Here is a 118,528-nt window from a genome sequence, read left to right as displayed (position 1 = left end):
CCCCCTCACCTTCTCTACTTCTTTGAGTGTTCTGTGCACTCCTGCGTGGGGATCTCCCAAGCTGCCTTCTGCCTGCGGGGCTCTTGGAGTTGGCTTTTCAGTGCCCTTACCAACCCTTGCCTGGTAGGGGCTCTCAACATACCTGATACTTTCTCATCATAACATGCATTGTGTAATCATATATTTTATCATTGTTTATCTCCTTCGCTAGACCATAAGCTCCATGAGGACAGGAACTATACATTTGTCCCTGACTGTATTTTAGTGTCTAACATGGCACTTGCTAGGCGATAAGAGTCCAAAACATTTTTGTGGAATGAATATATAAAAAACATGCAATCTGACCTTGCCAGACCACCCGAGGTATGAATTTGCTTCCAGTCTCCCACTTATCAGGATTTTTTGGCTCCATCTGTTCTCTTTAGGGCTCTGGTCTGCACTGGGCAATGATGGCCGGAGTGGTTTCATCACACACATAAACACAGTCTTTGCTAGCAAGCTTTCCCGCAGCTCTCCTTTCTTTGACCTTCTATCATACCCCTGCCTGATGTTCACCTTATACCACCTGATTATATTCTCCTAGAGAGGCCCATTTGAGTAGGATTATTATATCTTTGAAGGCATCGATTAGGAATGTGAACACTAATTCTTTTATGGTTCTGTGCTTGAGTAGCTAATTCAATTAATCTCATCGAAGCGTAGTTTCCTCATCTTTAAGATGGGGATAATAATATCTGTCCTACTATACAATGCCTGGTGGTGGTGAGAACATGAAGAGATAATGTCAAAGCACTTAGAACAATTGCTAAATGGATACAAAATGTGAGAAATGTTTATCATTGCCTTATATCTTTCTGATATACGTGATAATATTTAGTCTTTTCTAGGCACTCTCCAGATACTAGAATGCCTTCATCTGCCTGCCCTTACTTCACCTAGTAAGTGAAACGAGATATACTACTGTTTCCCGCTGAATGCCCACCGAGAGCAGCACATGCAGAGCTAAGGGCTTCATTTACTGTGTACAAGAATGTGAGGTGGACATTAGTTTCCCTCATTTGACTGAGGAGAAAACAAAAGCTAGGAGAGCTTTAGCCACTTATTCAAGGTCACACAGCTTATAAATTGGGGAGCTGAGCCCATGGACTCCAAAGCTAGTGCCCTTCCCCAGGACCTATAGGGCCTCTCCCCTGCAAATCTCTCAGATGGCTGACCCCGGGTCATACTCTGCCAAGTGCCCACCATGGCATACTTTCTGTTCATTTAAAGTTCACACCGTCATCATCATTTCACAATTGAGGGAGCGGTGGCTGAGAGAGAGAGAGAGAGAGAACTTGGACATCTGCTTCCGGGTAGGAGAGAGAGTTACAACAGGCCACCGCAACTATTGCAGTAACTGGAAGAAAACTGGATGCATTGTACAAAACATCTGCGAGAGACAGTGGAGAGCCTTGGAAGCCATGAGCGGGAACGATTAATCTAGAAAAGAACCTTTTGGCCCGCTGATCCTGCCTCATTTTCTTCCCTGGGGGCATCTGCCCGGTCTGAGCACAGGCATGTACTTGACCTGAGTGGGCTGAGACTCTACTGAAGGAAAGGGAAACCACAGAGGTTGTGGCCATCTCGATAGGCTGGCAGGACAGAGAAACCAGAGGGGCCCCAAAGGCAAGGCTGGTTTTCTCTGTGGAGCATTTGCTGAGCTGTGGGGAAGCTGATGAGAAGTCTCAATAACCCTGGAATCTAGCACTCTCTAAATCTGGGCCTGCAGCACAGGCCAGTTGTTTCAAGTTTCTTTCCTGGAGCCCATGGGGATCAGGGGATCATTCTCCCTTCTCTTTGGTATCTGTATTCCTCTGCACCAACTGGGCCTACATTTTCTGTGGCAAGTAGCTTTTCACAGACATTGTCGCCCCCTGCTGTCAGCGATCAGTGTTGCAATGACTTGGAGCCTGCCCTTAGCATCTTCTGTCTGGACAGTGTTCTCTCAAGAATTGGGGGTTTTAGCCCTGATGATCAGTTCCCAAGTCTGAGGATTTTGTCTCACTGGTCTTCTCCACCCCTGAGTGTTAACTGTGTAGATTGGTCGACGGCCGTGGCTGTCAGGTCCTCATCTGTGAAATAGCATCAACAGTGCCCATTTTGCAGGTTGTGCATTCTTCGAGGAAGGAAATAAAGTTCTTAGTGTTGTCTAGTATGCAGTTAGTGATTGGTAAGTAGTAATAACAGTAGCAATCTTTCTCAAAGCTCCTCAAAGGAGGCAGCCCTAGGTGGCACTTCCAGTGGTGGGGAGAGATGGCCTGACTCCAGATGTTCTGGGGACATTCTAGACGTTCTCAGCCCTCCTCACCGGAGTGCACCAGGAGCCAGGAGCCTGGTGCCCAACACCAAGGAGGAGGAGAGGAGGAGAGGAGGAGGAAGGCTGGGCTGGTGAGTGCCAGGCAGCTCCCTGGACGTTAGCATCTGGTCTGTTAACTGTTTAGTATTGGCGATTCTCAGGCCTCAGCCCTGGGAGCTGAGGTTGCTCAAACTATCTCTGCCTTTCTGAAGGTTGCACCTGGATCCTCTCTGACAAGACGGGACCCCTGGCCTCCTTAGATGGAGGCATGCCGAGTTAACTGATTGATGGAGGACAGAGGTTAGATATTTCAAGCTAGTTCTTGCCTGGGTGAACTGCTTTTCTGCCTCACTGTGTGGGCCCCATGCGGTGGGTGCTGGGGAGCCGTGGGTGTGGGTGCAGACACCTGCCTGGGGGCTTCCTGGGGCCGGGATCCCAGGGCCTTGGTCACCTAGCATCTCAGGGAGCTCAGACCTTCGGGCTCTGTGGCGTCAGCTCTGGATGGTGCCCGTTTCCTGTTCTCCAGCTTCCCCCATTGTCAGGTTCCTGTGATACCAGCACCCCTTGCAGCAGCCGTCTCCTGGAGGCTTCTTTCCTGGCGATGTAGAAGACTTCCCATCATTCTTCATTTTGAAAGCACACACTGTCCCTTGGGCACTCAGCTGCATTCCCCCAGATCTTGGCGCTCTTTCCCCCGGGGCCCGCCCACGATCTCTCTCCCAGTGTGCTTGGCCTCGTCTCTGGCTTGAGCGGACACAGCTGCCCCTGCCTGGCCTTCTTTCTCTGGGTCCCGAGCCGCCGACCGCGCAGGGACGCAGCCGGCAGCCGCCTGTGGTGATGGGTCGGAGTCTAACGCCTTCCCGGGCAGCCCACAGACCCAGCAGTACCCTACTAACTCTGAGCCACCCTTTCTTTTCTGTCCTCACAGCATTACGACCCTGTGGCTGGTTAATTTCTACCTGCTGGCTTGTCGCCACATACGTAGATTTAGGTATGGGCCTTGTGACTTGCTTCTGTTCTAGAGCTGCCAGATAAAATACGCAGTGTCCGGTTAAATTTAAATTTTGAATAGGCAAGGAATCTTTTTTTTTTTTTTTTTTTTTAGTTTAAGTGTGGCCTATATATTGCATGGACATACTTATACTAAAAAAAGATCCCCTGTTTATCTGAAATTGAAGTTTAACTGGATGCCTTGTATTTTTATTGGCCAAGTCTCACAACTCTGTTCTTGTCTGCCCCATCAGGGTCCTCTAGGGGCTTGGGAACTTTCTCGGGGAGGCTCCGCTCCTGACAGCAGGGGCTCCATCTCAACCTTTAGATTAAGAGACTTGTCACCCATGATGTCTTCCTTAGACGGGAGGATTCCCTGGAGAAAGGACTTGTGCCCCTGTCTCCCACTCCCACCCTTGGGAGGCGCCAGGTTAGCCCTGCTATGTGTGCAGGGTCTCCAGCGAGGGTCTGAGGGCTTGGCTCATTGTGAGCAATTTGGGTGTGGGGCTCCCTTTCCTGCAGACTTACCCATCGGAGCTAAGCCCACACGCGTTCTGCCTGCTCGAGGGACCACTTTTCCTGAAACGGTCGTGGGCTGGTGAGCAGCAGGGAAGCCTGGAGGGGAGAGACCCCCTATCACAGGTCTGGTGCTGCCCGCCGGCTGGGAGATACAGCTCTGAGCTAAGCGAGCATCCTCTGGGTGCCTCATGTCATTTTGGCAGGGCTCACAGCTTCCCTTTACACTTGCGTGTGGCAGCTGGTGTAGGATAAATATCAGGCCCGGTCTTTGTTCTTTGCCTGGTGACCTTTCAATTTCTTGGCTTGTGCTTCATTTCAAAATCTCTTTATAGGGACGAGAGGAAGTAGCTCGACCAGGATCTGGCTCTGGTGGCTCTCGGTCCGGTGCACAGCATGAGGCTGTCTCACTGGGGTGCTGGGGACGGGGAGGCCGAGGAGGCCGACCTGAGCGGGGGAGGTTTACCCGAGGCCCAGGCTCTGGCAGCGCTGACTGGTGATTGCTTCTCTTCTCAGCAGAGATGACAGAAGGTGTCAAAGCCAAATATTCACTGGAGGCAAAGTCTGAACACTTCAAATAAGATTTAGTGACTCATCGGTCGTGGGCAACTCAGGACTCTGAGAATCCCTGCAGGTTATACACTGATCGCTCGGCTAATCTTAGGAAGATGGACAGGGGCATTTTCTGGTGCTTACGTTTTGAAATTTCTCCTTTTCTCCTCCCTGCAGGAAAAATGACTGTTATCCTTAGGTGGGAAGTCAAAGAAGCCTCTGGAAACCTGTGGTGGGTGAGTGACAACGTCCAGGTCTGAGCAGTACTGATAGATAGCCTTTGGACTCAGACAACCCCATTCCCTCTTTCCCCTCTGCCTGTGATGTCCGCTCATTTTCAGGAACCTGTGCCAATGTGCAGATCACCCCGATGCTGGTTCTCTTATAGGCACGGAGGTCACCCCAACTGTCCTCTGCCTCAGTGGGGCCCATCTGAAAGGGTACTTCTTTCTGTAGAAGCATAGCCTCTCCCGCTTTCTCCTGAGCTTTCCTTAGTGCGTTACCCCCCACCCTCCTTTATTATCATCTTTTTTTTTTTTTGCTATGTTTCAAATCCCCAAGTGCCCCCCTAGAATCCTGTGTTGGGACTTGCCCAGTTCCTCTGGCAGGGGGAGGGCTACTGTGCTGGTTGGTATTTCTCAACTGCAGCCCCTTCCCTTGGGCTCTTTCCCACTTTCCCCCACCTCTTGCCCACCTGGCAGCTCGTAGAGAGTGATTAATGGCGTTGTCTCTCGCTTCATTGCTAGAGGGGAGAAGAGGATGCTAAATGAGAGAGGGGGGGCCTGGGTTTGGGAGTGTGTGGGCTTGTCTCTTTGGAGGGGCCCGGCCGGGGTCCTTTGTAACATCTTGAGTTTCACGCATGGGACCCCTCTTTGGTCAATAAAGTAAGCTTTTAATTAAAAAGAAAATTTTAGAAATGACTGGCCCTCAGCCCTGATGCTCTGGTGTGAGAAGAATAGTTTATTTTTAAATAAGACGTAAAAAGAATTTACGACACCATTGATTAGACTAAAATAAAGAATTTCCGTTTATTAGACATCTTAACGACAAGTTGCATACTGGGAGAAGATACTTGGGGTGCATATACTTGCAAGAGGGCGGTATCAAGATTATATAGAATTCCTACAATTCAATACAAAGAGAACAAACAACTCAAGAGAAAAATAGAGAAGTCACATGAATAGGGGTTTCACAGAAAAGGAAATACATATGGCTAATGCACACATGAAGAGGTAGTCAACATCTTTAGTTATCAAGGAAAAATAAATTAAGGCAGCGGTGGGTTAACACTTATCTGTTTAATTGGCAACAATTACGAAGTCTGTTAATACAGGGAATTGGAAAAGATCCAGGTACTCATTTATTCAATAAAAACTCCTTCAACCCTACTTTGCACAAGGTCCTTTTTTTAGGCGTTTAGGCTATAACAGTGAACACAAAGATAAAAATGGCAGTTTTTGCGGTGGCTTACATTCTTCTGGGGGGAGAGGGACAATGAACGATAAAAGTAATAATTAGCTAGTTGTCTAGTATCAAGGGAGATATAGAGGAAGGTAAGGGCAATGGAGCAGGTTGGTGAGGTTGGCAGGGTAATTTTCAATTTAAATGGAGTAGGTCAGGGTACATCTCATTGAGGAAGTGACATTTGAGAAAGATTTGAAGGGACTTGGAGAGTCTATAGATCCACATGGTCTCACAGACATCTGTAGAACACTACACCTAACAATAGCAGAATTCACATTCTTCTCAAGTGCACACAGTATATTCTCCAGGATAGATCATAAAATCATAAAATAATATGGTTTTAATTTAAAAATAAGACCTGGGGCACCTGGGTGGCTCAGTCGGTTAAGCGGCCGACTTCAGCTCAGGTCATGATCTCACGGTCCGTGAGTTTGAGCCTCGCGTCGGGCTCTGTGCTGACAGCTCAGAGCCTGGAGCCTGTTTCAGATTCTGTGTCTCCTTCTCTCTGACTCTCCCCCGTTCATGCTCTGTCTCTCTCTGTCTCAAAAATAAATAAATGTAAAAAAAAATTTTTTTTAAAAATAAAAATAAATAAAAATAAGACCAAAAAATCATAAAGTCAACAAATTTTTATTTTATTTTATTTTATTTTATTTTATTTTATTTTATTTCCAGTATAGTTAGCATACAGTATTATATTAACAGGTGTACAATATAGTGATTCAACACTCCCATACAACCAATGCTCATCACAACAAGTGCACTCCTTAATCCCTATCACCAATTTAGCCCATCTCCCACCTCACCCCCAGTAACCATCAGTTTTTTCTGTATAGTTAAGAGTCTATTTCTTGGTTTGATTCTCTCTCTCTCTTTTTTCTTTGTTTATTTTTGTTTGTTTGTTTCTTAAATTCCATATGTGAGTGAAATCGTATGGTATTTGTCTTTCTCTGACTGATTTATTTTGTTTAGCATAATACTCTTAAGATCCATCCATGTCATTGCAAATGACATTGCAAATTCATTCTTTTTATGGCTGAATAATATTCCATTGTATATGTATATGTATCTTCTCTATCCATTCATCTGTCAGTGGACACTTGGGCTGCTTCCATAATTTGGCTCTTGGAAATAATAAAAATTCAATAAACTTAATACAATTGAAATAATATAAAATCTGTTGTCTGACCATAATGGAATTAAATCAGAAGTCAATCACAGAGGCCAACTTGGGAAATTTATAAATAAATGGAAATAAAGTAACATACTATTAAGTAACCAGTGGGTCAAAGAAGAAATCACAAAACTGCTTTGAGATGAATGAAAATGAAGATACAATACACCCAAACTCATGGGTGACAGTGAGGGCAGTGTGAGGCCAAGCATATGACCGTTGTCACTCTCACCAATATTGCATTTCTTCTCCTATTATAGCCTTTAGAGCATTTTTTTTTTGTTTTTGTTTTTGTTTTTTTTCTTGCCCAACTTGAGTGTTAGTCTCCTGAGGGCAGTGTAAGTCTCCCGCTTATACTCTCTGTTGTATCTCCAGTGCCTAGTACAGTGTGTGGTACGTGGGAGGGCCTGAAAGGTTGATGGGATGAAAAAAAGTATCCTTATTGCTGCACTTGTGGGTATAAATGCATAGATTGTCCAATCAGGTATAGATTGTCCGATCACTACACTGGACACCTGAAGCTAATGTGACACTGTGTGTCAACGATACTTCAAAAAAATTAAACTTAGAAGCTCTTTCTTCTGTCTATGGTGGGTTTCTCAAACTCAGCAGCATTGATGTTTTGGGCCAAAGAATCCTTTGTTATTGTGGCTGGTCCTGTGCATCGGAGGGGGTGCAGTGATATCCTCGGCTGCTACCCAGTCAATGCGAGTGGCATCCCCCAGCTGTGACAACCAAAAATGTTTCTAAGCATTGCCATGTGTGCCTTGGGGGACAAAAAAGCCCCTGGTGGAGAGACACTGGTCTAGTGGCACGATCTTGCACCTTCCTGAAGTTTTGACAAAGGATCTTACAGCCTCCTCCTGGATTTGATGCATTTCTTTCTCCTCCTCCTCCTCCTGCTCCTCCTCCTCCTCCTCCTCCTTTTTTAATGTTTATTCATTTATTTTGAAAGAGAGAGAGAGAAAGCATGAATGCTTGTGGGGGAGGAACAGAGAAAGAGGGAGAGAGAGAGTCTCAAGCAGGTTCAGAGCTGTTAGCACAGAGCCCAATGTGGGGCTCAAACCCATCAACGCTGAGATCATGACCTGAGCTGAAAGTAAGGGTTAGCTGCTTATCCGACTGAGCCACCCAGGCACCCCTGATGCATTTCTTATTATGAGAATTGTTGGCCGTGGAGAGGTTGGGAGTGAGGAAGTTTTATTTTCAAATGCTCCATTATATGTGCAGTTCATCCTTAACTTCCTTTCTCTCCATTCACATTTAATCGCTGGGAACGAGCAGCAGCCAGATGGCACCACCAATATTCTGCCTGGAAATTGCAGATCATCAAGCTCGTTAGGTATGTGTCCTAGTTTCCATGCTACTGCAGGTGAACGTATTACCAAAATTTGTGCCACAGCAGAGAAACAGTGCCCTTTCTTCCAGCGCCCGTAGCGTTTTCCTTTAAGCCCTCACTGCCAGACTTCTAGAGGCAATCAGGCTTCGCAGAGAACAGTATCTTCAAGGTTCTTCCAACTCCCAGCCACCTCCCAGTTAAAAAGCCACTGCTGAGCAAAATTAGCTTTGTGAGATCAGCACCCCACTTCCAGGTACCCAACTCTGTTCTGGTTAACCACTGCTGCATAAAAAATTGCTCCCGAACATAGTGCCTTAAAATCACAATAATTTTCTGTCTCTTCTGGATGCAGAAAGGGTGCAGCTTGGCAGTTCTGTCTCAGGGTCTCTGGTGAGGTTGCCGTCCGGTGGCTGGCGCTGAGATGGTGGGGATGTGAGTGGCTGAGTGTCTCCCTTTCTCTGTGTGGTTTGAAGAACACTCTAGGCCATCACTCAGCATGGGCTTGTTTGGACTGCACTGAGCAGAGCAAGACGAAGCCCACAGCATTGTATGAAGTCACACAACACAGCTTGTGTCATACTCTGCTGATCGAGGCAGTCCCAAAGATCTGCCCAGGTTCAAGGAGAGGACATGGACCCCCCACTTTGATGGGAGAAGTATCGAACTCACTTTGTAAGAACAGCTTGTGAGTGGGAAATATTGTTGAGGTCATCTTTGGAAAATACAATCTGCCACGGCGAACATATTCAAGTGTATTACACAAGAAGGTTATGTTAGCTCTTTAGGAAAGAAGAGGCAGAAAGGTGGAATAGGAAGGAACATGTGTGTATTTGGCTTAATGCTCTAGCTGTTGGGTTGGGTGGTAGGCAGGGTCATCTACTAGCCAGATTTTGAACAACTCCAAATCATAGTGTGAGTGGTATTTCCAGAGTTGTACAAGATGGCAACCCTGGGTGGGCTCACAAATCAAATGTTTATTATATGTTAATATAATTTATTAGAATAAAAATGACAAATAATATAAAATGAATACATAAAAAGAAAAAAGTAAATACACAAAAAAGGGGAAAAGAATAGTCTAAGTTTTAGTCAGTCAGATAGTCAACAGCATTGTGGGAGCAGCCCAGAGCCACTTCCTGGGAGCAGTCCTGATATACAAGGGCTCTCTGGAGGCATGAATGCCTCACTGTGGTAGATTCATGGGAGCACTGCTCGACTCAGAGCCATTCTTCCTTCTCTGGGGACAAGCAGAGGTGAGTCCGGGTGGCCCTGTCTCAGGCCCAGGGTCTGGCTGGCTGATCTAGAAGTCAACACCTGACCCCTCCGTGCTTGTCAGAGAATAAGACCCTGGCTCTGACCACAGGGATGATCATCTGACCAAGCCAGGCCTGGTAGTTATTCCTCAGAATGTTTCCAAGCTGGAATTAGTAGTAGGAGCCAAAGGTTTTGAAACTTTTGGGCCCTCAGCCGCTAGGCCACCCATGAGGGACATGCAGTCAGTGAGAGAAGGAAGCAGCAGGCAGAGAAAAGCAGGGCAGACAGTGGATGGCGACCCGGCCAGCCACCCCTGAGGCTGGCCCCTCCTGGGTGTGGTGTGCAGCCTTCCTTTGGTTACGTGACTCCAGCATCCTCCCAATAACTTTCCCTTTTGGCCTGGCCTCATTTCAGCTGGGCTTCTGTCACTTGTCCTCACAAGGTTAGGGAGAACACATCCACCTTGTGACTAAGGAATGTCACGTAGCCATGTTTCAGCATGCAGATTGAAAGTGAGCACCAAAGTACGAATGCATTTCTAAATAAAAAAGTAAACCTTTGAGGTCCATCAGAGAGGCCTGAAGGCAAGTATTCATTTATTCATTGTATTCATTCTTTCAGCCAATGTCTACTGAGTACCTGCTGTGTGCCTGGCTTTTATAAGCTCTGGCTATTCATAGATGGATAAACTCACCATGATACCAACCGTCATGAAGCTTCATAGTCTGGTGAGAGGCAAGCATTACATGAAATCAGCCAACATATAATTATGTAATTATAAATTCTGATCAATGTGCTGAAGAAAAAGGGTAAGATGTTATGAGAGAATAATAGGAGGGGCAGGTTTGGAAGCAGGTGAGCAGAAAGGTATCTCTGGGGGAGGGACACATAAACCAAGACCAAGAAGGGAAAGGAGTCAGCCAGGTGAAGAATGGAATGGAGAGCCTCTGGGCAGGGGAAGACCATGTGAGCTGCTGCAATGGAGAGAATGATAATAATAAAAACACGTGGTGCTTACTATGTGCCAGGCGTTCTTAAAATTAGTCCTTGGGGCACCTGGGTGGCTCAGTCAGTTGAGTATTTGACTTCGGCTAAGGTCAGGATCTCGTGGTCTATGAGTTCGAGCCCCACATCGGGCTCTGTGCTGACAGCTCGGAGGCTGGAGCCCGCTTGGGATTCTGTGTCTCCCTCTCTCTCTGCCCCCTCCCACTCATGCTCTGTCTCTCTCTCTCAAAAATAAACATTAAAAAATGTAAAAAAAAGTTAGTTCTCACAACAATGCTGTGAGGTAGTTACTGGTATTATGGTTTTTTTTGTTTTTGTTTTTCTTTTTTCCTTTTCAGAATTGGAAACCAAGGCTAGAGAGGGTTAAGGAAGCTGACCAAGGTCACACAGCCAGTGAATGGTAGAGCTGCGATTCTTACCCGGGAGGAGGCCCCTGAGGTTGGAACCAGAAAATGAGGACAGGATCCACAGGAGGTTGGGCTGGGGCTCAGAAGACAGTCCGGGTCCTGTCCAGCCTTGTAGGCCATGGAAAAGGAGTTTAAATTTTATTCTGTCATGACAAACTATTGAAAAGATTTAAGCAGGAGAGTGCATGATGTAATGTACAAGTAGAAAAGCTAGTAAAGTCATAGGATACAAAATCAATATACAGGAATCTGTTACATTTCTATACACCAGTAATGAAATATCAGAAAGAGAAATTAAGGAATTGATCCCATTTACAATTACACCAAAAATAATAAAGTACCTAGGAATAAACCTGACCAAAAAGGTGAAAGACCTGTACTCTGAAAACTATGAAACACTGATGAAAGAAATTGATTGACACAAAGAAATGGAAAGATACCCCATGCTCACAGATTGGAAGAACAAATATTGTTAAAATGTCTATACTACAGAAAGTAATCTACATATTTAATGCAATCCCTATCAAAATACCAACAGCATTTTTCACAGAGCTAGAACAAACAATCCTAAAATTTTGATGGAACCACAAAAGACCCCAAATAGCCAAAGCAACCTTGAAGAAGGAAAACAAAGCTGGGAGCATCACAATTCTGGACTTCAAGATGCATTACAAAACAGTAGTGATCAAAAGAGTATGGTCCCGGCACAGAAATAGACACATAGGTCAATAGAACAGAATAGAAAACTCAGAGATGGACCCGCAACCATAGGGTCAACTAATCTTTGACAAAGCAGGAAAGAACATCCAATGGAAAAAAGACAGTATCTTTAGCAAATGATGTTGAGAAAACTGGACAGCAACATGCAAAAGAATGAAATTGGACCACTTTCTTACACCATACACAAAAATACATTCAAAATGAATGAAAAACCTAAATGTGAGACAGGAAACCATTAAGATCCTAGAGGAGAACACAGGTAGTAACCCCTTTGACATCAGCCATAGTGAAATTACTAAATATGTCTCCCCAAGCAAGGGAAACAAAAGCAAAAATAAACTGTTAGGAATTTATCAAAATAAAAAGGCTTCTGCACAGTGAAGGAAACAATCAACAAAACTAAAAGGTAACCTACAGAATGGGAGAAGATATTTGCAAATGATATATCTGATAAAGGGTTAGATCTTTAATAGATCTAATAGATCTATTAGATATCTAATAGATAATAGATATCTATATCTAATATATCTAATATCTAATAGATAAAGATCTAATATCTAATATCTAATAGATAAAGAACTTATAAATCTCGACACCCCAAAAATGAATACTCCAATTAAAAAAGTGGGTAGAAGGCACGAATAGACATTTTTCTGAAGAAGACGTCCAGATAGCCAACAGACACATGAAAAGATGTTCAATGCCACTCATCCCCAGGGAACTACAAATCAAAACCACAATCAGATACCACCTCACACCTGTCAGAGTGGCTAACGTCAACAACACTAGAAACAACAGGTGTTGGTGAGGATGCAGAGGAAGGGGAACCCTCTTACACTGTTGGTGGGAGTGCAAACTGGTGCAGCCACTCTGGAAAACAGTATGCAGGTTCCTCAAAAAGTTAAAAATAGAACTACCCTATGATCCCGCAATTGCACTACTAGGCATTTACCCAAAGAATACTAATGCAAAGGGATATGTGCACCCTGATGCTTATACTAGCATTGTTGATAATAGCCAAATTATGGAAACAGCCCAAGTGTCCACTGACATGAATGGATAAAGAAGATGTGGTGTGTATATATACGATGGAATATTACTGTGCTGTAAAAAGAACGAAATCTTGCCATTTGCAACGATACGGATGGATCCAAAGAGGATAATGCTAAGCAAAATAAGTCAGTCAAAGACAAATACCATATGATTTCACTCATATGTGGAATTTAAGAAGCAAAACGAATGGTCATAGGGAGAAAGAAAGAGAGAGAGAGACAAACTAAGATACAGACTCTTAATTACAGAGAACAAGCCGGTGGGTGGGGCGGGGTGTAATAGGTGAGGGGGATTAGGAGTGCTCTTGCTGTGATGAGCACAGGGTGATGTAGGGAAGCACCGAATCACTGTTTCATACACCTGCAACTGATATTACACCGTGGGTTAACTAACTGAAATTTAATTAAAAACTTAAAAAAAAAAACCAGAAAAGCTAGTGATGAATTTTTTTATTTTTGAAAAATAAATGAATTACATTTTATGGCTGTAAAACCCACACATTGTTCATTTGGAATGTACAGAAAAGCACAGAGTGGAAAATAAAAATCACCTTTAATCCCGCTGCCTGAAGACAAGAGGTAATTGCTGTTAACCTTGGCACATAGTTTTTTTTTTTTTATTATTTTTTTAACGTTTATTTATTTTTGAGACAGAGAGAGACAGAGCATGAACGGGGGAGGGGCAGAGAGAGAGGGAGAGACAGAATCCGAAGCAGGCTCCAGGCTCTGAGCCATCAGCCCAGAGCCCGACGCGGGGCTCGAACTCACAGACCGTGAGATCGTGACCTGAGCTGAAGTCGGACGCCCAACCGACTGAGCCACCCAGGCGCCCCTATCTTGGCACGTAGCTTTCCAATCATCGATGAATGTTTGTATTCTAACTGTAGCCCAGTTGGAACGATCACCCTATACACATTGTTTTGTCAACCAGCCCTTAAGAAACAGAGAGTGTCACCTGGTAGTTTTGGCCCAGCAGACGAGAACCTGAGGGGCTGGCTGGGGGCTGGAGAGAAGCCTGTGGTGTTCCCAGCAGGAAGACAGGGTCAGGGTCTGGCCCATGGGGTTAGGGCGCCACTTTAGAGACACCTGTGAGCTCCCTGAAGATTTGAGTCTCCCTGAGTTCTCCAGGGAACAGGTAGAGAGCCAACACCTTTTCTTTCGCTGCAGGCCTTCTCCACAAAGACCCAGCTGTCCCGTGCGACTCATAATGTGGGAGATTGTCCTGTGCTGCTCTGTGGGCCTCTCTTCCGCGCTCCCTAGGTCACGATTCTGGTGTGAGAGGGTGCTACCCATCACATACCTCAGCCTACCCCACCTGCTCATAATTACAGGACGTCACGGTTTTGTACCAGGCATGGTGACAAGTACTTTTTATATGTGTCATGTTAATTACTCCAACCTACACTTCTCTGAGGTAAGTCGCATCAGTCCTTTGACTGTTGAGGAAACTGACGTTCAGAGATGTAACAACAGCCGGAAAGGTGGCAGAGCCAGTGAACCTAAGGATGTCAGACCCCACGCTCCATGTGTTTAACCTCTTCTGCATACGGACTGTGTCGCCCGAGAGCACTCTGTTATCATCCTGTTTTGTTGGTGGCAGAAGTGCCCGTTCTCCATCTGACTCGGGGATTGGGCCCGGCTGGGGTATGACCCCAGGTTACTGGTGAAGCCGAACCAGCCCTAACACTGTGGGTATTTAAGATGTGCAAACAAGGGGTAGGTGTCTGGAAGGCAGATAGACGAATGCCAGAACCCCAGGCCCAGGGAGGACCGCGCAGGTCCAGCAGGGAGAGAAAGTTGGTTGGGGGAGGCAGGACCACCTCCTGCTTTGAGAGCAGGCCTGACAGTCTGAATCCTCGTGCCCATCGGGGCCTCGGCCACAGCTGGATCAGGTTAGAGTAACTTCCCCAAAACCAACTGGGAAAACCCTCAGGGTGCTAGGCCACTCAGGCAGCTGCCCGGGGGGACGACCGCCCCTGGCTGCTGCCCCGTCTCCTCCATTCATGGAAAAGTACAGGCCTTCAGGCAAATGCCTGGCTGCCCTCTGCGCTCACAACTGCAAGCGCTGACTCGTTTGTCCTTGGTCCAGGGCTGGAGGAAAATAGTTTCCCAAAAAAGCAGCTTAAAAAAATGTGGAAAATATCCACACCCCAAGTGTCTGCAGAGCGGGGGCGGGAAGTCTCCTAGACGGGCTTGCAGCCGGAGATTCCGCGGTCCTCTTGCGAAGAGGCAGGGAAGGAATGTGAAACCCTATCACCCGAAGGGGGAAAAATGCACAGTGTGCCTTTCACTTTCTGCCTGCGCTTGGAGGCAAGGGGGGGCATGGGTCATGCTGGGAAGTTGTTGCCTCCTGAGGGGCTGCCTCGGACGGCAGGGGTTCAGTGGGTGGGTGAGTCAGGATACCTGCTCTGGTCCCCAGATGCTCAGTGGGGACCTGGAACATGCATCTATTTTCTCAAGGATGCTGGGACTGCTTGGCCTCCCAGTGCTAAACCTACTCTCTGTGACCAATCCTCACTTCCTACCTTATGCAGTGATTCACCGCTTTACACAGGATCTCATTTGACACTTGCTGTGAGTGAGGAGGTGAGGTATAGACCCAGGATACTACTGGGTCTGTTGTACAAAAGAGAGACTCAGGTTCAGGAGGGGAGGTGTCTGCTTAGGGCCACATAGACCTCAGTCTCTCGTGAGTCCAGTGTCCTTTCTCTTAGACCATGCGTGTGCTGCCCCTAAGTCTTGCACCTTAGACACCCTATGAATCCCTGCTGCATTATCTCAGAAGCGGGAGGTGCTGGGGGGTGAGGGCTTTGGGGTCAGGAGCCTGACCTTTGTGGCACTGTGCCTGGCCCATAGGTGGCCTCTTGATTGTGTGAAAGAATGAATGTGTGACCTTGGGCAAGTCATTTTAATCTCTCTGTGCCTCAGTTTCCTCATCTGCACAATGTAAGTGTGGAGCGGGATAGTCTCTGAAGTCTGAGCTCCTTCCCATTATCAAGCTTTGAGGCGCTAAATTTCCCGATCAAACCCACGCTTCAAACCCACACTGGCTAGCCCCTGCCGATGCAGCCATCACCTCCCCAGTCCATTCAGTCACTGGTCCCGCACAGACTCTGCCGTGACCCTTCCTGGTACCCACTTGGCCCTGGTGAAGTGGGCTGAGCAGAGCTGGAGGTTCGAGGCCCGCTTTTGCCTCTGCCTGTCCACACAGAGCCCTGGCCCGGTTGCCCACACCACTCTGCAAGTGTTAGGTCTCTTGCCTGACCCGTGGGATGGCAGGGTGAGGCTGGGTTGGGGTGAAAGCTGTGTGGAAAGGAAAATCGGGGTCTCAGTGTGGGGGTGGTGTGAGGCACTCATCTGAGAATCATGGTGAGGGGAGAGGTTTTCGAGCAGAACAGGGGGAGATGCTATCACTTGGTCATCCTGGGCCAGGAGTCATCTGGATCTAGATTCAGTGATTCTGGGGCTGTATTTCCTTTTTATGGTCTCAGATGGCTGGCTTCTTGACAGGGCTAATGGTATGGGGCACAGGAAAGGTGGGCACAGGGCCCTGCAGGTGTCACAGAGCTGAGTCCTTGACGCACCCGGGTGTGCTCGAGGGAGTCCAGGGGCAGGAGTTTTCCACCGTGAGTGGCTGAGCATTGTTTGGAAGTTCTACTGGGTGGTTCCTCCACGTGCCTGGCCCGAGCTGCTCTGGTGCTGCGGCCGGTGCGGGCAAGCATGGAGAAGCAGACTGGGGGACTGGTGGAGAGAAGGGTGGGGCAGCATCCCTGTCAGGGCAGGAATGGCCTACTTCTGTGTGTGCAGGGATGGTGGAGGGGGTGGAGGGCGGTGTGTGGCTCCAGGCTTCCCCAGCCCCGCCACCATGTTGGAAATCCAGTTTATTGAATTTACAGTAAAGGTTTTATGGGGCTTTCCTGGAAGCTTCTCATTATGGAAACTCTTGTGCTGGCAGTTTGGTGGCTGGTGTCTGGTTTGTTTGGGAGAGGTTGAGTCAGGTCCTGTCTTGATGGAAAGTTCCTCTGCCTGGGTCACTTGAGGGGAGCAGGCCGGGGGCCCGAGTGGGCCTGCCAAATTCTGAGAGGGGACCGGCTGTCCTGCATCTTGGTCCTGAATGGGTCCCCACTTGTTTCCTATCTGACCATCATTCTCTGTGGGTTCCAGACATCTTTTTGAGGGGAAGCTGTGGGGAAAAAAAAAGTCATCCCAGTAATTAAAGCCATTTTCATTATTTTCCACATATTTGAAAAGTATGAGGTGCTGGTTGATTGAGCAAAACCAAGCCAACTCCATGAAAATGGATTTGCTGATGATAAACATCAGGAACACACAACACACAGGGCCACGTCTGGATCGAGAGTCCTGGGGCCTCAGCGTGAAGTGCCTCCAGCTGCCCCTTAGAAGCTCCTTTGTCTGACCTTTCCAACTTCCTCTTGGACTCTGATTTTGCACCTTCCTCACCACTAGGCTCACATTCCCGCCCCAAGATGCCTGATTCTGAGGGGAGAAGAGCAGGGCTTTGGCTCTAGGATCTATGAAAACGGCCAGTTTATGAATGTGGGTGTTTCACCAAGGCCCTGACGTGGAGACTGATTCACAAGTCACCAACCAACTCCCCTTTGGCTGTTGGGGAGACTATTAGATCCTGTAACACTGGGTCATGAGTCCCTCCCTTCCTGGGTGTTTTTTTTTTTTTTTTCTTTAAGTGTTTATATCACTGGTGTTCTCATTCTTTAAAACAAGGGTCATTCATAAAACAGAACATGCTGCTTGGGAGTCATGAAAATCAAATGGTTAAGGTTTCTCCGGGGACTGATGCGTGTCCCTTTGTACAGAGTGTGGAGGAAGACCACAGCATTGTCCCTTCCCTGCGGGTGAAGGTGGCCCCTGTGCCATGCTGGTGGACAGCCATGTTTCTAACGGTCCCTAGGTGTCCACGAGTGTGGTCTGTGCTGCCCCAGGACACAGAGAGCTGACTGTCATCAGAGGAACCTGCTGGGGTTTTACTGACTGCTCTGAAGGGTGGTTGGCCAGGAAAATCTCTGAGCTTCCTGACCTGAGATTCTACGGGGGAGTCATTGGAGTGGACAGGTGCCAGCTTTGCAGCCCAACAGACCTGGGTTCAAGCCTCGCTTCTCCCACACACTCGGTTTCCTTCTCTGCAAGAGAGAAGCTAATAATATCAAGGCTGCTCTGAGGAATAAATGGAGCCTTGCACACAGGGCACCTGAAACTCGGATGGTGGTTTGCTATTACTCACCCTCTTCTCTTCAAGTCAGTTGGGTGCTCGGAGTAGGTACGGGCTTCACACTGTAAGCAATCCTGCATTTAAAAAAAAACAGCCACGTAGCTTCATTTGATACACGATATATACACATGCACCCGAGTGTTTGCATCTTGTTTTGATTTCTCCCCACTGTCTGTGTTTCCCACATGTATGTCTGGATGAGTGTGTCGGTCCTAGATGGCAGAGCGGGAGGGACTCAGGGCCACACCAGGCTCAATTATCTGCCTCGCGATGACGACAGTGACACTAACAACAACCATCTGACATTTATGATTGCACCTGACTTCCCCAGTCACCCCCTCCACCACTCCTGGGAGGCAGGAAGGACTAATGAGGCGAACGGCACTGCTGATGAGAGGCTTCCCGAGGGTGCACAGCTGGGGTGGCAACAAGACCAGGCCCAGCTTGTGGGCTGAGCTGAAGACTCCCCAGGGTGGCCTTCTCGTTGCCCCCAACTCGTCCCCACACCCCACCGGACGTTCTTTTCCTGTGCCCCTTTCTTTCTGGACTTGGCCTGAGTTCCAGTAATCAAATTAGATGGCTAATTTTCCATGTGGGCTTTAAGCATGATCTGAAAGGCAAGGGAGCCTTTTCCTTGGACCCTGTAGGCTTGGGTGTCTGGGGTAGGTGAGGGCTCAGTTGCCTGCAGCCTGAGGGTCCCAGGGAAGCAGAGCACGGGCCTAAGGCCAGAGCAGGCCAGTGGAAATGCCATTGTCCAGGGAGCTCCAGGCTAACTGGCTTTAGAAAGTTATCTGGCCAGTCTTTTTTCTCTCCCTAAATTAATGTGTTCATTCATTCATGCCTCTGGCCTGCATGGCATGTTATATTCAGTGCTTTGTCATATGCAGGAAAGGTGAGATCCTCCCTGGCCTTGAGGATTTTGCAGTTCGGTTGATGAGTCAACTAGACAATGAACATGGACAAGTGGAAGCACCAGAGAATAATCTAAAGGCTGAGAGAGAAAAAAAATTCAAAGCCAGGGTTTGAATCCTGGCCCAGTGTGGGGGCTGAGAGGCTGCTGGGGAGTCCTGGGTGAGAAGGACAAAGGGTCTGGCTGTGGGTCACCTGAGTCTGAGTGCACTGGACATGGCCATCACTGTGTTGCTCTTCTGGCCTCCCACTTACAACTCCCTGCTCTGGGAAATAGCTCAAGGCTTTCATTTTTGCACAAAGCTGGTCCCAATCACACAGGGCATCTGCCTTAAATGCAACTAACCCCTACCCCTGTCCATACCTTGGTTTGTTTGAAATGATGAGCCAGGCCAAGTAAGATTCCCCTCTAACTGCTCTGAGCCAGTAAATGCTGAAGAATGGGCTAGCCGTGAGAGCCAAAGCTGCAAGATCACGACGTGGGGCTGGAGAGTGGCCAGGATGGACACAGGCAAGACATTCTGAGGGGCGCCTGGGTGGCTCAGTGAGTTAAGTGTCTGACTTCGGCTCAGGTCATGATCTCAAAGTTCATGGGTTCAAGCCCCGCGTCGGGCTCTGTGCTGACAGCTCGGAGCCTGGAGCCTGTTTCAGATTCTGTGTCTCCCTCTCTCTCTGCCCCTCCCCTGTTCATGCTCTGTCTCTGTCTCAAGAATAAATAGACATTAAAAAAAAAAAAAGACGCTCTGAGAAGCAGAAGCTGTGAGGTGGGGAACAGCTGCAAAGAGCAGAGGTAACCAGGAGCCACTCGGTGGTGAGAAACGACAGGAAGGCACAGAAGGAAGCCAAATCATGTCAGTGGTGGCCCATTAGCTGGAAGAGATACAAACTCTGCCTTGAGGGCTGCTGCAGATCCAGGACTGACCCCAGGGTGCCGCTCCTCCCCTGATGCCAGGCTGCTTGGCTTTCCTGGGTTCTTGCATCCATGTAGCTGTCAAAAAAACCCCATGACGAGAGGAAGCACTGGTCAGTTTCAGTCTTCATGCAAACAACAGATACATTAGCCTCACTAGTTAGCTTCCTAGCAAGCTGGAGAATGAAGGTCAGTGGATGTCCACGCGTGCACACACGAACACGCGTACACATGCATGCACACAAGTTTACACACGTTTACAGACTTGGTCGCCATCCGGAAGTGCTGTAAGTGTGGGGCGGCAGAGCCGTGATGGGGCATGGACAGGATTAGCAAGGCAAGCAAGGCTCCCTGGACGGATAGTCCAGTTGGAAGAACAAATGGGTCATGGCAGGAGAAACTGCTAATTTTAGTTTCCTTCAGGATGTAGATGTCATTTAAAGTCAAACTATTTCCTCATACTTGTGCCCAGCAAATGATTTACTGGGGAATGCTAACGCTGTTCTCTGTGTCCCAGCAGTGTGATGGTGTCCCAGAGCAGGGGACATGTGGCCAGAAGGGCGGCAGCTCAGTGGGCAGTGTTTCTCTCGGCTGTCCTGAGACCCTCCACCGTGGCGGACTGCTCTTCACTGTAGTTCTTCAAATACCTTGAATATGTGTCGTCTCTACATACCCTTTTGGCCCCCACCACCTGCGGTTCGTTGCCCATGGAGGTTTGTGTTTGTGTTGGCAAGTTGAAAGCTTTCTTTGCTTCCCTGAACCTTGGGGCTGGGCTCAGGAGTCCCTGCTGGGGCACTCTGTGCTGTGGGACCTCTGGCAAACTGTGACCATGTCTGAGCCTCGATTTCTCCATCTGTAAAATGGGAACAAAGACATCCGAGGATTGGTATTATGTTCTCCTTGTAAGGATTTTGCTTTATAGTTTCTACTGGCTCTCTCACAGTCCCAACCCCAACACAATTAGCATACTGACGAGCAGATAGGAGCAGCTCAATCGATAGTTGTTGAACGTGGTCATTGTTGTTGTCATCTTCACAGATTCCTTGTTAGCGTCCATCTGGTGCTGCACAGAGAGCTCTCCCACCCTGCGATGCTGACATATGAATATGGATGCACACATGACCATGGAAAGGCATCAGAAAGTTACGTAACTCGCAAGTAGAGAATACACATCAGTTACACCTAAAGGTTAAGTGCATTCTGGAGGTCAGAAAAAGCGATGAGTGAATAATTGAGGTAAGAAAGTAGCTTGCAGGAACCACTTTAAGACACAGATTGATTCAGGGTGGGGCAGGGGAAACTGCCTATGTGATTAATCTAACACCTTCCAGAGGAAGTGGGCCTTCAGGAGCAGATGGATTGGAGAAAGGGATAGGCTTGGTGAAGAGGTGGCCAGGGAACATTCCAGGCACATGAGTGTTGTTTCCGCAGGCTGAGGTGCTGAGATGCCCTTAGGGTGGTTCACTCCTTTGGACTCCTTGGATTGGCTAGAGGTATGTGTTTCTGTGTGTGTGTGTGCTTGCTCACGTGTGTGCCTGTGTGTGTGTGTGTGTGTGTGTGTGTGCGTGTGTGCAGCAGACAAGGAGGAGGGCAGTGAGACTATGAGGTGGGAGAAGAAAGATTGATGAGTGAGGAAGAAAGTGTGAGACCGATCAACTCCAGGTGTGAGATATTTCAGAGGAACCTCATCAAGAGCTATCTTTATGTCTAATAAAGATGTCCCGGCTTCTGTGTTTGGATTCAGAACCTGGACTTGGGGTGAGATTAAAATCAGAAGCAAGGGTAAGGCAGAGTAAAGAACCTGGGTGCAAAGATCCATACGATGATTTACAGATCTTACTAGAATTTGGCTGAGACCCAGCCAGTTGGCCTAGCACCTTTCCTCTTGAAGGTTTATCATTGAAATTGAGCTTTTATTTCCTTGCTGCTGTTGTGGAGCCTCATCGTCAACCCCCTTCTTTCCCATTCGTTCTAGGCCTCAGAAGGGAGCAGTGTGATCAGGCAGCCATGTGACATTGGTCTGCACTTCTGGATGTGCACATCCCCTGGAAGTTAGGAGGAGGACCGGCCTTCCCTCTGTCCAAGCCAAGAATCCAGACATGATCTCATCAGGGCCACTCCCTGGGGGGAAGCGGGAGGCATAGGACTGTTTCATCCCATTTCCAGATGGAGAAACCGAGGAATGGGAGGAGTTTAAGGACCAGGCAATGAGCTCACTACAGAGCTGAGAAGAAATTGGGCTCCTGCTCGGAGGGGCTGCCGTCCAGGACAGTGTGCACGTGCATGTGTACGTGTGTGTGTGTGTGTGTGTGTGTGCACGCGTGCTCCTCTCTGGTCCTCCTAAATCTTCAAAAAGGACATTGGAAGTGACATAGTTTAAAAACAGACCCCAGTCCATGAGAAAGAATGTGTGGCATTTGGAGAATTACATAATCTTTAAATTTAATGTCCTGATGTATAAAAAGGGAATAATTGTAACACTTACCTCATACCACCATTGAGGTCATTAATGGATCTAAATCTCAGGACCCAATTTCTGACCCTATCTGACCACAATGCCCACTTGGTGGATGTTCGTCTACCCGAGCTGAGCCCACTCTCGCTTACCCTGTTCAGGAGTGGGAGTCATGTCCTGGTTGACACCAGCTAATCCAATGTGGGTCTGTATTCTGTTAGATTTATTTTCCTAATTGTTTTATCCAAGTGCGTATGGGGGGGGATGGAACTAGCTTTGAGTGACTACTAGGCGGGGCAATTTTCTAGGTGCTCGATATAAATGATTTCATTGAATCCTGGTGGTCCTGTGAGGGGTGTTATCAAGCCAAGGGTTTGCATCCTCTTGGAAATATTTTACCTGGGTATTCCTGGATGCTGAGTGGTAGAAGGAGGCAAGGCTGATGTCTTCAGAATGCAAATCGAAATGATCAGGAAGCCAAGTGTGAGACCACACTCCCTCTCTTAGCTTCAGGTACTCTTCAACAAGACCTGTGGTCCTGGTGGTCATTGGTGGAGACTGATTGCACGCCTCTTGAAGCTGTCTCTCCCATGGCTTCAGTCCTTTCTGGTTCTCCTTCAACTTCAGTCCTTCCTCTTGGTCTCCTGGTGGTGGGGCGGGGCAGCTTTTCCTCAGCGTGCTTCTTACAAGTTAGCTTCCCTAAGGATCTGCCCTCAGCTCTTTCCTCTCTTCGGGTTGACTGTGCACCTGCAGACATACTCCCTTCCAGTGCCAACCCCCAAATCAGTTCCCGGAGCTCCAGACTAAACCAGGCAATTGACAGCTACCTTCCAGAATTTCCAGACACATCCAATTCTAGGTGTTCAGAAATGAGCTCACCTTCTTTCTTCCCGATCGGCTCCTCTTCGTTTCGGGTCTGACAGATGACGTCACGGTCATGCTAACCTGCTTCCTTTACCCTCCGCACCCCGTCTAACCAAGTCCTTGTAGATTCCCTTCCTTCCCATCTCCTCTTCCGTGCCATCTTCATCCCCAGTTATGCCCTGGTTTTTTTGTTTTCGCTTTTTGCTCGACGTTCAACGTCTGCCCCCTTTGCCAGAGCAATCCTTTCAAATCTGTAAAATTGACTGATGTCGCTCTGGCTTCTATCACCTTTGGGATGAAGGCCAAGCCCTCCATTATCTGACCCAGTTTGCCCCCTCCAGCTTCTTCTCTGGCCGCGGCCCCCACCTTCTGTTTCTCCCGGGAGTGGGGGGGGGGGGGGGGACTGGAACACCTCCAGTCCGTGCTATCCTGTCTGGAAGGCCTGTTTCCCACTCACTTATCTGGCAAACGTCTCAGCCCGAGGGTCGCTTCTCTGGCGAAGCCCTGCCTGTGCCCCCACTTCCGCCTCTGCGTGGCCATGGCCTTGACACACACTCAACTACCACGACTTGTCCAGCTTCCCCAACCAGCCCGAAGCCCTCTCGAGGGAGTGATTACGTCCCGCTCGCCTGTCTACCGTGATGTTCAGCGCGTAGCGGAGGTGCAAGCAGTGTTTGCGGAATGAATGATGAGAGGAGGTGATGCAGGTCAGATCCACGCCGCGGCGCGCAGACCTGAGGGGTGGCGAGCGCTACTTCCCCCCGCTAGAGGGCACTCTCGCCGTGCGCTTCGCTGGGAGCCGGGCGGGTGTGGCTCCGCCTCCGACGGCCTCGCCGGCCCCGCTCGGCTCTGCAGTGTGGCCTCAGCGCGTCTTGGTGAGTGCCGTCGGCCCGGGGGCTCTGGGCTCGGGCCAGCCCCTTACCAGCCTCCAGTCACTCTTGTCACATGTATCCTTTATTTTGCGTACTACCCTTCCTTACCTCCTGCTCCCCTGGATGTAGACGACCCTCACCTGTGGCAGATTGGGGACCTGTCCTTCCTTCCTTTGGCGGTAGCCAGTAGCATCTTCTGTAACCCCAGCTAAGACCCTAATTGTAACAAGTTGGAGGGGGGCATCCTCCTGGTGACGTGGCTGCATCCTAACAATTGCTTTCAAGGCCTTTGAGTAACGTGGTGGGTGCCCTGGTGGTGGCCATATTTTGGTTGGTGGGGGGGGGGGGATCAGGACGCTCTCAGAGACCCTCCAGTCACCCACAGGGCGGCCTTTCGCAGTGCTCCATCCGCACTGATGTGCTAGGGCGCACGTCCCTCCGCGGACCAGCCGCAGCACGCCTGCCGTCTGGAGAGTTGTGCCCACCTCTGACAGTTAGTATCCAGTTTTGAACCAGGCGGTACTTTCGATTCGTAGAAGACGTTGAGAAAGCAATGCATTCTTTAGCTTCACCGAGGGAGTTTCTTCTTCATGAAAAGTTCCACCGCGCTCTGCGTTGTGAAAGCCCACTTGAATTACTGCGTTCTGTTCCGAGCCCCACTTTTTAAAGGCGATGGGGATTATTTAAGGATAGTATCAAAAGGAGGGTGATCAGAATGGTGGAGGCTCTGGGGGTTGTGCCATTTGGGGGTCCGATGGGGATATGGGGGCTGTGTAGACAGGAGAAGAAAAGAGGTAGGGAACATGTGATAGCTTCCCGGCGTGGGGGTACTTCTGTTTCCACCAACATGTTACAGAGGAATAGAAAACAAGTGTTTTCAAAATCAAGGAAGCTTCTGGGCCTTCTTTTGTAGTGCAGAATCTGGGTGGTGGGTAGGAGAGAAAACAACAGAAAGTAAGAGAGCTAGGGAAGCTAACATTATCCACGAGAGTTGTACCATCAGAAGGCAGTTGGGGGAGGGGCGCTGAGGTCCACGGGCAGGCTTGCTGAGAATGGTTCAAAGGGAGGGTTTTGGGGGTTTCTGCACTGAGTAGGAGATCGAAAGAGAATTATGTAGAAAGAGGACTGTGAGACATGGTCGTTGATTACTTGATGGCCTTTTAATAAAATCTTTGAGAAATTCCAGGCCAGTTTAGAATTGTATCTTCACCTATTGTTGGTTGTTGGACTGTCTCACTCGAATACGATGTTATTGCGACTGGAGCGCAGGAAAGTCTGTGATTATTATATGGGTGACACGAGCAAGCATTTTCTAATAATCGGTCAAGGATAGGATAGGCTCCCTCATGATGTGGTGGGACCTGCTGAATTGGGATGAGCAGCACTTCAGGGTGCTGCAGAGAGGTGTTCTGCTGGGGTGAGGGTGGGGAACGTTGCAGTAGCTTCTAGGAAATGACAGTGACATGAAAATGACAAATCGCTGGGCAAGTGTGGGGGGGCCCACCTTCTCACCTGTCCTCCCCCAGTCTGATGTGGAGTTTATACTTGACATATATATGTGGAAATATATACGGAGATGATGGGCCTCCAAGCTATGCTGGGCGGTTTTTTTCTGGTTTCTAATTTAGCTCTAAGAGACCCCGGTTCCCAAAAGACCATTGAAGGATCATCCTGTGTTATTGTGCATGCAGTCAGAACAGTTAAATAAAAGGCAAGTGATCAGCTCTACAGAGGTCTGCTGCGTGCATTCTCACTCCTAGGACAGCCCTAGGAGCTAGGGGTGTGTCACTGAGATACAGTCCTTATTCCCTTCTTTAAAATATTTTAGTTATTAAAAAAAGTTATTATTGAAGTATAGTTGCTATGCAATGGTATATTACTTTCAGGGGCACAACATAGTGATTCAACATTTCTGTATATTACTCAGTGCTCCCCACGATAAGTGTAATCACCGTCCGTCATCATACAACGTTATTACAATATTGTTGGCTATAGTCCCTATGCTGTGCCTTTCATCTCCTTGACTTACTTATTTTACGACTAGAAGTTTGAACTTCTTCACCTATTTCATCCCTGCCCCCCCCCCCCCCCCCGCCTCTGGCAACCACTAATTTGTTCTGTGTATTGATAAGTCTGTTCCTGTTTTTTGTTTGTTTTATATCCCACATACAAGTGAAATCGTATGGTGTTTGTCTTTTTCTGACTTATTTCACTTAGTAGAATATATTCTAGGTCCATCCTTGTTGTTGAAAATGGTAAGATCTCATTCTTTTTTATGGCTGAGTAGTAGTCCATTGTGTGTGTATGTATGTATGTATATGTATATGTATATGTATATGTATATGTAATATCTTCTTTCTCCATTCATCTGTTGATGGGCACTTGGGTTGCTTCTGTTTCTCAACTATTGTAAATAATACTGCTATGAACATAGGGGCACACATATCTGAATTAATGTTTTTGCTTTCTTTGGGTAAACAGTCATAGAATTACTGGATCATATGTAATTCTATATTTATTTTAAAGAATGTTTACTTATTTATTTTTAACAGAGAGAGAGCGAGCGAGCATCCCAAGCAGGCTTTGCGCTGTCAGTGCAGAGCCTGATGCAGGGCTTGAACTCATGAACCATGAGGTCATGACTTGAGCCGAAATCAAGAGTCAGATGCTTAACTGACTGAGCCATCCAGGCACCCCGGTGGTTCTATATTTAAATTTTTGAGGAACCTCCATACTGTCTTCCATGGTGGCTGCACCGATTTATATTCCCACCAACATGCACGAAGTTTCTCTCCATATCCTCACCGACACTAATTATCCCCTACCTTTTTGATAGCAGCCATTCTGACCGGCGTGAGGTGGTATCTCACTGTGGTTTTGATTTGCAGTTCCTCACAACCCTTGTTCTAGAGGAGTTCATCTTCCGTGGGGGAGAGTCACGTAAGCCAGTGGCTGCATTCAGTGTCCTGGGCATGGATAGAAGTATGCACAAGGTGGGGTGATGAGCAGGACAAAAAGCTTTGCTGGGGAGATCATTCTTGAGCCAGTTTTAAAGAGTGAACAAGGGTTTACCAAGTGAGCAAAGGTAGGGAAAGGGCATTCCAGACAGATGAAGTCCCATGGGCCAAGGAGCAGATATGTGAGGCCACATGATGGCCTGGGGGCCTTAGGGCCAGGGAAGCAGAGGCCCCGTCCAGGCTGGAACTTCTAGTTACAAAGTTCATGGTGTCAGACCGTGGGGTTATAAAGGTCTTTCTCTTCCTTGCTAAGGGACTTTGGCTTTATCGTACTGGGGCTTTGGATCCCAGAAGCATCTTAATCCTGTCAGTGTTTGGTGAGCAAATGGAGGGCGCCTTGGAGAGGTGCGATTGAGTGCGAATGCACATATCTGGATGTACATGGTCGGGATGACATTAATCAAAAGGCCTACGGATGTGGGGGCCTTCCCAGTGGTCAGACTGACAATGTACTGTCCGTCCTTAATTCGTTTCCATCCTTAATTTGTTTCCCTTGCCTCTCATGAAATTAAAAAAAAATTTTTTTTATTTCCCTCAATTCTCTCAACTGACAGAGAAGGCAACTGGGGATCAGAGTGGGACAGTCCCTTACCCAAGGTCACACAGCTGGGAAATGCCTTTGGTTTCTTGGCTCTTAATCCAGTGTTCTCTTCATGATGTCATTCTACCTTCTGAGAAGCTCCAATATGCACAGGGGAAAGTTGGAGCTCTGGAGAATGGTAGATAAAGCTTTGGCAGTCTGGACCAGCCGTCTTTCCTCCCCGGGGAGGACCCCAGCACACAGCATGCCTAGGGACACCTCTGCTGTGTCATTTAAAAAGCTCCTGATACTCTTCTTCCTAAAGAACCCCTACTCTTTCTTTCAGGTCCAGGGTAGAGGTCACCTCTTATCTGAAGCAGTATGTTACCTCAGTGACCCCTCTGGGCAGAATCAATTGTATTACTTCTGTTAGCGCAGCACTCAGTATGGCAGGTTTATAAGTCTTCTGCCCCATGAGTCTTGAAGCTTCTTGAAGGAAGGCATCATTTCCATGTGGTGCCTGGTTATAGCTCCCAATGCCTAGCATGGTACCCAGCACAGAGTAGATGTCCAGAAAATGTCTGTGGGATGACGAAATTGATGCATGTATGAATCAAGAGTCTGACCCTGAATCCTTTTGTGGGGCTCTATTATGAAGTTTTCAGGGCTCTACCAGCACATGGTTTTCTTATTTTATAGTGGCCGAAGCTGGTGTTCCAAGTAGAAATATGTTAGAGCTAGGAAGCTTTCTATGTGTTTCTTTGCCTTTTTTTTTTCTAAAGCAAAGTGAATGTGGTGGCTCGGGGTTCATCGTTCCTTTGTAATTCTTCTGTAATACGCTGACCCCAGGAAATTAATTTCCCTTGGACACTGACACTTTCAGCCTAGAAGTTTTGTTTTTGTTTTTGTTTTTGTTTTTGTTTTTGTTTTTGTTTGGTTTGTTTTTTTTTAGCTGCTAAGAGCTAAAGCTGTTTTTACAGTTTAGATTTGTTTTGGGTCTTTTGGTAAGAAAAATTCTCTCGCTTTTTTTTTTTTTTTTTTTTTTAAATTTCTTCCTTCTCCCTCCCAAATTCCATGCTTGTTTAATCTTGTTGAAACAATTAGATTCATCTTAAGGAAGCCAAATATGGAACCACTTTGGGGAGGGGGCTGGGGGCCGGCACTCCTGCCCAGCCAGCTTTTTTTCTCTTCGAGAAGAGCCATTTCCATCTGTGCTCTTCTGCCAACTGATTAACACCTTGTGATGAAGCACCAGGCTGTGCATTTCCAAGGGGTTAGCTCTTTCTGCATGGTAGCACTTGTTCTTTGTTTAAGGGAGAACTATTTACTTTTTTTTTTTTTTTTTTTGCATTTGATTAAAACTCCAGGAGTGGCAGACTCCTGGGTCTGGTCCAGGCAAAGCTGTGAGAGGGTGATCCTGGGGCCTGGGTGGACCACATGTGAGAAAGCTCTGGGCTCTCTTTTGAGGAAAACAGCAGGAGCCCTTTGGTTGTAGGTGTGCAGACACTTTCTGTCCCTCTGGCTTCACGGTGTGCTGGAACCTCAGCTCCCTGGGGCTCTTGGCTGGGGGGCGGGGGTGCTGTTTGTGGCTATTGTGAGTTGGTGGTTCTGGGCAGGAGCTCACATACCAGCCTGGAACCAAGTGGTGTAAAGCATTTCCCAGAGCTTGGGGAGGTCTGAGGGCAGAGCAGCTGTGGGGTGACAGGCCTATGGCTGTGGGGAAGGGAAAGGAGTGGCATTTGAGGATCACCTTGCAAGTGTGAGGAATTGGGCTAGGCATATTTAATTTTTTTGTTAAAAAAAATTTTTTTAATGCTTATTTATTTTTTGAGACAGAGAGTGAGACAGAGTGTGAGTGGGGGAGGGCCAGAGAGAGGGAGACACAGAATCCGAAGCAGGCTCCAGGCTCTGAGCTGTCAGCACGGAGCCCGACGCGGGGCTCAAACCCACAAACCATGAGATCATGACCTGAGCTGAAGTTGGATGCCCAATCGACTGAGCCACCCAGGCGCCCTGGGCTACGCATATTTACAATGCACATTCATTTATCCTGATAATAACAATCACTAACATTTATTGAGTGCCTACCTCACACAAGGCACATTAATACACGGTTACATTTAGTCCTCAGAAGGTTCTGTTTCCATTTTACTGATGTGGAAACCATAGCTGGAAGAGATCTGGTCAACTGAAGAGCTTGCCCTGGGTGGGAACCAGACCAGGCTCAAAATCCCCTTCCACCCATGTCTTGTTATAGAGTCTATCCGTTTTTTTTTTTTTTTTTTTTTTTCTGAATGCCATAAAATATGATCTCTCGAATTCCTTCAAATGATTAAGGGGCGATTTCCCCCAGCAAACATGATCGTATTAAACCACAAACACCAGCAGCCAGGGCCACAAGAAAGCAAGCTGTTGAAGGATGCAAGGGTATTTGTTTTGGAGTTTCTCATTAATAGTTTCTGCTCATTCATTTATTTTCTTATGCTAGCTCTGGCTAATAGGCAAGTGGTAACAGGCAGCAAGGCAGAACAAAAATTTATGGGAGAAATGCCTACAATTGAGAAAAGTCTGTCAATGTTCACATTTTTTTAGTGCATTGGGAAAGCTGCTAATGTTTGATTGGAGCAGCGCAGGCATGCTTCTGCCCTTTCTTTGGAAGGTAATGGTGGGCGGATGGGTGGGGTGGGGAAATGGTACTAAGGCTACAACAAGGCCAATACATTTCTCCAGTTCACCTCTGTTGCCAGTCTCCGCAGTGAACAGGGGCTGGGCTCCAGATGATAAGACACTAATGAAATGATTGGGCTGCACTTTGCACTTGTAAAAAAGAACAAATGTTAAATAACAACAACAATGGTAGTAATCTGATTTTGGTTTGGGGCCGAGGCCTCGGCATTTCAGAGACGGAGCGCATATGGAATACATTCGTAGGTCTGTATAATGCCCTATAAACTGATTGGGTTCAGATGAGAAGCATTTGTCCGCAAAGTTCCCATTACTGGGTGTGGTGGGGTCTGGCCTGGGCTCTTACTGGAGGGGCTGCCTTCGGAGACAAGATGCTATTGTTAGCTGCGGTGGTGGGAAATGTCCTGTGGGGGAACTCTCCCTGTCTTCATATAAGCTCCAAACCAAGGAATGGTTGAGATGGTGAAATTGCTCGTTACACTCTGGTCTACCGAAGACGTGTTGTATCAACAAGGAAATGCTAAGTGCATGGGAAGACACCTCCTCAAGTCACGGGCTTTGAGAATTTCAGATTTCAAGCTCTTCCTCATCAGACCCAGTCATGGGATGTTGTTGGTGAAGTTTTTGTAGGTTTGAGTGATCTTGAAGACCACGTATGATGAATTCCAACATACTGCTGGTTGTTTGTGGTAGATCGTGGTACAAAGCCCCTGCCCTTCCAGTATTCGGGCCGGGCACCCCTTTCATGATAAGATAAACCACCATATGAGTACATTTTTGTTCTGGAGAAGAGGAAGCTGAAGGTTTTCCCGGAGGGCTGTGTCCCTGAAGTTTCCTGCTCCTCTGTGGTTTGGCTTCCCCACTTGGGTGGCCTTAGTGGTCTGCTGTTTTTATCCAATTTCCTTGCTTCTATTTTGATCATCATTGCCACCAGTCATTGTTGCATGTTCTAGTGGAAATTTTACAAATATTTAAAATGAGATTGAGTTCGAGGTTTATCAAATGGAGATCTTTGCCACATTCAGGGAGTATAGGTTCTCACATATGCAGAATATTTGCAAAGCCAAAGTCTATTTTAAGCAGGTTTCTCCTGTGTGACATAAATCAGTTTTTTAAATTTTGTTTTATGAAACTCGTTCTTCGCTGGAACTTATCAGGGATACGGGTCAGTTTGAGAGCTTCAAGGAGCCTGGAGGGGAAAGGCGTTGGGAGCAGGGGCAACAGTGGGAGGACGGACAATTAAAGGAGGGGAACTGTGCACGTGGCTGCTGTAGCAAGCATCAGTATCACCAGATCACATCATTTAGCATGAAGTGCCCATGTATACCACTAATAGTAACATGGGGATGACTGATATGCCCAAATCTAAGAAAAGTGGCAGATAAGCTAGTGGTTCTCATCTTATCAAAACAAGAGGGCTTCCTGGAGGAGATGAGGCATTTGGAATGATGGGTAGAAAGAATATTGGCTGGGCCAAAGGGCAAAGGTTGGCCTTGCGTCTGGGGCAGCCTGCATGGGCTGCTGGTCTTTTCCTATTCATTTTCTCTCTTTCTGCTATCTTTGCCATTTCTTGATCTATTCACGTATTTCAAAGCAGCAGGAGAATTTTAGCAGAGAGATGTGCTAACTTCCAGAAAGGCAAGCTTTGCTTCTACTGCTTAAGTCATTTCCCCCTGTTTGTGGGACTTCTCCAAATGCGTGCCTAGTTGGTACCTCACATCTGAAATGTGTAAAATATAATTTTCTTATCATTCCTCTCCTGACATCCAATTTTACTCTGAAATGAATTCCACCTTTTTTTTCTACGATTTTTATTCCTATCATGACCACCACGATTTTCTTTTAGGACCAAATTATGTTGTGATGCGTGCACTAGCACGGTTATCTTTCCTATTACTCTCCCCCACATTTTCTCTTCTTCCATGTGTTCATCCTAGAATGGCTTCCCATATATAGTCCAGTTAAATAAGTATTGACTGAGCGCTTAATATGTGTACTCATAGACCCCCAAGTAATCACAAAGCCAGGTACAAAGCCATAAAACAAATCACTGAACAAAGGAGGGGGAAATATTTGTATAAAAGAAAAGGATTAAGAACTTTCTAGGCACTGTAAGATCGTAGTCCATGCACTTGCAACCAAGTGCAATACTATACTTACCAGGTGCAGTACTGTACTTAGTTACCAAGCACAGTACTGTACTTACTGGTTATAGGACCTTGAGCAAGTCATTCGCTATCTCTGAGCCTGTGTTTCGTCATTTTCAGGGTGAGAATTAAAACCTAGATCATCACCACGATCCCTTCTAGAGAATTCTCTTATTGTGTTATTGACTTGTGGTCATTTTCTAGCTCTGCTAAGCCCAAAGCCTTAGGAATGGGGTGATGATTGGTGATTCAGTTCTGAAATAAGTAACTCAGTAGCTTATTTGTAAATATAAGTCCTAGAGATAATAAGCACAACAGGCCTGCCAGTTTATGTTGAGCTAACAGACGGAGGCACACAAGTGACATCCTCCTGGAGGACTTTCATCTGCATTTCTTCCTGGTTTGGAATAATGCCGATGTTTGTAGCTGTCCACCAAGACAGGTATGTCTGCAAGTTCCTCAACCTAGAGTAGGGCTTAGCCACCAGCCCCTATCCCTGCCCCCTGCTCCTCTAAGAGTTTGCCTTATTCTTTCTTTACTCTCAAAGCACAAAGTTCCACTACAGTTCTTGCTTATAATGGTCTGGGCAACGCTTCAAAAGGCCCAGACATGGGGCACCTGGGGCTTAGTTGGTTAAACCACTGACTCTTGATCTCAGCTCAGGTATTGGTCTCAGGGTTGTGAGTTCAAGCTCTGTTTGGCGCTTCAGGGTGGATGGGAAGCCTTCATAAAAACAAAACAAAACAAAACAAAACAAAACAAAACAAAACAAAACGCCCAGGCGCTACGCCATGCTGGATGTTCAGATAAAGCCTGGGACTTTGGCTAGTTAAGTTTGCCAAACTGTGGAATACAGAAAGGCTGCTCTCAGCCTCAACACAGGCTTCTGAAAATCTCGTTCCAGAGTATATATTAACTCAAATGTCAGGAGAGAAATAATGAGATGAATACAACTCCAACTTGAAATATTGCCAGCATTTATTATTTTTTTAATTGGCTAATGTCAACTACATGGCCTAACATCTAATTTCTCTGGCTTATTAAATGTCAAAATATTAGTTCTGAAGAGCAGCACTATGGGCCTGGGAATGAGCTCAGGAAAAATGTATCATACGTCTTTTAATTCTTCCCAAAGCCCAAAGTGGGGAAGGTTTATAAAGGTTAATAAATTTGGTCAGCCTGACAAGTGTAGGAAAAAAATTAATTTGGGTCCAAGGATAAGATTAATAAAATCATCCGCCATATGCATTCTTTGCTCTTCCAGCCAAGCTAATTGGCTCTTAGCTGCCTCTTTCCCCAGACAACGTTGTATTCCTTCACCTCTGGCAGGGTTTGACTCTTCCCTGTAATGACCTTCACCCCCTCTCCGTAGAATTGTGTCATTGGAATCTTCCCAAACGCATTCCTTCTGGAAGTTTTCCATTATCAAGACAACCAACTGGAGGATCACATAGTTGTATGGTAGTGAGCAAGACTCTTAACTCTGGTGCCTCATTATTTTTTTTAATCTTTGAAATGAGAGGGTAGAATATTAAGGGCCTATCTAGTCTCAGGGCTGTGGCTCAAGATGTGGAAGCCTGTATGCATTTACCTTCTTTGTAAGAACTTGACTGCAGATGCAGATATAAGGAGAACACAAAGAGGTTCTGTTTGAATAAAAATAAAACACAGAGAGCACACTTTATCTCTCTTTGCAAAGATGATTTTCATCCTCTTCAGATTAATGTTATCTGCACCCTTCCTGACATCTACCCTTGTAGGGACAGGGTCATTTTTCATTCTTCCTGCTCCTGTAGGCCCCCAACAAGGGGGTGCCATATTCATCACAGTCTGACCATCATTGAGGTCATCATCGCTTGAATCCTATTATAAAGGTTGAACCATATGAAATTGCCTTTTTGATTTGGTATGTCAAAAAATGGTCTAATATTGGCAATTCCATGTGGTCAACCTAATATATAAGGCCTTTCCCAAAGCCGTTCCCTCACTCTTACTGCTCTTGTCACCTTCCCCGACCCCTGTCATAATTCTTTGACCAACTGACAAATTTCTGGCCCTTTTTCAAGCCTTTGCTCAGGTATGAGCCTTATGTCTGCAGCTTTCTGTGAGGCTTGGCCTCTCATGGTCCTTCATGCTTCACGTGTTTCACTTGTGCTCTGTGAGGTCAGGGTGCCCATAGGGAAGAGAAGGCACATCCAACTGGGAAATGAAGGAGAGCTTAAGGAGGGGACTATTTACAAAGAAGTGGTCAGAATGAAGGGAAATCGAAGGGACGGTGAAGCCACCGGGGCTGGTGATGGCAGGGAGCCATTGCCTCCCTCACCAGGTCAGAAGAAGAGAGGGGAAAGTGGGGGGTGGGTGCAACCTAGTGAGAGCCATGGCAGAGGCCAGGAGAGGCCCACGTTTAGGAAATGTGGCCTTCAGTGGAGACAGACAGCAGCTTCCAACTGGTAGGCCTACAGAAGTAAGCCGGGGAATGAGTACCCAGTCCTTTTTTTCTTTCTGTCTAGCCATCTCAGTTTCTGCCTCCTGTTTACCAAGCGCCATCGGAAGCCAGAAGGCAGGGACCGGTTGTCTTTCAGGTCAGCTTCCCAGAGTGTAGAGCAGGGTGGAGGGGGGTCTGCCTAGGTCAGAGACGCTTCTGTGTCAGGAACAGCCTGGAGGAGAGTCGACGACCCTACTGCCAACTTTCGTTCATCATAAATTTCCATTTGCTTCTTGAAGAAGCAGAAAAATCTGGCAGAATCAGACAATTTATCCTTTGTGAAGGAGGAAGGAGCCTGGAGAATGTTTTCAGAGTGGTGAGTTACATCCATCATTTTTCTTAAGTTAGACAATATTTCAAACATGATACTGCACAATGATGTAATAGACACTCAATACGCCCACCATCAGATTTAAGAGATTGTGAATATTTTCCCGTATTTGTTTCAGATACTTATTGAAAGAAATAAAACGTTAGAGATTCAGCTCTAGCCATCTTCCCCAAGTCCCAGGACCTTTCATAAGTGACCACTTTCTTTCCCTCTCTCTGTAATTTTGCTACATCTTCATAAGCAACATGCCTCCTCTTGAAATGCTTCAACGTGTATAAATGGCATCCTACTACAGCTTGCCTTTTTTACTCCACTATATATTTTTGAGATTTATTCCCGTTAATAAATTAGATTCAGTTCACTCATTGAAACAACTGCTCACTCAGCGACTGCTCTGTGATTTATAGATCTGTGCCTAGATTGGTGGATATGTAGGTGGTTCCAGGTTTTGTGTTTTTATATTTTCTCTCTCTCTCTCTCTTTTTTTTTTTTTTCTTGTGATGACAAATAATGCCACATGACATACCTTTGTAACTGGGTACTGTGCAAGAGATCCTCTGAGATACATATTTAGAAGTGGAATTGTGGGGTCACTGGAGATGGGCATCTTCGACTTTACCAGCAGGGCTAAGTCATCCTCCAGGTTGGTTGCCCCAGTTTACAGAGTTGTGGAACAGAAGGCAGAGGCTTGTGAGGACGCTTGTGAGCCCCCCTCTGGCCCCCCCCCCCTTTAGTTTGGGCCTGCTGGAACAATGAAGGAATCTGCCTCTGGGCCCCTTCCATCATCTAGAACCCGGTCCCAAGCGGAGAGGGAGAGGAAGGTCAATATTTGCTTGCGACAGCTTTTTGTTTTGGGAGAACAAAGTCTGTGTATTAGCTCAGGGGTGACAGGGGTCCTGGGAGGATAGTAGTAGAAACTATTTTCTGTGTGCTTACTGTGTGCTTACAGGTACTTTAATTAATTTCATTTTAACTTCTTTATTAAGAAATATAACACAAATATGTATATACACAATATATATATACTACATATATATTTTAAAAAGAAATAAGTGTGCACCATAAATTATAACAAAGCAAATACCTGTGTAACCCCCACCAGGTCAAGAAAAAGAACACTGTTACCACCAAACAAACTGTTCTGTTTGCACACTGGAAACTTCCTCGAAATTAACCATTGACGTCTAATGCTTTAAGTTTACTTTTACCTGTTTCAAAGATTATCTGACTAGAACTACACCCTAATTTTTCTTTTGTGCCTGCCTTCTGTGGCTCATTTATGTTGTTAAAGGTACCTGGAGTTTCTAAGTTTCATGGCTGTATGTGCTACATTGTATACATACACTGTAATTTACTTATACGTATTGACTGTTGATGGACATTTGGGTTGTTTTCAGTTTTCGCTATGACAAAGAAAGTTACCATGAACATTCTTGCCCATGTCTCTTGGTGCCCAGATGCATGCATTTCTGTTGGATATATGCCTGGGTTATAGGATAGCAGTGTCTTTACCTTTATTGCTTAATGTCAAACTGTTTTCCTGAGTGGCTATGCCAATTTATGCAAACGAGAAATTATGTTGTTCTAAATTTGTACCAACACTAATTATTTTTAATTTCTTAAACGTTAGCTATGCTGGTGGCAATGTAGACTGCTAATGTTTTATTTTGCATTTTCTTTTTATTTAACTTAAAATTTTTACATTTACATTTTCATTTATTTTGCATTTTCTTGATGACTGATGAAGTTGAACAACTTTTTCTATTTACTGGCCATTTGGGTATTATATTTTGTAGAGTGCTTGTTCAGATCTCTTTCACATTTTTCTATCGGGCTGTATATCTTTTTCTTGTTAACATATGGGAATTCTTTATATTTTTTCTGAATGCAAACCTTTTCGGTTACCTAAATTGCTGATACTTTGTTTTACTTTTTGACTTGCCTTTCTAGTCTCTAAATTGTGTCTTTTGGTGAACAGATGTTCTTAATTTTAATGTACCCCATTTTATCAATCTTTTTCTTTATGATTGATGCATTTTAACCTCCTGTTTGAGAAATATATCTCTCACAGTCACGAAAATATTCTGTATATTAATGTCTAGAAACTTGATGTTGCCTTTTACATTTAAAGCTACATTCTTCTTGGAATTGATTTTTGTGTATGGTGTGATGTGGAGTTCAGTTTTTTTTTTTTCATATGCATATCCAATCAATTCAGCACCATTTATGAAAAATATCATACTTTCCCCACTTATCTGAAGCATCACTTTTGTCACAAATCAAGTGGTTTTCTTTTGTGTGAATTTCTGAAATTGCTATGTTATTCCATTGGTCTGTTTGTTTATTCCTACTCAAAAATCATTTTCTTAATTTTGTGGTTTTAGAATAAGTTTGATATCTGGAAAAAATGTCCTCCCTCTTTGTTTCTGTTAAGGGTGTCTTGGCTATTTTTGGCCTTTGAGTTTCCATACTTATTTTAGAATTAGCTTATTAAGTTCCACAAAAAAAAAAAAAAAAAAAGAAGAAAGAAAGAAAAAAAAAAAGAAAGCCTACTTGTTGATGCAAAATGGACAGAACTTTTAGAATTTCTAAAAAAAGGAAGAGAGCTTTATTCAAGACTGAGTTAAGACAGCTACCCAGGATATACAATCTTCACAAAGAAGAAAGTACTCTGGCAAGGAAACATTTGGGGTAGGGTTATATACATTTTTTTTTTTTCATAAAAAGTTGCAGATTATTAGACAAAGAATGTATCAGAAAGTTGTAAACCCTATCTTTAGTTTCTAGTATATGCAGGGCTCTATGCCTTTAATCTGATAGGAACCAGGGAAGTTTCTTACTTTTTCTTATCTTTTGTGTTCAGAGTGATTCTTTTTTATTATTTTCTTTAATGAAGCAGATGTATAATGTGTTCTTGGGGCATAAATAGAGCCCATGCTTTGAGGTTTTGCTGAATCATTTTGACCTTGGTAAATGTGAAGGCATAGTTTCCCTGGGAGCCTAGGAACAGGGCCCACAAATGCTAAAAGTTGAAAATTTCCTTTATCATACTGGAATTTTTATTGGAACTATGTTGAATTTAAAGATCAGTTATGGAGAATTGATAACTTTACGTGGTTCTTCCAAGCTGTGAACATGGAATATCTTTTCATTTATTTAGGTCTTCTTCAGTTTATCTCAGTGATGATTTACATTTTATTCTCTGTGAAAGGTTCACACAGTTGTCATTAGAATAATTTCCCAGGTATCTGATATGTTTAATGGCTTAATAAATCACATTCCCTTTTTAAAATTGAGGTTTAATTTATAAACAGTAATATGCATAGGTTTTCAGCATATGGTTAGATGGATTCTGACAATTGTATGTACCAGTATAACCCAAGAAATGGAACACTTCTTTCACCCCTGAGAGATCCCCTTTCTCCCTTTGATTCAATCCTTGCCTCCTCCCCCACCAGAGGTAACTACTATTCTATTGTTCATGTTTCTTTCACTGTAGATTACTTTTGCCTGTTCAAAAGGTATGTAAGTGGGATAAAACAGTATGTACTCTGTTGTATCCAGATTCTTTAACTCAGTATATATTTTGAGGTTCACCTACATTGGTGTGTGTTCCAGTAGTTCTTTCTCTATTATATTGCTAAGTAGTATTCCACTGAATGGACATACCACAATTTGATTTTCCTTTTTCCTGTTGATGAAAATTTAGGCTATTTTTAGTTTTGGGGTATTATGAATAAAGCTGATCTGAACATTCTTGTTTAAGTCTTTGTGTGAATATATGTTTTCATTTCTGTTGGGGAAATACTAGAAGAGGATTACCTGGGTCTTAGGGTAGGTTTATGTTTAACTTTATGAGAAACTGCTAGACTTAGTTCCAAAGTGCATGTGCCATTTGGCAGTCCCATCAGCAATGTTTGAAGTTCCACTTAGTACACATCTTCACCAATATTTGGTATTGCCATTCAATTTTAATTATAGTCATTCCAATTGATATATTTGTAACTTATTATGGTTTTAATTTTATTTCTCTGATGACTCATGATCTTGAACATCTTTTCATGAACTTGCTGGCCATTTATGTATCGTCATTTGTCAAGTCTCCTGCCCATTTAAAGAAAAATGGATTGTCTTTTTATTATTGAGTTGTGTGTTGAAAATATACTCCTATATATTCTTTTTTTAAAATGTTTTTTTATTTTTGAGAGAGAGAGAGAGAGAGAGAGAGAGAGAGAGAGAGAGAGAAGCATGAGCAGGGGGAGGAACAGAGAGACAGGGAGACACAGAAACAGAACCCAAAGCAGGCTCCAGGCTCTGAGCTGTCAGCATAGAGCCTGACGTGAGGCTTGAACTCATGAACCATGAGATCATGACCTGAGCCAAAGTCGGACGCTTAACTGACTGAGCCACCCAGGCGTGCTACTCCTATATTTTCTTTAAACATGTTTATTTATTTGTTTTGAGGGAGATAGAGAGTGGGTGGGGGAGTGACAGAGAGAGAGGGAGACAGAGAATCCCAAGCAGGCTCCATGCTTGTCAGCACAGAGCCCAATACAGGGCTCAAACTCACAAACTGTGAAATCATAACCTGAGCTGAAATTAAAAGAGTTGGACACTTGACCGACTGAGCCACCCAGGCACCCCATGTGTTCCTATATATTATTGTTATAAGTCTTTTGTCAGATATACATATTAGAAATTTTTCTTCTAGTCTGTGTCTTGCTTTTCATTTTCTTCACAGTGTCTTTTGATGAACAAAGGTTTTAAATTTTGCTAAAATTTCGCTTCCAGTTTTTGTCTTTTATGGTTACTGTTTTCTGGGTCCTGTCTAAGAAACCTAAATATTGTAAACATTTCTATCTTGTCCTCCAAAAGCTTTCCAGCTTTCGCTTTCTCACTTAGGTATATCCATATATAATTAATTTTTGCATATGGGTTCTTTTTTCGGACATGGAAAGACAATTTTTCCAGCATCATTAAAAAAAAAAACCTTTCCATTCACCATTCATTTGCTTTGACACCTTGGTAAAATACTAACTGACTATATAGTATGGGTCTATTTTTTGACTCTGTTTAGTCCATTGATCTATTTGTCTATCTTCATGCCATTTCCACATTGTCTTGATTATAATAAGCCTTGAAATCAGGTAGAATAAGTTCTCCATGTCTGTTCTTTTTCAAGAATGTTTTGGCTATCTAATGTCTCCATATAAATTTTATAATCAGCTTGTAAGTTTCTACAAAGAAATTTTTAAGGACTTTGGATATATAGATCAATTGAGAAAAACTGACATCTTAAAAATATTGACTCTTCCCAGATATGAACATGGTATATATCTCCATTTACTTAGATCTTCATTACTTTCTTTCAGCAATGTATATTCTACATAGGTTTTCAGATTTATTCCTGAGTATATATTATGTTTTTTGATGCCACTGTGAATCAAATTTCAAAAATTTCATTTTCCATTTGCTTTCCAGCCACACAGAAGAAATACAACAGATTTTTATATATTGGCCTTATTAGTTATCAATTGTTGTATAACAGATTGCCCCCAAATTTAGCATATTAAAAAAACAAGCACTGTTTCTGAGGGTCAGAAATCCAGGAGTGACCTAGTTGAGTAATTATGGCTCAGAATCTATCATGAGTTACGGTCAACTCTTGGCTAAGGCTACAGTCATCCAAAGGTTCAACTGGGGCTGGATGATTTTCTAAGGTCACTCAAGTGGCTCTTGGCAGGAAGTGTCAGTTCCTTACCACATAGGCCTCTGTATAAAATTGCGTATGACATGGCAGTTGAATTTCCCCTGAGTGAATGATCTGAGAGAGCAAGAGAATATCCTATCACTTCTGCCACGTGTCATTGGTCACACAGGCAAACCTTTGTGCAACATGCAAGGGGAACTACATGGGATGTGAATACCAGGAAGTGCAGCTCATCATGCAGGACCCATCTTGGACTCTGCCTACCACAGTCTGTCCTCTAGTCCCTGATAACCCATCTGCCTTACACATACAAAATACACTCATCCCTTACCCAGGCCCACAAAAGTTTCATCCCATTATAGCATTAGCTCCAAGTTCAGAATCTGATCTTCTGAAGCAGATCCAGGTTCTTGGATGTAATTCCCTTAAATACAGCTTCATGAGCATAATTCCTCTCAATCTGTAGACCCAAGTTGGCTGTCTCTTGTCCTTACAACATACAATGTTGGCACAGCAGAGGATAGCCTGTATAGACACTCCTGTTCAAAAAGGGGGCAAGTGAGGCACAAAGGAGACACTGGTTCATAGTCACCCTGAAATCTAGCCAGACAAATGTAAGTTTCTTGATTAGGACTCAGCACTACGCCTGCCTGGAAATGACTTTCCATAGTTTTTGGTTCTGTTCTCTGGGCTCTTAGTCCTCCTTTGGAATCATCCTTCTCTTTTTGTGGAACTTACCATGTGTTTGCAGCTGAGTGGTTTTCTCAGCCTGTTTCTTGTTTGTAGAAGTTTGGGGGTTCAAAGGCTTCTTTTTTATTTTATACTATTTTTGTCACTTTCAGTTCAACCTGGCAGTATTTCTGGTCATAAAATTCTCTCAAACTTTGTGGTCCTCCTGTGAATCTCATTGAGGTTTGCTCCATTCAACAAATCCACACCTACAAATCTCTTTGAGATAAATCCTCTCTACTTTGGACTTCTGCTAAGATGGATGAGGGACAAAGCCCGTAAGCTTCTGAGGATCCATATTATTTTATTTATAGGTGCTGTGAGGCAAATCTTTAAACTCTTTAGAGGGCCTTTTGTCTGTCTGAATGTAACCCTGAAGATCCACCTTTTAACTTTCTGAGGTCTTAACAAAGGATTTTACAGACATATTCTTGGCTTTACCTTTGGAACATTGTTTCCTGAGCGTGTCCTGGATTTGATCTTTGCGTGGGAGCAATTTCTTAAGTTTACTATTGTTTCCCATTTGGGGAGCCTCAGAATCTTCAGAATCAGCAATTCCCATCTTCTTTTGGTTTAACAGTCCTTCCTTTAGCTCATCTGTCACCTCTCACATTTTAACATGAGCAGTAACAAGAAGCCAATGGCACCTTCAACACTGTGGCTGGAAAGCTTCTTAGCTAAATTCCCCTTCATATGACTGCAGGAGAGAGTGCTGCTAAACTTTCTGCCACGAATAACAAGGATCCCCCCCGTCTCAAGCTTCCAACAAGATTTTCCTCATTTTCCTTTAACACCTTACCAGCTACCTCCTCAAAGTGTGTTCAAGGTAACTTAGGCTTTCAGTACTGCTCTCCTTACGTCCTTACAACCATTCCAGCTCTGCCCATTGAGTGGTTTCCACACCGCTCCTACATCTTATGTTTTTATTATGGTAGCACTTCATTTCCAGGTACCAATATTTGCACCAGTTCAACCACTAGAAGGTGCGTATTTTTAGGGCTTCTTGGGGGGCAGTGGAATACACCAAAGGATGGTAATCGAGAAGTGCCTTGGCATACACTGATTCTTTCAGTGGAATGGTCATCTGGGTTCATCTTGAGACCCTGAATAGTTGGAGTTGGATGTGTAAAACTCTAGGGACGTAGGGCTGAGTTAATGATGAACACATATGGAAGGATCTAGATCGGTAGTAAATGTTTAAGAAAATACACACACACACACACACACACACACACACACACACAGAAAATCAAGACTGGACTCATTTTACAGGTGAGGAAGCTGTGATTCAGAAGGATAAAGAGACTTGCCTAAGGTCACGTGGCCAATTAGTGGTGGAGAAGGGAGTAAATCCATTTCTTCCAACTCTTTATTCAATGCACATTCCAGGTACCATATAGCCTTAGGTTTCTATTGTGTTCATGCCTTGAAGAAAGCATTTCCTATCTGAGAATTCTCAGTGGCAGTGGGTGAGAAGAAAACAAAGGGAAGAATCTTAGGGTTTTCTGCTGAAACATTCGTTGTTTTTTATGCTCTGCAGTAATCCAGCTAACTAATGTTTGGATGACTACTGCTGTTCATGGGAACCTTTCCCTTGGGATTCTGAAGATATGAGGACTTTATTATGACCAATTCAGAGATGAAAGGGTGGAAGATTACCTCTGGCTTCTCTCATCTTTGCTTTTGTTTCATGAGTAATGAAGCAGGGATCTTTGAAGACGCTTTTCATTTTCTTAGTTACTTTTTTCTTTGGAAACAAAGTTTTCAGCACACCTTTAAAAAAACCTAGATTTTGAAGAGTTTGGTTCACCTGCTTCTATGAGTGGTCATGAGTGTAAATCAGCCAATGAACTCTTCTCATGTCCTGATGCATATTTACAAATGTCTACTGAACTTTAGGACCCTGGCCCACAGATACCTCCAACTCAACATGTTTTTCTTTTTTAATGTTGTTTTTTTTTTTTTTTTACATTTATTTATTTTTGAGAGACAGAGAGAGACAGAGGGTGAGCAGGGGAGGGGCAGAGAGAGAGGGAGACACAGAATCCGAAGCAGGCTCCAGGCTCTGAGCTGTCAGCACAGAGCCCAACGCGGGGCTTAAACCCACGAACCACGGAATCATGACCTGACCCGAAGTTGGACGCCCAACCGACTGAGCCACCCAGGTGCCCCTAACTCAACATGTTCTTAACTCATTGCCTTTCTCTCTCAATCTACTCAGCCTCCTATATTTTAAAAAATCTTAAAGACCTTATTAGTCAGACAACATGGAAACTTTGGATTTTTCCATTTTCCTCAAACCAAATTCTTTAGAATCTTCCCCAGAAAATATTTCTTGAATATGTCCTTTTCTTTACATCCACACTGTTGCTGCCTACTTTAAGTCCCCATTCATCCATTCATCTATGGATGGCATTTATTGCCTGCCTACACTATGTATGCCAGGCATTGTGTTCTGGGCTGGGATACAACGCGAATAGGACGTGGTATCCACAGGGATTTATCTGTATGTGGGGTTGGGGAAGGAGACAAAAACGAGTGACAGTAAAATGTGGTATGTTGTACATTTATCATTTCTCTGCTAGCTATTACAGTAGATCTTGATCTTTCTCTTTATTCTCTCCCTCCCAATCCATTGTCTTCCTTGCTATCAGAATGACCTTTCTAATATACAATTCGATCATGATCAGTATTATCTTTGTCTCTTTGTTACCTAAAAAAGTGAAGACCATAGCCCTTAGTCTGTTGTTGTTCCTTCACAGGCTGGCCTAAACCTGCTTATCTTCCTCTGTATCCCTTTGTGTTCTTGCTTTGAACCCTACACTTTAGCCACATTAGACTAGTAGGAGGTCTCCAAACACTGCTCAGGTAGGCTCACACTTCTGTGTCTTTTTTTTTTCTTCCCCCTATTTCTCTTGCCTTGAATGCCCTTCAGTCTCATTCATCACCTGGCTAGTTCTGACTCATCTTCAAATTCTTACTCACTGTTTAAGACTCACCTTCCTCAGCTTCCCTGCCCTGAGGCAGAATTAGTTACAAACCCCTTTTCAGATGCCACTGTTGTAGAATTTATTTCACTGCGTTGTAGTTAATTCATAGTTTCGATACTGAGTTCCCTCCCAGCACCTAGCACAGTGCTAAATATGTATTTGTTGAATGATTGAAAAAAAAGGATAAAATATTTAAAAAAAAAATGCAGTATACCATTGTAAAGGGTGTTTTGATTTTTACGGGTAATATATTGTGAAAAAGTAAACAGACTCCCAAGGGCCTGGCCAGGGTAATCAAAATTCCTGCATTTGGAAATCAAAAGAAGTTTCCACGTCTGTTTTTCATCCCTTCTTTCATGTAAAGTTTGGGGATATGAGTTGGGACATCTATTGGGTTATCCTGAGTTTCCAAGATGTAAGATGGAACTAAATGACCTCAGGGTTTCCATCAGAGAAGTAAGTGGTGGCGCGAGAGAGCATTCCTCAGGGGTGCTGGAGGTCAGGAGAAAGTCCCACTTTCACTTCTGCCATGTGATGGAAGCTCTTTCACAATCCGCCTTATGGTTCTGGTGGTGTGAGGTGTGTGTGGATGTGTGTGTGGCAATACTTGGAGTTGCTTTAAAACCTTAGACATGAGATGACCCAGACGTGATTCACCAATCATTGTCAGTGCATCTTCCCCTACAGCTTTATGAGTAAGTGGCAAGATATCTGGGCCTCAGTGCTTTTTTCCTACCAAACCCTGCCTTGACAATGCAAACAGGATGCTTCAGAGGAGAATCTGCCCCATATTCAATTGGATAAAGATTTCTCATACATTTGGGAAAGCTCACTCAGAAAATCTTCAGCCCCTATTGCAGATGAATCCCCAGAATTTCATTTCATGGAATGTCCACTATTTCAAAACATCTCCCACAGGGAATCCTACCAATGGATAGAAAGTCTCCAGGAGGTTACAGATAAGGGATAAAACTTTTTCCTTTTTTTTTTTTTAAGCTAAATTTCCAAAAACGAAACCACATGATTCCTAGACCTGGTTTAGGTTTGCGTGTTTTCGGGCTCCTAGAATGTTGGAGCTGGAAGGGAGTTGAGGGAACATCTGGTTCAGCCCCCCTCCACTCTACAAATGGTGTCAGAGGTGAATAGCTTTTTAAGGTCACATAGCTTGTCGGGCTGGAGCTGGGACAAGGACTCAGGTCTCTAAACCCTCAGCCAGGGATCTTTCCTCCCTATCAGTTTAACTACAGGCAGGTACCTGTATGAGATGTGTGGGGATGTTGTAAATAATAGATATAGGACTTGAAACATTTTGAGTCTGGACAGTTTCAATGCTTTCCTGAGACCTGAACTAGATCTCAGAGGCAGGCCTCCCTGCGAGGGGCATGCACTGTCAGCCCTCTTCTTGGACCTGCTCTTAGAGGAGACAAGGACGTTGATGATGGATCAATATTTAACTCAGATTATGGGGACAAGTTAATTCAGTGAATGTATCTGGTATCTGCTCTGTCCTCCCATTATGATCGGGAATCTGTAGCCCATCTTCAGCCTTCACCTCCTCAGCCTCCTGTCCTGCTCTTTTTCTATCCAGGTCAGTCCCAGGCCTACCCAGGGCCCCTTTGCTTTGCTTCTATGGGACTCTTCTACCGAGTCCAGGAGAACCCTTGTATTGTTGAGGACAAGCTCCTCCCTCACCTTTTCTTAAAGCCTTCTTTCTGCCTCCTTATCACAGCAGAAAGTGGCCTTTTCCCCGGATAATGTTCCCGCAACTTTCTCCAACAGAGACCTTCCTCTTCCCACTAGGAATGGCTCATAGAGTGAAGAGAGTGAAGTGAGTGTGCTCTTTCATTTTCCTCCAAATTATGCGCATTAGTCATCCTCTGGTCCTTGCTATCTATTATTTAAAAAATCATTACTGAATCACCAAAGCTTCCTCAAGGAATCTAGTTCTTCCCAATCCTTTCTTCTTTCTTTAAACCTTCTACAATATTTCTACTTCTTCAGTCTTTGTAGATGGCTCCGTGTCCTTCCTTCAGAGATGACTGAGTCTTTTCTTCCTTCCCATCTCAAAATTTCTGTGTGTCTTTCCCCATAGTTTTGTTCTTCCTTGCTTTTTCGGAGGAAGAAGTCAAGACTTGAAGGCTAGCTTTCTCATGGATTCTTGCTGTGTCTGCTCTAGGACCTCAAGACCCCCATCTCTGAATTGCATCTCCTGGTGTTTTGTTTTTGTTTTTTTCCCACTGGATTTAACCTTTCCTTCCCCATTTGTATCAGAATGATTCCCAGTATTTCACAGGTGTGACTTCTTGGGTCCTTTTCCAAAGAGTGCTGTCCAGTTAGTGCTGTATCCCCAGTGCCTAAATAAAAATTTTTGGGTCTGGTGCCCAGAATCTGCATTTTGACAGATGCCAAGGTAGTTCTTAAGGACAACAAATTTTGAAACTAGAATCATGTGCAAGCATCCCTTATCAAAGATACCCATCCTGAGGTACCTGGGTGGCTCAGTTAGTTAAGTGTCATACTCTTGATTTCAGCTCAGGTCATGATCTCATGGTTTGTGGGATTGAGCCCTGTCTCGGGCTCTGTGCTAACAGCGTGGAGTCTGCTTGGTATTCTTTCTCTCCTCTCTCTCTGTCTCTTCCCCACTCACATGCATGTGCGAATGCTCCCTTTCTCTCTCTCTCTCTCTCTCCCTCTCAAAATAAATAAATAAACATTAAAAAAAAAACCATACCCATTCTGTGTTAGATCCGTATTGCTGTGTAGGAAAATTATCCTAAATTTAGTGGCTTACAGCAGCATTGCTTATCTCACAGATTTCTGTAGGTTAGGACTCAGGATGTGGCTTAGCTGAGCCTTGTGCTTTGGAGTCTCTCAGAGGCTGCAGAGTGTTGGCTGGGGCTGCTGTCCACATCAAGACTCAGTCATGGAAGTATCTGCTTCAAGAGCATTTGTGTCATTGTTAACAGCACTCAGTTCCTCAAGGACTGTTGGCCTCAGGGCCTTAGTTCCTTGCTGGCTGTTGGTTGAAGGTCATTCTCAGATTCTTGCCATGTGGGTCTCTCCATGGGTGGCTTGTAACATGGCAGCTTGCTTTGTCAGAGTAAGCAAACTGAGAAAAGCCAGGGGAAGACAGAGTGCAAGTAAAACAAAATCATAGGCTTCTGTATCTTAATCTCAGACAAGACATCCCCTCGCTTTTCCTGCATTCTGGTTGTTAGAAGTGAATCACCGGTCCAGCCCATATACACAGGGATGGGATTAAACAGGGGTGAGTATCAGTAGGAGGGATTTGGGGGAGCCTTTTAGAAGCTGACTACCATATACCCCAACCCTAAATCCTTTTCCTTAAATCTGCTGCTACCCATTTAGGATGGCAATCTATTTTTCTCCTTATATTTACCACTCAGCTTCTCAAGGGAGGGGTCTAAATTGGTGAACCCATTTTCCGGCCACATACTCACTCCTTAACATATTCCATGGTGGCTTCCATTCTTGCCACTCTACACAGCTGTTCTCTTGAAGGTTCTAAGAGAACTCCTGAGAGCCGAGTCCTTTTCTTCTCCTCCTCTGTCAGAGCCTCTCTTCAGCATCTGATTGCTCCTTTTTCTCTTAAGATTCCCTCTTTTTTGGCTTCCACGATACTCTACTTTCCTGGGTTCTCAAGCTTTTCTGCGTGTTTCTTCTCTGTTTATTCCTCTACTGCCCCCACCCCTAATTCTGATCAATTACTACAGTGTGCTAGATGTGGTATCTTATATTTGATAGGACCTATTATTTGAGAGAGACTGAAGAAGTTTTGGGGCCAGCTCACGATTCATGTGGGCACAGAGAAATGACCGATTCATTAAGCCTGTTTGGAGAGACAGCATAAGTAAAACTGCAGTTGTTTTAAAAATGCATGCTCTCACCTGTCACAGTCATGAGGACCCTAAGGAGACATAGTGACTGAATGCAATGTGGTCCCAGCTAGGACCCTGGAATAGAAAAAAGACATTTGGTTAAAAATGAAGGAAACCTGATAAAGTATGCACTTTTGTTAACAATAATTGATCAGTATTGCTTCATTAATTGTGATACATGTGCCACACTACTGTAAGATGTTAAAGCGAGGTACTTGGGGCGCCTGGGTGGCTCAGTCGGTTGGGCGTCCGACTTCAACTCAGGTCACGATCTCGCGGTCCGTGAGTTCGAGCCCCGCGTCGGGCTCTGGGCTGATGGCTCCGAGCCTGGAGCCTGCTTCTGATTCTGTGTCTCCCTCTCTCTCTGCCCCTCCCCCATTCATGCTCTGTCTCTCTCTGTCTCAAAAATAAATAAATGTTAAAAAAAATTAAAAAAAAAAATAAAGTGAGGTACTTGGGTGTCAGATATATGCGAACTCTGTGCTCTCTTCACCATTTTTCTGTAAATCTTAAAAGTATTGTAAAATACAGCATTTATTTAAAAATTTTTTTAAACGTTTATGCATTTTTGAGAGACAGAGAGAGACAGAGCATGAGCAGGGAAGGGGCAGAGAGAGGAGGAGACACAGAATCCAAAGCAGGCTCCAGGCTCCCAGCTGTCAGCACAGAGCCCGACACGGGGCTCGAGCTCACAAACCACGAGATCCTGACCAGAGCCGAAGCTGGACGCTCAACCGACTGAGCCACCCAGGCACCCCTACAACATTTATTTTTTATTTATTTATTTATTTTTTTATCAGCAAAGAAAAGTTTATTAATAGAAAAAAAATATTGACAGTTGGAAAGAAAAATAAGAGGAGGACTTGTGTGAGATTCATTTGTTGATAAGGAGACAACATTTATTTTTAAAAACGCACCCCCTCAAGCTCCATTCTTCCCACAGGAAGGTCACACTAGTGTTATGTACATTTACCTTCGTGTCTCGTGTCTCCACAAGATTCGGCCCTCAGCTTTGTGCTCACCTTTCCACCTCTTTAGAAGTGAGCCCAGGGCCCTGCACATTCTACATTGTTGTTGAATGAACGAGCAAGCAAATGTGTGATTGGGAAAGACCCAAGTGAACTCTTGGACGGGCTGTTCTGTCAGGACGTAATTAACCCAGATGAAGCCCCGGGGAATGGGAACATTTCACTGGCCTTTGTCTTCAGTTCATTCGGTTCGACCAAACCTCCGAAGTGGCATGTCCCCACTTTCTTCTTCAAATTACAGGTTCTGCTCTGTTTTTATCTCCGTCACATCCTCTTCTCTCCCTTCTTTTTTCTATTGTTGTTTCTCCTACCGCAGTTCCCTTTCCACCCATTTTGACCCAAGCAATGGTTGTTCTTCCTAGTGAGTTGTGGTCTAGTGGGAAGTTTCTTGAGCGTCAGTGACGAGCTTGGGCTGAAGGAGCACAGAGACGTTCGGTTCTGGATGTGTGCCACCCAGGTAACCACAGATCCTAGACGGGAAAGCTTCATGCCACTTCCCGTGGAATTTGTCAGAACGGATTTGTTTTGACTGGCACTGAACCATTCGACTTAATTTTCAAATTTCAAAAAAACAATGAATGTAAATTGGAACAATTATTTTGGTTTCTGAACTACCTTCAGGTTTAGTGTTTGCTCATGGACAGGCTGATCAAACAGAGAAAAAAGTCTCCCTTAATGGTCACTCACAGAGCTCCCGGCTCTAATTCATAATAATCATAACAAACCTTTGCATACTTAAAAATATTTGCCTCCTCCCCCTTGCCCTCCCCTTCCCCTCGCCCTCCCCTTCCCTCTCTTCCTTCCCTCCTCCTTTACCTCTAGATATATAGCTTGCTTATTCTTACACTTGGATTTCTCTGGGCCTTGCACAATGTCCTTTTTTTGTTCTTTTTTCATGTTTCAAAAATAACATGCCATCCTCTGTAAAGGAAGCCAGGGCTATTGGCTGGTCCTCAAAAAAGATGGATGGGAGTCAGCTGATTTCTATTGGTTTTAATCAGCCGTTCGGAGTTTAAGTCTGGGATGTGACATGAGAATAAATGCAGTTAATGAGACCACAAAGTTTTGGCCTCAGCAGCACAATTTTCTGATCCTCTGACCTGACTGGTTATAGATTACAATTAAAAATGCCTTGTAATTTTACAGTGTTTCGTGCTCTTCACAGAAGTTTATTTTATCTGGTTCTCATACCCTTAAGCCGCCATGGTTCTTTGTAGAGTTATAATTCTCAGGTTTGCAGACCAGCATGGCACTGGGTGGGGAGCATGTCTGCAGGGTACTGGAAGTTGGGAGAGACTAAGCTTGGGGTGAATTCCCTTGGACTGTGTTTTGGAGTGGTGAAGGCTTAGTAAGCCCAGAAGGGAATTTCTGGTCCTTTGTGGAGGCAGGGACTGTGTCTGTCCTGTTAATACTGTATCCCCAGTGCCTAGAATAGCACATGGCATAAGGTAGGCATCCAGGGAAAGTTGGCTCAGTATCTCCTTCCCTTGGTGGAGATGAGAGAAGGAAGCTAAAATGGACAGAATGGTGATTCACTCCCATCACCTTTGTCCCAAAATAGAGATTTCAATCAACAGTCTCGGGGAGGTTGTGGTTCCCAAATTGTTCCTATTTGTACGGGAGGATGAGCCTAGCTCTCTTTCCACTTCCCTTCTTGTGTCTGACAGGGAGGATGAGTTGTTAATTAGGTTAGTCACAGTTCAGAACACTGAGCAATATTTACTCATGGGTAGGACTTTGAGGACAATGGGCTGGTGTGTTTACCAACCCGCACAGGTTTGTGGGAGCTCATCTCTTTGGCCTTCTACAGCTGGCCAGAAGGTGGTAAGACCCTTCAGCCATGAAATTGGGGCAGTGTGTCAACTTATTAGGGGTTGTCCAATGGAGTTTCAGGCCCAAACCCAGTTAGATGTTTAGATAGAGGTATGTTGACCACGTATGTGCTATTTTCCCTCGTGCTCCTGTCTCTCTTAGGAACACACAGGAAGGAGGGCTGGCTGAGCCAAAGCAGGTCTTGAGAACCGCTGGACCCGTTGTCAGGACCGTAATAAGAGCCCCTACGTCACCCAGATCCACGTGTAGACGATCTTACTGTCCATTCTCCCTATTCCTTTTTTTTTTTTTTACCTCCATCTCCAGGCTTGTCTGCAGTAGCTCTTGGAAAAAGGAGCATCGCATTAGTTTCCTGTGATTGCTGTTAACAAATTATCACAAAGTTGGTGGATTAACAACAGAAATGTATTCTCTCACAGTTCTGGAAGCCAAAAGTCTAACACCAAGTCAGCAGGGCGTACTTCTCCTGAGGCTCTCTCCTTGCCTGTTCCAGCTTCTGGTGGCTGCTTCATTTCTTGGCTTGTCTCTGCCTTACTCCAACCTCTTCCTCCGTCTTCTCCTAGCTTTTTCTGCTTCTGTGTGTGTCAGGTCTCCCTCCGCCTCCCTTTTATAAGGACACATATGATGGCCCTTGGCGCTCACCCAGGTAATCCAGGATGGCATCTCCATCTCAAGGTCCTTAACTTAACTTACATCTGCAAAGACACCTTTTCCAATCAAGGTAACATTCTAGGTTACGGAGATGCAGACCTGGTATTTCTGGGGCCACCACTCATCCCACTATTAAGCAGTCTCCAAAATCTTGCCTTTACCTCTTTTTCCTCCTCCTTTCTCCCTTTAAAAAAGAGCCTGGTGTGTCCACAACTGAATTTCTTTGGGCAGGTTAGGCCCCCAGGTCTTGTTCTTGGGTACGGTGCTGAAAAGGACAAACAGCACCTTATTTCTTCTAGTGATTGTGACATACTCTGAATTGGAATAAAAAACACAGGACTTCCAGGCTGGTTTTATGTGACACCAACATCTGGATGAAAAGCTAAAACAAATGAAACAAACAAACAAAAAACCCAGCCAGTTAACCAGTTGCTTGTTTCCAAGCATCTAGATGTTGGGTCCTTGTATTGGGGGTGGAGGCAGTCTTGAGAAGAGGAGGAAGGTCACAGGTGGCCTGATGGCAGGATGTCAAGGGTCTGGAGTGGAGGGCACACTCTTAGGAGTGGGGGGAGATGAGAGGGAAGGCGGAGGGACTGACTACCGAGTGCAGACCCGCAGAAGTGTGTCCAAAAACTTGGGGTGGAGGCGCAATCAGAAGACAGGAGTAGCTACAAATGCCCGGATCCTGGTCCCTCCAAGCAGCCATATTAAAGATCAAAGGGAAAAAGTCCGTACATTCCAGAAGGAATCAGGCAGCCAAGCGCCAGTATGAAAGCATTCTTGACTGTCATAGCCTCGAGTGCAGCGAGCGGGCTCTGTGCTCTGCCCGCAGAGTAGAGAATGCTCCTTTCGTCTTCACGGGGTCTGAGCTGTGACGGGGATATTTTCAGTACAATCAAAACAAGATGCTTGGGTGCAATGGCTCCTTTTTTGCTTCCCTGGGGACGTTTAGGGGCCTCTGGGAATAGGAGTATGAGGGGACCCTGTCTCTTTGGTTTCTGGCTTCTCAAGAGCAATTTAACCCATTTACATTTAGGCCTAGGCTTTTGAGACAATGACCTGGTTGACAGCTCCTTTTCTATTTGGGACTTTCCTGAGAGCTCAGGACTCCAGGATCCTGATTTGAGGGTGCTGCTGTGCTCAGTGCCTGAGCGCAGTGGGCCTGACAAAACGATGGCAGGAAAGTTGCTTGGGTCTGAGCTCCTAGGCCTTTAGCCTGGGGTGGTGATGTGCTTTCTTTTCGTCTCAAACCACAGCGGCGACTCCTCCTCCTCCGCTGCCTGGCCTGGATTTTGGATTGGCTAATGGACGCGGGCCATGTGATTTGGCCATAGCTCAGCTGAGGCCAGACATCCATTTGGGTCCTAGGAGTCAGTGCAGTTGGCGATTAAGGGCCCAGGCTGGGAATTTAGTGATCCTGCCCCTTACTAGCTGAGTGGACTCAGACCTCTGCTTCTTTCTCTGTGGGAGTGTGAGGATGCCCACCTTTCAGGCTGTTTGTGAAGATTGCATAAGAGAAATTTGGAAAGCACTAGCTCAGTGAGTGACCTACAGTAAGTGCTCAATAGATGCTAGCTATTTTTGTGGCTGTTATAAAAGCACTTCTCAGAGAACATCCATTTGCTCTCTTTCCCTCCTCTGGTCTCCCCCCACTTTCCTTTCCTAATAGGAGTCTACATCTGGGAACCAAAAACATGAGAGAGAGAGATAGAAAGAGACAGAGACACAGACAGAGACAGATGATGGATGCTTCCAGAGATCCTCTCAACTTGGCTGGGAGCTTCTTTGTCCGTGGTAAGCCAGTTTTGTTATGGTCTAAGGCAATTAACAACTTAAAAAAATATGTAAATTTTAATTAATGCAAAAATTATGAACCACTATTAAGATTCCCAGGGAGGGGCACCTGGCTGACTCAGTCGGTTAAGCATCCGACTTCAGCTTAGGTCATGATCTCGCAGTTCATGAGTTTGAGCCCCATGTTGGGCTCTGTGCGGACAGCTCGGAGCCTGGAGCCTGCTTCAGATTCTGTGTCTCCCTCTCTCTCTGCCCCTCCCTCACTCATGCTCTGTCTCTGTCTCCCCAAAATAAATAAATGTTGAAAAAAATTTTAAAAAAAGATTCCCAGGTAGAGTTAAATCCAGTTGGTAGGTTACTATGCCTGCGAAATCCTGCCTTTCATACAAGAAGTCAGGGCAAGAAGTGCAAGTGATGGGTATAATTGTAAACAAGGCCTTTGAAGATCATTTTCAGATCAAGAATCATCACCTATAAGAAGAGTGATAAACAATGGGGCGCCTGGGTGGCTCAGTCGGTTAAGCATCCGACTCTTGGTTTCGGCTCAGGTTATGATCTCACAGTTCGTGAGTTCGAGCTGACAATACGGAGCCTGCTTGGGATTCTCTCTCTCCCTCTCTCTGCTCCTCCCCTGCTCGCTCTCTCTCTCTCTCTCTCTCTCTCTCAAAATAAATAAGTAAACTTAAAAAAATTAAAGAGAAGAATAAATAACATTTCAGACACTATAAATTTCTTTTCTTTTTTCCTCCCTGCCCCCCCCCCTCCTCCCCTCTCCCTCTTGCTTGCTTGCTTGCTTGCTTATTCTTCATGTGTGGCTCATGCCTACCTGATTTTGGAAATTCTAGTGAAAAATTCTAATGAAAAATTCTAATGCTTGGCCCATAGTAGGTGCTCAATAAAATTAGTTTGAATGAATTTCTTCCTTCCTTGGAAACATTTTTCTAAAATATTATTTTATATACCATGTAATTTTTAATATTTTTCTAATTAAATATTCTACTATAAGTGAACTTTTATCTATTTCCTTCACCACCCTCCATGTTTATACATTGAAATGGAGAAAGTGCTTTTGGGTAGCACTGGACTTGGGAGCTAGGAACTGGAAGGGACAGGGCAATATATTTTCCTCTCCCCTCGGCTTCACCACACATGTTAGCTTTATCCTGCTGTCACTGTGGAGATGCTTTCTAAGCTTTACTGGTCACATCATGGGAAAATTGGTCCCCCCCACCACTCCTGAGTCTTTACATCTTCCTTGCTCAAGCCTTTGGTCCAGACTGAGATTGGCATTTCTGAGTCCCTATTCAGAATTTCACAGAAGAGATTCAGACTGGCCCAGGTTAGGTCAGGGGCTCATCCCTGAACACTTGGCTGTGGCCAGGGCCACATGGCATAGACATAGCTGCCAGAAGTTCGTTCTTCCCACCCTACATGTGGCTGGCAACAAACTACACACAGTGTTAGGAAGACACATTTTGACTGAATTTGGTATGAGATGAAAGTTTTTGAGCAGTAAGCTACATGTGAGGAAGGTTAATCCAGTAGTAATGTCAGGAATGATCTCAGTGGTGAGAAGAATGATTTACTAGGCATTCTTCTAGCAGAATGGGGGAAGGGAATTGGAAGGCATTGGGGCCTTCAAGAATTCTCTGGTAATAGATTGCAATGGCCATGGAAGAGCTGCTTTTTCTACAACTGTACCCTAGGAGATGATACAGAAGCAGGTTGCGGTAAGGGGAAGAGAGGGGCAGACTAGGGAGGACTTTTTGAGGAAGGGGAGAGAGTTCCTGGTAGGGCTTAGGGTAAGCAATGTGCTCAGCCTTGGGCCTGGACCTCCTTTTCATTGGGGCGCCCACAGAGGGCCTGGAGGAAGCATGTGCTCCCGGAGACTGACAGAACCTGGCTCGTAAGCAGATCTCATGGCCCCTGACATACTGTGAGGCCTGCCAAGCTTCACCTCTGTTGGAAGGCATTTCTCCTGGGGGAGGGCAGGTAAGCAGTGAGTCACTGACAGGGCAGCCCAGTAACACAGCTTGAATAAAACGTGAGAGAAGCTCTTGACTCATCCTGGCTGCTGTTGTCTGCTGAGTGTGTTGGTATAGACATAAACACACGGATGTACACAAGCCCCCATACCCTCTCACACAGGAGGGCAGGTCCACAGGGGGTCAAGAGGTGACTCAGAAGGTAGCAACACAGATAACCTGCTGACTCACAGTTTTACACTCCTCAGCTCCCTCCTCCAACAGGGCCTGGGTTTGAAGGACAGGTGACTTACAGACTGACCCTTTCCTCTCTGGTCTGGTTTTTCTCAGTGCTACCCTTAGTTCTCCTGGTCACCCCAACCTCTAGGGCATCCCTGGTGTGGAGGCCAATCCAGCCACGTCAGGTCCTCAGCCCCCTCATTCACTTGCTCACTGGGATTTCTGTTCCCTCAGCCTTTCCATTTCTCATCATTCAGTCAGTCAACAAGTATTTAATCAGAGTCCATGATGTGCCAGCTCCATGCTGGGTGCTGGGGATCCAGCCGTGCACAAGAAATGACCCCTGCCTCAGGGAGCTATGACCTCCTTAGGGGAGTTGTCCTGACTCACTTTCTGTGGAAGTTGGTCCAGTCAGGAAAGAGATACCTCTTCAAACGCCCCTGTCTCCATAGCTCCATGGAGCTCTTGCTTCTGGGTGGTGACTGGTGGGATCTCTAGTCTGGCCCAAGTGGCTGAATCCTTTCCCATGTACCTACTTCATATTTCTTGCCATCTGAAGAGAGTGATTCCTCTTCCTTCCATCAAATGTGTAGCAATTTGGGACTCTTTTGTAGGCAAAAGGCCTACAATGTGTACAGAACCACCCCACACACACTAGCCCCTAGCCCTGCTCCTAGACCCTTGGCCACTGCCCGTGGTCTTGCCCTGGGAGCAGCGCTTGCTTCATTGACTGAGCCTTAAGGTTTTGCATGTATTTGATAATCACAATGACTCTATGAGAAAGACTATTTGTCATCAGTTCATAGTATCATCATCATTGTCTTTCATCCCAAGAAACTTAGGCTAAGAGAGGTGAAATCCCATTGATCACACAGCTTATGAAGAGACACTCCTGGTCTGCCCAGAACCCATTGCTCTCAATGCTCACACGTATCGGACAAAGAAAATGAAGGACTGAGGAGATTCCATAACTCCTGGAATGGTAGTAGGCCTGGGACTTGAACCCAGGCCTCCTTTCTGTCTGGTGCTCTTTCTCTGACATCACCTTTCAGCACTCTGACCAAGATTTACAGGAAGCTCTAAAGTCTGTGCAGTAGGGCATGAACTACAATGTAACTTTCATCCGTGCAAGTCTACACAGATGGCCTCCTCCTTCCTCAGACCTCCCCTCCCCCAGTGACATCTTGCTTTCCACCAGGTCCCCTTGGGGCCCATCCTTCCCCACACTTTATTTATGTTGTCTTTTATTGTAAAGATCCTCGGTGTAAGTTACTTTCCAACAATGGCATTCGAGAGTGGAAAGTTGAACCATAAGTTTGGCTGGAAGAGCAAGCATTCTGTTCATCTGCAGACGTCCTCTTTCTCTCTCTTTTGGCACTCATGACTGTTTTTTTTTTTTCTTTTGTGGAAGAACCTGTGTTTGGCAGCATAGGCCTGTCAGCATCCTTGTAAACTACAGCTTCTCTTAGTGAAAGGCCTTGCATAGTGGGTGCTTAGCTTTCTTTCACGGGCTCTGAGGACTCTCCTTCTGGGAAGATCCGCAGTTCCCTTCCATTCTGCCTTGAGGTGGCAGGTGCTGCAGGCAGGCTTCGTTCCTGAACCTACTCTGAGTCCCGACCTGAGCACTTGAATGGCAGTGAGACTTTGGAAAAGATACTCAACAGCTTTGAATCTTGATTTCCTCAGCTGTAAGACGGGCATATTGAGGAACATGCAAGGAAAGGAGAATGAAGGCATCTCACAGGCAAGATGGTCCAGATGCCCCCTGGAAGAGGCATCTTCATCTTCAACAGATTGAGGACAGTTGGCTGCCATTCACTGCTTGCGAAGGTAAAAAGGCTTAAACTTCAGGTAAACCCCACAGTGATCTCTTTGGTACCCACATATTTATGACATAATTGTTCTCTTGCTGGTCTCTGTGTGTTTTTCTCCAGTGACGTGGTGGGAGACAGTTTGGGGGTGCTGTTACCTGTCTGTGGGGAGAAGTAGGCCAGAATGGGGGGAAGTGTGGCTGGAGGGCCCTGGTCCTTCCCCAGATGCCATTTGCCGGTGGTCCTGAGACTTTGGGCAGGACATTATCTTCAGTTTTTTCCTCTATAAAGTGACAGGAAGCCTGAACCCTTTGTCGGAGTGATGAGCAATGAAACGAGATAGCCTTTGGAGCATTTTGTGCAGTGCCTAGTATGGAGTGAATGCTGCGGATCAAATTGGCATAATTTTGGAGGGTCCTTGTTTCAAGGGTATTTTTATTTTGTTTATGAGGCAACATCTTCTTGTAGGAACCTCCCCAAAGAAGTGATTCCCCCTCAAGTTATTCCTTGAAGGTCCCCCTGAAATGTTTCCAGTTGGCTGGGCCATGTTTCTGATTTCGGAAATAGAGGCTCTTCTCAGCAAGAGGGTCCCTGTGCGTGAGGACCCTGGCCTATGTAAGCAAGCATTGCTTGTTGTCAGTCCCCTCCACTTTTTCTGGAGCTTGAGGATTCATAATCTTGACCTTGATATGACCTTGCAGCACAGAATTTGGTCCATGGTGTGTTGCTCATTCTGGACCCCACCTGGGATTGGGGGAGAGAATAGGGTTTATTTTCAAAGTGCCCCATACCCTTGTACATGCTGTTTCCTCTGCCTGGAACAGTTTTTGTCTTCTCATCTCTTCTGGTAAATGCCTAGCCATCATTTAGGAGGGGTGTGTGTGTATGTGTGTGTGTGTGTGTGTGTGTGTGTGTGTGTGTGTTTGTACAAACTTCTCTGGGCCATCCTCAGCGAATTCCATGGCTCTCTTCTCTGCGTACCCATAATGCTCCTCTCACACCGCTATGACGCACCTGTTGTGCGCTGTGCACAGAGGCCCTGCCTGCTATCCGCTTTCTGTCTCACCTGTACCCGCATTTTATACTCGAGTCTTACTGTGTTCCCTATAGTTTTACAAAGTGCGGGGCCTCCTCTCAGTTCTGTGACAGCATTGTGTGCCCCTCCCCTGTGTCCCACCCCCGTGTGGTGAGCCCCTGCTCATCGTTGGGAGTCTGTTGAACACCCCCTGCTCCAAAAAGATGTCCCTGAGCACCCACGTCTGGGTGGCCCTCCTGTGGGCTTCAAGGACACCTTGTCATGGTCCCTGTCACACACACTGCTGGATGGTGTCACACGTCCCTGCTGGACGGTGCGCATCTCAGGGGAAGGGGCCATATATCTTGTTCCTTATTGTATCTCTGAACCAGCCCAGGCATGTAGTAGTTGCTCATCGGATTAAACCATCACATCCATTTTCATTGTGAGGAGGGAGCTTGTCTTCATTATCTTCATGTCTGCAGTGGTTAGCACAGGCCTGGCTCACGAGAGTGCCTCATCAAGGCTGGCTTACGGCATCGACTCTGAGGCCCTGTTGCAGTGAGCTCCAAAGCTCCTTCTTCCTGGATAATCAGATTTCTCTTTTAGCATCAGAGCACTAAGAAGCCGGAAGGGGTCCCTGAGGCCCATCTCCTCACAGAAAGTTCCAGCTCCCTCCCCTCTCCCTGGCAGGTGGTCCTGTAATACCTTCCCTCCCTCCTCAGCACTTCCACTCGCCCCCCGCCCAACACCTAGCTGAGTGGTTATTGGCAATTCATGTAATGTTTCTGGGCCTTTCTTCAGGCTTAGACTCACTCTGGTTGTACTTAAGAACATGAATTGGCGTTGTCCAATGTTAGCAAATGTTCGCCCAGAGCTGGATGTTGCAGACCTGTCTCTGTCCCCTTCATCTGATCAATATGTTGAGCACCCAGGTCAATGGGAGTCACCCCGTGAGTTCCTGGCCCATTTATTAAAAATGTGGAACAGTTTAAGTTCTTGCTGCCTTGACTGGAAGTCGTTGAGCACATGTTGTTTCCAGCAGGCTCTGGGGCTAGGAGGTCAAGTTTCAGATGCGATTAATTCAGTGTAAAGGTGAGCCTGCCAGGCCTGGAATAAAGAAGAACTGACAGCTGATTTACGATGTGGCTTTTAAACAAATCACCCCTAAAACCCAACTCGTTTCATTATGGAAGGGGCTCAATTTGTATTAAAGTGTCATCCTTGGCCCCTGTAGTCAGCAGCTGGTGGAAAGAAATGGGATTTCAGCGATTCCAGAAAGTGTCTCCACAATGTTTGGCAAAAGCAATGCTGGTGCTCAGGTCCCTCTTACATTTACTTAATGACAAAACATACTGTTGGCACCTGGGAGCGTGTGGTGACTGAACAAAAATAGCTCTGGGAGGCCCCGTCCTTGTCCTCGGGGCTGAGGGTGATCCAGGATGTGCGAAGGCCCCCACGCAAGCTGCCTTTTTGCACTGGTTGACCTGCTGTGGTTTCTGTCCCCAGAATGGGGAACAGGGATAGCGACAGGTCCAGAGAGGAAGCTGCTCTCTGCTTTTGGGAAGCATTGCCTGTCTGGGAGCGTCCATAGGACACTTTCACTAATTAACGCATTTCAGCTCACTGCGTCCCATGCAGGAAATAGAAAGCCTGCATTAGTGTCCAGGAAATAGAGAATGTGACTAAACCTTCTCCTAATTCTGGCGCTGACTTCCAGGTATTTCAGTGTTTAATGACACACCATCTTGTTTCTCTTTGCCCTTCCTGTTCCAAAGATGACACGGAACATTTTGGCGCCGTTCAGGAGCGCTGGGCTCAGGTGGAGCCCCGAGGGTGGCGGTGTAAAGAGAGGCTCTCGCAATAGCGACTTGCATTTTCATGGCTTTTGGTCTTCCTGTCCCCGTCCCAATAACAATGACTAAGCGGCAGAGAAGGTGGAGTCATTTCTGAATCCCAGACAGGCCGCCCCGGGGGGCTCCTCGTTAGTGGTCAGTCCAGCAGTGGCTGGCGGGCACGGAGAGCGAGCCATCTGTGTGTACGTAAGAGGGCAAAACTTGGAGCAAGAGGCCCTGAAAAGGGATTGTGACCGTGGAAGGAAACCCCACCGTGACGTGGGTGCCAATTTAGCTGGACAGGGCTGGGTACCAAGCACGTTCACGTCCTGGGTTTCCAGGCTGAGCTCGGCAATCTGTTGGGCCCGAGGCGGATGTGAAATAGAAGATTGCTCCTGGGATGGGCAGCCCTCTCTCTGGGTGCTTGCACACAAAACGTCTGGGAGCATCTGGAACCATGAGCCAGAGATGCCAGCTTCTCTTGGCTGGGCAAGTGGCTTCCCGGACTTTGGAACTGCAGTCCATAAAAGGAGAATTTATGAACAAACAAGGAAACCGATCTCTCTTCTGCAACATTAAAAAATATTCTCAATGTGAAGTCTTTATTGCTGCCTTTTTTTTTTTCTCGTAACCCAGTCCAATTCAGTGAATACACTATAGTTCCAAATTTCTGTCACCTACCACCTCACCTGCTGAGCCCCTCCAGCAAGGTCTTTGTGTTTCTTGTTTTACATGCATCACATAAGGCCCAGTGTTTGGGGGTATTTATACTTAGATCTATGTCCTTGGTATGGCTTCATGGAAAGAATTTGAACTTTGGGGCCAGACAGATCCAAATTTAAATCCAAATCCGACTTTTCAATGGTTGTGTGAGCTTGAAAAATCAACTTAACTTTTCCTAGCCTGGTTTTCCTTGTATGTAAAATAGAGACAGTTCCTATTTCAGGGTGCAGTGGGGATTACGTGGGGCAATGCATTATAATTCCAATGTAGGAGGAGGCCTGGGGGAGGGCAGGCTTTATACTCTATGTTGGTAACCATCTCTCCACCAAGCCTGTTTGCAGTTTGCTTAAAGGAACACTGTATTATGTTTATTTCTGTATCTCTCTCAACACTCAACCCATGCTTTGTATATACTGTTACTCCAATAAATAGTGAATGAACTAATTTTATTTTGAAGTCAAAGTGGTGCGAGGAAGGGATTCAAGGGCAGTGAAAGGGACATCTGACTGGGCCAGAGCCTCCCTACTCAAGGTGTAGTGCATGGGTCACCAGACAACTAATAAAAATGCAGAATCTTGGGGTGCCTGGGTGGCTCAGTCAGTTAAACAGCAGGACTCTTGATTTTGGCTCAGGTCATGATCTCACAGTGGATGAGATCAAGCCCAGAGTCGGGCTTTGTGTTGACGGTGCAGAGCCTGCTTGGGATTGTCTCTCTCCTTCTCTCCCTCTGCCCCTTCCCTGCTCACTCTCTCTCTCTCTCAAAATAAATAAGTAAACATTAAAAAATACAGAATCTCTTGTGCTCGTTTCAGCAGCACATATACTAAAACTGGAACGATACAGAGAAGATTAGTGTGGCCCTTGCACAAAGATGACACACAAATTCGTGAAGCTTCCATATTTTTTCAATAATAACCAAGTTATGGAAAGAGCCTAAATGTCCATCAACTGATGAATGGATAAAGAAGATGTGGTTTATATATACAATGGAATACTACTTGGCAATGATAAAGGATGAAATCTTGCCATTTGCAGCAATGTGGATGGAACTGGAGGATATTATGCCAAGTGAAAGAAGTCAGTCAGAGAAAGACAGATATATGTTTTCACTCATACGTGGAACTTGAGAAACTTAACAGAAGACCATGGGGGAAGGGAAGGGGGAAAAATAGTTACAGAGAGGGAGGGAGGCAAACTATAAGAGACTCTTAAATACAGGGAACAATCTGAGGGTTGGTGGGGGGGCGTGGGGAAGAGGAGAAAATGGGTGATGGGCATTGAGAAGGGCACTTGTTGGGAGGAGCACAGGGTGTTGTATGTAAGCGATGAATCACGGGAATCCACCCCAAAACCAAGAGCACACTGTATACACTGTATGTTAGCCAATTTGACAATAAATTATATTTAAAAAAATACAGAATCTCAGGCCACACCCCAGACCTACTGAACCAGAGTCTGAAGGTTAACCAGTTACCCAGGTGATTCATGTGCACGTTAAAGTGTGAGAAGCTCTGTTGTCAATTTATAAATGAAGGAGTAAGAATTAGGAAGCTAGCAAAATAATTTGCTAGGACCTACTAGTTTTATTTAAAGGGAACATTTGGGGCGCCTGGGTGGCTCAGTCAGTTGAGCGCCTGACTCTTGATTTCGGCTCAGGTCATGATGGCAGGGTTGTGGGATCGAGCCCCATGTTGGGCTCTGTGCTGAGCATGGAGCCTACTTGAGGTTCTCTCTCTCTCTCTCTCTCTCTCTCTCTCTCTCTCTCTCTCTCTCCCTCACTCTCTCTCTCCCTGCTTGCCCCTCTCCCCCATTCACTCTCTTTCTCTCTCTAAAAAATAAGAATAAAAAAAAATTTTTAAGGAAAATTCTATTCACAATGAAATATACCACTAAGAATTTTAAGTCTGATGGCAGCTTTCCTCCACTTTCAGAAGACCCTGTCCCTGGTGGTTAGTCCATGGCCACAGACGGAGCTGCCCCTGGACTTCCCTTTCCCCTCGGAGCCCCAAGCACCCATCCCTTGTGCCGTGCTCTCAGGAGGCCGTGTCGTCCCTGATGGCCACCTCCTCTCCGAGGCTCTGTGAGTCGGCTTGCTGCCCAGGGTCTCCTGGCTTGGCGCCATGGCCCGGGACACACTCAGTCACCACAGCTGTCTGTCTGCCTGAGCGCCAACCATGGGGACCTTGCTCAGCTCTGCACAGAACACCCATTGTTTCTGTTTGGATCGTTGCCCTAAATTCGGTTCGTTGGAAAGTGCTTGAGAGGATCTGTCGTCTCGCGTCCACTTTTCAGAGTTGTGGTGTGTACCTGGAGAGTGGCATAGACCCACTTCTTCCAAAACAGGGTGAACCTTTGTTTGTCCTTCCCACCCGCACAAACCGTGCAAGCGTGTGGTCTTTCTCGCCTTCCTCTTTGGACTTAGGCTTGGTAAATAAGGCATCCATGCGGGGTCTAAATCATGCTGGTGTCTATGCAACCTGCCTTCCATGGGGGTGGGAGCAAAGCGCCTGTGGGTTCTACTTCTAAAATATGCTTCCAGTCACGTTCCTTCTCTCCACCCCCCCTCAGGCGCCACCTGGCGGGCCACCACCCTTCCCGGTACCCTCCTAACTGGGTCCCTGCAGGCTAACTCTCCACACAGGCAGCCGGAGAATTTTTTCTTAAAACATAAATTGGATAATGTCTGTTTCCTGCTTAGAGGCTTCAATGTCTCCCCACAGCGCCGCTCTCCAGTCTCCTCTTGGGGACCTCGGGGTGCTGTCTGTCTCCCGCCCTCCCTTCCGTCACCTCTGCCCATCCAGTGCTCCCTAATCACGCTGGTCTTTCACTTCTTGCACCCACCAGGCCCTGTCAGGTTACAGCTGGGCCGACCCATCCTCAGACAGGCCTTCCCATCCACCCCAGCTAAAAGAGTCACCTGACTCTTATTCTCCATGCCACTCATCACTTTTCATTTGTTGGCTTTCTTTTTTGGCCGTCTCCTCTGCTAGACCGTAAGCCCCACGAAGGCAGGGAGGGTGCCTCACCATTGTGTCTCCCGTGTCTGCACCGGGGCCTGGCATATGCCAGGAACTCACTAAACGGCTGCCAAATCGAATGAATGAACCCACTGTGTGCTCAGCATTTTCACCCCAAATCCCCTATCTGCCATCCAGAGGCACCTCCTTCACTCCTCTGGGCTTTCTCCGGCAGGTGGATAGACTTGTTTCACGAAGCCTTCCTAATGCACCCTAGCCCAGAGTCATCTTCTGTCTTAGAATCTACTGTGGTACCACTCACCACCCAATCTCTCCTCTCTCATACGTCCCCCGTACACGCACGCTGACACGCTCACTTACAGTTATACCTGTTCTCTCTGTGTTGGCTAGACTTTGTTCCTCTGAGAGAGGAGGTGGGGACGGTGGGGAAGTTTGGGCTCTGGAGCCACACCGCTTGAGTTTGAATCTTGCCTCTGTCAATTACTTGTTGGGCACCTGACAAATTCTCTGTGCTTCAGTTTTCTTATCTGGAAAGCAGGGACAATAGCAGAACCTTCCTTACATGGTTGTTGTGAGAATTAAAAGGCCTAAAACATGTAAAAATACAAAGAACAATGCGAGGCATGTAGTAAGTGCTATATAAGGGTTAGGTATTATTATTATTATTATTTAATTGAGGAAGAAACCAAGGACCAAAACATGATTTTGCCCTGTGACGTTCTCCTGGAACTGGGCTTCGAATCCACAGAGTTTCCCTAGACCAAGAACCTTTCCACCTTCACCGTGGCTGCTAGAGGCTTCCTTTGGGACCATATTCCTGGGGTCTCCTAGGGCTCGGTCATGGATACATGTCAGTGAAAAAGAAAAAGCAGTTCAGGTATTGAGCAAAATCATATGTTCATTCAGCAATTTACATCATTCTTCCCTGCTGGCTCCTCAGCTGGAAACGAGAGGATAAGCACTGGCCATGGTCCCCAGGACGGGCTTCCAGTACAGGTCCATTGAGTGACGCACCTGAAGGGAGGGCCCTACCCAGCTGTGGTGTCAGGGCCAGGTGCGAGGAGTCCTTTCCTTGAGCCCAGCCTCCCCTCCCTCCATCTGCCCTTCTGTCTGCCAACTTCTTGCCATCCCTGCCCTCACGGTGGAATTAAGTCTTCTTTTCGTATTTGTCTTAAGTTGTACATCTCACCTTGTCTCCATCTCTTTCACCACATTTTCTGCCCTTCCCCCAGCCCTTCCCGCGGCGAAGCCTGTGGAGCTGACTCATGCTTCCCAGGGCTCAGAGCCTTCCCTATGTTAGGGATCATCTGGGGCACAGGTTTATCAGGCCTTTCTCCTGCCTTCTGGATGCAAGTGCTTTTATAAGCACTCCTAGTGACTTGTCTTTAGGGAAGCTGGGGAGTCCCCGCCCAGGGCTTACTCATGTTCCTTCTCCACAAAATCTCCGCGTTCTCCCCCAGCCCGGGCTGCATCGAACGCCTTGACCTGGTGACGACTCTGGTTGTGGTTCTCTGTGTTGCTATCTAACTCTCCACAATCCATAGCTCTTCTCATGTGATAGAAATTTCTTGACAGTAAGCATCACGTTTTCTCTCACACAGTGGACCCTCAATACATAGTTGGTTGAAGTTCTACTTTTTCCCTCTCGTTGTATTCATTTTGGATGAACACTGGAATGGTTTTACCTACACACCATCAAAAGGCAATGAGGGAAGAGACTTCGAAATACATTAAGCAAAAGAGGGGCAGTGTTCATTGTGATTAAACATGTCTCACACGCTGCGGTCTGGATTACTTGCTGATGCCTACAGGAGAAGATCCATGGACGGAGCTGGGTTGGGTTTCTTGTCTGAAGAGCTATTTCCATTCCCAGCTCCAACGTGAGCTACGTGTGTGACCCTAGGGAGATGTGTCAGCAATCCCAGCCTCAGTTTCCTCACTGTAAAAAGAAGGTTAAGACCCTATATCGTTGGGATGGTTGTGAGGGTAAACGAGATACCAAGTACGAAATCACTCTGTAAACTGTAAAGTGCTGTGGCAATGGTAGTAATTACCCTTAGTCGTCCCTAGAGTTGGTTTTCCAGCTCACCTGTTTTCTTCATAGCCTGGCAGCTTTCCTACCTGGGGCATGTGACTAGAATTTAAATGCCATGCTAGGGAGCCCAGAAAATCTACTTCCCAGCAAGAGCTGTAAAACATCCCATCCTAATCGAGAGAGACAAAGAGGAACAATGACTCAGAGGCAGCTCCAGGGGAGCGGCCAGCTCAGACAAGAGACTCCTCAGACCTCAAAACGTCTTCTTACATGGGTGTGCCAGAGAATGTGAGCAGACCCATTGTAAGCTTTGGTCGTTCAAGGAGAAACTTGGAAACCAGACTATGATTGGATGGGTGTTTAACATCACTGAGAATGAACAAGATTGTCAGATGGTAACACTTAAAATCTGAACAATAACAATAAAAAGACAATAAAGGCATTACAGCGAAAGGGGACTGTTGTCCTGTAAATGAACTCTTAGAAAATCAGATTTTTCTGAATTTGATAAGAATGTATTAGAGGAGGCAGTTTGCAGAGTTCCATGGGCTCTGGCGGGGCTGGGCTGAACGTGTGAGAAGAAAGCAACAGATTTAAAAAATCTGTACAAACACCAATAGAAATAAACTTGTAACTTGTTGCGACGCACCCACATCGTTAGAGACTCTGCCCTTAACATCTCTCTTTTAAATCTGGCTCCAGGAAATAGATTTGGAACCGGATCAATCCCATCCTCGACTCTGCCATCCTTCTGTCAGAATTATAAACAGAAGATGATTACAGCACATCCTGCATGTGCCTTCCATGTGGCTCCAGTCTCGGCCTCACAAACGCAGCGAGTAAACACTCTCCAAGTGCAGTTCTGAGGCGTCGCCCATGTGTTTCGCTCTTGAAGGGGGAGAGGCCGGGAGGCCGGGCCCCGGGGGGCGTCTGCCCTGGGAGCTACCAGCCTTTTCCCTTCTCCTGGTGGCGGACAGGAGGTGGCGGACCCTTCCTTCAGTGCTTTGCGTGGTGGGGTGGAGTGGGGGAGGCTACAAAGGACGGTTGGAAGCGTTTTCTTTTCTTTCTTTCTCTTTTAAAAATCCGTTTCATTCCATCCCATTCCTGGAAAACCACAATCCCCCCCAGCAGTCTCCGAGTCCTTCGGTTTTGAAAAGCACACATTTTGTCTGCTACCCTTTGCTTCTGTGGATCTGTTTCGAGCAGCAATTACTTTCCGTGTAAATGAGTATGGAGCTGAGGCTTTCATTAATGTGTCAGGACGCCAGGCTCCTGTGGTTTGACACCATTTAAATATACAAATTGTTAACTTTATGATTTTTTGACAAATTTCTCCCCTCTCCCGAATCTCATATGAATCTCATTTTCCCAGGAACTGACCAAGGAACTCTGACCTCTTGCCTCAGTCGTTTGAGGGCCTCTGGTATTTTTTTCTTGGCCCGCTACTCTTGAGATCCGAAGGTGAATTGAACTTCAAAGGGCAGCAAGCCAGATGTCTTCTGTCCCCACGAAGGGCTGGTTTCCTCTCATTTGTGTGCGTTCTGTGTGCGTGAATTCAGGTCGGTGTCTTTCCCCTGGGCCTCCCCTGCTCCCAGCTCTGCCCCCAGGTCAAGTTCCTTGTTATTTGTGCTGCTCTGGCATGAGTGTGTGCATGCATGTGTGTGTTCCCCATCAGCACCAGAGGACGCCGGGCTCGCACTGTCCAATTCAGCAGGCCGTAATTCACATGGTTCATGTTGATTCGTACTGAGCGCTTGAAATGTGGCTTCTGAACGGAGAGGTGCTCTCAGTAAAAGACGCACTCGATGTCAAAGATTTAGTATGAAAAATGAAGCGTAACATGTCTCAATATGCTTTTATATGGATTACACACCGCATTGATAATATCGTGGATAGATTGGGTTAAACTAAATATGTTATCCATATTAATTTCACCTCTTTTTAAAGTGTGGCCACGAGATCATGTAAAATGACATATGTGGCTCACGTAACATTTCTGTGGGACGGTGGTCATCTGGACCGATGATGGAGACTTTGAGATGCATTAGCCGAGTCACAGGCTTTGTCTGCACTTGCGCTGGTAGCCTGCAGATGTTAAGGCTCTGCCGTGATGAGTAGGTAGGCTTTCAACAATCACGTTCCATAACTTGGAACTGCGGAGACACTCTGTCTTCATGTGTACCTTCAGGATGCCACATCGAGTCAAGTTTCTCAGGTGGTCCCTCTTCTCTGGCCAGGCTGATGTCCTGTGCATGTCCTCGTGTGTGGCATAGAGAGCCTCATGCTCACTGGCCTGGGGCTGGACGGAGGCTGCTGGTGACTCAGACCTGGCTGCAGGCCCCCCGTATACCATGAGTATGTTTGTCCTAGGCAGTATCCAATCACTTGCCACCAAGTCTGGGCTGGATCACTTCTCTTTGACCTTGACATGTTTAGGATGCAGCTCAGCAGGAAAGGACTTTAAAGATTAGGTAGTCTAATCTTTCCATTTTACAAAAGAGGGCACCAAGACTCAGCCGTATGGGGCGAGAGGGCGGTTTTTATGAGCTTTAGACTTTGGCAGCAGAAGTTGCAAGTTCAAATCCTAGCTCTGCCACTTCTTAGCCAGGAGAACTTGGGTAGGTTAGTTGAACATTTCTGAGTTCAGTTTAGATGCCTGTCTAATTAAATGAGGATCATCATATCTCTCTCAAAGAATTGTTGTAAGAATGAAATAAAAGATGCTTGTAAATGCCATGGACTAAATATTTGGGCCTCCTCTCCCCCCATATTCATATATTATTAAACCTACCCCTCAAAGTGTTGGTGTCAGTGGGTGGGGCCTTTAGGCCCATTAGGGCTCTGCCCTCTTGTACCTGATTAATGCTCTTATAAAGGGAACCCAGGGAGCTCCCTCATCCCTTCTGCTTTGTGAGGACACAGCACAAAGACGGCCATTTACAGACCAGACACCGAATCTGCTGGCGCCTTGACCTTGGGCTTCCCAGCCTCTGGAACTGTGAGAAATAAATTTCTGTTGTTTATAAGCCAGCTAGTCTATGGTACTCTGTTAGAGCAGCCCAAATGGACTGAGACAGTAAATTACTCCTACTGTGATCTGGCAGAAAGTGAGTACTTGATAAATAGTGATTACTCTCGAAAGGTCCTACAGCCGATTCACAGCCGAGGTTGGGCTTAGAGCCCAGATCTCAACTTTCTATTCCAGTGTCCTTGTTTTATGGGATACACCAGGCTGGGCATAACCTGTCGCCTCTAAAGTCAAATCACCAGGTCTCAGAGATCAGTTGCCCACAGCTCTGCTAAGTATTCCTGCAGCCGCCTGGTCTGCCACCCGAATTGCACTCCTGTTTTGTACCGCGTTGAGCCATTGGCTTGTCTATGTCCCCCGGGCTCTGCAAGCTCATTGAAGGTAGGGTCTGTACCTCCTTCACTATCACTGCCCTTTCATTCTTTCAACAGTATGCTGAGGACCTATCCTGCACCAGGCCTTTTCCTAGACTTCTGGGGTGCATCAGGGAACACAAGGAGACAGAGATCTTGCCTTTGTGGAACTCAATTTCTAGTTGGGGGAGATGGATGCCATATTGGAAGGTTATGCAGGATTCAGCTTATGCACAGTCAGGATCCATGGACTGGCCTGGCAATGGCTTGGTCTGTGCCTGCCAGCCTGGGGCCACTGGTGCCTGCATTTTGAGGCAGTCCCGGGGCCACCCACTGCTGCCACTCCTACAGCTCCAGGGCCAGTTGCAAGGAGTGTCCCTCAGGTTGCTTCCAGGCACGCCCCATAGGCACTCGCCCGGTGCCTGTCCTGCATCTTTCAACTCCCACCTTCCACTCTGCGGCTCTCATGTTCCCATGAAGGTGAGGAGCCCCCTCTGGGCTCGTCTGCTTTCACATCGCTTGGATGTATGAGGGTGTTCAGACCCACAGGGTGGACTTTGACCAATGAGAGACAGAGACTGAAGGCTACGTTCTCTCTTGGGCAGATTGTTTGGAGATGCATTGCTTCATCCAGACTCTCTGAAGCTGTCCTGTGCGACCCAGCCCTCACTTTTTACAACACTGTGGGCATTTGGAAACATTTTCCCTCAGGTTTATTCTCCCTGCTTTTGTGCTCTACCCCCTTTTCCCTCATGTCCACTTCCCTGGATCGTATTCCTTTAAATTACGTTTTCTAGGGAACCGGGCTAAGGAAGTAGGGTGATAAGTGCTGCAGAGAAAGAACATTTAGAGCGGGTAAAAAGGGGGGTCAGGTGTGCTGGTGAAGGGTGGCAGCTTCCAACAGGATTGTCAGTATCAGCCTTGTGGAAAGGTGATATTTGAACAAAGGCTCGAAGGTGAGGAAGTTAGCCACTCTGGGGAAAGGACATTCCGGGGTGGGGAAAGGAGGGAACAGCAAGGCATCAAGCCAGAAGGGGGCAGGCGTGGTCACGGCACAGCAGCGAGGCCAGGGTGGCTTTTGGGGTTCAGAGGGAGAGGTGCAGGAGGTGAGGTCAGAGGGCTGTGGGGAGGGGGGAAGGAGGGTATCTTACAGCTTACGGGTCACTGTAATGATGTGAGCTTTTGCTCAAGTGCACAGGAGGCTGTGCTGAATTTTGCCCAGCGGCGTGACATGGCACCTTGGTGCGCCTGATAGATAGCGCCATGCCTGGCACACAGGGGGCGCTCACTCGGTGTTTGTGGACTGGAAGCAGGATGAGCAGGTGATCTTCCACGGACCCTGCTGGGGAGCAGTGCCCTGCAGAGGACCCCCCCCCCCCAGCCATGTAGAGGCTAGAGGCTGACTTGGACGTTTCTAAGCAAGAGTTGAAAACAGATGGAAACAAAATGCCAGTGTTAATCCAAAAAGCATGTGGAAGAAAGATCAAATGGGAGAAGAGAATGAATGTGTTTTCAGAGGAGCTGTCTGCCTCCTTCAGAACCAGATTTGTGGGAAGCCAGCCGAACCAACCTTGTGACTTGTGGCAGAAAGTGGGTTTTTGACTGTATCCGGGGAGTTGGGAAAAGTGTATCCACCTTCCCCACACCCTAGCAGCGAGGGGAGGGCTCTCCATTACCAACCAAGCAAGTCCTGTGAGCTTGGATTTGCTGGAAATGTACACAACCGAGTTTTCCATCGTTGGTTCTATGAAATCTCTTTGTGGGGGTCCTTTCGGGTTCAAGTTCTGTGGATCACGTACTTTTGGGTCCTGGGTGGATTCAGTGGGTGGATCCATTACCACCCCCCCCCCCCCCGCCCCCATCATGGCTTGGTTGAGGGCAGCAGGAGTGTCAGGAACAAGAATCCTCAACATGCATCCTCGTTTTCTCCAGGGCTTGTCTTCTTCCCTGACTCCTTCTCTTTGTCTTCACCTCTCAATGATTACGAGTGTCAGAGGAGAAAGAGTCTGGGGTGGTGCCTGGGGAGTTCGAGTTCTTGGAACATAGACAAGGCAATAGGTCAGCGGGAGCATCTCAAACATCTTCTCTAGTAAGGAGCAATGCCTGCTTCCAGAGAGCAGAAAAGAAAGAAAATGTAACAACATGAATCCTTTTATTCTGGGTGCAATGGGTCAGGGGGAGGGGAGATTGAGTGGGTTTTAGAGTCTGAATTGGACATGATATCGATGATTAATTTTAAGGAAATCTGGAGACTTGTGCCCAGGCCAAGGAAAATGGCTGGGCTCTTTGTCAAGAATCTTGTACGTCAGTCTTCCTAATCACGTTATGTTGATGTGCAGCTACCCCTCAGCTATGCTGCTGGGAGAGAAGGCAAAGCTCGAGGATTCTTAAGTATTTTCCAAGAAAGACCGCATAAATGTTTGGAATCTAAAAAGATCATTTAGTATCTAATAGGTGAAGAGATTGAGCCTTGGGAAAGTAAATAACACACTGTGTGTCCGCAGAACATCTGAGAGCCTTACAAGTGGAAGCAGCCCATTGGGCAAGAACAGGTCTCAGACTTGTATAGGACGTGCTGCCATTACCCAGATGGGCAGTTGGGGCCACAGTGAGGCCCAGTTGTTCACAGGCACACCCCTAGGCGTTACCTGGCTTTCTTGGTAGCCAGAGGAGCATATCATAGTCAAAATGCACATGGCTGTTGTTTCGTTATGGGTTTTCTTGAATACCATAATATGGTTTATAGAAATATAGGAAGCAGGATTTCAAAATTTAATTAATATAAAAGCAACGTAAAACCCCATCGCTATATCCTTGATTATGGGAAAAGGAGCGGTATGGCCCATTCCTAAACCCTTATCATTAGCCAGGGAAGCCCCCCATGAAAGTGTAGAAACAGTTCTGTTTTTCACTTTCTGCCCTATATCCCATCCCATCTGGAACCCACAGGAATATAGGTTTGGGAATGGCTTCTCCTTGCTCCTTGACCTGTCCCAGCTCTTCATCTATACAGGACCTTTATTCTAAACCAGGGATGGCAAACCACACTCCACAAACCAAACCCAGCCCATTGGTTTTGTTGGTATGTGAGTTAAGAATGGTTTTTACATTTTTAACTGATTGAAGCAATCAAAGGCGAATGTTTTGTGACATGTGAATATTTTACGAAATCTAAATCTCAGCCTCCATAAACAAAGTTTTACTGAAAAAATAGCTACTCTTCTTTATTAACCTATTGTGCTAAATGGCACAACATGCTAAGTGCCAAGGGGCAGAAGTGAGTGGTTAAGACGGAGACTGAATGTCCCACAAAGTCTAATATTTCCTGTCTGACCCTGTCCACTCCTATGATATTCAGATTGGTAAGGGGACCTCTTGCCCCGGACACTGCCTTTCTCTCCTTTGCCCTTGACCCCTCAGTCATTTTAACACTTTCTTCCCTACCCCTTCCCATCTTACTCTTCTTTGTTCATTGGCACAGCTCATCAGTCAGTCCCTGGATGGCAGGGAGTGGGACTGGAGGTGGGGAATGAGAAAGCCAGAGCAGGGAAAGGAGGTTCTCCCCTTGTCTGGCCTGGAGTCACCAAAAGTCACCAAAAGTCACCAAAAGACCACCAGAGCTTTCATGCCATCAGGAAGGACTCTGTCTTTTCCTTTCTGGATTATAGTCTAGAAGAATTCCTGAATTTTTCTCTATGTTTAGCTCATGGTAGCCTCTTTATGCCTTAGGAAAGCAGGGGTTTGGGGAGGAAACAATCTGTCCTGCACAAATGCATTCCCTGTATGGGGATGAGAATTTACAATGTAGAGGGCCTGTCAAAGGTTACACATTCTTACTGTCAACTGACTGACTTCTTCTGTGAACACAATCTACATATTATGGTTTCTTTGCCTTCGTTAATTCCTTTTCTTCCCCTGGGATCTGCCCCCTTTCTCCACCTGTGTCTTCTCCTTCTTTCAAGAGCTGCTCATGTCCTCTCTGCTCTACTAAGCTTTTCCAGACTGTCTGTTACAAAATTTTTTCTCAAGTCTTAGGAAAGTACTTCCTTTCTACTTTTCACTGGGCTCTTGAGATTGTTCGGGACTGTCTTGCTGTCTGGTTTCCATCACCCTGATCTCTGTGTCCATGATCTCTGTTCCAGTGCAGACTCATCTTTCTCCTGAACCCCTAGAGGTGGCCCTAAACTGCAACCCACTGTCCCATTTACACCCTTCCTCTATAGGCTCTGGAGCATCTGTCTGAGCTGTAAAGCTGACCACCTTGACACCTGCTTCAAACCCTTCACTGCCCTCTGGAGAAGATGTATGAAGCCTCATTTGAGCTGGTTCCCATCTTCCTCTCCAATCTCATCTCCTGCTTCAAATTCCATGCTCTGGAAAAACCAAATTAATTATTATCTGATACACCATTCCTTACATCTTCCTCTCTGCCTAGGATGTTTTTCTGCCATTCCACCCAGTACCCTCCTTTTTAAAATTTATATTCAAGTTAGTTAACATACAGTATAGTCTTGGCTTCAGGAGTAGAACCCAGTGATTCATCTCTTACATATGACACCCAATGCTCATCCTGAGAAGTGCCCTCCTTGATGCCCGTCACTCATTTAGGCCATCCCCCCCTACCTCCAGCAGCCCTCAGTTTGTTCTCTGTATTTAAGAGTCTCTTATGGTTTGCCTTCCTCCCTGTTTTTATCTTATTTTTCCTTCCCTTCCCCTATGTTCATTTGTTGAGTTTCTCAAATTCCACATATGAGTGAAATCATATGTTTTCTTTCTCTGATGGATTTATTTTGCTTAGCATAATACATTCTAGTTTCATCCATGTTGTTGCAAATGGAGAGACTTCATTCTTTTTCATTGCCAAGTAGTATTCCATTGCATATATATATCACATCCTCTTAATCCATTCATCAGTCTATGGACATTTGCACTCTCTCCATAATTTGGCTATTGTTGATAGTGCTTCCATAAACATTGGGGTGCATACACCCCTTTGAATCAGCATTTTTGTATCCTTTGGATAGATTCTTGGTAGTGAAGTTGCTGGCTCATAGAGTAGTTCTATTTTTAATTTTCTGAGGAACCTCCATACTGTTTTCCAGAGTGGCTGCACCAGTTTGCATTCCCACCAGCAGTGCAAAAGAGATCATCTTTCTCCACATCCTCACCAACATCTGTTGTTTCCTGAGTTAATTTTAACCATTCTGACTGATATGAGGTGGTATCTCATTGTGGTTTTGATTTGTATTTCCCTGATGATGAGTGATATTGAGAATTTTTTCATGTATCTGTTTGCCATCTGGATATTTTCTCTGGAAAAGGGTCTGTTCATGTCTTCTGCCCATTTCTTCACTGGATTATTTGTTTTGGGGTGTTGAGTTTGGTAAGTTCTTTATAGATTTTGGATACTAACCCTTTATCTGATATATCATTTGCAAATATCTTCTTCCATTCTGTCAGTTGCCTTTTAGTTTTGTTGATTGTTTCCTTTGCTATGCAGAAGGTTTTTATCTTGATGATGTTAAAGTATGTCCCTTCTATCCTAATTTTCTTGAGGGTTTTTATTAAGAAAGGATGCTGTATTTTATCAAATGCCTTTTTTTCGTCTATTGACAGGATCATATGCTTCTTAGCTTTTCTTCTATTAATGTGGTGTATCACGTTGATTGATTTGCAAATATTGAACTGCCCTGCAGCCCAGGAATGAATCCCACTTGATCATGGTGAATAATTCTTTAAATGTACTGTTGAATTCGATTTGCTAGTATCTTGATGAGAACTTTTGCATCCGGATTCAACAGGGATATTGACCTATAATTCTTCTTTTTAGTGGAGTCTTTGTCTGGTTTTGGAATCAAGGTAATGCTGCCTTCATAGAATGACTTTGGAAGCTTTCCTTCCATTTCTAGTTTCTGGAACAGTTTGAGAAGAATAGGCATTAACTCTGCTTTAAATTTCCAGTAGAATTTGGGAGATTTTTGATAATTGATTCAATTTCTTTGCTGGTTATGGGTCTGTTCAAATTTTCTATTTCTTCCTGTTCGAGTTTTGGTAGTGTGTAAGCGTCTAGGAATTTGTCCATTTCTTCTAGATTGTCCAGTTTGTTGGCATATAATTTTTCATAATGTTCTCTTCTAATTGTTTATATTTCTGTGGTGTTGGTTGTGATCTCTCCTCTTTCATTCATGACTTTATCTATTTGGGTCCTCTGTCTTTTCTTTTTGAGAAGTCTGGCTAGGAGTTTATCAACTGTCTTTATTCTTTCAAAAAACAGCTCTTAGTTTCAATGATTGTTTCTGCTGTCTTTTTTTTTTTTTTTTTTGTGATTCTGTATCATTCATTTCTGCTCTAATCTTTCTTATTTCCCTTCTGTTGCTGGCCTTGGGCTTTATATGCTGCTCCTTTTATAACTCTGTTAGGTGTAAAGCTAGGTTGAATTCAGCAAAGTTGCAGGATATAAAGTTAGTATACAGAAATTGGTTGCATTTCTATACACCAATAATGAAGCAACAGAAAGAGGTATCAAAGAACCAATCCCATTTATAATTGCACCAAAACCCATAAAACACCTAGGAATTAACCTAACCAAAGAGGTACAAGATTTGTACACTGAAAACTATAGAAAGCTTATGAAATAAATTGAAGAATACAGAAAGAAATGGAAAAACATTCCACGCTCATGGATCGGAAGAACAAATATTGTTAAAATGTCAATACTACCCAAAGCAATCTACACATTCAGTGCAATCTCTATCAAAATAACACCAGCATTCTTCACAGAACTAGAGCAAACAATCCTAAAATTTGTATGGAATCACAAAAGACCCTAAGTAGCCAAAGTCATGTTGAAAAAACAGTCCCCTTTTTTCTAACTAACTCTTGTTAATACTTAAAGGCTCAGTTCTGGGGCCAGTGCTTCCAGAAATCCTTCCTAGACTTCCCTCATTTTCCCTCACCAGGTTGGATTAAGTGTTTATTGATCTATGTTTCCAAATGCCTAACTTTGTGATTATGTTCTCTACATTATATTGTATTTGTTTCCGGGATTATTTCTCTCCCAGTAAATTATCCTAAGGACTAAGTCCTATGTATCTTTATATTACTAGTTGTTCCTTTGGCCTCCAAATTATAACAGGTACGTAATAAATGTTTATGAGTAGGCAAAAAGATAGATGGTAAATCCCTTCAGGACAGATGGTGTTTTACACATTTGTATTCCGAGGACCTGGCTCAACACGTGTTTTCACTGCTGGTAAGGACGATTCCACATTGTTGTTCTCTGGGTTAAAGATGTCATTGCAGACTTTTGGCCAAACCTGTGCCTTAGAGCAGGCCCTGCAAGTCCTGTCTGTTCTCCAACACACTTCTTGGCTTATATTATGTAATAATAATGATAAAAATAATCACAGTTTGAGTGGTTGGTCTTTGTGTATTAGGTGTTCTAATACATAATCACTAATCCTCAACATAACCCTGCAAAATTAGTATTATTCTTTGCCAAAAAACCCTGATGTACAGAGAAGTTAAATGAATTTCCCTACATTGTATAGCTAGTCACTGGCAAAACTGTGATTTGAATCCAAGTATGTCCAGCTGCAAAACCTTTCATCTTTCCATGTTATCTATCTCTTTAAAAAACATTTTTTTTTTAATGTTTATTTATTTTTGAGACAGAGGGAGATAGAGTGCGAGTGGGGAGGGGCATAGAGAGAGGGAGACACAGAATCTGAAACAGGCTCCGGGCTCTGAGCTGTCAGCACAGAGCCCGATGCGGGGCTCGACCCCACGAACCGTGAGATCGTGACCTGAGCCGAAGCCGGACGCTTAACCGACTGAGCCACCCAGGCGCCCCATCTCTCTCTGTTTTCGTACCTACAACTTATATTTTAACATCAACAAAACTAATAGTAATTAGTAATTACTAGTTAGTAATTAGTAATTACTAGTTAGTAATTAGTAATTCCAACAAAAGTAATAGGAGAAAGAAAGAAAAAAAAGGAAGGAAGGAAGAAAGAAAGAAAGAAAGAAAGAAAGAAAGAAAGAAAAGGAAATTTTAGCCACTAACTATCCTGCTACATGAAGAAAATCCAGCTGTTTAAATTTGCCCATGTTCTTGTCCTGTAACTGTCCATATGTGTACCAAGTGAACATGGGCAGACATGCTATTTGTGCTCTGTTTTTTTTTTTTTAACCCAACATTACATCAAAAGCATTTTCTAATGTCTGGTCATAATCTTCAAAATTGTAACTTTAATGGCATATACTTAATTTCTCATCTTGGTGTTAATAACAAGGCTCTTCCAACTCCAGCAACACCTCCACCCCTTCCCCTTTCACTCCCTGCTCTACTGGTGCATCTGGGCTTTATTGGAGGCAGCTGTGAAGAGAGTACCGAACTTGGAGCCAGAAAAATTGGATGGTGTTCCAGATCTGACAGTAAATAGCTGTGTGACCTTGGGCAAGTCAAACTCCTTCAGTTCTGAGCTCCTCCTTTGGTCTGTGGGCACCTTTAGGGCAGACACTGTTTTATATCTCTATTGTAGGCTTTGTGTCTGTCACAGAGTATGAGATCAAAACATGCTTAAGAAAGGCTCTCAACTTCCTCATCTGTAAAATTGGATAATTAAGCCTATTCCCTAAGGATATGGTCATCAGATGAAATTAAACACACACACACACACACACACACACACACACACACACACATTTATACATATATGTACCCTGCAGTTGTAAATCATGGAAATATAAGCATAACTGCTATAATTGCTAGATTTATACAATTCACAATAAAAGTCTATTCAATTATCTGGAAGAACAGTGAAATTCTTAATGGAATGTTGCATCTTCTATCCAGATGTTTGGCATCCTGTAGGCACAGTAGACCACAGACTTAAAGGAATTGTTATTCACTGTTTATGTCAAATTGTCTGTATTCCCTCTTCATGATGTTCTCTACTTTGACAATAGAGGCTGCATGTGCTTAAATTGCTGGGTATGGCAGCTTGCTCAGCCATTCCCTTAAAGTGCACTTTGGTACTAATATAAAAGATGAGGAATGTTAAATACTCAAGTCTAAAGGATGCGGTAGTTTGCAAGAACTCATTCTAGTTAGTGCAGTCCTTTGCCTGGGGATAGAAAGTGCTGGGATGGTTTGGTTTTATCCTTAAGGAAACAGACCAAGAGCGTGGGGACAGTTTTCTATACTTCTTCAAGTACAGTGGTCTTACAGAATATCAGGAAGTAGTGCAGAAACCTGCTTTGTTTTGATTACCAGTTGCATGGAATATGTTTTTCCCTTTCAGTCTATGTGTGTCCTTAAAGCTGAAATCTCTTGTAGTCCGCATATAGTTAGATCTTGTTTTTTTTTAATTTTTTAAATATTTATTTATTTATTTATTTATAATAAACATCCAACCACGCCTTTTGATTTTAGAATTTAGTTCTTTTACATTTAAAGTTAATTATTGATAGGTATATTATTGCCATTTAAAAAATTGTTTTCTGGCTATTTTGTAGTCCTTTTGTTCCTTTCTTCCTCTGTTGCTATCTTCCTTTGGGTTTTGATGATTTTCTGTGGTGGGATGCTTGGCTTTCCTTCTTTTTCTCTTTTGTGTATTTACCATAGGTTTTTGCTTTGTGGTTAACATGAAGCTTACTTAAAACTTCCTATACTTATAACTGTCTATTTTAAGCTGGTAAGAACTGCAAATGCATATAAAAACTCTACATTTTTATACTCTCCCCCACATTTTGTGTTTTTTAAAAAATATTTATTTATTTTTGGGGGGGGAGCGCAAGTGGGGGAGGGGCAGACAGAGGGAGACAGAGGATCTGAAGCAGGCTTTGCACTGACAGGCTGATAGCAGAGAGCCAGATGTGAGGCTCGAACTCATGAAATGTGAGATCATGACCTGAACTGAAAATGGATGCTCAACCAACTGAGCCACCCAGGTGCCCCTCCTCCCACATTTTATGTTTTTAATGTTACACTTTACATCTATTTATATCGTATATACCTTAACAAATTATTGCAATTTAGTTATTTTAATACTTCTGTGTTTTAACTTTTATATGACAGTTATAAATGATTTGCCTTCAACCATCACAATATTAGAGTATTCTAAATTTAACTTTACCAGTGAGTTTTATACTTTCATATGTTTCATGTTACTAATTAGCATCCTTTCATTTCAGCTTGAAGAACTCCTTTTAACTTTTTTTTTTTTTGGTAAGGCCAGTCTAGTATTCCTTCAGCTTTTGTTTGTGTGGGAAACCCTTTATTTCTCCTTCACTTCTAAAGTACTGCTTTGCTGGGTAGAGTATTCTTGGTTGGTAGTTCTTTGCTTTCAGTACTTTGAATATATCATCCACTCCCTTCTATCTTGCGAGGTTTCTGCTGAAAAATATGCTTAGTCTTAGGGGTGTTTCCTTGTATATAACAAATTGCTTTTCTCTTGCTGCTTTTAAGATTCTCTCTTTGTCTTTAACTTGACAACTTAATTGTAATGTGTTTTGGTGTGAGTCTCATTAGTTCTCCTTATTTGGTACTCTTTGGGCTTCCTAGATCTGGGTATCTATTTCTTTCCCCTGAAAGATTAGGGAAGCTTTCAGCCATTATTTCTTTGAATAAGCTTCTGCCCATTTCCTTCTCTCTCTTCTCCTTCTGAGGTCTCCATAATGCATATATTGGTCCTTTTGATAGTGTCCTATAAGTCCTTTAAACTATCTTTACTCTTTCATTCCTTTTTCTTTCGCTTCTCTGATTGGATGGCTTCCATTGCTCTGTCTTTGAGTTTGCTGATTCTTTCTTCTGTTTGACCTAATCTTTTGTCAAACCACTTTACTGAATTTTCATTTCAATTATTGTATTCTTCAGCTTTATGATTTCTGTTTGTTACTTTTCAGTATTTTATGTCTTTCTTGAAATTTTTACTTTATTCATGCATTGCTCTCCTGGCCTTAGTGAGCATCTTTATGAACATTATATTGAACTCTATTGGGTAAATCACTTATTTCCATTTCATTGAGATTGATTTCTGGAGACTTATCTTTTGTTTGGAATGCAGTCCCCTAGTTCTTCGCTTTCCCTGGCTCTCTGTGTTGGTTTCTGTGCGTTAGATACCACAGCTACCTCTTCCAGTCTTGACAGACTGGTCTCATGTACGAGTTGAACCTTGTCAATAAGCCTGTCCAGAGCTCCTGGTTGACTCACAAACTTCTGTGATTGTCCAAGCTGCTGTCTTTGTTCTTGGTGGCTCCCAGCAGTTAAGGGTGTGCCAAGACCTGTCAATGTCTCAAAGGGGAGGATCTCAGTCAGCACCTAGATGCAGGTTGGTTGGAAAAAAGTTGGAGCAGTAGATACTGAGTCCAAACCCATCACTCCTCAAGGAGAAGCAGGGATTTGTAAGTTCCCTTTTGAATGTGTGTTGCCATGCCAGGGGTGGGGTTTATGGAGAAATTCTGTCTCAGCTTCTCTTGTCCTTTTTTTTTCTCATTTGCCCCATGTGTGGGATTTACTCAGCTAGTTTCTGGATTTCTTTCAGGGCCAGTTGCTCCATATGTAGATGAGATTTGGTGTGTCTGTGGGAGGAGGTGAGTTTGGGAGCCTCCTATGTTGCCATCTTGAACCATAACTTCTTACTATTTCTTTTTGACATTTTACTGGAGGCCACAAATGATAATCTTGCACATGAAAAATCCTAAAGAATTCACAAAAAAATGATAACAGTAAAAAGTGAGTTTAGCCAGGACACAAGATAAAAAGAATATATAAAAATTAGTTTTAATTCTATACCTTAGTAATAAAAATTGGAAAGTTAAGTTTAAAAACAATACGATTTATAAGAATATAAAAAACTAGAAATACTTAGGGATAAACTTGACAATTTTGTGCCAGACTTGTACAAGGAAAACTACAAAACACAGTTGAGTGAAATTAAAGAAGACCTAAATAAAATTGAGAGATAAACCATGTTCCCATATCAGAAGACTCAATATTGCTAAAATTCTCCCTAAATGGAACCATCGACGCAACAGAAACCTAACAAGAATTCCAGCATGTTTTATCATTAAAAATTATACAGGCTAATTCTAATATTTTATGTAATTGCAAAAGACTTAGGCCAAAATACTTTTTTAAAGAGGAAGAAATTGAGAGGACTAAACTGCTTGATTTTAAGACTTACTATGAAGCTACAATAAATAAGACAGTGTAATACTTATGTAAGGGTAGACATGTGGTTCAATGGGACAAAACAGAGAGTTCAGAAAAGACCCACATATATATGGACAATCGATTTCCACCAAGGTGCAAGGTAATGCAATGGGAATAGTACATTTTTTTCAGAACAGTTGGCAATCCATTTGGAAAAAAATGAACCTCAGCACTTAACTCCCTCCTTATACAAGTATTATCTTGAAATTAATCATCGATCTAAAAGTATAAGCTAAAACTAAAAAACTTCTTGAAGAGAGCAAAGCAGAAAATCTTCGCAAAATTGGAGTAAGCAAAACTTTTATAGATGTAGCAAAGAAAAAAAACCGGAACTGTGAAAATTGTTAAAAATTGTTTAATTTTCATAAATAGTAAAAAGTTTTGCTCTTTGTCACCATTAAGCATATGAAAAAGGAAGGCCATGACCTGGGAGAAAATGGCTGTCTTACATGTATCTGACAGGACTTCTCTTTGGAATATATAAAGACTTCTTATAGAATAATAAAAAGATAACCTAGTAAAGATTTTAATAGGCACTTCACAAAGGAAGATATACAAAACCCTTTGAAGCAAGTTAAATGGATAGAAAAAAAGAGCCATTTCACAATGATAAATGTGAAACATTTCATTATGATTTAATCAGGAAAACATCATCATAAATGAGTACTCACTTAACAGCAGGGCTTTTATATCTATGAAGCAAAAACTGACAGAACTAAAGGAAGACCCAAATATACATCACAGATGGAGTTTTTAAAGTCTTCATTCAGAATTCCGCACCTTACATTTCTACACTGTGTGTTGCCCTGGGCAATCCGCCCTGACCACAGGGAATGTTTTATCAGGCACCAGGAGGTCTGCATTTCATTCAATTAATCAACAGAGATAGACTAAGCTTCTTGCATGTGCCAGAAATTTCCTGGAGGCAGCAATCCAGAGGCAGTCTGCCTTCTGGGTTCGTGGGTTAATGAAGCACACAGGTAAGTACACCTCCCCGAGCCTCAGTTTTCCTGTTGATTAAGTGTGGGTAACAGCAACATGAAAATACTGTAAATGACCAGCAGCATGTGGGTGCATCACTAGATTGTAATATAAACTTGACAGTTCTATACATCAATGAAAACAGATAAGCTAGAACTACATTTGTCAATGGGGATAAGTAACTTAAGTGAAAAAAGCACACTGGAGAAGGATACATTTGAATGATCATTCATATAAAGGTTTAAAACATGCAAAACAATAATAGATTGTAGATACATCTTTTTATAATAAAGGCAAGAAATCATGCATGGGAATGGTATGTCAAATTTGGAAGAGAGTCTCTGGAGTTCTGTGTTCAGAGAATATAAAAGAGCTCTTGAAAGTTGAGAACTAGTAGCAAAAGTTAAAAATTCAATAGAAGTCTCAGAATAAAGTTGAAGAAGACTCGCGGAAAATATAGCAAAAATCCAGAGATGAAAAATAGAAATGGAAATATACGAAGTTGGCAACTCATCTAGAAGGTCCAGTAACTGAGTAATAGGAGTTCAAGAAAAAAAGCCAGAGAAAACTAAGGAAAGGAAATTATTATTATTTTTTTTTTTTTAATTTTTTTTTCAGCGTTTTTTTTTTTTTTTTTTTTTTTTTTTTTTTTTTTGGGACAGAGAGAGACAGAGCATGAACGGGGGAGGGGCAGAGAGAGAGGGAGACACAGAATCGGAAACAGGCTCCAGGCTCCGAGCCATCAGCCCAGAGCCTGACGCGGGGCTCGAACTCACAGACCGCGAGATCGTGACCTGGCTGAAGTCAGACGCTTAACCGACTGCGCCACCCAGGCGCCCCGGAAAGGAAATTATTAATAAAATAAAATTTCCTAGAACTGAAGGCTGTGCATCTTTAGGAGCCACTATCTAGTACAATGATTAAAAATAGACCCACATTATGACACATCCCTGGGAAATTTCAGAATATTGGTATATCTTCAGGGTGATTAGTGCTGGCTCCTACAACAGGCAGCCCTTAAAAATCTTAGTGGTTTAATAAAACCAAAGTTTGTCATTTATGCAAAGTATTTCAGGTAGTCCAACTCTGCCTTATAAATATGTCACCTGGATCATGGGTCTCCTCGGGTAAGTAGTTGTGGGAGGGGAAAATAGGCTTTTACAAACCAGGCACACTGGTTGGTAACTTTCTTAGCTTGGAAGTGACATGTGTCACTTCTACTCTAGCCACTTGGCCCTAATCCAATTGTAGACAAAGCTGGAAAACCTAGGGAAGCACATGCAATACTTAATGTTTTGCATACCAATAATTGGAAACAAAAAGATGGCCCTTTGCAACTGGTCATATACACAAGATCAGGAAGTAAAATGGCTTTGCATTTCTCAATAATAATATTGGAAATCCGAAGACAGTGGAGTAATGCTTTCAAACATTTCAAAGTGATTTGTAACTTAGAATTTGATACCTAACCAAACTATCAGTCAAGGGTCAGTGTAGAATAAAGCCATTTCAGACAAGCTCTCAACCAATTTGCTTGCCATAGATCCCTTCTCTGGAAGCAGCCAGAGAATGTACTTCATTAAGTTGAGAGAGAAAACTAAGCGGGAGGAAGACAAAGAATATAGGACACGGGAGAAAGGCGAAAAGAATTCTCAGGACTATTGTGGGGGAGATCCTAACAAGAATTCCAGCATGTTTTATCATTAAAAATTATACAGGCTAATTCTAATATTTTATGTAATTGCAAAAGACTTAGACCAAAATACTTTTTTAAAGAGGAAGAAATTGAGAGGACTAAACTGCTTGATTTTAAGACTTACTATGAAGCTACAATAAATAAGACAGTGTAATACTTATGTAAGGGTAGACATGTAGATCAATGGGACAAAACAGAGTTGAGAGAGAAACTGGCTACAAGGAAAACAGGCACAGGTGGGAAGACTCCCAGAGAGGCTTCTTCAAGACAATGTAATTGACAGACTACCTAAGTATCTGAATATACTGAGAGAAAAATTAAACAGTTGCCAATGAACTTGTTACATTAATCATAGTTAGTTAGAAAATAAGGAAAATGGAAAAGGTGAATTATTAAATACAGAAAAAACAAAAAAGTTGTTTTTGCAGGGAAGGAATTTAATTATAGCTTAGCACACAACTCAGCTGTGAATTGCAGAGGGGTTATCATTGTGTATCCTGAATATTGATCTATTCAAAATTGTGCTCTAAGTATATTGGGAGAACGAAGGGGTGGGAAGGATGCTTGTGGGATGGTGCAGTGGGAGGGAGGAAAGAGAGCCAAACTTCATCTTTTACTGTGGGAAAGTAATTGATAATTTCTAAAACTTAAAAAAAAAAAAATAGTAGCAAGAAGTATGAAGTCAGTACCGAAAGAACCAGACAGAGGAAATCAGCAAGTGGTTGCCCATGGGAAGGAAGAAATGGGAGTGGGAAGTCTGGGGACCACTCTTTGACTTAATAAACCTTATTGTCCTAGTTGGCTTTTTAAATTATGTGCTTGTATAGCTTGGTTAATAGTAAAAAGTTAAAAAAAAAAAGAGCAAGTTCTAGACTGATAGATATAGCCTGATACAATTTTTATAAATGCCACCACACCATATTTTATAGGCACACTCAGGTGTGTGCGAATGACTGGAGAAAGTCTAGGATATCCACCAAACTGGAAACCATTATCCCTGGGGAGGTCAGCCTGGCATTTGAAGCTATGTATATAATTTTTGATAAAGAATTTGGCTTTATTGTTCTGAAAAATGTAGTCGTATGTTATCCGTGAAATTAAGTGTAAACAAAACCCAAATTTTGTTACTTATAGAAGGCAAAACAGTGTTTTGGGATGTAAGTCTGGGATGTAATAGCCTAATTAAAAAGCCATTTTTGAACCTGCCTCACTTTTGCAGAGCTGTTTGTGGAAATGTCAACAGGGAGAGTCAGCCTGAGCAAAGGGACGGCCGTGAGAGAGAGTAATGGAAGGGGTACCAAAGCGGACCGCACAGGAGACTTGCACTGAACCTCACCACTGTAGGTACCTGTATGACCCTTGCTCAGTCGGAGGCCCACAGAGAGGTCTGAACATTTTCTTTCTTCCCCCACATCCATTATTCACTATCATATTCATTCAAAATCCATTTGCATTCATCATCTTTTCACCATCCACTTGCCATCCACCCATTGTCCTCCGTGTATACATTGAACCATCCGACCCATCCATTAACCATACACCACTCACTACCTACCACCCAGCTTTCATCTCTCCTCCATCTACCGTGTACCATTCACCTTTTACGTGACCATCTTCTATGATGTAGCCATCCATCATCTCACCATCAGCCATTCATCACCCAGCCATCGTGTACCCACCACCTGCCTTCCATCTACGATTCTACAGTACAAAACCCATTACCCACCCACCTAGCAACCACCCATTTACTTGCCATTTAAGTCCCATGCATGCATCATCCAGCCACGATCTACTTGTTCGCCACTTTCAGTTGGAAGGTCCATTCAGGAGGAAGCTGATTGTTACTATTCTCATATTCCAGGCAGTGAGGGAAAGCTGGGATAGAGAGGGTGGGTGAGGGACCTGGCTGATGTCAATCAATGAATTGGGAAATGTGTCAAGTTGCCGAGGAGTTACTTCCCAGTTACAACGTCTCAACTGCTGCATACTCAGGCAAAGGGACCTGGGCTTGAATTCTTAATCCCCTACGTATGGTCTCGTGAGGTCGGCAAGTTCCTTAACTTCAATGAGCTTCAGCGACCTCTCTCTTAAAATGCTAATAATGCATGTAAAATCCTTAGTGATGCTGTATTGTGTGCCTGGCACATAGTAAGCACTCAATAAATGTTGATAATAATAATTATCAATACAAATCAGCAAGTAAAGGCTTTTATCTTCCTTTCCTCAGAAATCAAATGGGGTGTTCCATACCCAGATAGATATGCTTAGGGTTATCTGTTGTTTGGGTTCTCCATACTACCATAGAATTGACTGATTATAGGGATTTAAAATTTAGTTATTTTTATGAGTTCAATGTAGTATTAAATTCATTTATTTCTGTATGTTTCAGGCAGACCAAAAACGTAAGTAATATAACAAAACACACAGGTACCTACCAGCTCATTGAAAGGATAAAACATTTCAGGTTCAATGGAAACTCCTGAGCGTACCTTCTGGCAAAGTCCTGAGTGTACCTTCCAGTGCATCTCCCTCCCCAGGGGTAATAGTTTTTCTAAATTTGACATAGCATTCCCATGCATAATTTCTTGCTTTTATTACAAAGCATTACAAAGGAATGTATTTATAATCTATTATTGTTTTGCATGTTTTAAACCTTTATATGAATGATGGTGCAAATATATCCTTCTCCAATGTGCTTTTTTCACTTCACTTACTCATCCCTATTGACAAATGTAGTTCTAGCTCATCTGTTTTCACTGCTTACACCATAATCTAGTGTTGCACTCATCTGCTGCTGGTTGTTTACAGTGTTTTCATGTTGTTGTTGTCATCCACACATCATCAGTAGGAAAACTGAGGCTCGGGGAGGTGCTATTTATTTGTGTGTTTCATTAACCCATGAACCCGGGAGGCAGATTGCCTTTGGATTACTGCCTCCAGGAAATCTCTGGCACTTGCAAGAAGCTTAGTCTATATCTGCTGAATAACTGAATGAAGTTTGCTCAGAGACACCCAGAGTCGGATCCAGTCCCAGAACGGAAACCTCCCCCATTCCCTGTGGTCAGGGAGGCTTGCCCAGGGCAACATAGGGTGTAGAAATCTAAGGTGAGGAGTTCCTTCCCTTCCTGTGTGTGAATGGGTCAGGACCTATATCATTCATGCGATTACCAGGGCAGTAATTCTGCGTTCTTGACGAAATGTTGGTGAAATCAGGGGAACGTGAGAGGGGCGTGCTTTACCAGGAAGAAGAGCCCAGGACTCTTGGCTTTGGTTAGGCTCCTGAAATCCCGCCTATTCCTTATTACCCCACTTGCGGCCAACAGGAGATGCCCCTCACCTGCCCCATTCCTAAAGAGTTTGGGGGAAAATGCTCTCCATTCAGGCAGAAGCTCTGGGGAGGTTATAATGTTCCCAGCAAATTCAGAGTGGGGGCTGGTACCAGGGCTTCTAGGAGAAGCCATATCTGTGACATGTGAAGGCTTAATTTATTCACCCAGAAGTAGGCACCCATTGAGCTGGCCAGGGAACAGTCTCTGTTTACAGGCTGTCCAGGCCCTGCCGTGGCTCCGGCAGCAGCCCTGCCTCCACCTCCTGTGTGGAGAGCCTGGGCAGTTCACAGCAGGACCGTGCCCTGTGCCCTCTTGGTGACACACCATGCTGGGATGGTGTCCTCTGTGGAAACCTCTTGAGCGCAAATGGCCCCTTTATGACAGAAACACCACAAGAACATTCCCCAAGGGTGCTGTTTGCTCTGGTAGTTTATCTACAGATTTTCCCACCAGGATCCTGGAGCAGGTCCAGTGCACAATTGCCACTGTCATGAGATGGGAGCCGATGACCAGGGACTTAAGTAGTAGCCCTTCCCCCTTCCTTCCCCAACCCCTTGATTTCAGATGAGTTGTTAGTGGTCAGGAGTCCTGCACCTCCTTTTTGAACTAGGAAGACGTGGGAATGAGAGGTCTTTGGGGCACTTAAAAGCAGCAACAAATAGCCCACAAAACCACTATCTGCAGCTTGAGCAACCCTTGCTATGAACCTCCCTGGAGCACAGCCAGGAAAACAACTCAAGTCAGCCCCCAAAATAGGCTCTGCGCAGGCACTTTCTTAAAGAAAAAAAGAGAGAGAGAGAGAAAACTAAAACAAAACTCCACTCAGAAGCAATAATAATATTTGTAGAATGCGTTTTTAACTGTTGCTTCCTTGGCTCAAGTCTAATAATCTGGGAAAAAATATGTTATCAGCTGACAAATAGCATGGCTGTCAAGAGATTCATCACCATTTTTTTTTTTCCCCCAGAAGCAGCTGATTTCGGATTCAAGCGAGAGCTCTGCATAGTGTTGATTTTGCCTTCACCAAAGCTGTCAACAAAAGGGCCTGTGAGGCAAGGGCAGACTCCTTCTGAAGGTGGTGCCTGTATTTTCCCTTGCATTTTTCTAGAAGGCTTTTCAGGGTGAGTAGAGCAGACAGCCCTTGGCTGAAAGAGGCCTATGTTGTACTGGATACTCTGCTAGGCACTTTTGCAAATGTTTGTTCCTTTGGTCCTAAAACAACCCTTCCTGGTAGACACCACCAGTGACTACACTTCACAGACAGTGAAGCGACTTGCTCAGTAAGTGACAGATGATTCTGGTTCTGTGCGGCTGAGTGAGTGTTCTTTACTCTCCTTACGACTACTCATTCGTTTTATCACTTGATAAATTCATGAGAGGAGTTTAATGAAAGATTACCCTGAACCACATCCATGTCCTGCCAGTTTACACTTGTGACTTGCCAGCCCGATCTCTACCTGAAATTCTGGGCTCATTTCCAACTGCCGACTCAACATCGCCATTGGACATCTAGTAGGCCTCTCCAACCTGACCAGGACAAAAGAGATCTTTTAAGTTTTGCCTCAAAATCTGCTATGCCTGTAGCTGTGTTCATTTCTGTAAATGGTCTCAGCATTCATCCACTAATCCAAGCCAACGTCTTATCCATCAGAAGCTTGCTGAAAAATATAGCAAAATCAGTCCCCACTTCTTTCTTTTCCACTGCCACTGGCCAAATTCTTCTTCTGTCTCTCACCTAGATTATAGCAGTAGTCTGTTTGCTGGAAGTCTCTTGCTTCCAACCTCCTTCTCCATTCCTCGTACGCAAATCAGACATGCAGTGTCTTACCTAAAGCTCTTCAATGGCTTTTAGATTAATACCCAAACTCCTACAGGGCTTCCTTATCTGACCCTCATCTCACACCGTTTTCCCATCACCTACTATGCTCCAGTTACTCTGGCATCCTCTCTGTTTCTTAAACATGAGTCAGGGCACTTGAGCCTCCCCATGGCCCCTCATTTCCACATGTCTGGCTCCTGCTTGTCATTCAGATCTCAACTTAAATGTCACTTCCTCAGAGAGCTCTTTCCTGAACACCCAACTTGAAGAAAACATCATCTAGTATATCACCCTTTCTTTTTTTTTTTTTTAATGTTTATTTATTTATTTTGAGAGAGAGAAAGCATGAGAGCGAGCGTGTGCAGGGGAAGAGAGAGGGGGGTGAGAAAATCCCAAGCAGGCTCTATGATGTCAGCACAGCTCAGTCCCACAAACTGTGAGGTCATGACCTGAGCCAAAATCGAGTCGGCTGCTCAACCAACTTCAGGCACCCCACATAACCCTTTTGAAATTTCTCTTTGTAGTACCTATTACTACCTGGTTGTATTCATATACTTGTGTGTTTACCTTCCCCCAAAAATGTAGATCTGAACTGGTCTTTCTTGTTTATCTCTGAAACCCAGAACAGTTGTTCTCAACACCTAGAATAATGCCTGGGATATGACATGTACATCATAAACATTTGTTCGTTGAATGAATGAATGCTTTTGTAAGTAGTGGCAAAGGAAAGTTTCTGGATGCCCTCTATGACCCAGTCCTCAATGGCAGAGATGTATACTGCTTTGTGTTATCTATGTCCAGATAAAAAGATGGCAATTCTAGAAACCAATACTGTATCCGAGGACATGAATGTAGTCACCGATGGTAGAATAACAACTGGGCCAAAGTTCTTTTTTCATAAAACTACTTTCACTTTTCTAATCCCACTCTACCTCCTCAGTGCCACAGGCTTGCTGGGTGAATAGTGAAGTTCTCTTCACCATCCTCAAATAAAGCTGTTTCTTTATTCTTAACTCAAAAAATCCACTCAATTATTTAATTTGCCATGCTTTCATCAAATATATATACTCAACGTTCAGTATTTGTAAGCCTTTGCTATGATAGTGGTAGAGGGTATGTATTTGCGATCTGAGCTTTCTGAGAAAAAAGGCACTGATTACAGCCTCTGGGAGGTTTCTGGCCAATCAGAAGAAACACTTGACCAAAGAGGTGAGGCAGGAGCTCAAGACCCCACTGCCTCCATAATATCTCCCTCACTGTGTTTGTTTCCAGGAGTTATGTGGGTACTACTGTGTATGTATCCCCACAGGACTAGACGCATAGGACTTCTCCCCCATGGACCCCTAGCTTGACTACCTGGGGTCTAGTTGTAATCCTACAATTGCTCACAGGTGAAGGCAAATAGAATAGTCTGGGCCAGTCTTATGATGAAGATGAATTAGACTCTGACCTTCGTGGTCACCAGTTTAATACTTCCCCCAGTGTCCTCCCTTCCCCTCATCTTATATACCCTGAAGAAAGAAACTAAAGAATATATTTGGAGCAAAATTACATGAGTGAGGTCTTTGTTGACTTCCTTATTTACATTTATAGCCTTGTCTCCACTCTGGCACTTCCTGCCCCTATCTCCAATCTACTTTTCTCCATAGCATTTAGTACTTTCTAACATACTAGGTAATATACTTCTTTCCTTATTAAAGGGTCACTCCAGTGAAAGGTAGCCTCCTCTATGACAGTAGGGGTTTTGTCTGGTTTTCATACTTCCCTATCCCCAGTGCCTTTAAGAGTGTCTGGACATTATACATGCTTAATAATTATTTGTTGAATCTATTAGTCAATCAGATACTTTGAAATGTGCAATATTTTTTTTGGAATCCATTCTTCACAAATTGGCTTGAATGAATGAAAAGTGTGTGAACCATCTCATTATTTATGAGTGTGAAAAATAGGAAAAAATATAATCCTTTAGCATTAAGTGATTATATAGATTGTGGTATATTCATACAACAGAATGTTATGAAATCATTAAAATTCACTTCTTAGAAGAATCTTTAATAATGTGGGAAAATGTTAAGAATGATAGTCATTAGTATTTCCTGATTTGATTGCCAATTTATAAAATGACTCTGTATATGTGCTTTGAAAAAGTAATGGAATAATGGAATAACAGTATCTGTGGGAGATAGGATTATCTCTGGTTGTTTGTGGGAGATAGGATTATCTCTGGTTGTTTGTGGGAAATAGGATTATCTCTGGTTGTTTGTGGGAGATGGGATTATCTCTGGTTGTTTGTAAGAAGCAGGATTACAGATTATTTTAATTTTTTTTTTTGTGCCTTCCCTGTGTTGAATTTTCTAAGAAGCAGGGAGGGAGAAGCTGGCAGCAGTGGTGGGATATTTCCCTTGAGCCTGGGGATTTGGGAGAAATGGCCTCCTCTTTAGTTACCTCCTGGTGACCACACCCTCAGATAAATCCCTCCCACACTGGCCCTGGGGTTAGCTCATGTGTCTCAATCTGGCCAATGGGACTTTAGCTAACATGAAACAGATGGGGGTTTGAAAGTCACTTGTGCATTGGCGTTCTATTGCCAATAGGAACTCTCCCTCTGTCATGCAGACAAATCTGGAGGATGAGATACTATGTGAAGAGAACCCTTAGCCATTCCAGCCATCCCATCTGACACCATAGACATATGAGTGAGATTCTAGACAGTGGCTGTTGAGCCACTAGTGAAATGTGGCTAGTATGAATTGAAATGTATTGTTTTTTTAAGTTTTTATTTATTTATTTTGAGAGAGAGAGAGTATAAGACGGAGAGGAGCAGAGAGAGGGGGAGAGAGACTCCCAAGCAGACCCCACACTGTCAGCACAGAGCCCGATGCAGGGCTCGAACCCACGAACTACAAGATCATGACCTGGACTGAAACCAAGAGTTGGATGCTTAACTGACTGGGCCACCCAGGTGTCCCTGAATTGAAATGTATTGTAAGTGTAAAAATACATACTGGACTTTAAACACTTGTATGATGAAAGAATGTAAAATATTTCACTAAGAATTTTTATGTTAATTAGACATTGAAATAATAGTATTTTGGACATATTGTGTTAACTTAAAATTAACTTCACTTGTTTCTTTTAGGTTTTTTAAATGTGGCTACTAGAAATTTCAAACTTCAGATGTGGTTTGTATTACACTTCTATTGGATAGCTCTATTCTAGACTGTTTAGCCACAGACAAGCCATCCCAGACCAGAAGGACCAACAGGATTGGAGCAAATAAAATTGTTGTTGCTTTAAATCACTAAATTTTATCATGTTCTGTTATGTAGCAAAAATGACCTGTTACCAGAAGTATACTGTACTTTATAGATCTTCCCAATTCAGCATCTTGGCCTTTATGGGAACGAGCCAGACCCCCAAGGAAGCTTGGAAAGAAAGCGGTCATTGTGAAGAACAATGACCAGTGATCTGGTGCTGGAACTGGGAACATCAGTGAAAAGGTTGCAGAGTTTGGAGGGGCTGGAGACTGTTGAGAGATCTTCACCTTCTCAGATTCCCAGCCTGGAAGACACGCCTCCTCAGCCTGCAGCTCTGGAGAGCAAGGGCTTTTGGGAATCCTGGAGAGGCCCTTCCTCCCCTTTCCCACTCCTGTTCTCCTTTCCTATCTTCTCTGTGTGTGCTCTGCTGTCCTATCCCACAGAGCTCTGTGGGAAAAAAACACTACATCAACAACAACAAGATAATAAAGGGCATGTCAATGAGAGAACAGGAGGAGGGAGGGGAAAGGGTGATTTTGGCAGCAATAACCCATCATCTAGAGCCTCTGTGCTTCCCTCAACTCCCTCCTCCCTGAACCAGATGGGACTAGATGTCAGAGCTAGAGGAAGCCATAGAGATCGTCCAATCTAGCCCTCTTCCTCTTACAAATGAGTTAAGCCAAGGCTCAAAGATGTTAAATGACTTGCCTAGGGTCAACAGGAAATTAGTGGTGGCAGGTCTAGGGCCCAATTTCTCAACTTCTGGGCATAGCCCCTCTTTGGAAGGCCAGCCCTCTCATACCACTCTATTTACTGGCTTTTGCTTTCATCATTTGATGTCTTGTGGATACTCTGGTTCTTGATGACTTGAGCACAGTATTAGAAAGTATTCATCCCAGGGACTTTGGCATCCATATGGGGGCATCTCTGCCCTCCCAGGTCAGTTCTTTGAGGAAGTCAGTTCCAATGACCTTTATCTCTGTTCCCTTTAGTTGCTCATCAGCCATATATTAGGTATAGTTGCTACACCATGGCTCAACTCAGAATTGCTTTTCTTCAAGAGTCCAGCCTCCTGTATGTCGAGTCTTCTCACTTGCCTGCTTCTGTGAAATGTTCTCTTAGGTTTCCTCTGTGCTGAGGTGATTTCCCCCCAGGGTGGAGGTGCTCAGCACTTCCTTCCAGGAGCTTGCCACCCTTCCTTGGAACAGAAGAATGCTCAACTGGAAGGCTGCTTACTGTTGACAAAGCAGCCTGCAAGAAGACATTGAAACCAATAACCGAAAAAGGATCTGGATAAAGGATGAAATCTGTCTGGTATCTGGAACCTTGTCACCATCATGCTAAGCATCCTGATTTTCTGAAAAGATTTTTGACTTTTCATCCAGGTGTTTAAAGTCAGGAAGACACATCCAATGCTGTATAACTACAAAGCTGATCGCCATCTCAGTATCAGAAGGCACAAATAACAATGTGGTTCAATCCAGGGAAATCAGCCATAATGACTTTCATGGGCCCAAGGAGCTGGCCTTTGGATTCTTTCTGGTCCACCTGACAAACACTCAAGGTGGTTGTCTCTGTCCATTCTGGTAGCTATAATACAAATACCACAGGCTCGGAAGCTTAGAAACCACAGGAATCCACTTCTCACAGTTCTGCAGGGTGCAAGTCCAAGATCAGGGTGCCAGCACGGTCAGGTTCTGGGGAATGTCTCTTACGGACTGCAGGTTGCCCAGTTCTTGCTGTGCCCTCACATGGTGGAAGGTGCAAGGGCTCTCTCTGGAGTCTCCTTTACAAGGACATGGATCCCATTCATGACCTCACAGCTCCCATGACCTAGTCATGTCTCAGAGGTCACAGCTCCTAGCACCATCGCCTTGGGTGTTTCAACATAGGATATCAACATATGAATTTCGGGGGGACATAAACACTCACACCATGGCAGTGAGACAGAAGAGAAAAGCTCCACGAAGTGATGTGAGACTGGAAAGGAGAAAAGCATGTGATGCTATCCAGGAACCATCTAAGGAAAAAACTCTTCTGAGGCAGATTGAGAATTTTAAAACAACACTCTCCCACCCAACTGCCCCATGACATCTGTTAACACAAGAGGCAGAGCTATTTCCTGGAAAGGCTCCTTGTGTTTACAAGGGTGAGACCCTCTTGATGTTTTCGTAACTTTAATTAAAGAGCTGAGGGATGGATTTATATCCTCAGCAGTTCCCATGGGGGAACACACAGGCTGGTTGTACACAATGCAGCACATTCAAATAAAAAAGAGAAAAAGTCAATCAATTATCCAGATGTTTTTGCATTTTACATGAATGTAGCCACAGTGGGGCTTTGGTCCTTGATAACAATGGATTATTCTTGCAAAATGGTGGAGAAGAATGTTCTTGAAAGGAAGGAGAAGGGTGTTTTCCCAGTACTCTTTTGCATTTTCTTTTCCTTTGTGAGTTTAACAATATCAAGCAGAACAGGGAGACAGAGGAGACATGACAGAAAGAAGCCTAAGACATGCCCCTCCCTTCAGACTGCAGTGGGTGCTTCTGGTTGGAATAGAGCAGCCTTGAAGTGGCGGGTAGGGGGGTAGGACATCTTTTAAGCAGAGTCTGCCATTCTGTAGTGTGCAGACTACCACACAGTAGGTGTGTGCTCACAAAGTGTTAATGGTGGGGCGCCTTGGTGACTGTCGGTTAAGCGTCTGACTCTTGATTTTGGTGGTTGTCACGGCTCGTGGGTTCGAGCTGGCGCTGGGCTCTGCGCTGACAGCAGGAAGTCTGCTTGGGATTCTCTCTCTCTCTCTCTCTCTCTCTCTCTCTGCGCCTCCCCCACTCACTCTCTCTCGAAATGGATAAACTTTCTTTCTAAAAAAGGAAATGTTAATGGCATTCAACATGAGTTTCTGTTTCTCATATAGTTCTTTGATCTTTCTCTGAAATCTGAATTAGAAATCTAGTTCTTTTGGGGCGCCTGGGTGGCTCCATCGGTTAAGCTTCTGACTTCAGCTCAGGTCATGATCTCGCGGTTCGTGAGTTCGAGCCCCGTGTCGGGCTCTGTGCTGACAGCTCGGAGCCTGGAGCCTGCTTCGGATTCTGTGTCTCTCTCTCTCTCTCTCTGCCCCTCCCCTGCTCCCACTCTGTGTCTCTCTCTCAAAAATAAATAATAAACATTAAAAAAATCAATCTAGTTCTTTGGCTCAAGGAAAAGGTTCTGAGACATTAGTGTGCCTAAGAATTGTCCTAGAAATTAAGATGTTAAATTACAGGTTTCTGGGCCAGTCTCAAATATTCAGATTCAGTAAGTCTAGGGTGGGGCTTTTTAAGAATGTGCTCCATGAAGAAGTACCCCGATGGTTCTAGCATGTCTTTGCCTTGAGAAGTAATTAGGGCATTGCCTATTCCAGCTGTTCTCTTCAAAAAGGGCACACACAGGCTGACGGAGCAATTGTCCGGCCAGTGTGGGAACTAGGTTCCGGAACACTCTGATCAAGTACCAACACCCATCTTTCTAGCTCTGTAACTTTGGGCCGGACAATTCAACTCAAAGAACCTCATCGGGTTTCCTCATCCACAAAACGGAGAAGAAAATCTCAGCCCTACCTAACTGAGGAGCCAATATCAAAAACATCACCAGGTGAAATAACAAACGTAAACGTTTTGAAAAGTGTCCATCACTTGGAAAAGTTATTTCATTGTGTACGTATGTAAAGCCTTGTCATTGTTATTTTCCGTTAACAGCCATTAACGCATCCATCTGAAATTGTTCGAGAAATTGTGTGACGGGGCAAGAGGCCAACTGGGGCACCGGGGCTGCTCAGGAAGGGGGCACGTGGGTTGTGCTGCTCCCAGGCTGCCAGGAAAGCTCAGGAAGTACCAAGGTGGGGAGAGAGGCAGGCAAAGTGTGTGTGTGTTGTTGTGTGGGTGGAGGGGATGTTGAGTGTTGGAGACAAACTTAACTAACGCAAAGCTACAGTTTTGTATCGGGTTTCAGGTTACTGGACACGCGTAACATGCTTGGCAGGGTCCGGGGGGGGGAGGGGGTAGTTCTCTGGTTTTTTTCCCCAAGATTTTTGAATAAGCCTTGAGAGTCACACATAGTAGAGTATAGGAGGATAGCTTTTCATGGAAAAATAAATAACGAAACGGAACATTATGGCAATAGTATGGGAAAAGAATCAACTTTAACATAAAACTTAAAGAATGTGTTCCAACTAGCCACAGAGGGCCTCTCACCTTCTGGATATTCTCACTCTCTTTTTGGACAATGGGAATGGCCAGCTATCTTCCTATCCCCGAGGCTGGTTTCAAAATAGCCGCTTCTCTTGGGAATTCAAACCAAAAAAGAAGCCTGCCTGCCTTCCAGGAACCGGGAATGGAACTACGTGCGTGCGCTTCATCTCGCACAATGTGGATGGCTGTGTCTCTACCTCCCCCGCAAGTCTGTGATCAGCAAACGTGCGATTAGGGAAATTATGCCTGTCCCCTCCTTGGCACAGACCATCAGAGACTCCAAGCTGTGCGTCTTCAGGGAAGGGGAGACGGTACAGGGTGGAGAGGGGACCAGAGCCACTGGCAAGAGGAGCCCCCAGCCCGAGGTCAGAATGGGTCAGCCTCTGGGTCCAGTAGATTCCATCTTGACAGGTTAGACTCACTTCACTCTGAATGGAGACAGCACCTGCGGTCCCCGCCCGCACCGTCTCTCGGCACACAGACTGGAGTTTGCACGGCAGCTTGGTGTGGCACCAGGGATCACCGAGGGCATCCACCCCCACTGGGTGGGAGGTGGCAAAGGGTTTAAAAGTCAACACAGAGGGAGACGGGAAGTGAAGAGGAACCTATCTCCCATTTAAAGTTTTTTGCAGAAGGCAAACAAATGGAGATTGGATTATCAGCTCGGAATTCGGCCTGGAACAGTGGAACATTGAAGGGACGAGGTCCAACCTTGCCTGCAGAGGCCCGGGGAGGCCTTTTGTGGTCAGGCCTGAGCTGCTGGGCGGGAGAGGATGCTACTTTGCTAGTGAGGCCCCCGTGAAGTCTCTGGTGCATCCTGAGCTTGGAGAACGGATGGCGCCATGCAAATGCGGGGCTGTTTTCACATCCTTAACACGTCCCAGATTTGTGCTGCCGAAGGCCAGGTCCAGTTGTGTGAAATTCCTGCTGGTTTTCCTTTTTGAACAGAGCCCCGAGTGAGATGTCAGACCTGCTTCTTTAAGCAGGATAATAGAATATGCCACAGTGCAGTTGACTTCTAGAGGAACAGTGAAGCAGATAATCCCTAGCTCTGGAAAAATCCCCAAATCACATATAATTAGCTTTGGAGAGAGAAAGAGAGAGGGAGAGAGAGAGCGTGTGTGTGTATGGGGGGGGGGCAAGAAGAACATATTTAACTGTATCGTGCTTGCTTTCGTTGATATTACGATGCATAAGCACGCCCTAGTCCTCGCTGACTAATGACAGGTGTCGGAACGCTCTGCAGCGTTTGTGGGCACAGGGGGCTGTCACCCTGCAATGGCAAATGGGGTGGAGCATTTGTGAAATAATGAAGTCACATGTGTGTAATGAGGTGTTTACTGCCCTTGAGTATTCTCTTTAAATTGCACATGATGTAAACTCTCGGTTAAGCTTCTGTTCCTCTTAACTCTCTCGGCGATCTAGGAGTGGAGCGGGCTTTCTTGTATGTGCGAAGCCGGTTCTCGAGCCCCTGAGGATGAGCCTTGTCCCGGAGGTGACTGGCGATCAGAATGATTCATTTGTGGATGTGCTCCTGGGAGGGGAACCTTCCAGGGGGAAAAGCACAGGCGGACTTGGGAGACTTTTGGCAGAAGTCCCCCCGCCTCCCTCACAGCAGCACATGTTTTATGAGCCTTGACTTGAGAGCCGTGCTTTGACACCCCTTGAGACGGCATGCTCCAATTTTCCAGACACCTGAAGGCGAGAAGTCCTTTCGTTCTGACTTTGTTTCTGATGTTACCTTTACCCCTTCCGGTTGGGTAGAACATTGAATTCCCTGGCCTATTAGAATGTCTACACCTTGCTTACTTGGGCTCTTTTCAAGTGTAGCTTCACGTCCCATGCCCTACTTGACACAGCCTTTTGAAAATTTCTGGAGACGTAAACTGGGGTCTCCCCTGAATTTTCCCATAGACCCATCAGCCCATTCACCACCTCAGCTGGTTATATTTCTGGAGTACCTGCTTTACTTTCTCTGTGGGCCAAGGAGGACACAAAGTATAACCTCCCGGCTGTGTCCCCCCAAAGGTTGTGATCTCATGAGCAGGGTGACACCTTTAGCAGATATACAAATAATGGCTTTTGAAAAATGCCATAATGTGCTGTGGTCAGAGGGGGAAGGTTAGCCAGGGCTGGATTTCTCCAAGGCAAGAGTGAGCTTCCCTGCTCAGGTAGAAAGCCTTCAGGGAAGACTTAGGAAGTGATCACACCTTCTGGCTATTCCACAGTCACCAGCAAACAGAATTGGGTGAGTTTTAAAGATTTATCCTTGGTAACAGCACCCCGAGTGTAAGTCTCCAAGATCTTAGTGACCCTGGGAAGGTCGTTAGACTTTCCAAAGGGTCACCAATGGGATTCTTTGTCGCCTCATGGTGGAGGGGAAAGTGGCATGGAACAGATCTGAATCCTTACTCTGTTTATATTTATATTCATCTTCTATAAAATGAGGGTGATATCACCTACGTGCAGAGTTGCTGTGAAGGTTAACCCATGTAACTAACTGCCCAAATACAATGGCTCATTGTAGAATCTCAGTTGGTAGCAACTATTACAACTTTGGTTCAATCCTAAACTCTCGAGACAGATAACGTCTTTGAGACCAGTCACAGAATTCAGCTGGAAACTATTGAGGAATTTTGGCAGTAGAAACAAATGAATTGTACCATTTTATCACTTAATAGCTCTGGGACTGAGAACACACATACTCTAAGTCCCAACCTCCTCGTCCATAAGACATGCTTTATAGGTTTGTTGGAAGAATTGAAACAGTAATCATGAAAACGTTTTCCCCTTGAAATGTAAAGCCTCCAGATACGTTCGACTCAAATTTGTGCCGATAAATATGTGCATTTAGCAAAGCTGGAGAAAAGTCAGGTGTCTCTTTGTGGGTCTGTAAGCAATTCCTGGGTTCAGGAGGAAATGATTTCTTATTGAAGTCTTTCTTACTTAAACAGGAAAATTGAGACTGAGAGAAGTTATGACATGTGTGACATGCCCCAAATTGTGACAAAGCCAAAGAGGAACTTGGTCTTCCCATCTGGTATTTTCTGTCAGACCAACTTTAAGAGCAGGTGATGGACGAGCATAACTGAAGGAGGGTTTCCCACCCTGTCTGCTCCCGGCTCTCCTGAGCGAGGTTTCCTCTCATGCCCACAGAGTGTTCAACCCCATTCTGGCAAGATTGGGCAAATGGCTCCACTGTCTCCAAAGGCCGATGGTAAATGGAGTTTCAGGTAGTGGCGGGGATTGATTTTAGTCTCAGGTACTGTAAAAGAAATACTTTTAAGGCTCTTCTAAAAATAAAATTCCTCTGACGAGATGTTTGGCCTGTAGCTGATGTGTTTGGAAACCTGTTTTCTGTAAAACTCAACCTCATTAATCTACTTGCAAATCCAGAAAGACAGCTTTCAGTGCACACATCAGGGCTTGCCCCAAACCTTCCATGCAGAGAAATGAACCTCAGGCTCAAGGTGCCTCTATCTTCTTTCCCCCCAAACAGTTCAGGAACTGAGGATTTGGGTGTCACGGTCAGCCACACCTCAGCTGTGGAAGCCAGCACTCAGGGCCCAGGCACTTCTAGGGAGGCCATTTTCTCTCCCTGAGTCTTAGCACTTCCCATCCCCGATGCCATAGGGGACCTTGGAAGGGGCTGAAAGCTGTCACCCTCTTACAAATCAGGGAGAGTCTCTCCTCTCCAAGAAAGGCTTTTGTATCTTTCTGGCTCCTAGCTATTTCCACAGTTCCTGAAGAATCAGCCTCTGACATTCCAATTATTCATTCATCAGAACTGTCAAATCTTATGAATCTCTTCCTCCCTTCTTCTGGCTGGCTTACTGTAGACACTCATCTTCAACAAGTTTTGAAATCATCAAAGACAGTGAAAAATACAAAGAACTCAATTCCAACCAACGTTGTAATTTACTGCTATGTAATTGGGGGAGTTGCCGTTTCGTAAATGGAGGTGACTGTCTCCAAAGGAATTAAATAGTCAGGTGAACTCAAGGACCAGGACTTGGGTGCTCATGACCTCCAACTTTTCTTCTCTATTTTACAAGGTTGTTGATCCAGGTGGGGGGAGGGTCGCAGTTTATGTGATGTTCACACATGCATGTTGTGAGTCTCCAGCAAAGTCCTGGTGTGTCCTCAGTGTACCCAGGGTGAGTCCCACACGGAACAGACTTTGCCACCTTTCGTCAACTTTGCTCAAGACACGCTCCTTCAATACTGTGCCTTGACCTGATGTGATTTCCTGTAATAAAAGGATTAAAATCCATCCTTGTTGACCTACATATTCCACGTGCATATTAAGAGGGTCGTCCCAGTAGCAGCAGCTTGATGTTGGGAAATCTGAGCCTGGATCGTGTGCTGGGGGAGCTTTATGAGGCATTCCACGATGTCTAGGCTTTAATTTTGCTTTTATTTCAGTGTGACAAGATGTGTTCGACTGAGATGCCTTTGGGCTCTAGCCCTGGAATTTATGAAGAGAGAACACTGCAGGGTTATGGCATGGGTGAGACTGGAAGATGTCACCCACACACAGGGTTCAGCACAATAACACATGTTAGAAGAATAAACTAACACTGGAATAGTAAACACACACACACACACACACACACACACACACACACAGCAAACCCAGTGTCAAATCCTGGACACCCTCCATTTGGTCCTCTTAGTCTTGTGGGGGTTGGGAAACAGTTTCATTAATACTGTCCTTTCTTTCTCCCTCTCTCACACATAGGACAATAAGGGAGGACAGGAGCCAGGAGCTACGTGTCTGGGCCCCTCTCAACCCTGCCTTCATTTCCACTTATTATTGGAAGTAATTTATCACTATTCTCTCCTCTCTCAGTCTCTCTCTTGAGCCTTCCCCTGAGCTGCCTCAAAGGTGGCAGATGACAGGCTGGTCTGGCCAGGAACAAAGACAGTTATCCTTGACTGCCACCTGTCTCTCTATGGGTGCCTGCCCTGTCTTGTTGCACTCCCTCTGTGTGTCTAATTTACACAGCAAGCCCTCTGGGCAGGGGCTTTTTTTTTTTTTTTTTTTTTTTTTTTTCCTCTGCTCTCCTTTATGGTTATGGCTTATGTCTGATGTTGAATTGTTCTACCTCCACTCCCCTTCACTCTTAAAAAAAAAAAAACAAAACACCAACAGAAAAATCTTTAACATGTTTGACTGCTGTTAGATATACATAAAAAAATTTTTTTAAGGGTAAAATGAGACTTGGGAGGTGCTATGGTTGGAATGTCTATGTCCCCCTGAAATTTGTATGCAGAAATCCTGCCCCCAACGTGATGGTATGGGGCCTTTGGGAGGTGATTATGAGGTCATGAGGGTGGAGTCCTCATGAATAAGATTTGTGTCCTTATGAAAGAGGTCCAAGAGGGCTCCTTCACCCCTTCCACTATGTGAGGACACAGCAAGAATGTAACCATCTATGAATCAGAAAGGAGGCTGTGATCAGACATTGAATCTGCTGAAGCCTTGATCTTGGGCTTCCAGCCTCCAGAACTATGAGAAATAGATTTCTGTTGTTTATAAGCCACCCAGTGTATGGTACTTTGTTATAACAGCTTGAACTAACTAAGACAGGAGGCTTTTTGTGGCCATTATCGGGTGTTTGGTGCAGCTGGTGATTGCCAGGGAGCAGACCTAAATTAGTCCTCAGCCTTACTGAGAATGATGACCTGAACACAGACCAGGACCAGGACCACTGATTGCTTTGCTCAGAACAGAGAAGACTTAAAAAAAAGAAAGAGAAGACTTTGTGATTTGGACCTTGAGGTCGGGAAGTTTTCTGGGGTAGAAAAACTGGCCTCATTGTCAGAGAAAAATACCTCTTGAGTACTTTTCAGAGTACTATGCTGAAGATTCCATACCAAATATAGGTCATTTAGGGTTAGACAAGGTCCAGGGCCTGGTGGAAGCTATTATGTATTTCTTTAATCCATCCATCTATCCATCCATCCACTCATACAGATTTTAACTACAGAGATAATTTTAGAAGAAAAACATGGTAACATGCTCCCAAACTGTCATCCACTTGCACATAAGTCATTGTAATGTGACTAGAAGACCAGAGGGCTACAAATGAAAGGGGAAGGACAATGATCTGGCTAGGAGAGGTCCACACAGCAGGTTTTCTGGAGGAGTGCTAGGGGTAGAAGAGAAGGGCTGCAGAGGAGGCGAAGCATGCCGTTTGGGAGGAAGGGCTCTAGAATGCTCGAAGGTGGAGTGAAGGGGCCGGTGGTCATGGCCTAGGGCCTGGAATGGGTGCTCAGTAATGAGGGCAGTAATGACAGCGGGGGGCAAGCTAGAAAAATAGAAAAGAATCATGGTAACCGTCAGGGTGTAGTTGGGAATCCGACAAAGAAGCCATGCATCATAGGCCTAGAGGCTCATTTAAGGAAGTGGAACAAGCAAGGAAATGGTCCTCAGTACAAGCAAGGATGAGCATTCCATATCTGACGTCTGCCCTATGGTTGAGAGCCCATGCTCACAGCTCTGAGTCTGTGGCGGAGGAAACGGTCTGGTTGAGACACTGACAATGTGCAATGTGTTCATGCCCAAAGGGCCAGGGGCTGCTCCTATGGCACAATGAACGCATTGAGAGTCAACAGCTCTAGAGACTGGGAGCTCTAACAAGATGCCAAGGCCTAGAGAAGTAAGACTTGAGCACATGCCATGAAGGTGCAGAGAGCTGTGGTCTCAGACTTTGGAAACATCATCAAAAGAAGCCGTTCAGAGCAAAATGCATTCCATGTGTTGGCTCTGCCCATGTGTTTCTTGTCAACGAGGCTGATCTTCCTGGGTTCGGAGGGTTTCTGTTTGAAATTTTATGAGCCTTGGCTGGGAAGCAGCATTTACCCCTGAGCTGTGGGAGTTAATGGCTTCTTCTGGCAGCATGACTCTGGGGGCCTGGGGGAGTTCCCAAATGCCAGGCAGGGATAAACTTATAGCCCATATTTCAACTTAATATTGCACTTTATTTATAGGCAGCCAGGGACCAAAGGCTCCCCAGAGCTCTTCTTCAGCATCACCTCAGAATCTGATGTGGTGTATCTGGGTTCACAGGACCTTCCTTGGGTCAGCGCTTAGAGCGAAGGGCAGCACTTTTATGGGGAAGATGCCCAAGGTCAGTGCCAGTGCCAAATAGGGACATCAACCTACATCCAGAGCAGAGGCTGTATTTGCTCCTTAGTCTTCCATTGACACTAATGGAACACTAATAACACTAGTTATTGCCACACCACTGTCTACTTAATTTAACTCAACCAATGTTTATGGGGCAAAGACTGGGAGTGGATCTTGTATCGGGTGCCATGATGAATACAAAGGGACAACAATGGGCTGGGAAATCCAGAGGATGATGGTTCATGCTCTGCCCTTCTGTAATTTATCAAGTTTTGTCCCTGTGACAAATCATTGCCCTTCTCTGGGCCGCTGTTTCTGCACTTTACAAATGAGAAGTTTGGATCAATTAGCACGAATCCAGAAGAAATTCAAAGTAATGGAAAGATTCTTAAAGTATTGATCTTTGGATGATCGTTGAAGGAGACTTGTGGAATTTCTGCAAATATTGGTGTTTTGTATGAGTGTCACTTAACTGCTTATGATCTATGGTAGAGTATCTACCTGGAATAGCCTAAGAAAAACTCCTCACTCCTGCCCAACTTGGCTTCCTGGGACCCCTTGCCATCTTGCTGTCTTCATGCCAGCCTGACATCTTATATGCTTATTTCCTACAGATAAGCTGCTGTTCACAGCAACGATCCCAGACCAGGTTATTTACCTGCACCATCCCAATATTCTTTCTGCCTGGGCCCGACTCTTGGCTCTACCTCCTCTTCACTGTCTTCTGTCCTCTGGACTTAGGGTTGTTCTTTGTTCTTCTTGGCTTGACTCTTAGCTTGCCATCAAGGTCTTGGCTGGGACCCATGCGTGGACTCATCTCTTTTTCACTGCCTCAGTTAGGATTTGAGTGCCCCATTTGATCCCCCATAACTCAACTCCTGTTGCTAGGCAAAAAAAAAAAAAAAAAAGAATGAAAATCCAGGGAATTGGAAACTCTTGAATGTAATACTCCTAGCTGGGAAGTAAGCACCTTACCAGAATTTTAGCCAAAAGTAATGTGTATAAAGGAAACTGTGGAAGATAAGCTAAAATATGACTCATTTCAGATTCCAACCATTGGTCCCAGTTTTATCTTTTGAGGTCACACATGAACAAGTTTAATTCCTTCCTCCTATGCCAGCTCTTCACATATTTCATTACAATTATCAAGCCCTTAACCTTCTGTGATCACCTCACACCCCTGCCAAGTCAGCTCTTCTCCAGGCAAAGCATGTCAGTTTTTCCAACATTCCTTGGATATTATGGTTTTGAGTATTTTTGCCAACCTAATTGCTCTGCCTAATCTTGTCCAACTGATCTCTATTTCTCTTCCTTTGAGGTGCCTGGAGCTACATGCTATACTCTAGATGGGCTCTGCAGTCCTTTGCTTCTCGAAGTGAATTCCACTCATCCCAGCTTCTGTGACATGACCTGGGGCCAGGGCTCGGGGGGGGGGGGGGGGGTCAGTTTGTTGCAGTCAGATATGTTTGGGAGATCCTGTGGAGTACCATAAAGTCTTGGAGATTTCAGAATGTGCTTAAGAGTACTGAAGGACCTGAGTAGTCCTCTTGATCCTTCCCTAACCTACTGTTTCGTAAACTAATTTGACCACAGAGCTGTTATCTACACGTAGACACCCTACTGGTCCAAAGCCTTGGAGAGCACTGCTCAATTTTCACCCCTGCCACCTAAAATAATTTATTTTTCCTCTATCTGTCTTCCTCTCTTCCTCTTTCCCTCTTCTTTCCTTCCCTTCTCCCCTCCTTCTTTTCTTCCTTCTTCTATCATTCTGATTTATTGAGTTTCATACCAGTCAAAACACTTAGATATTTTTCAAATCCGTTGCTGATAAATCATGACCAACTCCTCCTACCCTCTTTCCTGTATCTGGGCAATTGGTATGAAGCATAACTTGTGTATCTTAATTTAAGTCATTAATAAAAATATGGAACTTAACTAATATTTTTGGGAAAATTTAAGTGTAGGGCTGAGGACCATGTCCTTCCAATATGGTAATTCAATTAGTTATTAACTGTCTTGATTGTATTATCCAGCTAGTATATCTTGGCATCCAGCCCTTGTTTTCATGCTTGGAGTCTATCTTGAAATGCTTGTCAAATGATTTACTGCAGTCGTATTCACTACCCAATCAGATTCCCTAATATACCCGTATTCTAGATATGCAGTCTAGAATCAAACTGTCCTAGAAGGAGAGGAAATTGAGATGGAAGTACTTTGTCCTTTGGGATTCCATGCACAAGTTTAGAAACAGGTGAGCCTTGAATAGTGGGCAGATTTTAAACAAGCATAGGACATCAGGAAGGGGACGGTGAGAGGACTGGGGTAAACATAAATAATGGACTGTGGGTATGTGTAGACAGGCTTGCCGCAGTGAAGATAAATTCAACACACATTCATCCAGAGTTTTCTGTTGTGAGGCTTTATGCAGGGAACTGGCAGGAAGGGAGCTGAATGAGATGACTAAAGAAGTATCCAATGATTAGCTTTGTAATTACCACTTAAAGGATAAAATATGACAAGTGTTATGTAAAAGGAATGAACAAAGTAACATAGAACTTTTGCCCTTGGGGGAGTCAGGAAAGGCCCCCAAGCTAAGCATAAAGACTGGGAAGTCTCTGCCAGAGGGCTTCAGAATTCAAACAGATCCCACTGCTCACGAGTTGAGTGTGACTAAGGGGAGACAAAACTTGGTGGGGATGGGAGTCACTGACATGTCATGGGGGCATGGAATGAGAAAAGACCCCTTCTGCAGACAGTATTGGAGGGAAGACATGGGTGGCAAGAGGGTCATAAAACAGGTGCAAAGGGGATGAGGGCCTGGGCGGGGGTTGTAGTCTCATAGGTAGAAAACCAAGAGCAAATGAGAATACTTTTCAGAAGAAAAATTAGCAGGATCTAATGATGTTGGAATCGGGATAAGGAAAAGAGTCAACAATGCTCGTAAAGCTTTCAGTCTGTGAGGCTGGAGGGAGGGCCATGTGGGGAGGGGAGGTAAGGAAGATGATGAGTTCAAGCACAGGGAGGGGGTTTTGCTGGTAAATGCCCGTGTTACCCATGAGTGGATGAAAACCCTGAGATTAAACATTCTGAGTGTTTGGAGTTGGTCTAGGGCCAATTAAGGTTTTTATTTTGTTCCAAACATTTCTGGATGTGGTGAGATTAGTTCATGTCATTTATACGAGCCAGTCTCACAGAACAAACACATTTTTGTGTTTGTTGGACACAGGGCCGTGCAGGAAGTAATTCTGGTATATGTTGCCCTGGAGCCAGATGGCTCCACAGGGTCTTTTCTTTGGGGGTTTTCCACTATGGGACTTTTCAAATGTTCAGACACTATGGCTTCTGTTCTGGGGCTGGTGTGTGTCTAAGACAAATCCATATGGATCCCTAGAACCTTCAAACTGGCTCCCTTCTGCTTTTCTCCACTGCTGCCTCTACCAGCCGGAATAATCCCAATCCATTCATTCATTGGTGGATTGCCTCTTTCTTTTGAATATGTTCTATCTGCTAGTTTCTTATTGGTTCTTTTGGGAAGGAATAAAGTTTTACTTGATCCTGATCATTCCTTGCTCCCATCTTCCCCAGAGACTCACAGCATATTTCTTTGGTCTGTTTTCCTGCCAGTTTATATTTTCTGGATGAGGTAGGCACTAAGAGGAAACCTTCCTGGCGAGCTTATAGGGCAGTGATGACCATCCACTGTCACCCATCTTTCCACACTGCCATGTGTTCATCACCTCTCCACCCCTAAATATGCTTCAAGGTCTTAGAGGACCACAGAGGTGGTGGGATAGCACAGCTCCGGTATGATGAGGAATTTGTGTGGGTCCCTTTGTCCCTTATCTCTTGTGAGAAGTGACTGGCTAGCTCTGTCCAGGCCAGTGCTCCTCCATAATGAGTAGAGCAGCATAAAGGGACCAGGTGACAAAGGGAATGGCAGAGAGTGGTCACAGTGAATGTTTTTTAGCCAGAAGGGTACCTAAGAGCAGATGCTTTCCGTTAAGGATCTCCGGTCCTTGTGTGCCCGCCCCCTCTCATAACTTCAGCCCTTCTCCCCAGAGGGTCTCTGCCCCCCAGCTCCTTCTGAGACGAGCCCTTTCGAACTCTTTGGGAGAACCAGTTGGACTCTATTTCACCCATTTCTTTTATATAGAGATACAATTTCTCTCTAATATGCCTTTAAAAGAGCAAACTTTCTTCTGCTGGGAGACTTGGAGTCTCAAGATTTATTTAAGAAAAGTTTATATACAATAGGCTGAATTTGTCAAACAAAAGAGCTTGGCTTTGCAGCAGACCTCACCACGAGTCGCCCAAATGATAATAGTTATAATCTAATAGTGCTAAGAGATCTTCGCACTATTTCATTTCTTACAAAGACCTCATGTGATAAGTGATTAGCCCCATTTTACACATCAGAAAAGATCAAAGAGATACGAAGGGATTGAATCACTTTCCAGAGGTCCCGCAGCTGGCAAGCGAAGGAGCCAGGATGCAAATCAGAACTGTGCCCCTTCAGGAAGGTGCCTGTAGCCTCTGCACTATGGGGCAGCACCCTGTACACCTAAAACGTTCACACTGTCTTCCTAGGAAAGCATTCTTGGGGTGAATGTCCCCCTTTTCTTCCCCCTCCCCTAAGCTTCTTAGCATTGGACCAGCTAATACCTCCTAGCTGTATTTCCCAGGCCCAGGTCTGGGACTCTGGTGGAAAGTTCACAGATGATAAACTGTTGACAGTTATCCTGAGTTTCCCCAGACTTCTGGTCCTTTGCTCCTTCCAGTAAAGCTGGGACCTCAGGTTTGAATTAGTTCAGAGCTTCACAGAGAAAACGAGAGGCTGTACTTGCCCATCTAAGAGGTCATCAGGGTGAGTGTGGTTTTGAAGGAATTGCTTCTCCTAAGTGTAGCCTGGAGTCGCTTAGTTTCTTATGTGGCTGAGCAGACGGGGTTGGGCATGGGGAGAGGGCAAGGGGCGGGGCCACAGCTCTAGGCCAAACACCAGATTAGGCCTTTCTTAGCCCCAGAACACTGAAGGATTTGGGGATTCCTTGTGATTAATTAATATTAACAATTTAATTAATAATAATTAAATCTCAAAGAAAGTAAGTAGGAACTAACCTGACTTAATGTTAGCTAGGGACACTATTCAATTTGGCGTTGTCCGTTTAAATATTGTTGAATGTATGGCTTAGAGAAGAGGGACCTGTGGGCCTTTGTCCCAGCGGTGGGGACTACATGTGTAGGGTTGCGAGAGGAAGGGGAAGTTGAAGTGTAGGGTCTGGGAAACAGGTTGAGCAGATGGATCTGGGAAGTCCTGATGGGATGGAGCCTGCAGTACCCTGTGGATTCCACCTGTGCCGACTCGTGCTCCATGGGTGAGGACACTTCTCTCCCCGTGTACTAGGCCTGGAATGACCACCCTGGCTCACGCTCCTAGAACGCAGGCAGGCATGTTCGGTCCTTACGAGTCAACAAGGCCACCATTTCATTTTACACTTGAGGAATCCCTGGCTCCCAGAAGCAAGACCTTGTCCAAGGTCATCCAGCTAGTTAGGGGCAAAACAACAGCTAGAATCGACTTTCCAGATTTCCAAATTCATGAGCTCTTTCTTGGAATTTGGGTGAGGTCCTGTGGAATCTTAGAGCTCAGTTTTAGCATCCTGCACACTACTGGCACTGTGACCTTGGTCTTTGTCTGAACCCCTCTTTTATCATCTGTACAATGAAAATGTTAGTACTATCGCAGTGGTGAGGGTTGCATAAACAGATAAGAAAATCTACCTACCAGAGGTGCTTAATGAACCATCTTCTTCCCCACACAGATTGGCCTCCCTGTCCTGTGTGGGCTCAGTGTGGAAGAGGTGGCCGCTGAAGGATGGTTTCCTTTGGCATTGGCCCGGGGCCGAGCAATCGAGGTTCAGAAATCCTTGTCTAGCTTCACCCTGATGAGGCTGTGGCACTCTGGTGGTGTCAGCCTAGGCCCCAAGCACATGGGGCACCTCCTCCCTATGGACTACAAGATCAATGCCATTGCCTTCTACTGTGACATCTTCTCCAAGGGGCTGGCCCTGGCTTGACCTTCTCTAAGCCCAGTGGACTGTGGGTCCTGGAAGGAAGGAGGACTTTTCTTTCTTTGTTTAAAATACATATAGAAGAAAATAAACTCACTTTATCCACCCAGCACACCCCCAAAACCCATCTTTCCCAACTACTCCAAAGAAGGAAGGACAACCAGTGCTCTGATCTGTTGACCCAAAGATCGTAAACCCAGACTCTCTTAAGTCTTTCACTCCGTTCAACTCTGACCAGTTGTTTGGCATATTGAACCCTTAATAATAATTGGTGATAGTTATTACAACAATAATAGAAATGGTTAGCAGTTATTGTTTTATGGGAGGCTCTATGCCAAATACCCACATTATCTCATTAAGTCTTTACAGAAGTGGTATGAGGTGGGGTTATTATCCTCACGTGACAGAGGAAGAAACCGAGGCTTAGAAAAGTTATATAATTTTTTCACAGTTGTACAGCTAGCCAGTGGCTGAACATGGATTTGAATTTAGACTTGGCTGACCCTGGAGTTCTCTTAGTCACTGTGGTTTATATGACATACTTAATATGTAAGGCTCTCCAGAAAGCTGATTGTGAGCCTGCCACTCTAGACTGGGTCCACCTGCCTTGGAATCACACCCTCCCCTTTGACCCCAGATCTGGAGCAGGTTGGCAGGCCCAGCAATGTCCACTGCCAGGAGGGACTTGTCTTCATCACTTCCACAGAGACTGCAACAGAAGCAAATAAAACATGAAGAAAAGGCTTCCCAGAGCACCCAGCCTCCCCTGGTGGGGCTGGCTGTTTTAAATCCTTCAGCACAACATGAAGGTCATAAAATAGGACGCTTGCAATTTCCTCCCTTCTGCGCTGGCTCTGGTGGCAAACGGAATTGATGGAGGAAGGGGACACCCTGGTAGGGTCTCCACTCCTTGCTCAGCAGGCCTGGGATGTTTCATTGGCTGTGCTGTAGTTGGGACTGAAATGGCATTTCCATCTCCGTTCAGAAACTTGAGGAGTGATGCCCAGCAGAGAATATCAACCACCACTAACATTTTCTTGAGTTTTTTAATTTACAGAACATTTGTACTTTATACCTTGTACCTGTATCTCCTGATTATTTTCCAAATTTCCTGAGCCAAGTTTGTGAGTCCTTTTGACCTTGAGTATCGAAGTTGCAATAAAAGGCTAGGGATTTAATCAAGAAAGTTGTCAAATTAGTTTGGCCCTTTTGCCCTTGAAAGAGCCCTGCATTAAGAGTCAGAAGAAATCCATTCTGAACCTTAGTTTTCTCATGTGTAAAAAGAGAACACTGATCTTACCTGCTGTACATGGATATTGTGAATATCTAATGAAATGTAAGTAAGTAGGTGTTAGAAGCCCTAAAGTCCCCAAACCAGGTAAATTAGAGGGAATTTATTATTGCTACTACAAGCATTATAATCGAATTATAAATGCATACATTTAGCTCCTTTTGTTAAAATTTTTTTTTAACATTTATTTATTTTGGGGAGACAGAGCATGAGCAGGGGAGGGGCAGAGAGAGAGCGAGACACAGAATCCAAAGCAGGCTCCAGGCTCCGAACTGTCAGCACAGAGACCGATGAGGGGCTCGAACTCACGAATTGCGAGATCATGACCTGAGCCAAAGTCGGACGCTCAACCGACTGAGCCACCCAGGCGCCCCTAGCTTCTTATTTACACATTGCAGATATTTCATTGTTCATCCCTGAAATTTATTGATCTTTTTAAAAGAATTGCAATCAATGAACTTCTGTTAATTTTTCAATGCATGAGCTTTTAAAAAAAATACACAAAACTTCATTGTTTAGAGCAGTTTCGGGTTTACAACAAAATTGGGAGGAAGGTACAGAGATTTCCCACACATCCTCCACCCCCACACATGCATAACCTCCCCTATGATCAACATCACTTCTCAGGATGCTACATTTTTTACCAAGGATGAACATACATTGACACATCATAATCACCCAGTTTACCTTAGGCTTCACTATTGGCATTCTACTTTTTATGGGTTTGGACTAGTGCATAAGAACATAGACCCATCATTATCATACTGTAGAGAGTATTTTCACTGCCCTAAAAATCCTCTGTGCTCTGCCTATTCATCCCTCCTTCACCTCCTGCACCCCTGGAAACCACTGATCTTTTTATTGTGTCCATAGTTGTGGTTTTCCAGAATGTCAAAAATATCTTCTAGGTGGCTGTGTCCTTTCGCATCCTCGCCAGGAATTTCTGTGGCTCCACATCCCCACCAGCATTTGGTGCTGTCAGTGTTCTGGATTTTGGCCCTTCTAACGGGCGTGCAGTGGCATCTTGCTGTTTTAATTTGTATTTTCCTGGTGACATATGATGTGGAGCATCTCTTCATATGCTTTATTTGCCACGTGTACATCTGTGGTGAGGTGTCTGTTTGTTAAAGTCTTTGGCCCATTTTTTTTTTAAGTGAGTTGTTCTTTTTTTTTTTACTGTTGAGTTTGAAGAGTTCTTTGCATATTTTGGATAAGAGTTCTCTATCAGATGTGTGTTTTGCAAATATGTTCTCCCAGTCTGTGGCTTGTCTTCTCATTCTCCTGATATTGCCTTTGCCAGGGAAGAAGTTTTTCATTTTACAAAGTCTCACTTATCAATTATCTCTTCCATGGATTGTGCCTTTGGTGTTGTATCTAAAAAGTCATCACCATACCCAAGGTTTTCTCCTATGTTATCTTCTAGAAGTTTTATAGTTTTGCATTATAGACACAGGTCTCTGATCCATTTTGAATTAATTTTTGTGAAGGGTGTAAGGTCTATGTTTAGATTCATCTTTTTGATCTAGTTGTTCCAGCACCGTCTGTTGAAGAGACCATCTTTGCTCCATTTTATTGTCTTGCTCCTTTGTCAAACATCGGTTGACTGTATTTATGAGAGTGTATTCCTGGGCTCTCTATTCGGTTCCATTGATCTAGTTGTCCATTCTTTTGTCAACACCACACTGTCTTGATTACTGTAGCTTTACCATAAGTACTGAAGTCAGGTAGTATTAGTCCACAATTTTATTCTTCTTTAATATTGCATTGGTTCTTCTGGTCTTTTGCCTCTCCATATAAACTTAGAATAAATTTGTCAATATCCATAAAATAACTTGTTAGGATTTTAAATGGGATTGCACTGAATCTATAGATCAAGTTGGGAGGAACTGACACCTTGACAATATTGTCTTTCTATCCAGGAACATAGGATATCCCTCCATTTATTTAATTCTTCTTTGATTTCTTTATCCCTTTTCTGATATAACAACTAGGATCAGTAATATTCATTTAGCAATAAATCATGAATTGTTTCATGAGAACTCCACTATTATTTTGAGCTCTTATTATCATGTGGCATTTTATGTGATAATAATTCCTTGTCTTCTAATTATACTGTAAATGCCATCGTAGTGGGAAACAAATTTTAGAAAGTTTTGGTATATTGCCCAGGGCCACATGTGGCTTACCTAAGTTAGAATTCTCTACGAGTGGCAGCTTGACCAAGCTTCCCTTTCCCAACAATAAGGGTTTCACTGCAAATGTCAGTGGGATCCGTTTCAAATAGTTCTTAACATCCCCCTCCCCCAAATTCTTTAATGTTGACTTTCAGTAAGGGCAATAATAAGATGGTTGATAGAAACTGAAACTATACTACAGAGTGAACTAGATAGAATTTATTAAACAGTTCACTTAAGAGCATGGTGAGTACATGCGTGTGTACCCCAAAACACATACATGCTAAATTAAAAAACAACAACAACAACACGTAGTATAGTTCTGGTTCTGCTGCTTATTTAAAAAAAAAAAAAAATCCTTGCTCTGTAGAACACCAGTGAACTACTGAGCCAGAAATGACTAGGGAGCATTTTTTTGTGGATTCTCATTTTGGGCCGCTACCTCTGTTGTTCTTTTCTGCGTGTCAAACTGATTCAGGATAGCACATAGATATTGGTCACTGCCTTTGACTAATCTGGGGGTTTATGCTAACTGTGGACAATGTGCTCCTATGATTCTCTGCCTATGATTGGTTTAGGAAACAGGATTGCCTTCTCCTTTATTATTGCAGTCTTCACTCTGGTCCTGCTGTTTGTCATGCATTTGTGTAATGCTGAACCTAAAGAAAGAGGGACTTTGCTGGGCTATCTTTTCTGTGAAATTTCCTGCTTTGATGGCATGCTATATACAACACCTGCTTTCCATGGCCTGTACAGTTAAAGAGGATTTATAAGGTTCTACAAGACACAATGACCTCAGGGCTGAATGATGCTACCTTTGTCTTCCCCCATCACTTAGGGTTACTTTCTGCCATATATCAAACCCTCCTCTCCTCACCTGCTGAGACAGGCTGAGCATTTGTTGTCGGACAACAACACATTTGCTCTATATCTTGCACATAAAACTTCCTTTATAAATTTTGTTAATGTGGCTCTTATCTTGGTTTTTACTGACCAAGGTGGAAGGAATACAGCAAGACAGAGGTCAGAAGAGGGTGTATTCTGAGAAGGAAGACAGGGATAATGTGTGCCAAGGACAGCGTGAATGAGGGAAAGATGGCAACAGGGGGAGAAAGAGCAGGATAGAATCAGTGCCTTTGGAACTATGTGTAGACAGCAGGCGTGAGGGTCCACCCTAAAAGGTGAACTGAAATACCTGATAAATTCTGGTATTACTTCACACATTTCTCTCTTGGAAAACAGAAGAAGCAGTCCAGTGAACTGTCATTCTGGCCTTAATTCTTTTTAATGTATTATTTTATTTTGAAGACAAATATGGGAAAGTACCAAAAATAATCTAACAGAAATGAATGTACCCACTCCCCTCCAGAATTAACAAACGTCACTCCTTCAATATACCTGCTCTAGACTTTCATAGAAATAAACTCTTGGCCCCTGCCCCCCACCTCAGTTCTATGTCCCTCCCTTTCTCCAGAGACTGCCACTATTTTGAATTTGGGAAGGTCCTCACAGTCTGTGAACTCAAAGGTGATCAAAAAGAAACGACTGATTTTGAAGATAAGGAAATGACAGAGAAATTGGGGGAAATAGTCCTAGATAGAAGTAGCCAAGGACAGCAACCCTGGTCCCTTCCCTAGATTTAGGGAAACGAATGCCATATAAAATCAGATGTAAACTCAGGTCTCTGTAAAGCGGAAGCAGACTGAAAAGTCCGGGAAAGTCTCGGAAATAGATTTGGGACTATTCAATTGCAAAGGAGTCCGCTGAAGAAGAAAAAGGGAAACCAGCCCTTAGCAATAATGTAGTTGCCTTCAGAGCTCTCCTTGAATTCAGCTTTCCAAAAGCACATCCTGGAGACCGGAAGGCAGTGACTAATCCAAGGTTAGCAGTGAGGGAACAAATAAAAGAAACCTCTTTTCAAAAGGATTCAGGGAGCCCTGAAGGGGGAGCTGTCACGCAGGTACCACTCATGGCAATCTGCTGAACTGCAGAAAGGAGGAAGATCAGGATTATCTTGACAAGGGAGGACATTCTTCACATAGGAATTTCACCTCCTGCTTTTAAGAGATCCCTCCCTGCCAGCAACAACTCAGTAAGCACGCTTGCAGCCCATGAGAAGCCACCTCAACCTTGAACTCTTGTTCTTCCCCAGCGAACGTTTGTTTAATACGAACTTCCGTAATTTCCTCCTAAAACCTAATAAAAGCTGACCTTCTTTTCTGTCTCTTCAGACTTGCTAAGGTTCGCCATAGTTTGCTTGTCCCGAATTGCAACTCCCCTGCTTTTCCTGAATAAACTCATTTTGCTGATAAACTAACTGGCTATTTTATCTTTAAGAAGAGCGTCAGAGTTCTGAAATTGTTAAAGGAGATGAAGCTCTCAGCCGGTGCTGAGAACAAGAACAAAAGAGCTGCTTTTAAGACTATGATCAGAACGAAAGAAAGATCAAAGGGGTTGCCGGCCCCGTCCACTTCTTGGGATCGCTGGTGAGATGTTAATGGATGGTAGAAAGAATCCAGAACAACTCCTTTTCCGTTCTAGTTCATTTTGTTCTTTTGTTCATTTCATCCATTTTTTCCACGTAGGAAAAATGTGGAACAATCAGTTACGGCAGAGCCCGAGGTCTAAGAGAGGTGAAGAGCTGTAAGTGAACACGCAATATGGCCAGATGAGCCACAATCCCAGAGGCAGATGAATTATGTCCCAAGGGATGACTACAATTGCAGATAGATTATAGAATCTTAAGTGCTTCCAAACTTGGGATGGGAGGATGTCCTGATTTTCAAAATGGCGGGAAAAAATTTATTCAGGATTTAGAGACCAGAAAACGTGCTCTCTTTCTTAAGATGTACAAGGTAAGATATGGAGAGAAGCCTATAGGGGCAGATCTTTGCTAAGAGGTTTCCTCTACCCGAGACCCTTCAGTTCCTGGTGGCAAAGGAGCCAGGAGACAGAATCTCGAGGGGACACCCTACCTCCAAAGGGTGTAGTTCAGAATGGAACTACCAGAAGGCAGTGTGTTCATCTTTGTGACCTTTAGGGACCCCTCCCATCTGTGAACCTTTTTTGGGAAGAGTGTCCAAAAATCTTTTACCGGCCTTAATTTGACAGACATGGAAGCTTGGGTGCCTGGACTGGCGAGGTCCAGAGAGAGGAAGCAACCTGTCCAAGTTTACATAGCTGTTAATGGCTGAGCTGAGATCAGAGCCAAGTGGGTTGACTCACCACCTGGGGTTCTCCCCCTGCGTGCCACACTCGCCCTGCCTAGCATGGACTTTTCACTGGTGCCTATGTAGCTTTTATCTTCCCAAGAAGACTGCATTCATTGCACATTGGTTGAGCATTGACTGTGTGGCAGGCACTATGCTAACTGCTTTGTGGATATAAAGATGATGAAAATCTTGTTGTTGGATTTGGCGAGCTTCTAGTATAGCAGGGACATGAGCAGTGATCCACTCACAGTGTGAGTCTCAGAAGACGAACAGGCACAGTGCTAGGGGATCACGGGAGAAGGTGCCATTGCAATCTGGAGGATCCAAGGAGGCTCTACCAGGAGACATGAGCTTCCTTTGGGCAGGGACAATACTTTACATAGCTTTGTATTCATCCCAGAGCATTTGGAAATTGGGCAAACTGCATTGCCACAGTCATCCAAGACCTCACTGAACTTCTTGTTTGAGAATTCAGAGCACTAGCCCAACCTGCTCTTGCCCTCTGCTCTGAAGGATACCTGAGACCAAGATCTATCTCTTTCTCCTTCCCCTCTCTCTTTTTTCTTTCTCAACCCATTCAGTTCTCCTGGGCTCCCCTTCAAAGATTTGATAAAGATTAAAATTCATTTTTGAGCCAAGATATGTCACTGGCTGGGAAATGAGAGACCAATGAATCATAGGAGGAGGCCGCCAGTTTCTAGTGCTTGCACTGGCTCTGAGGCTGGACTGCACCCAGGCCTGCCTGCGGGAATGAGAAGGAGTTATGGGGTAGAAAAATTTGCATCGTGGGGCCTCCCCTCTGAGGCAGCTTAGAAGCATCCACAGCCCAATGAGGAAATTCAGAGAAAGAAATGGAATCAAGGACATGGAAGTTAGGAATACATTCTTTCCCATTGAGCCTTGCTCCCTGGGGTGCAGGCTGTGGGGTGGTTTGGAACAGAGACAGATCCCTGGGTGCCTGGACTGCACTAGCAAGGACTGGATTTGACCTGGGGCTCCTTCAGGCTCAAGGCCAATGGTGAGAACCAAGATACTGTGCAGGCAGCCTGCTGGTGTCTCCCCCCATCCCCAGGTACACATTAACCTGCACTGGGTGTCTACAGCAGGAGTCTTGTCTAAACTAGGCAGAGGGGGTTGCGGGGGGTACTGTGCTGTTAGAATCATCAGGTTTTAAAAGTCAGCCTCATTCTCATATTAGGTTGGCCTTCAGTTCAAGCACACATACCTAATTCTCCAAGGCTAAGAAGGACTTC

At 44.7% G+C, this 118,528-nt stretch overlaps 2 long non-coding RNA genes and 1 other non-coding gene across 4 annotated transcripts; all 3 read left to right on the top strand.

Annotated features, from left to right (window-relative positions):
• Positions 1 to 3,397: 3,397 nt before the first annotated feature.
• On the top strand, positions 3,398 to 28,589 carry LOC132671177 (uncharacterized). 2 transcript variants are annotated; one of them, XR_009606979.3, is made up of 7 exons: positions 3,398 to 4,475; positions 4,571 to 4,629; positions 8,316 to 8,373; positions 10,246 to 10,352; positions 13,976 to 20,588; positions 20,914 to 21,368; positions 21,851 to 28,589. It is a non-coding gene; the product is annotated as an uncharacterized LOC132671177 (long non-coding RNA). The 2 variants fall into 2 exon arrangements; XR_009606978.3 differs by having other exon boundaries at positions 20,914 to 28,589.
• A 21,886-nt stretch (positions 28,590 to 50,475) lies between these two features.
• On the top strand, positions 50,476 to 94,014 carry LOC132673308 (uncharacterized). The gene is made up of 3 exons (XR_009607978.3): positions 50,476 to 53,885; positions 57,776 to 57,940; positions 92,526 to 94,014. It is a non-coding gene; the product is annotated as an uncharacterized LOC132673308 (long non-coding RNA).
• LOC132673971 (U6 spliceosomal RNA) lies at positions 62,273 to 62,379 on the top strand. Its single transcript, XR_009608302.1, has one exon. It is a non-coding gene; the product is annotated as a U6 spliceosomal RNA (small nuclear RNA).
• Positions 94,015 to 118,528: the final 24,514 nt, after the last annotated feature.

This window comes from Panthera onca, chromosome C1 (genome assembly GCF_046562875.1).
Source record: "Panthera onca isolate mPanOnc1 chromosome C1, mPanOnc1 haplotype 2, whole genome shotgun sequence".
NCBI classification, from domain to species: Eukaryota; Metazoa; Chordata; class Mammalia; order Carnivora; family Felidae; genus Panthera; species Panthera onca.
Note: the sequence above shows the minus strand (reverse complement) of the source record. Positions and strands in the feature narration are given on the sequence as shown.